This window comes from Pristis pectinata, chromosome 3 (assembly GCF_009764475.1).
Source record: "Pristis pectinata isolate sPriPec2 chromosome 3, sPriPec2.1.pri, whole genome shotgun sequence".
In the NCBI taxonomy this organism is placed as follows: domain Eukaryota; kingdom Metazoa; phylum Chordata; class Chondrichthyes; order Rhinopristiformes; family Pristidae; genus Pristis; species Pristis pectinata.
This window is the reverse complement of record NC_067407.1, coordinates 15,241,573-15,363,468: the sequence shown is the minus strand read 5'-3', so window position 1 is coordinate 15,363,468 and position 121,896 is coordinate 15,241,573. Positions and strand designations below refer to the sequence as shown.

General features: G+C 40.0%; 1 protein-coding gene across 1 annotated transcript; it reads right to left on the bottom strand.

Moving 5' to 3' along the window:
* Positions 1 to 235: 235 nt before the first annotated feature.
* Positions 236 to 85,755, bottom strand: fnbp1l (formin binding protein 1-like). Its single transcript, XM_052012384.1, is given in 18 exon segments — positions 236 to 4,183; positions 7,716 to 7,870; positions 9,114 to 9,229; positions 16,085 to 16,217; positions 17,940 to 18,049; positions 19,781 to 19,795; positions 24,883 to 24,932; positions 24,935 to 24,976; positions 24,979 to 25,039; positions 28,066 to 28,275; positions 29,144 to 29,290; positions 30,274 to 30,402; positions 31,647 to 31,751; positions 35,191 to 35,253; positions 37,946 to 38,093; positions 45,597 to 45,650; positions 52,265 to 52,380; positions 85,589 to 85,755. Coding segments are annotated over 18 exon segments (1,866 nt in total). The 5' UTR covers positions 85,622 to 85,755; the 3' UTR covers positions 236 to 4,004.
* Between the last annotated feature and the right edge of the window lie 36,141 nt (positions 85,756 to 121,896).

Sequence of the window (121,896 nt, the reverse complement as noted above, 5' to 3'; positions counted from 1 at the left end):
ACTGCCTTGTACACAAGAAATACTAGTCTAGAACATCTGCTAAATCTCTTAGCATTGATCTCTCAGTCTTCTGACTCCAGACACCACAGAACAGTGGCCAACATCCATGGCTTTTCCCTCCTATCCTGAAGACCAAGTTTTTTTTGGTTTAATTGATAGAACCTTTGCAAATTTCCATTCATCTGTGAACTAGACAACCAATTTTTTTTTAGGGCATCCTGGCCAAGTCTGACCTTTTTCAGTATTCACAAATTTATTGTTTTCAAACAGAGATTACTGGCAGGAATACCAAATGCCACAACCAAACCTCATACAAACACAGCCACTGCTGTTAAGAGCGTTTCCAGGAGTATTATCAAAACTGATTTAATTTTAAAAAGGAAACAGAAACAGTTAATATAACAGGTACTTAAATATGACAAAACTCTTTGGAATACATTAATTTATTTAACAGTTCTCAACAGGAAAGTATTTTAAACAGCATCTTAACAGCTTTTTTTAAAAAAAACAATCAAAAATTAACATGTGCATGAAGGTTATTAATTCAAAACCTTGACTGCTTCTCGTTCTACATTCTACTTTGCCTGACAATTTATCAGTGACACTGTATACAACTTGAATTTTTTTTAAGATAATGTGCAAGAAAAAAACCCTCCTTCAGTTGTTCGCCTCTGTACCCATACTTGTAATTTTACTCACAGAAAAAGCAGCATCTAAAATTACATACAAAGCAAAAGCATTACACCATTACAAACTGGTAACAGTTTGCTCCAGTTACCTAACTGCAGATTTACAGCTATGGAAAGAGTATATTTTCTATCACATTCTAGCACTTTCACAGTTAATTTGCTATATAAATTACGACAACTCAGATTATACAGTGCCTACTTGGGAGATTGCATACCATTGTCAATATTTTCAGTGGTTTACTTAATGTACAATAAAAAAAATGTGCCACCAGGTTGCAGGGAATTCATCTACTAATTTGATGAATCTTTAAAAATACACATGCTTATTACAAGAAAGCATGTATATTTCATGTTTTTTTTTAAATACAGCTTTTGAGATTCATTTAAACCAAGTTTTCCACAACATTTTAAGGTCATCACAGCTGATTTTCATGTGCAATCAGTCTGCCACAATTTATAGTTATTTTCCAGGAACTCGGTGTAACAGGAAGAATAATTTTCTGCTACACAATGTCTTCCTTTTTTATTGCAATGAAAAGGTTCGTCATTTTTTTTTAAGCTTCAAAAAAATGGTATCATTAACCATAGTAAAAAAAATATCAGGTATTAGTCAGATAATGCTTTATGTGGTCAGCATGTGCAATTTGGACAAGAAACATTGCAAAATATTGTTTGACTGAAGTCTAAAAGTAAATAGGTTTCCAGCAAATTATACATTTTTCAGGACAGAAGATAGTTTCACATTTGTAATTTCTATACAGGAAACTTAATTAATAGTAGCAAACAAAGCACTAAATCATATTTCCACAGTCTACATGACTGTTCATTAGTACCTAGGATTCAGTTTTTCCAACCAATAATGGGTTTCTTTGCAGCATCAATTACATTGTACTATAAATCACAAAACCCTTTACTTCAAAAGGTATTGCTGAGAACACTCTTTTTCTTTCATTTGAAGAAACTCCATTTCAAGTAACCCAAAAATGAAAAACTCAAATTTGAGAAATGTTGGTTCCTTGGTTGTTGGATTTGAATTAGGCAGAGATTATATATTTATTACAATAAAAGTACAGTTCAGATCACAGGTTGACTAAGGATTTCAGCAGAAGAACAAAGTTTGCTTTTCAAGCAGTCTAGAGTATCCTGGAGAATTTAATATCTACACTTATGTTGTTACTCAAATTGATAAAAGTGCGTATGGGTTAGATTATTCACAATATCCACAAGAGTCAATAAATCCACACGATGACTTGAGGCCACTCCAGATTACAGCACCTGCACAGCTGTTCTCATTAAACCAGAGCTTCGCATGAACTAAAAAGTTATTCCTAAGAGTTGACCAGAATGAAAAACATTACGAACTCTAATTTAAAAAAAACCATTCATTTCAAATCAATTTAGTTAACCAATACAAATCTTTAGTATTTAAAAACAATATAAATATGACTGAAAGATTAGTTGCACACTTCCTCTGGTACCTTATAATACATTTGTATACTAGGTCTACTACATCAGTAGCTGAAGTACCGACAGAATATACAAGTCAGTCAAAATTGATGAGCTGCCATACACTTGCAAATGTAAGCCTTGTGTGATACTATTGGAAACAATGGCAGTCAGCGGATTTAGGCACTCTTCTGTAAAATAGTTGATTTAAGGCAGCAGCTGTACTATGAGATAGTGGTAAAATAAGTGGCTGGGTGTCTTCAAAGAGCTCACGATGTACATCTCACATGGTTTCTGCCCAAATGTCTCTTCACAGTGGGCCATTTAGTTTTCCTGAAGCCACATGCTGTTTTCAGTTGCGTTTCCATTGACTCTTAGTCATCAATGATTAATCCAATTCTCAAAACAAAATGCAGGCCAAAAGCAAGGAGGGAGGAGAATTCATAAACTGTACACTAACAGTGAAAAGTTGCACCTACTGTTTTGTCAGAGATCTTCAACACTGGCAATCAACACGCCACTATTTCCATGCAGTACTGATAGCAGCACAAATGAAAAATGGGATGGAACTACAAATGTGAAACGTTTAGGAGGGATTATGCTAGATAACATAGGGATTGCACATCAACAAAACAGGCCAAACACAGTACAGTCTAGACATCTCTAAAATCAATATTTAGTGTGATTTACAAAAGCATGCAATAGCACGTTGGGGCGAGCATGGAGGATGGCACAGGCAGACTATGTTTTTAAAATACCATCTGATGGTGAAGTCAATCTGTAAATACTTCACTTGGGTAGATAAACCTTTGGCATTGATAAAGACCTATGAAATACTGTACTGTTGATTCACCAGGTACCATATGAATTGTAGTTAGAATGGTGTTAATTGTGTTAGTGGCAAAATCAACCATCATCAAACATGCAGTTTCCTCCTCCCTCCTGATCTACCAGCCTCAATCTTTTAGCAATTACGTTTTTCCCACCCCAGAAAACAGCTGCATGCAACCTCCTTCAATGCCTCGCCCAAAGTTTCAAGAACCCAAAGACCAATTCAGGAACCTGCAGTCCAGGGAGAAAGAAAGAAAGCACCATTACTAAATTCAGCTGGGACAAACAAAAGATAATTAATTAAAGGTAACAGGAAAAATGCTCTTAAATTATATGGTAGAACTTTTTAACCATATAATCCCAAAAGTACAACAAAATTGTACCCAAGCTTTGAAAGATATTATATTAAATCAGCCATCATCAGATTTTCATTTTGGTAACTGGCAAAATAATTCTCAAGCAATATTAGCGCAGTAAAATACAGATTCTTCCATTCTTAAAAAATGAAACAGGAATGTGATAAACACTTTAATGTGCCTCCCCAGCATCAATACTCAAAATTATTGATCACTTATAAAACTTTTTGCTAAAAAGTAACAAATAAAGAAAAGGACTTTTAGTTCGTAAATCCACATACTTGTCAAGCTAAAAGTTTATATTCTAATAAAAATTCCAAAAAGCTTCAATAATCAATTAAAAAAAAGTAGAAAATACCAAGACCCTTCACCTATATACATATTTACAAAGGTTAAGGCAACAGGAATAATGGAAAAGATTAATAGTATCATGTAACAATACTAGAGGTCAACAGTTTCCAAATACTATGTCATGGAATAACTCAGGGTCTGCATTCATGCACAAAATTTAACTTTTAAGAAAAAAATCAATTAATTAGCTCAGCTCACATGGTGAACAAAGAGTTATGTAATAGGAACACAAAGTATAAGAATTCATATTCTTGATGCTCCTTCACTATTCCTTTAATTTTAAATTAATTCATTTTCCCCATGACTATGATCGGATTTCAGCTGCTTATATTTATATGTAGGTCACTGCACCTTTACTGTTTTTCTCTAGAGTAATATCTACATATGATGTTGGCACATAGCCTTCTTGTCCATTCTGTTTCCGTGCCCTTGTCCAGCCATCGCCTTTATCTTCTTCAATAACATACAATACCTCTCCTTCGTGCATTGATAACGTCCCTTCATTTTGACCTGCAAGAGGGAAAAATATAGAAAGGTCTGAGTGCAATATAATTAATTCACAGAATCTTGTAGCTCAGAGACAGGGCAGTTGTCTATAGTAGCTGTGCTGGCCCCTTGGAAGAACCATCCAATTAGATAAACATTCTTGATCTTGCTTGAAAAAAATTGTCCTTTTTGTCTGTATGACAGCAAATATTAGACTCAAAATCAATTATGTATAGAACACTGAGCCTCTCAGCAGACATGTAGGAAACATACAAGCAAATGCAGCTGTCACAATATTTTCCCTACAGTAATGAGGAAGGGCCAAATGCCAAAAAAGACTGTAGATGCTGAAAATATGAAAACGTAAACAGAAAGCACTAGAAACACTGGCTGTTTAGGATATATCAATGACAATATCAAATTCCTCTACCCCTTTATTCTACAGACTTGGACTTCAATACTGAGTATCAAATGACGAAGGTTTTTAATTATCACATTAAACAGATGTGGTTGAGAGTTCTGTCCATTATGGTAGAAGGGAAGCCAAGTCTGAGGAAAAAGATGTCTTGGAAACACTGATGTGGAAGTGTTTCCAAGACATCTTTTTCCTTAAGCGTGGCTTCCCATCCACCATAATGGACAGAACTCTCAACCACATCTGTTCAATATGATAATTAAAACACACAGAACACATTTTCATTAGAACACATATGACAATGCTGGAGAAATAGAGAATGTAATGAAGCAGGGAGGGAGGAGGTATAGTCTAGATAGCTGTGAGAATCTGTGGGTTTGTAATGGATATTAATCACTAGCTTGCCCACTTTCATGGAGATAGAGCAGTTGAGAAAAGGAAGAGTTAAAATTGGACCAAGTGAAAGAGAGAGCAGGGTAGAAACTGGCAGCAAAGACACTGGAATTTGAATTCTTTACGGGTGTAGGAAGTAGCACCTATACAATCCTCAATATACCAGAAAATCTGAATGGTCTATTTGGTGTGTCACAGAAGGTATCTCAGTTTTGGTCTTTAGATTACCTAGAATAGTTCATATGCATCTAGGGAGGAAGCAAGATTCTGACAGTACAGATTTTAAAAATTGAATCATAGTCCTTGGAACTTTATAGGGGATTATAGGAGAGAACTTGTTGGGAGAGCATAAAATAGCCTTGGCAAGCAGGACTAGGGAAAATCCCAAAACCTTTTCTATGTATATTAGAAGCAAAAGGGTAGCTAGGGAAAGAGTGGGCTCCCTCAGGGACCAACGTGGAAATCTAGGGGATATGAGTGGGGTCCTAAATGAATACTTCGCATTGGTATTCACCAGTGAGAAGGGTGTGGAGGATGGAGAGTTATGGGAGGGGTATACTGTTATTTTGGAACATGTTAGTATCAGGAAAGAGGAAGTGTTAAAGATACTGGCACACATTAAGGTGGTTAAATCCCCAGGGCCTAACAGGATCTATCCCAGGCTGCTATGGAAAACAAGGAAGGAGACTGCTGATGCTCTGATGGAGATTTTTCATCTTTGTTACCCTTGGGTAATGTCCAGAAGACTGGAGGATAGTAAATGTTCCTTATTCTAAAAGGGTAGTAGGGATAAGCCAGGAAACTACAAGACTGTGAGCCTTACCATCAGTAGTGGAATATGTTTCCCATAATTTCCTTAAGCAACAGGATTTATGCTCACTTGGAAAAGCAGTGATTGATTAGGGGGAGTCAGCATGGTTTTGTGCAGGGGAAATCCTGTCCCATCAATCCAAATGAGTTTCTATTAAGGAGGTGACTAAGAAAATTCATGCATGCAAGCCAGTAGATGTGGTATGCATGGACTTTAGCAAGGCTTTTGACAAGATCCCACATGGTAGGTCCAGAACGTTAAAGCACATTGAATCCAAGGTGTATTGGCAAACTGGATCCAAAATTGGCTCCATGATAGGAGGCAGAGAGCAGTCATGGAGGTTTGTCTTTCTGATTAAAAATCTGTATCGAGTGGTGTACACAGGGATTGGTGCTGGGACCTTTGTTGCTTGTAATGTATATAAATGACTTGGATGAGAATGCAGGGGGTATGATTAGTAGGTTTGCTGACACGGAAATTGGTGGAGTTGTAGATAGTGGTTGTCCAAGGACACAGAGGGATATAGATCAGCTGGAAAGCTGGGCGAGCTGTGGCAGATGGAATTTAATCCAGACAAGTGTGAGATAATGCATTTTGGGATGTCAAATACTGACAGGACATATGTATTACATGGCAGGGACCTTAGCAGTGTTGATATACTGTAGAGAGACCATAGCGAACTATGAATTTGCACCCTGAAAATGGCGACATAGCTGGATAGGATAGTGAAGTCATTTGGCATGCTTGCCTTCATAGGCCAAGATATTGAATACAAGAGATGGGACATCATGATGTAACTGTACAAAGCATTGATAACGCTGCACTTACAGTAATGTGTACAGTTGTGGTCGCCACACTACATGAAGGATGTGGTAGCATTAGAAAGAGTGCAGAAGAGATTCACCGGAATGTTGCCTGGACTGGAAGGCTTTAGTTACAAGGAGAGATTGCACAGGCTGGGTTTGTTCTCACTGGAGCATTGGAGGCTGAGGGGTGACCTATTAGAAGTTTACAACATTATGAAGGGCATATATAGTGCAGTTAGTTGGAGTCTTTTTTCAAGGGTAGGGGTGTATAGAACCAGGAAGGCATAGGTTTAAGATGAGACAGAAGAAATTTAAAGGAGATTTGAGGGGGAAGTTTTTCCACACAGAGGGTGGTGGTCATATAGAACGAGCTGCCAGAGGAGATGGTAGAGGTAGTTACAATTACGTTTAAAAGGCATTTGTTGGGTACTTGGATGGAACATAGAACAGAACAGGCCCTTCAGCCCACAATGTTGTGCCAACATAGCTAATCTCTCCTACCTACAGAATGCCCATATCCCTCCATTTTCCTCTCATTCATGTGCCCATCCAAGCCCCTCTTAAAAGCCCCCAAAGAATTTGCCTCCACCACCCAAATCAGGCAACAAATTCCAGGCATCCACCACTCTCTCAGTACAAAACGTACCCCTCACGCCTGTTCTGAACCTACCCCCTCTCACCTTAAATGCATGCCCTCTGGTATTGGATCGCTCAATAATGGGAAATGGGATAGGAAAGGATTAGAGGGATACAGACCTAAAGCGGACAAATGGGATTAGTGTAGATAGGCATCATGATCGGCACGGATGAGTTAGGCCAAGGGGCGCATTTCTATGCTGTAGAGCTCTATAACTCTAGTATCTACTAAAGAGCTGCCCAACTTAAACTATATATACCGTTGATTCAATAAATAGAAGATACCCTTCCATTTCCTTATAGTCACTACAGTTGTTTACATTGTGGATTGTCAAACAGAAAAATTCTTGAAATGGTTTTGCCCTTGGAAGATGGGAATGGAGCTGAGAATTTTCATAAATAATACAGACCAAATAAAACTTATCCTTGATGGCAAGACACTTGGTTTCAAAAAGAAAAGTCACATAAAATTCAGACCATACTGAAGAGTTTTACCATCAAACGGGTACAAAGCTTTGCAGTGGCCAATAGCAGGTAAAGGTTCATCATCTTCAAATTCATCATCAAATTCAACAGAACGGTGTGGTTCTGGATATCTCTGGTGTGCTCTCTGCTCTTGGTTTGGATCATCTGTATAGCTCCCATCAGGGCTGATGAAAGCAAGTCAGACAACAGGAATTATTGATGAGAAACTTACTTAACAAAATCAATGCCTGTAAATATTTAGACTTAAAAGTAATTGGATGCATTTTAAATATAGCTATTAGGAAAGTTATTCATGGAATTTTCATGTATCCTTAGATTTGAAGTAGCAGCATCAAATTTATTTGTCTAAGATTTTTGTAAAATAGAGGATTAAGAGAATACTCTTTAAATTAATAGTTAGATCAATGCCAATAACACGCTAGAACTTTAAATAAGTTTCACCTTCAATGAGTGACTCAGAGGTTCGTTCACCCACGAACACTGCTCAAACACCCAACCTCCACATTAACATGAAACAATGGCTGTAACTCACATACAACTTCAAAATGACTGGACTGGTTCAGCAAGCTAGTCTCAAACAGTCGATCTCTAAACAGCACAAAGTCTTTAATGAATTTTAAATGTTATACAGTCTATACATTAAAGAATGGACATTATCTGGTGCTGACATCACTTATGCAAGGTCTGAGAGGTTAGAAAGATTCAGAGGGTATAAACTACAAGCACCAAGGATTAGCAGCCATTGGACATTACTGCCTTGTAACATATTACCCCAAATTCTTATTATTTTTATTTTGGAATACAATGTTAACACCAGCAATGGTTGCTATAGTTTACAGAAAGCAGGCCTCAAAACCTAATCAGATTTTACAAATCGCAGCTAGCTGATAACAGGTTCAATTTAATTGGGATATAGTGCACCCTGTAATTATACCACTTTATATGTGTTCAGTGCTAAAATGGAAGACATTTTTACATGCTTGCAGATTGCTCGAATGTTTTAAAGAAAAAATCTATTATTAACAAGTACTACTTGTTTTAAAACTGATATTCATTGATACAATGTAATTCTTTCTTTAATACTCTTAATTATCCACCCCCTGTTGATTTGGAGAACATTAAGCACAGGCTTGTAAGCAGACTCAGTTCAGGATTTACTGTATAATGTTGTTGAAATACTTTTGTTTTCAATTGAGTTAAAATAATTGTTTTGTTTTCAGTTGATCTTTGTTGAGTAGTTTGCCGAAAAGGGCATGAAAATAAATACTTCATCAAAGCAACCACAGCTTGTGAATTATGTCAATAAGTTAATGATTGCTTTAGAAAAATGTACCAAAAACTAATTCATATTCTTTACCTAGTGAATGATGTTCCAAACCCATTAACAACTAGTGGTTGAATACATACCTCTCTCTCCCAGGAGTTCCATGATGGTTAGTTTCAGTAGGACGTTCAAATGCAGCACCACCACTTAATCGTCTATCCCCCCTTCCAGATGTTTTTTCAACCTCAACAAGCCATGCCTTAAAGAGATTGATATAGTATTAGTTATCATTCAGATCAATTAATAATATAGGTCATAATAATTTGTGCTTTATAGCACAATCAGCTCAATATATAGTTTGAGATGAAATAAGTTTTTTAGTCAATATTATCGCGAGGTATCTTTTTAAGAGTGAAACATCAAATGTACACTATAATAGGCAGCTCTCCTCTTTCCCCTCCTCCCAACACGTACTCAAGTTCCACTGCCAATGACCTAGACGTGAAAGCAAGGACAAGTAATTTATTACATTAGAAGGTCCAAGGACAAACTCCCCGACTTTCAGTTCACTAAGTAATTGCCCCAATTAATTTCTCAACTCATTACCTTAAACAGAGCATGGTTTTGATAATGTGGCGATAGGCACCATTCAACCCCATGCAAGTTTCCAGCAGAATCAACAATCATTATTATCCTTCAGATACGAACCTAATGCCCGCATTAGGTTTGTATCCTCCTATGCCTTGCCTATTCAAGTGCCAGTCTAAATGCCTCTTAAATGAAGCAATTATATCCAATCCCACCACCACCTTTGGCAGCACCATTTTACTTTCAGACTTCCAGGACCTGAAATACCTTGCTTTAGTGAAAGACAAACCATTTATCCCCAAATACCTCCATGTAATCAGACTTTATACAGGAGGACTACATTAAACTCCTAATTTTCTTCACAGCCTGCATTTCCCCCACCCCACCCCCAGGTTGTAGCAGAGAACACAGGAATAGGAGTAGGCCACTTGACCCCTCAAGCTTGCCCCGCCATTCAATATGATCATGGCTGATCTATGGCCTCAAATCCTTTTTTTGTTCCAGTTCCCCATAACTCTCGTTTTCTTAATCTTTCAAATATTTATCTATCTCCACTTTAAAACTGTCAAATGTCTAGTTTCCACCACTCTCAGGGACAGAGAATTCCAGAGATTCCCTATTCTCAGAGGAAGTTTCGACACATCTCAGTTTTAAAGGGAGTCTGGTTAGACCACACTCGGAGTATTGTGTTCAGTTCTGGTCAACTCATTATAGGAAGGATATGGAAGCTTTAGAGAGGATGCAGAGGAGATTTACCAGGATGCTGCCTGGATTGGAGAGCATGTCTTATGAGGATAAGTTGAGTGAGCTAGGGCTTTTCTCTTTGGAGAGGAGGATGAGAGGTGACTTGATACAGGTGTACAAGATGATAAGAGGCATAGATCGAGTGGACAGCCAGAGACTTTTTCCCAGGGCGACAATGGCTAACACAAGAGGACATAATTTTAAGGTGATTGGAGGAAGATATAAGGGGGATGTCAGGGGTAAGTTTTTTTTCCCCCCCACACAGAGAGTGGTAGGTGCGTGGAATGCACTGCCAGGAGAGGTTGTGGGGGCAGATACATTAGGAACATTTAAGAGACTCTTAGACAGACACATGAATGATAGAGAAATGGGGGGCTATGTGGGAGGGAAGGGTTAGATAGATCTTAGAGCAGGATAAACTGTCGGCATAACATTGTGGGCCGAAGGGCCTGTACTGTGCTGTAATGTTCTACATTCTAAAGACCGGCCCCTTATTGACAGAAATATTACAACTGTCAATTTACATCTTCAACAGAATTACATCATCAGAAAAGAGGAAACCATAATATATAGAAGCAGTAGGAGTTCATTTGGCTGCTTGTGCTCGCTCTGGTATCCAATAAGATCTTTTACCTCAGTTCCACTCCTCTTGATTACCTTAATACCTAAAAATCAGAAATGGTACAGATGACCTTGGTCCAGCATGCTCCCTAGTACTGTACTGCATGATAACCTCTGGAACTACAAGACTACCAAAAATTCCACTGGGATGAGATTGGTTAGATTTCACACCCATCTATCCTAAATGTGCCTTCCTCTGTATGGTTTCACCAATAGCAACAGAGAAGTAATTTTTCAAGGAAAAAGTAAAAAGTTATTGAACCAACTCAGGACAATCTTACTTCCTCACCCAATGAAAAACATTTGCACTTTCTAGTGAGGTCACAGGTAGCATTCAGCAGCAGGAACCTTTGCTGTTTTCCCTTCCTTATCCAGAAGTTCAACTATAGTCTCCCAAATGCCAACAAATTGAAGAGCTAACTCGGGCTTCGGTTCGGAGGACTTCGGAGCAGCTAAGTGTTTTCTCTGTTTATCACTTTTATTAGGGTTTTTGGGTGTAAGGGTTAGTTTTTGTTAGGGTTTTTAGTGTAAGGTTTAGATTTTTTAATAAGTTTTAGGAGTAGTCGAGTGGGGGCTGGACTGCGCAGGAGCGGCGCGGGCAGCTTAAAAAGGAGAGAAAAAAGACTTCGGAGGACTCGGGCTTCGGTTCGGAGGACTTCGGAGCAGCTAAGTGTTTTCTCTGTTTATCACTTTTATTAGGGTTTTTGGGTGTAAGGGTTAGTTTTTGTTAGGGTTTTTAGTGTAAGGTTTAGATTTTTTAATAAGTTTTTTAAAGTAGTCGAGTGGGGGCTGGACTGCGCAGGCGCGCGGCGCGGGCAGCTTAAAAAGCAAACAGCCTATAGAGCGGCAGGTCGGAGGTGCAGCGGAGTGAGTAGGCAGCAGAGTTGTTCTGGGCTTTGACTCAAGGGGCTTCGGCTGTGAAGGGGCAAGGAGGGTAAGTAGCTGGTAAGTAGGTAAGGCAAGGTTTAGTCTTTGGTCATTATAGATTTGTAGGTGGGACTAACTAGGGAAAAAAAAAGGTAGTCAGATGGAGGACATGGTGGTGTGCTGCAGCTGTTTGATGTGGGAACTCGTGGACCTTGCTGCGGTCCAAGATGGCCACATCTGCAGTAAGTGCTTGAGGCTGGACGAACTTCGGCTCAGAGTTGATGAGCTGAGTCGCAGCTACACAACACTGCGCAGCATAAGGGAGGGAGAGAGTTATGTTAGACACGGTGCATCAGGTGACAGTCACCCCCCTTAGGGTAGGTACATCTGAGGTTCAGGAGGCAGATAGAATGGTGACGGTCAGGGGAGGGAAGAGGAAGAAGAAGTCAGGCAGGCAGACAGGACAGAGAGCCCCGGAGGCTGTTCCCTCAGTAACAAGTTTTCTGCCTTGGAAGCTGTTGAGGGGGATGACCTGCAGGGGCCTAGCTGCAGTTACCAGGTCTCTGGCACTGGGACTGGTACTGCTGCTCAGAAGGGAAGGGTGGGAAAGAGACATGCGGTAGTGATAGGGGACTCGATAGTCAGGGAAACAGACAGGAGGTTCTGGTGGCAGTGAGCATGAATCCCGGATGGTATGTTGCCTCCCAGGTGCCAGGGTCCGGGATGTCACTGATCGGGTCCACAGAATTCTTGAGTGGGAGGGAGAGCAGCCAGAAGTTGTGGTCCATATTGGCACCAATGACATAGGTAGGAAGGGGGATGAGGTCCTGAAGAGTGAGTTCAGGGAGCTAGGCAGAAAATTGAGGAACAGGACCTCAAGGGTAGCAATCTCGGGATTGCTGCCAGTGCCACGTGATAGTGAAGGTAGAATAGAAGGAGGTGGCAGATAAATGTGTGGCTGAGAAGTTGGTGCAGGAGGGAGGGTTTAGATTTCTGGATCATTAGGGATCTCTTCTCGGAAGGTGGGACCTGTACAGAGAGGACGGGTTACACCCGAACCAGAAGGGGGCCAATATCCTTGCTGGCGAGATTTGCTAGGGTGGTACAGGAGGGTTTTAAACTAGTTTGTGAGGGGGAAGGGAACCGGAGGAGTAGGTCAGAGGACGAAGGGAATGGGGAAAGTTAGATCAAACAGGCAGAGAGGCTTGGGGAAGGAGAAGCAGAATACAGGCTAGTAAAAGTAGTAAGGTAGATGGACTGAAGTGTGTTTACTTAAATGCAAGAAGTGTCAGGAATAAGGGGGATGAAACTGAGGGCTTGGATAAGTATGGGGGACTATGATATCGTGGCTATTACTGAGACGTGGCTGACGTCAGGAGAGGAGTTGGATATTGAATATTGCTGGTTTTCGGTGTTTTAAGAGGGATAGGGAAGGGGGAGAAGAGGTGGAGGGGTGGCGATACTGGTCAGGGACACTGTTACGGCTGTGGAAAAGATGGATGTTGTAGAAGGATCATCTCTAGAGTCCGTATGGGTGGAGTTAAGGAACAAGAAGGAGCAGTTACTTCTACTAGGAGTATTCTATAGGCCCCCCGGTAGCAGTAGAGATATAGAGGAGCAGATTGGCAGGCCGTGTTTGGAGAGAAGCAGAAATAACAGGGTTATTATAATGGAGACTTCAACTTCCCAAATATAGACTGGAACCTGCTTAGTGCCAAAGGTTTAGATGGGACAGAATTGTTAAATGTGTCCAGGAGGGATTCCTGACGCAGTATGTTGACGGGCCGACTAGAGGGAATGCCATGTAGATCTAGTTTTAGGAAATGAACCGGGAGCAGGTGAAGGATCTATTGGTGGGTGAACATTTGGGGGACAGTGACCATTGCTCCATAACCTTTAAAATTGTCATGGACAGGGACAGGTGCAGAGAGGACAAGAGATATTTCAATTGGGGAAGGGCTACTATCGAGGCTATAAGGAGAGAACTTGGGAGTGTAAATTGGGATGTCCTTTTTGAAGGAAAATGTACCATGGGGATGTGGTCGATATTCAGGGATCTTACTGCAGGATGTTAGGGATAAATATGTCCCGGTGAGGCAGAGAAGGAATGGCAGGGTGAAGGAACCATGGGTGACGACGAGAGGTGGAAAGACTTGTTAGGGAGAAGAAGGTAGCATACGTGAGGTATAAGCAGCAAGGTTCAGACAGGGCCCGTGAGGAATATAGGGTAGAGAGGAAGGAACTTAAGAAAGGGCTGAGGAGAGCTAGAAGGGGACATGAAAAGGCTTTGGCTAGTAGGGTTAAGGAAAATCCCAAGGCCTTTTTCAAGTATGTGAAGGGTAGGAGGATGGCTAGTGTGAAGGTAGGTCCGATTAAGGACAAAGGTGGGAGAATTTGCCTGGAGGCGGCAGAAGTGGGAGAATTTCTGAATGAGTACTTCTCTTCGGTATTCACCAGGGAGAGGGGTCTTGATGATGCGGAAGGGAGTACTGGTAGGGGTAATGTTCTCGAGGTTGTTGATATCAAGAGAGAGGATGTGTTGAAGTTGTTAAATAATATTAAGACAGATAAATCTCAGGGGCCTGACGGGATTTTCCCCAGGCTGCTTCGAGAGGCTAGGGAGGAGATTGCTGAACCGCTGGTAAGGATCTTTGAGTCCTCGTTGTCTACGGGGGTGGTGCCGGAGGATTGGAGGATTGCGAATGTGGTCCACTTGTTCAAAAAAGGTAATAGGGATAGGCCCAGGGAATTATAGACCAGTGAGTCTCACGTCTGTGGTGGGTAAGCTGTTAGAAAGGATTCTAAGGGATAGGATTTATGAACACCTAGAGAATCATGGACTGATTAGGGACAGCCAGCATGGCTTTGTGAAGGGAAGATCTTGCCTCACAAGCCTGATAGAGTTCTTTGAGGAGGTGACCAGGAAGATTGATGAGGGCAGTGTGGTGGATGTGCTTTACATGGATTTTAGTAAGGCATTTGATAAGGTTCCTCATGGTAGGCTTCTTCAGAAGGTCAGAGGCCAAGGGATCCAAGGAAGCTTGGCTGTGTGGATTAGGAATTGGCTTGCATGTAGAAAGCAGAGGGTTGTGGTGGAAGGAGTGCCCTCGGATTGGAAGGCAGTGACTAGTGGTGTCCCGCAGGGATCGGTTCTGGGACCTCTACTTTTTGTGATATTTATAGATGACTTAGATGAGGGGTGGAGGGCTGGGTTAGTAAGTTTGCGGACGACACTAAGATAGGCGGTGTTGTGGATAGTGTGGAGGGCTGTCGGAGCTTACAGAGGGATATTGATAGGATGCAGAGCTTGGCTGACAAGTGGCAGATGGAGTTCAATCCGGAGAAGTGTGAGGTGGTACACTTTGGAAGGACAAACTCCAGGGCAGAGTACAGGGTAAACAGCAAGGTACTTGGCAGTGTGGAGGAGCAGAGGGATCTGGGGGTTCATATTCACAGTTTGTGAAAGTTGCCTCACAGGTGGAAAGAGCAGTTAAGAAGGCCAATGGGATGTTGGCTTTCATAAGTCGCAGGATTGAGTTTAAGAGCCGCAAGGTTATGATGCAGCTTTACAAAACTCTAGTTAGGCCACATTTAGAGTACTGTGTTCAGTTCTGGTCACCTCATTATAGGAAGGATGTGGAGGCGTTGGAGAGGGTGCAGAGGAGATTTACCAGGATGCTGCCTGGATTGGAGGGTATTGAATATGAGGAGAGGCTTAAGGTGCTAGGGCTTTATTCACTGGAAAGGAGGAGGATGAGAGGAGTCATGATAGAGGTATATAAAATATTGAGAGGAATAGATAGAGTAGACAGTCAGTGCTCCTTCCCAGGGCACCAATGCTCAAGACGAGAGGTCATGGCTTTAAGGTTATGGGTGGGAGGTTTCAGGGGAGATGTCAGAGGGAGGTTTTTCACCCAGAGAGTGGTTGGTGCATGGAATGCACTGCCTGGGGTGGTGGTGGAGGCAGATACATTGAACAGGTTCAAGAGCTTGTTGGATAGGCATATGGAGGAACGTGAGATAGAGGGATATGCGGGAGGAAGGGGTTAGGTAGTGAGAGGGTGGTCTGATGGACGGCAGGACACGGTGGGCCGAAGGGCCTGTTTTGTGCTGTATGGTTCTACGGTTCAACTAAGAATCAGTCTACGATACATATCACATCTATTAAGCTACACCATACAACATGTGTAAGATGAATAGCCACATTAGTACTCAAAAAAAAATTCAGATACGCCACATAATTCCAAGCATATCCATTAGATGGTCAACGTGCAACACCAGCTTTCCAAGTTACCTCGTTCTTTTGAATCTCATAACGTAGCTTGTCAATATTGCTCATGGTCTCTGATATCTTTGGGTGCAAACTACCAGAATCGCCCATTTGGGGATTTCGTTCATAAACATCTTTCATTTTGTTTAAGGCATCTCTAGAAAAATAAAATTTAATTCTATGTTATTGAATTATCCCATGTAAAATGCATTAAAATAGATGCATCACTCCAATTTTCATTTTTGATGACAGATTAAATTTTAAACATTCAAATTTATTTTTTAATTAAAGCTATATTGCTATTCAGAATTTCTAAAACTTACTGCAGTATATAAAATAATTAGTTAAGAGTTCTTAATTCAATGAAGTTTTTTTAAAATTACAACACAGCATTTATGGAGGCATAATTCAGCAAGTACACATTGATATTAATGGCACATATTTTTCAAATAGGTTTAACATGCCGCTCAGTAGGCATCTAGTGAACATTGTATTCATGTCAGGAGGACTAGGTATTAAGAGAGAAAGAAAACCAACAGTTTAAAATATTTTAAAATACATCTGATTGTCTTCCACATTTAAATAAAGATAGCTTTTCTGATTTTAGTTGAAATTCACGTTAAACTTCATTTAGCCACAAGTTGAATTGAATTGCTGAGTTGCAACTTTCACAGTGCCATTATCCTAAGGTTATTAGCTTACAACAAGCGGAAATTAACATAGGACATGCTGCAAATACTCAGCATTTCAGACAGCATCAGTTAGGAGAGGAACAGAGTCGGCATTTCATCAGCAAGATCTTCTGAAATTTTAACTCCATTGTTCTCTCCACAGACACCACCTGGCCTGTTGTGTATTTCCAGCATTTTCTATTTTTACTTCAGATTTCCTTCTTGAGCAAAGTATCCTGCTAATTTCACTCTCTGGACCGGCAATGCCAACACTGAAGACAAAAATGGGTTTCAAAGGTTTAGGAGTGATCCAAACAATTAGCTTTAAAATAGAAGAGATTTACATAGCACTAGTTGCAATCACAATTCAGACAGTGAAGGTCAAAGTGCTGCAAAACCCAGTACTTTAAAATGATACCATGACAGAATGTGACTGACTACCCAAACAACAGTATATAGAGCTCTCTCAACTGCAGTAGGACCAGCTTATTAATTAAATGTGTCTATTTTTTGTTTCAACTGCTTTATTGAATGAATAACTTATTCAATATTACATGGTATAAAAGAATCCCACAGACACCTCACTAGTCCAATTGTTGTAGCCTAATTGCTGGTCTGGGGACATCACCTAACCCAGTCTGCATCAAGTAGTGAATGCAAGAACTGCATCTAATATGGCAACATTCAAATCCAGGGCTTCTACCTACCAACCACCGTAAAAGTTTATGTTCCATTTAAGACAATTTAATTATAACAAAAAATTAATTCACCTGTATTACTGCATTATTATAAGATTAAGTGTCAAACATTAAATTACCCCCTTTATTCAATCACATTCTAAAACAGTTTTTTTCTATACTACTTTTACTTCTAGGGAACAAAGTACATGAGACACCTGCAACTTTATCACAAAGTCAATGAAAATAGTCACCATTAGATCGTTTGCTTTTAAAGTTAAAAATAAACCTGTCATTTACCTGAAATGCAAAATAAGTTTCAAATTCTGACATTGCTACAGCTCAAATAAACTACTACTAATAAAACTTAAAATGTATTAATATTACAACTGTGATTTTCTTCCTGGTTTGTCCTGATGCAGTGTACATCGTTTAGAAACAGATTTAAAATATTCAAAATGAAAGCACACAATTTATGATTTTCATTACAATACTACTTTCCAAAGCAAGTACAACTTAGCCTGTTCAGACCTTTGGTCTATTTCCTTCTGGTATTCCTTGTTAAGCTCATCAATCCTTTGCTGAAGCTTCTTGCGCCTCTGTTCTGGTGGCAGATGACTAAAGTCTTCTGACGTAGCGCCCTGAAACAAAGATTGAAACAATGCTAACCACATTCTTAACTTTGTCCCTTGCTGTCAAATCAGCTTGTATACATATAGAAGCATTAACATCAAACGTAAAATGTAAGCCAACATTACATGGTTACAGATAAGCTTAAAGCGGGTGATCTGATGCAACACAATAAATCCTGAAAATTTACCATACACATTGAGATTTGCGGTTAAGTACCAAGAATTTATTTTCAAAGCACTACATGAAATGAAAATATGCTTGGAGCATGCCTATTAACAATATATCACTTGCCACAGCAAATCACATATCTCAATTAAAACAATATATAAAATACACTGCAGTTCAAAAGATAGCATTTACTACGGCACCATACACCCCTAAAATGTTTCAATGCAATTGCTCTCTTTCTAGACATGATCCTTCGTGAGTACTGCAGCTGATCATTTACAGGAAATTGAAAAGTACATCTCCCCACAAGGGCTACCTTTTAAAAAAGAAATCGGTAGTTGGTTTTGTTAAGGTGCAGGTGTATTATATCCACATACCCATTTTATCACAGCAGTATTGCATTGGAACCCATCAATAAACTGTTGTGCAGAAGTGTTACGGAAAGTTAGAGAAACAAAAAGCATGTACACTTTCTGGTGTTCCCAATAATTAGCAAATGTGCATCAATGCACATTGATTATTGACAGTATACACAGATTATTGATGCATCTTTTGTCCACTCAAAATGCAGCACAGGAATGGAAGGATGGGAAAGAGAAAAAGAAACATTAACCCAACTGCTTTAATTACAGGTCTGCAAGATAGGAGGTCAGGAAGCACAAATATTTATTCCCAAAAAATAAGAAAAAAAATTCAAGTCCATATTTTTAATTGGAACATTCATAGCGAATATTTTTTGCTATGAAGCTGTTCCACAACTACTAGTGTTTGCATCTGGGACAAGTTGACTCCAAATCAAAATGACATGGATTGCAGACCTGCAGCTGTCATTTGCAATGGTTTTACTTTCATTGAGGTTTTCTGCAGTTTGTGGCCAAAACACTAAATGGAACATTGCATAAAGAAAATATTTATCCTGGAAGAAATGGAACTGAAATGACAACTTAGGCTCTGCACTAAAATTTCTGTTAACTGGATGTGGGGCAACCGAGAGGGAGAACAGGAAGTACTAAAGCTCAAATCCACCATTGCTAGGTGTTCAGTTTTAATGTGAAGTTGCTGATGGAAAATGTGGGGTGACCAGAAGGAAGGGATAAATCTGCATTTTAAATGATTTGCACTTAAACGCAAGTGCACGCACGTATGCGCACTCCGTAGAGCTCAAATCTAATAGTAAAGCAACAAAATTGGAATGGTGGTTGGGACAAGGAACACTTTAGGGTAAGTTTTTAACTTGTTACCCAGCCATAAATCTAACATTGTGGATTAGCTGGCACATTTAGAAGTTGCCCCAATTCTTATTTCCATTGTCTGAGCAGCAAACTGAACAATTATACTATTAAAATTTTAAAGGAAAGCAAGGCAACTCAGCCAGTACAAAGTCAGCAACAGATGTAGAATTAATAAAATGAGCACAACAAGTCTCAGGCATAAGCTTTACCAAATATTGCCTAAAAACAATCGAGAGAAACAAATCAATGCAGCTTAACAATTTTAAAGACACTTCAACCATAAACACTTCCACAAAAGCAACAGACGTAGAGAAGCCTTGGGTTCAAAGCTCTGCTTACCAGCTTTATTGAAAGCTTCATAGTTCATATGAAGAGAGAAAGGAATCATTACAAACGTTCTCCATTTGCACCGATTATAGTTCTGTATAATGTATAATTAGAATCAAATGCATTTAAGCTGCCGCATCCCCATGTGACTTGAATATTCCAGTTTTCCCATAAAAACTGAAATCTGCTGCATGAAATTTTGAATAAAAGCAAGCTGACCTTCCTTTAAATGAGAATCAGAAGAGCTCCTATTCAATCCCAGTCTTTGTGGAGGGTAAGCTCATCTCAGCCAGGTTATTGATCCGTCTCTCTGCATTTAAGAGCAGAAAAATCGGTGTCCCTGCCCTATCATAGCTATCATGATGATCAGAGCTGCACATCTGTGGATTCTGTGTGACAGGGTTGGTCTCTTCCTGGGCCAGCCTTTCTGTAAATGACTAGTCTTAAGCATGAAAAATTCCTCGTTGGGTATCAGGAAGAATACCCTCCATTTGTTAGAATCCTGCTATGCATAAAAGATGGCTGAAGTTAAATACAAGCCATTAACCTCAACCCAAGCTCACTTATAACAACAGTTTCTTCGGTCAGTGCTTTATATCCAAATACCTTCAGCTACTGTTTCAACTACCTTCCCACAACCACACTTAGTTTCATTTTCAATTCACTGAATCAAAATAAAAATCATTGAAATTTGCAGAACAGAAGACAGGCCATCATACCTGTGTCAGCTACCCTGTTTAATCTCACATTCCAGTTCTTAGCCTGCAGCTTGAAAATTAGTGCTTCATGCATATCCAAGATTTTAATTTTTTTATATATAAAGTGTTGAGGGTTTCATTCAGCAACTAGGAGACTTCAGGGACCTAGGAGTGCAAGTGCATAGTTTGCTGAAAGGGTGGTGAAGGCGGCATTTGGCACTCTGGCCTTCATCAGTCAGGGCATTGAGCACAGGAGTTGGGGAGTTATGTTGCAGTTATACAAGATGTTGGTGAGGCCACACTTGGAGTACTGTGTACAGTTTTGGTCACCTTGTTAATAGGGAAGATGGTATTCAACCAGGAAGAGTGCAGAAGAGATTTACCAGGATGTTGCCTGGACTCGGCGGGGGGCAGGGCCTGAGTTATAAGGAGAGGTTGCACAGATTAGGACATTATTCCCTGGAACATAGGGGATTGAGGGGTGACCTGATAGAGATATACAAGGTCATGAGGGGCAAAGAGAGGGTGAAAGCACAGTCTTTTTCCAGGGAAGGGTTGCTAAAAACAAGAGGTCATATGTTTAAGATCAGAGGTGAGAGATTAAAAAGGGACATCAGGGGCAACTTCTTCATGCAAAGGGTGGTGCGTATTTGGAATAAGCTGCCAGAAGTAGTGGTTGAGGTGGGCACATTAGCAACATTTAAAAGACATCTAGATATGTACATGGATAAGAGAGGTTTAGAGGGCTATTAGCCAAATGTGGGCAGATGGGACCAGCTCGCTGAGCAACACAGTCGGCATGGATCAGTTGGGCCAAAGAGCCTGTTTCCATGCTGTATGACTCTATAGCTTCCATTCGTTCAGGCAATGTGTTCTAAATCTTCACCACAAGAGGAAAATAAATCCTCTCCTCTAATTCTTCAATCAATTACCTTAAAATCTATGCCTCCTGATAACTGTCCCTTCTGCTAAAGAAAATGGGTCCTTGATATCCACTTCATCCAGATCCCTCATATCCTTGTACATCAATTAAATCTCTCATTCTACCCCTCCTTTTCAGCCTCCTCTCTTCCAAAGAAAATAACCACAGTCTATCCAATCATTCCTCATAACTAAAATTTTCCAGTATTGGCCGATCCTCAAATTTCCTCAGGACTAATTCCAGTGCAATTCCATCCTCCTTGTCATGTGGTGACCAGAACTGTACAGTTGTAACTGAACTCCAGCTAGAGCCTAACAGCTGTTTCACACTGTTCTTACTCTTATATTCTATCCCTTGGCTAATAGATATTCCATATTCCCTCTTAACTACCTTCTCTCCCTTCTAACATCTGCTGGGATCTGAGAACCTGCCCTCCAAAGTCCCTCTGTTCCTCTACTCTTCCCAGCAATTGTTGTGTGCAGCCGTCGCTTACTTGCCCTCCCAAAATGCCCTCACAATCCCCCAAACTGAAATATATTTGCCACTTTTTTCCCCACGTGCCCATTGACATTGTCTTCTCATCTAACAGCTTAGTTCTTCACTGTTAAAATCACTATCAATGCTTTGGATAATTAGGCATTACATGGGCAACATCTGAGTTAGGGCTGATTGCGGGACACAGCGACTGAGCTGCACAATTACCAGTCAATGACCATCTATAATAAAAGAGCCCGAAATTCAACTGTATTACTGCAAAATACCATGTCAGCCCTAGGTGTTCATAACTGATCAAAAACTCAAGTGAGGCAGCTATAAAAATGCCAAGTCTGGGTATTCTGTGGAATGCCTCATTAAACAGCATTGTGAGATTACCCTTACCACCTGAACTATGTTGTTCAAAGAGGACCAGTGAGAAAACACACTGAAGATTCTTTTAAAAAAAAGCAACAGTAGATACTTAGAAAGTATCAAACCTTAAACATTCCTTCAGAAAAAGATGAGAGGTCAGAAAAGTGTCAAGAATAAAGAAATTCATTACCACTTACATGAAGGGATAAATGTAAAATCTCAACATTGCTAATTTTCCTTCCATTTTAAAAATACATTCAATTCCAGCCAAAACTAGTCTTCACAGACAGTCTTTTGGACTGCAATGGGAGCAACTGTGGCATTCAAATTCTATAAATGCTTTCAACTTTTGAGTATAGCTCAGTAAAACAAATACTCTTGTAAAACAAGATGCCTTCATATTCCAAAATTAATTAATATCTTAAAGTTATAGCAACTGATGTGGTTTCATCTTCGACAACCTGGGTGTAAATGCAACCAATTCCCTGAAATCATAGCACAAGTTTCCATTCATTTGTGGAATCACATGAACTAAAATGGCTATAATAATTATTTTTCCACTCATGTTAAAAAAGTTATTCATTGATGAATTCAAAAGGTGCAACTGAGAATGAGTCAATTACTCAAAAATTATTTTTTTTAGTACGAGTGCTAAATCTTGTATAAGTAAGTAACCAGATTTTAAATTATTCACATTTTAAATCCTAATGAACTGTTTACTAAATTTATTGGAAGTAGGAAGAAGGGGTGGCACGGGCAGCCAGAATTAGCAGCAGGAACATTCCAGGATAATGTTTTTGAAACTAATAGAGGATCACAGAAACACTGTTTAAATTGTCTGGTTAAAATATATTTTACACTGGCTTAGGGGAAATTAGGCAAACTGCATGAATAGGAAAAGTTCCATGTTCATTTACTGAAAATCCTGTTTTTTGCGGCTCCTAAATACTTCTACACATCTTTTTTAATATCTGTAATAAAATTATAGAACAGCAACTGCATTATTTGTTTCAGCCTTGGCTCAGTTGATGGCACTCTCACCTATAAATAAAAAGTTGGATTTGAGTTCCATTCCAGAGACGAGCACAAAAATCTTGACGGACTCTCCAGTGCAGTTCTAAAAGAGTCCTGCAAGACTGAAGATGCCACTTTTCAGTTGAAGTGTTAAACCACGGCTGTATTTCTATTCTCAGGGGGGACATCAGAGATGCAGGATATTAATTTGAACAAGAGCACCAAAGTTCCTCAGGGTGTCCTGATGAACATTTAGCATTCAGCCAACACTACTAATCCATGTATGCATTATTATATTGGTGCTTGTGGGATGTTGCTGGGCACAAATTATTTATTGCTACAACATAATAGCTATACTTCGCATGCTGGACATCAAGTTTGTAAAAGGTGTTATGCAACTACCTTCTGTATTATTCATATTTATTGAATTAATACATGCCAAAGGAAAATAAGCACATTTTAATTGAAATATTGTTGGTCAAAAATCCTTGATACACATATTTATCACTTTTTGGAGATCGAAAATATTGTCCACACTGGATCAGTGCAAAAGGGATGCTGCAACTTTAAATGCTACGAAATTCAGCACTGCACATTTCAAAACCACATGCAAGCTTTCAATACACAGCCTCTTGTTCACATACAAGAAAAATTATACTGACCCCTTAAAAAGATCTTCATTGAAGGCAGCTGTTGGACAACAGTTATCACAATGAACAGCACCAAAGACAACGGTCATTCTGACACATGCTTCACAGTTGTAAGACCAACCAGGAAAACATAATAGTAACCATTGTGAACCGGTCAGCCCAAATGGGCTGTATTTGTATTGTAAAATATGACATAATGGAAAGAATATTACTTTGATATCAAAGATATATTTCTTCATCTCATAGCTTTGATAGTAAGTGATTTCTTACCAGGGATGATCAGACACACACATCCCTCCAAATTGCTATAAAGATAGGGGACAATCCATTGGATGCAGGCCATAGCAAGACATTGAACCATTGTGAATTTTGGCAGAAGAGGGGGAAAAAAAAGGCAAAAACATCTGCTACTATTTACACAGAGACGCAAGATAACAACAAATGAAAAAATGCAAATGCCTGCATCATATGTTATTTTGTTCTCCATTTATGTGCTGTTCTCAAGTTACTGTGAACCATTTTGGTACCAAATGCCATTCAAACAAAATCATGCAACATTATCATTTCATAAAATACAAGGATGCACCAAACAAAATCACAGTGGAATCACACTCAACTCGCTTTTACATATGAAACCTAGTCATTAAATAGGGCTTTTATGGTTAGCAGTGAAATGTAAATAGTTATCTACATTTCACTGCACATATCCAATGTAGAAAAAATATAAATAGAAGCAGCTCTAATTTGAGGCTCAAAGCTCATAACCCTAACATTGATCTAAGAACTTGTCTTTTGGATTGACAACAACTAAATGTGGCAGGGGAGATTGTGAGTAAATGCTGACTCAAATGATTAAGGACATACTTTTTTTTAGCTGTTGAACTAACCACGGAAGCCCTGGTAGTAACTTGCACATCTACTCGCTCACATGCTGCAGTCCAAACAGTTTCAAACTTTCATGTTCAAAATAAACCAACTTACCCCCCTTTTGAAATCCTTGAAAGAAGGAATTCTGGGTTTCACTGTCTTTATTCATTCATACAGTAAGACAGTGGATCCCTGGAAAACCTGGAGACTGGGGCCCATAAGGAGCCGAGGATGAACAAGTTGTGGCAGGGGAGAGGTGAGGGAATGGCAGCTAACATAAAAATAAAGAAAACAATAAAACTATAAACTTAGAAAAATAAAATCAAGAGGGACACCAGCAAGTAACATGGTTCTAGATGGTCACATTAATTATAGTGAGCTATGCATTTTGCTCAGAAGTTATTTACAATAACATGCATCAGAGGGTGATGGATTTCTAGAAAAGGATAAATTATGTGGATTGAAGCTAATCTTAGGCTTATTATTTGTTATCAGGTGACAACTGAAGGGCAAGTTGTATAAAGTATTAACAAAAATGTAACAGGACTGTCACTTCTGCTAATTTGACCAGCATCCGCCATTTAAATCAAATAAAAATTAATCAATCAGCCACAGATATGACATAAATTATTGAATCCAAACAAAAAAAAATCTTTAAAGCACATACATTGCTCTGTCCTCAAGAACTAAATCAACCTGTGCACTAACACACATTGGCAATTACCCTGCAGCATGTCTGTCAGGACACAGCAATATATGTTGGAACATTTCAAACGAAACTACTAACAGACTGAGGTTCAAACTGATATGATTATCTGCTTTTAAAAAGATACTTGAGTGAAATACACAAAATCACCACACATATTGCAGAAATTGTCATCAACTTTAGTAAAAACAGTAGCAATCTACAGCAGTAATATATACCAATTAAATGTACACAAAACTAGAAAAATGGAACAAAATTACTTATTTTTCAATATGTTTTGATTTATGAAACAATAGCACAGGATAATTTATTGAAAAGTTGTACTTTGGGAAATGACGAAGGACATGAATAGGAGCGCTTATCACCTGTTTCACCATTCAATTAGATCATGGCTGATCCACACTTCAACTCTATTTACCCATCTTTGTTTTACATTTCATACTATTCTCATCCAACGTTACATAAATGAGAATTATTATACATAATGTGCTCTCATATTATTCCTTTGTCCCTTACTTTAGTCAATATGTTAAAAATAAAATCAATCACATTTGTCAGGCATGATCTAACTTTTTCTGATCAGCTCAGACGTTTCCAAGATGTTCATTCACTCTGTCCCTAAATATAGACCAGTAATTTCCCAACAACAGAGGTTAGGCTAAAGGGTTTATTATTCCAGGAAACCCCCCTCACCTTTTTTTAAAAATGGGGAAATAACCTGAGCAATTTTCCAAGCTGAAGGAACAGTTCCCAAATTATAAGATTAGAGCTAGGACAAATTTGTTCTTCACAAATTTTCTTTTAAACCTCAAGATAGAAGCCATATCATCTTGGTGACTGATCACTCTTTAATCTTATTGCGCTCTCTTTATAACCACCAAGTTTAAAACCATCTGGTGCTGGGGATAGACTATTTTTCAGTTTTCTTCACCAGTGCATTTTGATTAGATTAATTATGGCTGAATTACCTTCTGATTCAAATTTTAGTTTCCATGAGTCATCAACAGGCTATCCTATTCCATCATTGTAGATGTTGACGCAGCACAAGACCAATTTTCATGGCATTTATACCTTGTGTATGCATACCTCTGACAATGAAATTAAACTTGAGTTATTCAGCATGTCTCCCATTTTCTTTTTCCTGTTTACAATATCACATTTAGTTTAAGGGCCTACTTTGCCTGACCACCCTCTTTATTTTTAAATATAAAATAATTGTAAAAGTTCGCATTCTCCTTGATTTCCTGTGTTTCTTTTCCACACTTGCTATTTGTAGTTAACAGTACCCATTTTGTCACCTCCTGTTGATTTTCCTCATATCTCTCTTCACCACTAGGAATTGCGTTGATTTTTAATATGCTTTTCTCCCCCCATTAATTTTCTGCTGGCTCTCATCTCTTTAGCTCCTTTGATAAGCAGAGCTTTTCTCTCAAGGATGTAAATTGCTTCTGTATCACATTAAATTCCTTTTTTCCAACAGCTTTCACTGATCTAATGTTATTTTGACGATTTACAGATTTGACTGTCAGTCTGTCATTTTGCATGGAACTTAGTCTTACCTGCATCTAGAATTGGAGTACATATTTTGCTTTTCTTCCTTTCAATCAATACATGGAGCATCTTAAGATGACTGCAATCAGAAAACTACTGGTGCATTGTTTAGCTGTAACTAAAACTGGCTAATTACTTATTCCTAAATCTAATATGGTCTACTCCCTTATTCATTCTAGGATTCCTCAACTCATGGATATTGTTTCTTGATCTATCCCAACAAACCCTTGCGCTATTTTAAACATTTTGATTAGATCACACACTAAAGGGAATACAAAACCTATCTGCATAATTTAAGCCTTCAATGCACTTGTAATATTCTAGAGAGACTGCACTGTACCCCCTTCACGGCCAATGTATCTTTCATAAAGCATGACACCAAATAATGAAGTACTACAATAAAAATATAAAATGCTGCAAATATTCATCAGGGAGCACCTATGACCCATGAAAGGTCACTGAATTGAAGCATTAACTGGTTTGTTCCCCAAAGAGACTGACTGATCTTTTTCCAGCATTTTTTTCCTCTTCTGTTCAGATTTCCAGCATCTTCAGTTTTTTGCTTTTCAAATACAGTACTACAGATGGCTGGTTTGGTTATCGTTTGTAGCTGTCCACCTATATGTGGACAATAAATGCTGAGCTTGTTAGTGCTACCCACTTTCTAAAAATGAAGTAAAATTCAGTGTGCTTTCATTGCTATTTCTAATGCAGAGCTTTCAAAAGCTTTCTGCGTCCATATAGACAACAACCATAGAAAGTCTCCTATCCACTATGGTAGTGACATCCTCAAAAAGAAATCCAACCAGGTTGGTCAGAAATGATCCATGACAGCTCTCTGACCAGCCAATTCTTGCCCAAGTACCCAGTGACACCAGCACTGATGGGCGATTCTAGTTATTTTCCTCACAATTTATAATAGACTGACAGGTTTGTAGTTACTTGGTTTCTCCATAACTTCCTCCCGTAATTGTGGAGCAAACATTGTAAGTAGATTACAGCACCATAATTAATCCAAAATAGCTGCTCACAAAGGAAACATAAATTTACCTTGTTTTCTTGCCAAAAAGCCATAGCTTCCCTTTGCTTTTTCCGGTTGTATATTTTTGGTCTCCCCTCATCTCTTGTTTGTGTGCACTCAGACTGCCATCCGATACTGTCCTATAAATATTCTGACTGAAGTCTTCAAATGGAAAGTCTCCAGGAGGTTCAAAACCAGATTTGAATGATTCCACTACTATCAAGGAGTCCTATAAAGAAAACAGTTCAAATTAAGTAGATTTCTAAAAGTAAGCATTTCCTGATGGGAGACAATTCCAAAGGCATTATGCAAGTGACCATTCTGCAATTGAGCTTGACAGTATGGACATACTTTTCAATCAAGAAAAAAAACAATTTCTTTCTTTTAACAGTACAACATTAAATTTCAAGTCAAAATAACAAAATCCAGTTTCAAGGAATGTCACAGTTGATCATATTTTTCACATTTTACATGACAGAACAGAGCTACATCTGCCACTAACTTTCTCAGGCTGTGGATCTTTGATTAAACCCTTATTTTATAATTTCAAATTGTATGGGCTTTTATTCTTTTCAATGTCTCCAACTGCCTATTTATTTTTATTTATTGTTATACTGAGGTGTAAAACTTATCTATTGTGATAGGTCAGGAAGATAAAATTATCAGATCCATAAGCCTCATTACTCCATTCTATACACAAGTTAAACACATCTTTCACAATACGCAAGTTCAAAAACATGTTTGGGGGGGGGGGGGGAGCAGAAGGAGGTATCAAATAACTGCACTTGAGTTTAACTAGGGTTTAAAAGCAGCTTCTTGTCACATAATTCTTAAATTGCATTCTCCCAATCATTAGTGTCTGGGCTGATTTTTGTCTTTTTATATGCTATTCCACCACCAGTTTGATACCATCCACTTCTCTTTAGTCATTCCTGCCCCTCCACCCTCATTCAATCCCTCTAATCCCTTTGTACTAGGTGCTAGCTTGAGAGTAGACCAGGGTAAGTCAGCTTCTCAATATTAAACTTGCTAAGCAATTAATTGATGAAGGTAGTTATTTTACATGTTTTTCATTGCAGTTCTCCACAATACATACTTTTCCGCTCATCCACAGACTTTGCAGCACTGATCATTCCTTCCAAACATTTGTTGATGATTGGAACAACCCTACGTTCAGCTTCTGCAAATCCTCTGTAACACTCGCTCAACTTTGTAATTCTTCGCTCATCCATGTCTTGTAGATTCTGCAAAAAATTAGGAAACACTATAAGCTTACTTTCATACTATCAAATTACACTTCAAATGTGATGTGTATAAAGAGTAGTGACTATGAGCATAGACTGTGTAGAAAGAAATTAAAGGCTGTCAAAAGTGAAGTACTAAAAAGGAAGAAGGTGGGGAAAAGGAGATAAATGGCTGATGGATAATTGGAGATTCAAGATGGATTTCAAGGCTATACCAGTGTTTATCTGGCAAAGAATGAAGAATACATTCTCGAAGATAAGTTGAATGGTCAGCATTTTTTAGAATTCAAATTCAAAGCTCTGATATGTTGATATAAATACAGGTTTCCCTGGTTAAAAGAAGCAGTTAGGTACCTAAAGAAGCCTTTGGAATGTATAATTTTGTATAAAGGTACAGGAAACCCTTAACTTTTGTGGGGATATCATTTGATGTGGATGGTAAGAAAAGTAAGAAACTATTCAATCTCTTCCCAGTAAGGATGCAGTACATCAAAAGCATATCATGCTGAAACATTCAAGCTGAGGCATACAAGTAATTATCCAATGGCCAGATGGAAGACACAGGTGCTGAAGACAGGTCTTTAATCCCCCATTTTAGATAGCCTGTTTATTTCACAGACTCCTTCCTGTTAACCCAATCAAAAAGACTGGTTTTCATGGACGTGTGTTTGAAAGATCACCTCCAAATGGGTTCCCACCTTCGTTAAGCAACCAATTAAATAAAACCCTTTGTTGTAGGGGAAATTTGTTAAGAATGTTTTCTAAGGTAGCATCTCTAATAGACAGCTGTACTCATGTTTCTTAAAACTGATTTAACTTTGTGTTGCCTGAGGTTTCATTAAAAGCCACTTTGATTAACAATTGAGCTGAATTTTGCAGATTCACAAACTCTCTGCTACCAGTACATTCACAACACAATATAAAAGACAAACAGATACCTACTCCTACATTTTGTAAAGATGACCCAGGAAAGCAAAGCATACCTTAAAAATTTGAGGCATGATGAATTGGAAATGTTTCTGTTGTTCACTGTTAAAGTTCTGCAGTTGAGCAGCATATTCATTTTTACTATCATCAGCCATGTGGGTTCGTAGGTTTAATTGTTGTTTTGCCTGGGAATACAAAGGATGAAATTGTCAATAAAATTTTCTTCAACCACTTTTTTTGGTTACTTTGAGTTGGAGATGTTGTAGGACCCTCCTGCTATCACCATGTCATGCCTAGAACAGAAACCCACTTGGAGAACATTTCTTCGCTGAGCCACAGAGTAGGTTTCATGACCGATGTTCTCAGCCTGGTGTCAGATCAAATTAATAAAACACAAAAATGCTGCTGGCAACTTCAAGAACCTAATGATGGATGCTTGAACACAAAACCACAGCACTGTCAATGTATTAGGCCATTTTTAAAATACATATTGCCCATCTCTTAAGTTCTGTAAAAGGTGGTATTAAGCAGCCATCTTGAACCATTGCAATCCTTCTGGTGAAGTCACTGTACTCCTGCAATGTTCCTGAGTAAGGATTTCCAGGATTTAAACCTATCAATGATAAAGGAACAGCAATTTACTTCCGGGTCAGGATGTAGTAGGGCTTGGGAGGGAACCTTGAGCCTGAAACTATCCCTACTTGGTAGGAGAGGTTGCGAATTTGGGAAGTGCTGTCAATGTAGCCTAAGTGATGCAGAACACACTACAGCTATGGAGGGAATAAATATTTAGAACGGTGATACAAATCAAGTCACAGTTAGACTCTCTCTTGTTGGATATGGTCATTGACTAGAGCTTTGCTCTAATAGCATAAGATGGAGGTGTTTAATAGGTGACATACTTCCAAAATCTGATATCTTTGCAAGGGTAATTTTAATTTCTGCTCAGTACCAACTATTTATGCTTCCAGTGACACTATGGTTTTAAAAGAAACTGTCCTTTTCCTAAGAATGAAGTTTCAGTTTTCAAGCTTGGGTAAAGGGGTAATTAGTGTCAACAAGGAGAGTGGGGTTAGAACTTTTATGCATGAGAAAGCTGAGTTTCATAATGGGTGTGGGATGGTCTTGCCTTTTCGTGTGGTGGCTGTCTCACATTTTTGCATAACAGTGACATCACACATTAAATATATGGCATCTCTCACTTTACTTTTAAGAGTCTCAGTTCTTATGCACAGGAGTCTCCAGAGCAACTCTATTACAAGTAAGCAAGCAAAACTTTATGCCAGCCTGCAAGTTGAGTTATGAAAAAGTACTCATATAGACAAGGAAATATGTTTGCAATGAACACTTCTTGCAAGCTTATGACTAATTCACCAATACCTAACATCTGAATGCCAAAAAAACATCATTTATAGAAAAGACAACTAACCTTCTCAACATCTGCTTTTGTTGCATTGTGGTCAGAGTCTAGTTTCTCATAACTTATTTGTGCCTTTTCAGTCTCCTTGCATTCTCTCTCAAATTTCTTTTTACTCTGAAAGGAAAAAAAGACGAACATTTGACAACCGCTCTTCCAATTTGAGCTTTCACATAAACAGCTGGAACCTATTGGAAGGAATCATTAAATCAGCACTTAGCATCAGAAGCTAAGAATGTTGTGCTTTCCAAAATGTAAAATTAGAAAATATGAAATTATTTAATTATACATTATACTCAGTCATCTGGCATCCATGGGGAATGGGGATGCCGGTTGCATGAATAAGCTGAACATATGAGAATCGATCAAAACAAAATTACATCATACATTCTATACATAAATCTTTAAATAAATTGCTGAACTATATGTCATAGTACACCAATACCTAACAATGTTTTATACTGCATATTTTAAGGTTAAACAGTAATGTAAAATACCTTATTGCACTGCACTTTCTCTGTAGCTGTGACACTTTACTCTGTACTGTTACTGTTTTTACCTGTACTACATCAATGGACTCTGTACTAACTCAATGTAACTGCACTGTGTAATGAATTGACCTGTACGATCAGTATGCAAGACAAAGTTTTTCACTGTACTTCGGTACAAGTGACAATAATAAACCAATACCAATAATAATTCAGACGAATGACTGAACTCACAGTCACATGAAATGCCTAACCTTCAAAGAGGATGTTGCTACTAATCAGCCTACAACTAAGCTACCCTATGTATAAACATAAATAAGTGAAAAATGTCCTTTCACACTCATTTTACATAAAACTTCAAATAAAATTCACTGTTTGAGTTTATTTTTATAAAAACAATACAATCTTTTGTAGGCTAAACTTTTTACACATAGCATAGCCTGGGTTAAGCTACAATTTAAACTAAAATTCTAAGTGTCAAAAAGGCAGTGCAATTTATTTGTTGTGTTCTGGATACTTGAACAGTACTTCATTAAGAGTAACACAAACCTTCATGAGTCGAAGTTGAAGGCTTAATATTCCTTAGAAACTTCTGCTGGTTGCATGAGAATTTCAAATGCACAAATACCAGATAAACAAGAGCTTACTGGACTTGTCTATAACACAAAATCTCTAGAATAAGCTCTTAACATCTTACAGAAAAAACTCGGTGAACGAAATTATTTTATGAGTGAGTGATATAGGATTAACCTTTTTTTAATAAAAAAGGGTCTTCCTTTTACTAAAATACAAGTTCTGCAAAATGTACATATTTTTTTCTATACCCTCAGCACTTTGAATAAAATGCCCTCCCTACAAAGTCATTTCAGACTATTAATTACAATATACTCTGCATGGAGAGCCCTCATTCCATATTCTACACAAGAAGAAATGCTAATGTTAACTGGAACACAGATAAAGGATTCATTCAGAAACAATCACAGGAAAGAAAAGTTAACTTGATCCCAATGATTGTTTAAATTTGACTCATGCAGTCAATTGAAAAATTCAACAGGCTTCCATTGAAATTCTGTGTTATTTTCAGTTCTGTTTAAATTGGATGTGCAAGCTACTGAACACAGTGAAGAACATATTGCTTTTTGACCTCAATGGGCATAATATGGCTCATCATTCAATGTAGGATTTATCGTTGCTGGAATGCATTTGCATAGATTCAATCCCAATTGCTCTACAATGGCTAAGGGATCTCCATCAATGAGCTGACCAACCACTCCTATCTCCTTGCATCAAGATTCCACTCTCGGTCTCTGTCTTATCCTCATTAATTGGCATCAGTGATTAGATCACTGATTGATAGCCCTGTTGAAAACGGCTTCCATTACCTTGCTGAACAATGAGAGCAGCCAGATTGGATTTACCTTGTATTTGTAAACGTGATATGTAAATCCTGAGGAACTTTCCACATAGTCAGGTAGATGCCAGAGTCAAACAGTACCGAAACAGCTTAGCTAAAGACACAGCTATTTCTGAAGGAGAGGTCTACAGTACTACAACTGTACTGTTATTTGATCCACTAACTTTTGCTGTATCCAATACTCTCTGCCATTTCTTGAAGTCACATGGAGTGAATCAAACTGGTTGGAGACTGGCTTCTGCAATGGTCAGGATCTCAGCAGGAAACTAAGATGGATCATCAATTTGGCACTTCTGGTTGAACATTGTTTTAGCACCAGCCATAGTTGAGGAAGGGGATGCTTTTGAAGCCTCCTCCTTCTCCAGTTAGCTATTTAACTGTCTACCACCATTCACAACTAGATATAGAAGGACAGCAGAGCTTGGATCTGATCCGTTGAGTGTGAGATTGATTAACTCTATCTCTGTCTATTGCATGTTCTTGTTGTTTAGCATGCTGTCCTGTTTGCACCTTCACATGGTTGGCACTTCAGTATTTTTAAGATAAACCTGGTACTGCTCTGGCAAGCCCCTTCTGGACTCCTCACTGAATTAGGACTAATCCCCTGATTTGATAGTAATAGTAGAGTGAAGGATGAGCTGAGCCACAAGGTTATAGATTGTGGTAGTACACATTTATGCTGCTGCTGGTGATGTTCAAACCACTTCATGGATATACAGTTTTGAGCTGCTAGATGAGTTCTGAGAACATTTGTAGTACCCCACAACAAGTCTTTGTGCAAGAACTGTGTAGCAATCACTTCTACCAATGTTATCATGGACCACTGCATCTGCCACAGGTAGAATGGCAAGGGTGAGGTCAAGTAGGCTTCTCACTCAAATTGGCTGGCTCACTACCTGCCACAGACCCACTCTGATAGCTATGTGCTTCAGGTCTCAGCCAGCTGAGGTGGTGCTACTGTTGGTGATGGATATTTCCACCTCTCACCCAGAGTACCTTCTACACTGTTGCTACTTTTAATGCTTCTGGTCAAGTGTTGTTCAACATGAAGGAGCACTGATTGATCAGCTGAGGGAGGACAGCAGGTGGTTAATCAGGAGCAGGTTTCCTTGCCCATGTTCAACCTGATACCACAGAACCTGGAGTCAATGTTGAATATTCCCTCTGCCTGTAAACCACTGTGCCATATCCCTCTGGCTGGTCTGTCCTACTGATGAGACAAGATGTACCCATGGATTATGATGGAGGTGTCTGGCAAGGCATCGTTCTATGAATATAACTATGCCAAGCTATTGCTTGATCTCCCAATTTAGACACGAGTCCTCAGATGTTCGTGGAAGGGTTTTGCCAGGTTGACTGCTCTGGGATTGACTTTGGACGTGTCAGAATTCAATGCACAAATTGATGGCAGATAGCACCTCCATTCAGCCCTTCCACTTCTCAACATCTTTTGATAGTGGAAACTTATCAGAGAGGCTCTGATTTTTTTTTTGTTAATGGGAACAGAATAGAATATTTTCATCTGGAAATAAACTGATTAATAACAGCCCCTGATATTAACAAATTTCTCAACTTGAGGGAATTGTAGCATGCTCAATTTACAAAGGACTTCGGTTCAAAGTCAGTTTAGAAAAAAAAAGAAACCAGAACTTACATTATCCATCTGTTTCCAGCACATATCCAAATACTGCTGAGCTTTACGTCCTTCTTGAAGATGCTGCAGAAAAAGGCCAAAAAGTTCTAATGTTCAAGACTGTCCTACAACCTTCTTTAAAAACTCAAGACTGCCTTACAATTTTGTCATTTTGATGCATTTGCACTAGATTAACACGGATGGTTTAGCTTATTCTTTCTATTTGATTACGGGTCTACCAATTTAGCCTACGTCAACATACCAATGATATAGTACTGCGTCGTGATATTTATTTGTTATCTGTCCATCATAGGATAGGCAGCATGGACAGAGGCCATATGTTCAACCTGCTCATGCCAGTATTTATGCTTTACTCTAGTCTCCTCCCATCTTTCCTCATCCAACTCTATAACTCTATCACAATAACTTTCCATTCCGTTCTCCCTCATGTGCTTGTACAGCTTCCACTACACTGCTCACTTCAACCATTCACGCAATGGAAAGTTCCACATTTTCATCACTTTAATTTAGCTTCTATTTAATTCCCCAATGGACTTCTTAGTAACTATACTCTTCCTTACAAATGGAAATATTCCATCTACATCCACTTTATCCAAACCTCTTGGATCATCCTTAGTCTTTTCTCAATAGAAAGTACACCCAGTCTGTTCATCCTTCCCTGATGTATTGTCCTTCTGGTATCATCCTCTCTGCACCTCTTCTGCGTTTCCATATATAACACAGCAAGCAGAACTGTATGCAGTATATCATGGTGTGGTCTAAACAACATGTTTTTGTTTTAGAAAAACACAAGTTTGGCATAACTTCCCTATTATTCATTTCCATCCCTCTAGAAATTAACCCTGATGTTTTATTGCCTTGCTAACTTGTGGCACAACTTTTGGCGACTGGTGTATTTTCAATCCGAGGTCCCTCTTTTCCACCACCCCTGCTAGATTCGCACTTTCCAGGTAATAAGTGACTACCTTATACTTGTTACATTTGCTCCATATTCTCTATATTGTCCTGTCTGTTCCTTAATGACATAATCCATTCCAAATGTCCTTTTTCTTCCTTCTAAGCCCCAATTTTCTAAAGATTTTCTGAAATGTTGAACTAACGAAGTACTAATTTCTTCTAGTATGGTTTGTAGTGATAAACATCTCTCTGTAGGTTTAACTTATCCAATAATCCAAACTTTTCCTTCTTAATTACAATATTTATATCATTGTACTCTTCTGTTATACAGAATACACACAATGGATCCATTTATAACTATACTAGTTTTTTGTATTTATAAACTAATATACCACTAAATCCCCTAAAAATTCATCTCCATATATTTTGCTTCATTTGGACTGAAAGTCCAAGACTTGGGACTAAATCAGTCTGAAAATCAATACAAAATATTATCTTATTGTTACTCTTCCCTGAGGCTACAAAATTAATTGATCCGCCTTATTTAATGGATAAATACCAAATACAGTTTTCTGCCTTATTTTGTAATCTCCACCCAAATCGATTTTAAGTGGAAATGGTTGAAAGCTTCAAGTTCCTAGGTGTAAACATCACCAACAATTTGTCCTGGTCCATCCATGTTGATGCTACGGTCAAGAAAGCACACCAATGCTTCTAATTTCTCAGAAGGCTAAGGAAATTCTGCACGTCTCTGATGACTCTTACCAATATTTACAGACGCACCATAGAAAGCATCCTATTCAGATGCATCACACTTGGTATGGCAATTGCTCTGCCCAAGACTGCAAGAAATTGCAGAGAGTTGTGAACGCAGCCAGTCCATCATGCAAATCAGCCTCCCCTCCATGGACTCTGTCTACACTTCCTGCTGCCTCAGGAAAACAGCCAACATAATCAAGGACCCCTCCCACCCCCAGTCATTCTCTCTTCTCCCCTCTCCCATGGGGAAGAAGATACACAAGTTTGAAAAGCACATTACCACAGACTCAAGGACAGCTTCTATCCCGCTGTTATCAGACTCTTGAACGGACCTCTAATACACTTGAGATGAAATTCTTGATCTCCCAATCTACCTAGTCATGGCCCTTGCACTTTGTTTATCTGCGCTGCACTCTCTCTGTAGCTGCAACACTATCTTCTGCATACTGTTTTTCTTTTTACTACTTTGATGTACTTATGTATGGCATGATCTGCCTGTGTAGCACACAAACAAAGGCTTTTCACTGTATCTCGGTACAGATGAAATCCAAAGTCATGAATTTCTCTGTTATGATCCTTTTTCTCCCCCTCTTGATTTTACCTCAGCTTTTATCAGAACTTCCACCAACACCCTCAGCTCTCCATTTCCATTATTCATCATAAGTGAAGTATCCTGGAATATTTAATTCCCAACCTTGCTCACTCTGCAATCAGGTCCCTCAATGACATTTTAATTCTACTTTTAGTATTATTTTATCTCTTTTCATCTTTATGCATTTAGATATGGTGCTTCCAACTTTTTTTTGTTCCCATTTCTCTGACACCACCTTAGTCACTAATGCTCTAGTTCCTTTGTTAAGATCTTTTTCCTTGACTGTTTATTTTTAGCCACATCACTATGCTGGTCTACAGCCTTTACTTCTTTCTCACTGCTTTTGAATTCACAGTCAAGTCTCCACACCATCTTCATTTGTTTCAAACCTTATCTGCCAATTAATTCACCAGGACACTTGTCAATAGCCCAGTTTCTTCCCACAATCAACAAGAAAATTGTGAAAAAACAATTAGTTTGGTCATTATGATTAATATAAATACTCACCGTTTTTCTTTCCATTTTCAGATCATGAGTATATCTAACAAGCTCTCCATAGACTCTGTGGCCTATTTCTTCAGCAACAACTTCACGTTGGCCTGCATAGTCATTAAGTTCATTGAGAACTTGGAAGAAGGAATGACAATAGGAAAACCTGAAGCAAAATGACTAGAATTAGTACATCTAGAAGCATCATCAAGTGTCTCTTTTGGCTATACAAAACTGTACCTGTCCAAAAGCCTTTTAAATGTTGTAACTGCCCCTACCATCTCTGCATCCTAAGTAATTTGTTTTCAGTCAGATGGTCAATGTTGAACAAAAGACTGAAGCACATAATCTCAGTTGACACCAAAGTACCAAAGGAATACTGGCACCATTCTAACAAAGAAGGCGAAACCGCCATGGTTTCCACCCAATGTTTATTTGATAAATCAATTAAAAAAAAATAAAGAAAAATAAAAAATGTTGGAACTATTCAGTGAGTCAGGCAAAATAAACAGGGTTACTAAAAAACTGTTATCTATCATGTCATTTCAATATATGGAAATTTGCCTGCTAGATTTTGATACATCAAACAGCTAATTTACTTCCAATGTACATAACTGGTTCCAGACTTCAAGGTTGTCTGAAAACTGAAAGGTGCAATTTAAGTGGTTCTTCCTTTCCCTTGCTGCAGCTTAACTTATGATAAGTTAACAAAAGTAGATCAGGTGGTAAAGAAGGCATACAGCATACTTGCCTTCAAAGGTTGGGGTATTGAATATAAAAGTTGGGAAGCCATGTTACAACTGTATAACACTTTGATTGGAGCATTGTGTGTAGTTCTGATCGCTACATTACAGGAAGGATATAGAGGCTTTGAAAAGTGCAGAAGAGGATCACCAGGATGTTGCCTGGATTAGTGACTATTAGCTATAAGGAAAGGTTTGACAAACTTGGAATACTTTCTCTGGAGCATCAGACCTGGGCAACCTGATCAGGGCAACCTGATAGAAGTACATGAAATTATGAGATTCCTGGGGTTGAAATATCAAATACACAGAGCATAGGTTTAAGGTGAGAGGGGGAAAGCTTAAAGGAGATTTGCAAGGCAAGTTTTTTGTCATTAACACAGAGAGTGGCAGGTGGCTGGAATACACTGCCAGGGGAGGTAGTGGAAGCAAATATGATAGTAACATTTAAGAGGCATATAGACCAGCGCATGAACAGGCAGGGAATGGAGGAGTATAGATCGTGTGCCGGCAGATGGGATTAGTTTAATTTGGCATCATGCTTGGCACAGACATCATGGCCAAAGGGCCTGTTTCTGTGCTGTACTGTTCTACATTTTATGTTAGTTACTTGCCTATAAATTAAGAACATTTCGTCATGGGCAAAAATATACAATAAAACACCAAAGTTGATTAAAGTTGAGAGCTATTAAAGTTGTTTTTTTTCCAGATTTATTTTGCTTAGTGAATTGTAGCTTTTTAAAAATAATTCAGTTTTTCCATGTTGGTGTGTATATTCATGTATTTACATTCAAGGCAGTTTCTACATTCACCTTTCTGGGTAATTTCAATGGATCTCTGTATTAATTGACATCTTCTGTAATCAAGCAGCTATACAGCTGCCTAACTAGTTTGTTCTTCATTCAAAACATTTTCTTCTGTTTGAGGTCTGCAAGACAAAGTCTGTGTCCATATGGACAAACATACTTTATAAAGAGCTAGCTTGTGCTGAAGACAGTCCTCCACCCGGAATCACCATCTGCAGTACCTGCCTAGCCACCCTTACCTAGACTGGATCCGGACGGTTAATCTGATGCTCTCCACACTCAGGAGTCAGGGGCATCTGCAGTGAGGAAGTTTCAGGTGATATGTGCTGCTGTAACCCTGCTCTACCAGCTTGCATCTGTCAAAAGCTTTGTTAAGGTGCTTTGTGTCCTGGCAAATCCTAGGAGTATTTTTTTAGATAGTTTTTCAATGCCTTCAGTATTCAGGGCCATTTAAAAACTGGATGTAAATAATGTTAAAAATAAAACTAAGTTTATTAGAACTACATCTACAAATCAATAAAAAATATTATAATGTAAACTAATTTAAAAACATATATGCCTTTCCAATCCTACAGGATAAAAATTCTCACTAAAATTAATGAGACCTCCAATCCCATACCAGTCTGACCAGTGTAGGACAAGAGTGGCAGAATCCTCACATAATGCAGTAGTAAGGAATTGTGGGATTATATAATCCTAGACATTACGAGGGCCAAAAGGGATTAATATAGGAAGTAGAAAGTTAGTGCACAATCCATAATCTCAAAGGGTAAGAGTCCCACATGACAGTAAACAGAGCACCATAGTAAACATTCAGATCATCTTATTTCTGGGAGTATAAACAAGGTGTGCCCCAAGAGGAAAGCATCAGACACAAAGCTAGCAATAGAAATGCTAGGTTGCCCTTGACCAACTATCTACAGCTAGATTTAAGTCACAGTTTAGAGATGTTAATGATGTAAAACAAAAAGTTATAAAGCAGCCATGATGGTATTGAATGGCAGAGCAGACTCGAGGGGCCAGGTCGCCTGCTCCGGCTCCTATTCAAAAGGATGAAAATAATTGAAGTCATATAATGTATCTTAGTTCAGTGACCGCAGACAGAAGACTGCTGAGCTCAAAGGCTCTGCAAAACTGTCATCTACAATTGTACATCAACCAATAGTTTTGCAGAGAGATGCATGAAGACCACAATATATTGCAGCCCAGAAAGTTACAGCATGAAGATGAAGATCTACAAATTATGCCAAAGTGACTCTAACCGACCATCTCATGCAACAAGGTCTGTAAAGCCATTAAAATAGAATATGGTATATCTTAGGGTTCAGGATATTACTACAACTGAATCAATAATGCATATTAATAGTGATTAAAAGTTGTTCACAAGTCTAATCCACCTACTCAACTACCTGTAAGATGACAAAAACACGTGTAACACTAATTCAGAATTCTCAAAAAGAGTCAATCACGAGAAGGTTAGTCTAGAACTATGAAAAATACTAGACAAGTCATTGACAGATTATAATATATAAATTTTCTTCACCAAATAATAGGAAGGTTGTGATAACACTTGACTCGATGCAAAAGAGAATTGCAAGGAGGTTGTCATGTGTGCAAAATTTAGTTTCGAGGAGGCTGGGGTTGTTTTCTTTGGAACAAACATGGCTGAGGTGATAAGGTTTCTTTATTAGTCACATGTACATTGAAACACACAGTGAGATGCACCTTCTGCATAGAGTGTTCTGGTGGCAACCCGCAAGTGTTGCTATGTTGGTGCCGGAAGCATGGCATGCCCACAACTTCCTAACCCGTAATCTTTGGCATGTGGGAGGAAACCGGAGCACCCAGAGGAAACCCACGCAAACACGGGGAGAACGTACAAACTCCTTACAGACTGCGGCCAGAATTGAACTCAGGTCGCTAGTGCTGTAATAGCGTTATGCTAAGCGCTACACTACCATGCTGCCCATAGATGTAATTGAAGCATGTAAATGGTGTGCCACAGGGACCAGTAACAAGGCGTCAACTTTTTCCAATTTATACAGATGATCTGGAAGAAGGCACCAAAGGCATAGTTGCTAAATAACTCATGACACAGTGCTCCAAGCTGCAAATGGATCTGTGTGCCCTGGTGCATGATTCAATAAAGGTTAGTATGCAGATACAGGAATAATTAGGAAAGCAGAAAATTAATTTTTAATGCAAGGAGAATTGAATACTTAAGTTGGAAAGTCAAGGATATCAGTGTGATGACATCTGTAATGCAGTGTACAGTAATTGATCTTCTTATTAAAGGAAGGGTGTTAAGACAGTGGAAGCAGTTCAGAGGTGGTGGTTTATTAGTCTAATAGTTGGAATAGCAGGTGGGCCTCTGTGCTCAGTGTTCATTTTCAATGAGCGGGAGCCAGGACTTGGAACGAGAGGCGGGAGTTTTCAAAAGAGATGAATCTCTGTGCTTGGTGTTCATTTTCAGTGAACAGGACCCTTAAAGAAGCACACTCACATATTGTTAGTAATAATTGGCTAATTAGCTAATCAGCAGCAGCCAATAAGCAGCTAGGGTTAAGTGGAGCAGCCATTTTGGAGCAGTTCAGTGTTAGAGTTGGGCGGGACTGGGGTTTGGCTCAAGAGGCTTCGGCGATAAGAGGTTGAGTAAGTGACCTAGGTGGGGAGTGCGAGCAGCTCTTCAAAAAGAAAGGTTTCAGTAAGAAGGCACAGGCAAGGTCTTTATTTTGTTGTCTGTAAATCCTTAGTCCTTGATTCAGTATAGACAGGATGGCAAGTTAGTGCAGTGGAATGCTCCTCCTGTAAGATGTGGGATATCAGGGAACCTCACAGTCTCCCTGATAACTACATCTGCAGGAAGTGCACCCAGCTGCAGCTCCTGACTGACCAGGTTAAGGAAATGGAGCTAGAGTTGGATGTACTCAGGACCATCCAGGAAGCTAAAAACCTTGTAGCTGAGACTTTTCTCAAGGAGGGTACATGCTTCAGATAGATGGGTGACCACTAGGAGAAGTAAGGAGAGTAAGCAGTCAGTGCAGGGTTCCCCTGTGGCCATACCCTTCAGCAACAAGGATACCCCTTTGGATAATTACGGACAGTCAGCATAGCTTTGTGCGGGGCAAGTCATGCCTTACTAACTCGATTGAGCTTTTTTGATGAGGTGACGAGGATGATTGATGAAGGTAAAGCTGTGGATGTTGTCTACATGGATTTTCGAAAGGCATTTGACAGGTCCCTCATAGGAGGCTCATCCAGAAGATTAAGATGCACGGGATCCAAGGTGAATTGGTTGTTTGTACTCAGAAATGGCTTGCCCGGGGAAGACAGAGGATAGTGGTTGATGGGACTTATTCCAGCTGGAGGTCTGTGACTAGTGGAAGACTGGGTGGGATACAGATCAGTTGCAGATGTGGGCAGAGAAATGGCAGATGGAGTTCAACTCGGCCAAATGTGAAGTGTTGCACCATGGGAGATCAAATGTAAGGAGCCACTACACTGTTAATGACAAGACCCTTAAGTGTTGATGAGCAGAGAGATCTTGGGGTCCAAGTTCATAGCTCCTTGAAAATGGCTACACAGGTTGATAGGGTGGTAATGGCGACATATGGCATACTTGCCTTCATTAGTTGAGGCAGTGAGTTCAAAAGTCAGGAAGTTATGCAGCAGCTTTATAAAATTTTAGTTAGGCCGCATCTGGAGTATTGTGTTCAGTTCTGGTCGCCCTATTATAGGAAGGATGTTGAGACTTTGGAGAGGGTGCAGAAGAGGTTTACCAAGATGCTGCCTGGATTAGAGGGCATAAGCTATGTGGATAGGTTGGCAAACTTGGGTTGTTTTCTTTGGAGTGGCAGAGGTTGAGGGGAGATCTGATAGAGGTTTATAAGATTACAAGAGGCATAGATAGAGTAGACAGCCAGCACCTTTTCCCCCCAGAGTTGAAATGTCTAATACCAGAGGGCATGCATTTAAGGTGAGAGGAGGCAAGTTCAAACGAGATGTGTGGGGCAAGTTGTTTGTTTTTTTTTACACAGAGTGGCGGGTGCCCAGAATGCACTGCCTGGAGTGGTGGTGGAGGCAAATACGATAGGGGCATTCAAGAAGCTCTTAGATTGGCACATGAATATAAGGGAAATGGTAGGATATGGACATTGTGTAGGCTGAAGGGATTAGTTTAGCTGGGCATTTTATTACTAATGTAATTGGTTCGGCACAACATTGTGGGCCAAAGGGCCTATTCCTGTGCTGTACTGTTCTATGTTCTATGAATGGATTGGTTCTGAAGAAAGGTTGAATAGGATCAACACACGAAATGCTAGAGGAACTCAACAGGTCAGGCAGCATCTATGGAGGGAAATGGACAGTTGACATTTCGGGTCAAGACTCTTCCTTAGGACTGAATAGGTTGAATAGGCTAGGCTTATATCTGCTGGAGTTTAGAGCAAGAGTGGAAAATTGAAACACAAGATCCTTCATGGAAGTGCAAACAGGATGTTTCCTCAGTACAATGGTACCTTGCTTAATGCACAGCATGCCTCCCCAGGAATGAGATTATTTATGTAATCAGTGCTAAAAGGATTAGCACTGTTACATTGTTACTGCCAGCACTGCTGGGCTGGGAACCTACCATGGAACCCTGCCCTCCCCATTACTGCATGCTGTTCTGCTGGGAATCTGTTGCAAATCCAGCAATAAATCACCCCATAACCTAGTATGAAATAGTTGCCTGCAAAGGCTGTTGTTGGAGGACTGAAGCAGCCTCCCTGTACTGAGATATGGGGCTAAACTCTGGCCAGTATGCAGATTGTCCAAAGATTTCTTTATGGTAACAGACTCAATGATGGTCACTGGCTCTTCATTTTGCTACCATTGAGAAATCTCTGCATTGGGTCAGGCTATGCAGTCAAAGAGGGGGAAGACAGCAGCTTCCATCATATGGGTGAGGAGATGACGATGGAGGCTGAGCATCTGGGAGGCCTGTCTATACATGAAGCAGTTGCTGTCAGTCCCCAGTAATGTCCCACTCTCATAATGCCAGCCAGGATGCAGTCCATTCCATTAGCAGCCTCACAAAGCCATGGAGCAATTCATGGCTTTGTGAGGACACTCTGTTTCCCCCAGTGTAGTGCAACAATGGGGATGGGAATCATATTGGGTTCCCAGCACGGCAGCACCCAGCCCAAGCAGTCTTTCTTTTTGAAAAAATACTGGGGTATACACCTGTGAGTGTTTGAACTGGAGGGAGGACCAAGAGCACTCTTCATGATAGCTAGTACAGCGCCCGCTTGCTGCATTTGAAGTTGTATAATTATTTGTATTGATTCAACTTGTGTTGATTTTAATTATGAATTATGGATATGATATTTGCTATACTTCCCCTTTTAGACTGGTAAATACTCTTTCAATTAAACAATTCCATTTCACACAGTTTTAATCTATTTCAAAAGCACTTTCAAACATTGCCCTGGAATATCAGGTTAGACAGGCCATAGGCCCCTTGGTCAAATCCCATTCTGTTTGCAGTTTTGAATGCCAACCAGAATTTCAACAACTGGAGCAGCAATTGGTTAGAGCGTCCCTTAAGTGAACTGAGTTTGAACAGCCAGGGTTCTCATTAATACCTGCCACTTTTTTGGAAAGTGCAGTACGAGCAGCAGGAAACCAGGATGAGGCTGACACTCATTCCTTTTCTTGAGTGAAGTACACTGTCACAGAGATAAGGTATAGAAAGACTATAACTATAACCCAACAACACTCAACAGCTTTGTATGGGAGAAGAAAATTGAAAGCAAAAATAAAACAATTTATGCAATGTTATTAAATATAACTAATTTTCAAAGCAGTCATGGATCATCCATTATGGAATTATAGGTCCATGAGCTTGAATAACAAAATGATAAAATGACTATCAGTACAAACAATGCTTAAAATAGTACTTTCCTCCATTTTTTATTCCACTGCTCATCTGCTACAAAAATGAGTGAGTTTACTTGGCACTTCTACCACAATCACTGAAGAAACAAAGGGGTTCTGTATGTTGTCCTTCAAACTTTTTTTAAAAAAAAGTATTCTAGTTCATTTGATCACACCTTAAACCTGTTTTTAGTCATGATCTACCTGGGTTCTTCATCTTTGCTGGAACGTTTTGGTCCATATTTCTTAACGAGGTTCCTGTACACAAAATTTAAAAAAAATATGTATTATTAGTATGTGTTTCATTTTCTTCAGAACACCTGATAATGAATAGGTGGCATATCTTTTATTTAAACGGTAGCTGCACAAGATTTGCAAATATGTCACGCATTATTTTGCTCGCTTTTAATCCAATTTTCAGATAATTTTAGTGTTTGACAACTAAAGCATGTCTCCAGTGTTCACTCGGACCCTGCTGGGTCCACAGGGCTGGGATAGGTTTTGTTGTAGTGTCCAAGATCACCGTGCATAGAGAATCTCAGGCTCTCTCAGTGAGACCAATATATATGTGATGGCCTTTTATGGTCATAATTGTGTAAAGATTAGCTCTGGCAGCAAAGTATATATTGCACAGGGGTTAAACTATTTTGTTCATCCTTCAAATCAAAAAACATCTGTGGTATAATTTGTTAGAAGAACTGAAAGGACATCGAGTCAATAGTGTAATCCCTTAACTATTGAGATTTATGGACCGAAAAAAAACAGGAAAGCCAGACGGAGGAGGAAAAATTAAAGTTAAAGGAAGGAGGGGAAAAAGACTGGATAATAAGAGGAAAAGACAAAGGTAAAGTAAAAAAAAATTCAAACTCCTGAAATGTGATTTAAAAAAAACAAGAGTTAATAAACCAGTAAGATTGACAGCTTAAACTGTTCACTTTCTGGGCAAGAGTGATAGACTGGTAAGGTATTAAAAATTATCAAGTCATTAAAAGGAGACTTACACTCTTGATTATTGTGAGCTTAATAAGGATTAACATAGAAATTGATTAAATTTCTAAAACTGATAGAAAGGCAAGGGGCTGTTTATGTGAAGTGCCATTGATCAAACAATAAGTCTGAGGCTTGCAACTCGATCTCTTGAATTGCCAGCCAACTTGCACATTAATATATCATTAATCTGTCACTATTTTCAACCTTGATGTGGCACAATATCAAGTTTTTATTCCATAATTCACAATTTTTTGTATATTTGATCATTACAGAAATGTGGCAACTACAATAGCCCTCAAATGGTTGATCATTTGATCAATTCAACCATGCATTTGGTTTGAATCAATCTTCAGGACTTGAATACATGGCATCCTTCTGCAGCACCTTTATCTTTCTCTACAAAATTTATTATCCTTTTCGCACATTTGAATTCAAGTGGTTTCTCTTTTACACCAACAAAAACAAAGCCCAATTCAGATGCATAACTTTGCATTTACAGACACAAACTATTCTGTAACTAGGCAACTGTCACTTCACAGAACCAATGCAACTTTGGAAATCTCCATTTCTGTTCTCTTCACTTCTCAAATCGCTACTGCATAGCAAACTGCTAAGAAATCTCTCTTTTTAATGTCTCTAAGTAACTTAAACTAACACTAATTACATCAAAGATATGTTGTCTCTTCTCCATACCTTTTATGTTTTGGGCTGATATATAAAAATCTGCATCCGGTTTTATAAATTAACAAAGAGGACTACATCAGGCGACCATGCTTTACACCGTTGACCATTCTGTTGATGGGGTAAGGCCTAGGTTTTCTATTTTAGCTACAGTGGAGCTCAGGAGGGTTGAATTATTTATTAGGCATTGAAGTTTATTACAATAGTATTTATATTTAATCCTTGTGAAATCACATCATTTTTCCTCACTGAGGAGAAAGCACTGATTAAATGTTAAAGATGATCTTCAGAAGGGACTCAACGACCAAACCACAACAGGATCTTAAATCAAGTATGCCCAAGTGCAAAACACAATTCTCTCTTTTCATAGCCTTTCTACAAAGACACCACTTCAGATGCTTCATGAGAACTCTACAGCACTCATCTCTTTGCAATCTCATCTGTTGTTCCATTGACTTTTTCCCCATCACAATTAACTTTGCCACCATAATACAGCACGTTTATCCATGTTTCCATCTATATAAACCTAAAACAAAGATTCATCTTCAAATCTCCCTTCCAAAATGGCTATAATCTTTTAGCTGACTTCCAATCCTGGAGTCCTTACACCATTCTGCATCATTCCACCTAATATCACCACATGAATTAAACTGACTCTCTGACCCCAATTTAAAATTCACATCCTTGTATTTCAATCCTTCTTGGATTCAGCCTCCCTATCTATTCCATCAGCACTCCAACCTCCCAAACTCAGACTTCTGATGCCAAGTTGTTGCATAAACACTTATCCTATACTGAACAATTGGAGACCAAGTCTTCAACCATCTATATTTCATGCTCTGGAATTCCCTCCAGAAACTATGCCTCTGCCTTTCTTCCAATATAAACTTTGTTAAATATCCCACATCTCCTCTTTCCGCTATACTACACTCTTTTAGCCTAGGCTTCTGTGAAGCAACTTGCGATGCCCTTCTGTAATAATTGTTGTCTAAATGTAAGCTGTTGCTTCTGATAGGACTGGCGATTGATTCATTCTGTCTTGTGTCAATCCTGGCACTAATGTTGCAAGTGTCTTTTCATGTAAAGCTGAATATCTCCAGCTATTGTCTGATCATATGCAATTAGAAGGGCAGTAGTAGGTCATTCATCTCCTCAAGCCTGTCCCACCATTTAACCAGATCATGAGGACTCTGATTGCAACATCAGCCCATCATTCCTATCTACCCTTGGCAACCTTTTACCGCTTGCCTATCAGGTATTTAGCAATCTCTGCCTTAATTCAAATTTTCTGCTCTCACCACCCTTTGAGCAAGAGTTCCAAGAACTCTCAACCTCTGAGGGAAAAATATTTCACCACATCTGTCTTAAATGGGAGAACCCTTTAGATTAAAAAGTGATCTTTAGATTCTCCCTTTATATCCACACTGCCACGACTCGAAGATCTAATATGTTTCAATCAAATCAGCTCTAACGCTTCTAAATTCAAGCCTATCCCACCTTTCCACATATTGACAATGGGCAGGTATATCAGTCTAGTAAATGTTTTCTGAACTGCTTCAACACATTAGCATTCTTCCTCAAATAAAGAGACCATTACTGTACATAGTAGTACAGATGTGATCACACCAATCCTATATAACTGAAACAGATCCTACCTACTTTTGTATTCAATTTCCCTTGCATTAAACATATTGTAATTTTTCCTAATTACTTGCAATACCTACATACCAGCTTTTAATGAATCATGCACAAGGGCACTCAGATCCCTCTGGCATTCACCTCATCTTATTTAAAGATTTTGATTTATTTACTGAGAAGCAAATTATAACACAAGTTTAATTATGATCTAAAGGATGTTAATCATTATGGATATTTTTCATCTGTAAATGAACTTCTGTACACGTAATAATGAGATTTTTAAAAATCTATTTTAAACCCATTATATTGACTCCATAAGTATCTGCTTAAAATTTCAAAACAGCCACTACCAGTCTTTTCATTGTATCAAACAGTCTTTCTCAGCAAGAAAGCTAGTGTGCAAGGGAATATGAGACAATAAAACATGTAACATCAAATCTGAAACCCGTTAGCTACGGTAGAATGGCAACCGAGGGAAATAATCAAAAAAAAATCAAATCATTCAAAATTCCCAACTGTTGTTTTACTCGTTTTAAACAAGCAGTTCATTATTGTATACATGAACAACATGGTCAGTCTTACAGCAAATTGTCTCCAAATTCATTTTGGCTATCTAGAGTGACTGCCACATACAAAGAATCAATTACACAAATTACTTAGGACAGCAGAATCAATATCTAAGTTAATCTTCACTAAAAATTCAAGCATTCTTCAATAAAGATTCCTTCTTAACTGGTATTCTTTTTAAAAATGTTTTTAAAACTCCACATGGAAAATTATACAAAGAAAATACTCAAAATCCAAATATTAAATCTGCCAATACAGAGAAATCTGGAGAAAAGCAAAATACTAAAACTCAAGCACTATGAAAGTTGCTTTCAAAATATTTTGGCCGACACAGCTAAGAATAGAATATACATAAACAGTACAGCACAGGAACAGACCCTTCAGCCCACCACGTCTGTGCTGATCATGGTGCCAATCTAACTAATCCCATCTGCCTGCACATGGTCTGTACCCCTCCATTCCATACCTGCTCATGTGCTTGCTTTTGTGTCTGCTTCGACCACGTCCCCTGGCAGCACATTCCAGGCACCTACCACTCCATGTAAAAAAAAAACTTGCCTCTCAAATCGTCTTTAAACTTTCCCATCTCACCTTAAACCTATGCCTCTCATTTTTGAGATTTTGACATTTTTATCCTGGAAAAAAAGACTGACTTTCCACCCTGTCTATGCCTCTCATAACTTTATATACTATTATCAGGTTGCCCCTCAGCCTTGAATAATCTTTCTCCATCTATATCTGCAACTGGTCTATATCCCGCTGTATCCTTTGACAACCTTCCTTACTGTCCACAACATCACCAATTTTTGTTTCATCTACAAAATTGTTAATCAGATCATAATTCACAAATTTGAATGAGTTTTTTTTTTGAGGAAGTGATGATGGTTGAAGAGGGTAGTGCAGTGAATGTTGTCTACATGGACTTTAGTAAAGCTTTCAGCTAGGTCCCTCATGCTAGGCTGGTACAGTAGATTAAGTCACATGGGATCCATGGTGAGTTGGATACAAAATTGGGTTGATCATAGATGATGGCGGTAGTAGTGGAAGGGTGTTTCTCTGACTGGAGGCCAGTGACCCGAGGAGTTCTGCAAGGATCAGTGCTGGGACCTCCGCCTATATCTGCAACTGCTCTATATCCAGTTGTATCCTTTGACAACCTTCCTTACTGTGCACAACACCACCAATTTTCATGTCTTGTGAGTGAGGACCTCTACCACACAAATCCATGCTGACTTTCCCTAATAAGTCCATGCTTCTCCAAATGTGAGTAAGTCTTCTCCAACAATTTCCCTATCACTGATACAAGGCCTCAAGGGCCTATAATCTCCTGGTTTGTCTTTGTTGCCTTTCTTAAACAAAGAAACAACTTTGGCTATTCTCCAGTCTCCTTGGATCTCACCTGTGGCTAAAGAGCAGGCAAAAATCTAGGTCAAGGCCCTGACAATCTCCTCCCTTGCTTCCCTCAGTATCCCGGGATAGATTCCATTAGGTCGAGGGACTTACTCAACTTAATATTATTCAAGAGTCTCAACACCTCTCCCTACTTAATAGCGACACATCCTAGAATATCAACGTACCCTCCTCTCTGATCTCCCCATCATCCATATCCTCCTCCTTAGTGAACACCAATGAAAAATACTCATGTAGGACCTTGCTCAGTTTCTCTAGCTCCAGGCATAGATTCCCTCCTTTCTTGAATGGATCTACCCCAGCTACTCTCTTACTTTTAATGTATGTACATATATAATGCTTCTACCCCACTGTGATAAGACTATTGAACGGTTCCCTTATACAATGAGGTGGACTATGACCTCACGATCTACCTTGTTGTGACCTTGCACCTTATTGCACTGCACTTTCTCTGTAGCTGTGACACTTTATTCTGTACTGTTATTGTTTCTGCCTGTACTACATCAATACACTCTGTACTAACTCAATGTAACTACACTGTGTAATGAATTAACCTGTACGATCGGTATGCAAGACAAGTTTTTCACTGTACCTCGGTACAAGTGACAATAATAAACCAATACCAAATGCCTTGGGATGATCCTACAGGCCAAGAATGTTTCATAGACACTTTTAGCCCTCCTAATTCCTTGTTTAAGTTCTTTCCTACTTTTTTAAATATATTCCTCAAGGGCCTTGTCTGATTTCAGCATCCTAAACTTTAGATATGCTTTCTTTCCCTTCTTGACTAAACTTAAAATATCTCATATCATCCAAGGTTCTTGAACCTTGCCATTCTTATCTTTCATCTTCGCAGGAACATGCTGGTCCTGAACTTTAACCAGCTGGCCTTTAAAGGACTCCCGCATGTTGTATGTGGATTTACCCCCAAACAGCTGCTCCCAATCTACTCTCCCTCGTTCTTGCTTAACACTGTTGTAATTAGCCTTACCACAATTCAGCAACGTCACCAGAGGACCAGTCTTACTTTTATCCATAACTATTTTAAAACTTACAGAATTTTGATCACTGACCCCAAAATGCTCCCCTGCTGAAATTTCCATCACCTGGCCAGGCTAATTTATCAGTAGAAATTCTAGTATGGCCCCTTCCCTAATTGGACTATTTACACGTCATTTCAAGAAACCCTCCTGGATGCACCCAAGTTCTGCTCCATCTAAGCTCCAGCACAAAGAGAGTCCCAGCCATTATTTGGGAAGTTAAAATCACCCATTACAATAACCCTGTTATTGTAACATCTTTCCTGATTGTCCATTCCTCTATCTCCCACTGACTACTGGAAAGCCCATTATAGTGATTGCGCTTTTCTCATGTCCTCCAAGATGTCACAAGTTCAGCTGTGACATTCTCCCTGATCGGTAATGGAACCCTCCCATTTCTTTTACATCCTTCTCTATCATGTCTGAAACGGTTAAACCCTGGAACGTTGAGCCGCCAGTCCTACCCCTCTCTCAACCAAGTTTCTGCAATGGCTACAACAACACAGTTCTAACAAAATAGATTGGTCTGTAAGCACACCATCTTACCTTAATTGTTTTGCATAGCTTTGCTCTATGTCAAGTCTCTCTTTAACAAACTTAGTATATTTTTCCAAGAAGTCAATACCCCATTGTGTGTGTTTCTCTATATTGTCAAATTGATCCTAAAAGAAAAACAAGAGAAGCATTAGTCACTACATTGTGGTCAGCTCCAAACACGAACTTTAGTGCAGTGAATCAAACCATACGTTCAGATTTTGAACATCCAAAACAGATAATGTGGGGGGAGAAAAAACAAGTTTGCTTTCATGCATTTTAATTTATAAGCATCAAAAAGAAATTTAACATATAGTCTCTTCTGAAATGCAACAAAAAAACTTGTACCCCACTTTTACTCTATCCAGGTAACAGAATGATGGACAGGAATGGAAAAGATATATCACTGCTGATATTAAATTACTACTAAAAATTGGACTCAGTGTTACTTATAGCAAGATTAAAGGAAAATAAAGTTTTAAGCACTGATCTATTCTTGACATAAAGTACCCTTCAAAATATTATGCTTTGTTGCATCACTTTACAGTGAGTTTTTAAAATGCCATACTAATTATTATTACATAGCACTATGATGTTGGAGGAACTCAGCAGGCCAGGCAACATCTGTGGAGAAAAGCAGGCAGTCAATGTTTCAGGTCAGGACCCTTCCCCAGGACCGAAGGTGGGAAACGGAGAAGCCCAATATATAGGAGGGAAAAGCAGAGCAGTGATAGGTGGACAAAAGAGGGGAGGTGGGGTGGGCACAAGGTGGTGATAGGTAGATGCAGGTAAGAGATAGTGATATGTAGGTACAGGGGAGCAGAAGAGGGGATGGGTAAAAGGTAAGGAGGAAAAAAGGTAGAAAAAAGAGAGGCTAGGAAAGGGAAAAGAGGCATGGTTAGGGGTGGGGGGTGGGTGGTTGAGGGATTACTTAAAAGTGGGAGATTTCAATGTTCATGTTGTTGGGCTGCAAGGTTCCCCAGTTTGCGCTTGGACTTCTGGCAGTGGAGGAGGCAGAGGATTAACATATCTGTAATGGACTGGGAAGGGGGGGGGGGGGGGGCTGCTGTTGAAGTGACTGGCAACAGGAAGATGCAGATTGTGGTTACGGACAGAGTACAGATGTTCTGTGAAACGGTCACTTAGTCTGTGTTTAATCTCGCCAATGTAGAGGAGGCCACACTTGGAGCACCGAATGCAGTAGATGATATTAAGGGAGGTGCAGGTAAATCTCTGTCTTACCCAAAAGGACTATTTGGGTCCCTGGCATAGGGGCAGGTGTTGCACCTACGGCAGGGCCAGTGGGTACCACTGGAGATGGCAGAAGTGGCAGAGAATGATGTGTTGGATACTTGGGCTGGTAGGATGAAATGTGAGGACAAGGGGGACCCTATCCCTGTTGAGTCTGGGAGGGGTGGGGGTGAGAGTAGAGGTGTGGGAAATAGCAGAGATATGGATGTGAGCTCTCTCGACCACAGTAGGCGGGAAGCCGTGGTTAGTAAAGAAGTTAGATATCTTGGATGCCCTACAGTGGAAAGCCTCATCATGGGAGCAGATGTGGTGGAGGCAGAGCCTCTCATGATGAGGCTTTCCACTCCAGGACACCCAAGATGTCCAACTTCTTTACTAACCATGGTTTCCGCCTACTGTGGTCGAGAGAGCTCCCACCCACATCTCTGCCATTTCCCGCACCTCCGCTCTCACCCCCACCCCTCCCAGACCCAACAGGGATAGGGTCCCCCTTGTCCTCTCATTTCATCCTACCAGCCCAAGTATCCAACACGTCATTCTCTGCCACTTCTGCCATCTCCAATGGGACCCCACCACCAAGCACATCTTCCCCCCCCCACCCCTTTCTGCCTTTCACATGGACCACTCTCTCCACAACTCCCTCATTCACTCCTCTGCCCCCACCCAGGGAACTTTCCACTGCCCCTGCCATAGGTGCAACACCTGCCCCTACACCACCTCCATCCAGGGGCCAAAACGGTTCTTTCAGGTGAGGCAGAAAATCACCTGCAACTCCCTTAATATCATCTACTGCATTCGGTGCTCCAAGTGTGGCCTCCTCTACATTGGCGAGACCAAATACAGACTAAGTGACCATTTCGCGGAACACCTGCGCTCCGTCCGTAACCGCGATCTGCATCTCCCCATTGCCAGTCACTTCAACCCCCACCCACCCCCCCCCCCCCCAAACTCCATCACAGATATGTCGGTCCTTAGCCTCCTCCACTGCCAGGAGAAGTCCAAGCGCAAACTGGGGAACCTTGCAGCCCAACAGCATGAACATTGAATTCTCCCACTTTAAATAATTCCACCAACACCCACCCAACCATGCCTTTTATTTTCTTCCTTTTCCTTGCCTCTCTCTTTTTGCTACCCTTTTTTCCTCCTTACCTTTTACCCATCCCCCGGTGGATCTGCTCTCCCCTCCTCCCCTGTACCTGCCGATCACTATCTCTTACCTGCATCTATCTATCACCACCTTGTGTTCACCCCGCCTCCCCTCTTTTGTCCACCTATCACTGCTCTGCTTTTCCCTCCTATATATTGGGCTTCCCCATTTCCCATCTTCGGTCCTGGGGAAGGGTCCTGACCCAAAACATTGACTGACTGCTTTTCTCCACAGATGCTGCCTGGCCTGCTAAGTTCCTCCAGCACCATCGTGTTTTTCATCTAAATATTCTAGCATCTGCAGTCCTTTGTTTCTCTATTATTGCACAGCAAGCCCTCTTGTCCTAAAATGAATTTTATTTGGATTTTTATTCCCTCAAATAATCCAAAGTATAATCCATTTTAAAATCAAAGTGTTTCAACTTTAGTTTATATTCTGCTTTGGCCATAATCCTCGATACATTGTCCATTACTTTGAAAAAACTAACATACTACGTTCTAGTTATGATTAATTATTCATAAGAACATATCTAAACTGCTCTTTTAAGAGATAATGCCTAAAATGACTTCCGCTTCTGCTAACTACATAGAAAGGCGCAAATTAAGTACATATTAAATGCTACTTGCAAAAATATTGCTCATTAATTTCTTTCTTTCATCTCCTCATTTAAATACTCAAATCAACATCTATAATCAAAGAAAATTACATGGCTGCAAAAGAGCAATTAAATGCATCATTTTTTGGAAGGTACTTCCAGCAACTTGAAATCATCCAAAGTGCTGTTAATTCAATAATCCTCATTTAAACGATACAATGATTTTAAAATTCTGTTCAAATCCCTCCAAGAATTAGCCTCCCTCAATCTCTGTAACATCCACTATTCCCTGCTCCTTGATCATTCCGAAATTCAATTTTCCCCACCTTGGCTTGCCATGTCTCAAGCCATTGGGCCAGAAATTCTGGAATTCCCCTCTTTTAACCTCCACACTTCTTCCTCCTTTAATACACTCCTTAACAACAACTTCCTTGAACATCAGTCCTAGCTATTTTTTTATTTGGTGGTCCAATGTCAGATATTGTTTGATAACTCTTCCATTCAGTGTATTTGGACATTTTCCTATTAAAGGTATCAAATCAGCTGCAAAAAAAAACAAAAATTTATCATGGCATGGGACAGGAAGCAATGCATTTAATTACTTCCTCTTTGTGCCACCGTGTGACTCAATTGGACTTTGGAGCAAATAAAATGATTAGAAGTTAAAGAACAATTTATGATGTAGTAACTCCTTTAGAAGAACTTAAAATTACTTAAAATATTTAGCTCATAAAATAATCTACTTCTTGTTTTCATACCGTTAAAGTAATGGTATGAGAACAGAACAAAAATCATATTTTAATTCTTTAAATTACTACAATTAAAAGATTTCTATAGAGCCCCCAGACACAAAGCTCACAGCAGCAAACCTGAAGCCAGGAACCTTGGATGACTAGAATAGCTCAACTAAAAAGTATGATGTTATATTTCATGTTGGGAAACTGCTTGTACATTAAGCATAAACTACTATTGAACCACTTTTACTCAAAGAAAGATTCTGTATTTATATAACCCAGCCTCAATGCCCAGAAAAACCTGAAAGCAAATAATAATTCTCTTCAAAATTACTATTGTAATGTAGGGCAATACAAAGAAAAGTGACAACCAACTTTCACACAATGAGACAAATGACTAGACAAGAAAGCTTTACTAAAATAAATGGCAGGTAAAAGATAAATGTTAGCCAGGACACTGCAAAGTTCTTTTTTCTTCTTCAAGCACCAAGAAAATGGAAATGCTGGAAATCTGAAATAAAACCAGAAAATACTGGAAACAGGCAGGAGAAAGAAACAGAGTTAACATTTCAGGTCGATGACCACTCAGAGCTACTGCTGAGTATTTACAGTGTTTTCTGATTTTATTGGGATCTTGTAAATCAACTCCAGATGCAGATTATTGGTTTAACATTTCATCTGAAAAACAGCACTTTCAACAGTCAAATACTCCCTCAGTAGTACATACAGCACAGCTCAAGATTATTTACTCAAAATTTAGGAATCATGACTTTCTGACCCAGGTGATGTGTGCACACACGTTATGCTTCCAAACTCTTTGGCTTTTTCTTTTCAATGTTTTCTTAATTTCAAAAGAAAAATCCACACAAAGCAATTTCTACCCATGCTTTGCCAACCAGCAGGGGGCCACATTGACTAATTCACAGAACTACATGAAGCAAGTGCAAAAATGGAGTGATGGTACAGTGACCTACATGAAGTCAGAGCCGTGACACGTAATACCTCTAACGAATTTGATAGCACCCATAGTAATTTACAGCGAACTTGTGTAACATTTTTAGTAAGCTGCTCATCTAATGCTTAGCTTCCTCAAAGGACAAACCCATAAATACTATTTTCTTATTACAGCAATGCAGAGATCACCCCTGGTAACACTCCCACACAGTGAGCAATTAATTCTGTTTCTGTAAGACCAACAGTAGAAATGACTATTGGTAGTAGCTGACAAATTGGGAAAACGGGCAATCAAATAATGCTGCAAAAAAAATGTCAAAAGAAGATAGTCTGTGATGTTTCCTACCCACCTCAATGCTAAAATATCAGCAAGTTTTCTTTGGTTACAAATTCTGCCTCATCACGGTCTGACCTCATCAAGGGTGTGACTTCCAAGCAACAGCATTGGAAAGTCCTTGGAAAAAGAAGTGGCTTAAATGGTAACTGCAGAAAGATAGCCTTTGATCTGGAATTTTGCAGCATAGATACCCAAATGTGTAAGCTAATCCCTATCAACAATCCACTGACTCGCTTGTTAGTAACTCAACCGAATCCCTTCATGTCTTTCTAGGCTCTTGGTTATTAGCAGTGTCAAAGTCATAAGCTATATGCGACTTTACCTGCATGGTACACACTATAGGTGAGCCCCTGCATTATGGGGGAGGTGGGGTGGGGGGGGGGTTACATTCCTACAAAATGGCCCACATCACTATTGTCTTTAACATGAAGCTGGAACAACCATGAACCATGCATGCATCAAGAAACAAGAGTTGAAAAAAAATTGTGTTGACTTATTTACTTTATTTCCATGAAATTCCACGAGTGAATTTTATTCCATTTTTCAAATTTTTGGGTAGTGATTTGTAAATTCTGTAAGGGCAAATTTCGGTAACCCGAATGGCTGTGGGGATTGCCTGGACTGTATTTTCCACCAGGAATTATTAGGTGGTGCAGATATATGACAGTCTTTGGTTATATCCTATGAATGACTGAATTACCAATTTATCTCAATTAGAATTTGACATTTATGGAATTAAATGATTTTTCTTCTTGGGTTGCAACAGAAGTTCTACACACTGAACAATTTTTTAGATCTACTCTGAAGTTTATTATTCAATATTCTAAACGAACCAGAACAGTATTCCACATCAGTCTAGAAGAATACAAAACATTTTTAAAAGCTCCATAGTTTCAGTTAGATCTTTATTGCACTTTTCGTAACTATGTTAGAAGAGGGTAGCTAAAGAAAGAGCGAGTCTCCTTAGGGGCAAAAGGGGTAACCTACATGTGAAGCCTGGGGATACGAGCAACATCCTAAATGAATACTTCTCATTGGTATTCACCAGGGAGAAGGACGTGGTAGCTGAAGGGGTGCATTGATACTCTGGAGCATGTCTGTTTCACAAAATTTTAGAAATACTGGCACACATTAGGGTGGATAAATCCCCAGGGCCTGATGGGATCTATCACAGGACATTAAGGGAAACAAGGGAGAGTACTGCTAGGGCTCTGACAGAGATTTTTGTATCCTCATTAGCCATGAGAGGTACTAGAAGACTGGAGGATAGATAATGTTGTCCCCTTGTTCAAAGAGGGCAGTAGGATAAGCCTGGAAACTACAAGCCCTTGAGCCCCATGTCATTGACAGGGAAGTTGTTGAAGATTCTGAGCGACAGGATTTTTATTCAGTTGGAAAGGGAGACCCTCGTTAGAAGGAGTCAGCATGTTTTTCTTTGTGGAAAAGATTATCTCTCAAAAATGTCTTTTTTTTTTGAAGAGGTAGCTAAGAAAACTGATGGATGCAGAGCAATACATGTTATTTACATCAACTTTAGCAAGGCTTTGACAAGGTCCTGCATGACAAGGTGGTCCAGAAGGTTAAGGCACAGGGGGTGCGAGGTGTGTTAGCAAACTGAATCCAAAATTGGGTTGGTGATAGGAGGCAGAGTGTAGTGGTGGATGGGTGTTTTTCTGGCTGGAAATAAGAATGTAGGTGATCTGATTAGTAAGGTTGCAGACAAAATGAAAATTGGTGGTGTTGCAGATAGTAAGGATGGTTGTCTAAGGATACAGCAGGGCAGAGATCAGCTGGAAAGTTGGGTAGAGCGATGGCAGATGGACTTTAAACCAGACAAGTTTGAGGTAATGCACTTAGGGAAGTCAAATTCTGATAGGGCATATAAAGGTAAATGGCAGAGAGCATCAAAGTACAGAGAGATCTTGGGGTGTGTCCTTAGCTCTCTGAAAGTCATGATACAGGGTGAATATGATAGCGAAGGCATTTGGTGTGGTTGCCTTCATAGGCCAACACATTGAGTATCATGTTGCAGCTGTACAAAACAATGGTTAGACCGCACTTGGTGTATTCTGTACAGTTCTGGTTGCCACATTACAGGAAGTGGTAGCAATAGAGAGACTGCAGAAGAGATTCACCAGGATGGCTGTCTAGAAGGGTGGGCCATAGCTACATGGAGAGATTGGATCAGCTGGGTTTATTCTCACTGGAAAATAGGAGGTTGAGGAGTGACGTTTTAGATGTTTATAAAATTGAGGGGTATAGATATGATAGATAATCAGAGCCTTTTTCCCAGGGCAGGGGAGTCTAGTACAGAGGGCATACATTTAAAATGAGGGGAGAAATTGAAAGGAGATCTGAGGGGTAGGTTTTCCCCACACAGAGGGTAGTAGTTATCTGGAATGAGCGGCCAGAGGAGCTGGTAGAGGCAGATAGAATTACAACAATTTAAAGACACTTGGATGGGTTCTTGGATAGGAAAGGCATAGAGGGATATGGACCTATTGCAGGCAAATGGGATTAGCATAGTCAGGCATCATGATCGGCACGGATGAGGTGGCCAAAGGTCCCATTCCTGTGCAGTATGATTCTATGATTTCCAGGTCACTACCTTTGAGGCTTAAAAAAAAGGTTTCTCATATCTTCCCTGAACGTCTTGTGCCCACAACTTTTTATCAGCGTTCCCTAGTCCTTCTACCATCAGCTTTTCTTTATCTACCACATCTAAACTTGTAGTAATCTTGTACACCTCTAAGAAATTTCCCCTCAACCTCCACTGCTCAAAAGAAGAATATTCCCACGTCCTACAATTTAACCTTCTACCAGAAGGATGAGGGATTATGGCTATAATCACCCTGTACTTCTCAAGCACCGTATTCTTCCAAAAGTATGGCAACTTAGAATTGGATGCAATACTCTAGCTGTGAATATCCAGGGCTATATTAAAAGGTTCAACACAACTTCCCAGCTTTTGCACTCAGCATAATGAAACCTAAAATCCCATATGTTTTACTAAGTTACATATAGGTTCAAAAACACAAACATTAAATTTCAACTTTATATAGCTGTCCCCCAATATCATGAACAGAAAAGTAATATGGAGGATGTGTGGACCATCAGTCAAAGACCAAAACAAGAGTCATAGAACCACAGTCAGAGAAGCTCAGCAAAAAACTTCGGAGGACTCGGGCTTTGGTTTGGAGGACTTCGGAGCAGCTAAGTGTTTTCTCTGTTTATCACTTTTATTAGGGTTTTTGGGTGTAAGGGTTAGTTTTTTGTGAGGGTTTTTAGTGTAAGGTTTAGATTTTTTAGTAAGTTTTTTAAGTAGTCGAGTGGGGGCTGGACTGCGCAGGCGCGGCGCGGGCAGCTTAAAAAGCAAACAGCCTAGAGAGCAGGCAGCGTCGGAGCGGGCAGCGGAGTGAGTGGGAGCAGAGTGTTCTGGGCTTTGACTCAAGGGGAGCAGAGTGTTCTGGGCTTTGGCGCGAAGGGGCAAGGAGGGTAAGTAGCTGGTAAGTAGGTAAAGGCAAGGTTTAGCTTTTGGTCATTATAGATTTGTAGGTGGGACTAACTAGGGAAAAAAAAAGGTAGTCAGATGGAGGACATGGTGGTGTGCTGCAGCTGTTTGATGTGGGAACTCGTGGACCTTGCTGCGGTCCAAGATGGCCACATCTGCAGTAAGTGCTTGAGGCTGGACGAACTTCGGCTCAGAGTTGATGAGCTGGAGTCGCAGCTACAAACACTGCGCAGCATAAGGGAGGGAGAGAGTTATGTAGACACGGTGCATCAGGTGACAGTCACCCCCCTTAGGGTAGGTACATCTGAGGTTCAGGAGGCAGATAGAATGGTGACGGTCAGGGGAGGGAAGAGGAAGAAGAAGTCAGGCAGGCAGACAGGACAGAGAGCCCCGGAGGCTGTTCCCCTCAGTAACAAGTTTTCTGCCTTGGAAGCTGTTGAGCGGGATGACCTGCAGGGGCCTAGCTGCAGTTACTAGGTCTCTGGCACTGGGACTGGTACTGCTGCTCAGAAGGGAAGGATGGGAAAGAGACATGCGGTAGTGATAGGGGACTCGATAGTCAGGGAAACAGACAGGAGGTTCTGTGGCAGTGAGCATGAATCCCGGATGGTATGTTGCCTCCCTGGTGCCAGGGTCCGGGATGTCACTGATCGGGTCCACAGAATTCTTGAGTGGGAGGGAGAGCAGCCAGAGGTTGTGGTCCATATTGGCACCAATGACATAGGTAGGAAGGGGGATGAGGTCCTGAAGAGTGAGTTCAGGGAGCTAGGCAGAAAATTGAGGAACAGGACCTCAAGGGTAGCAATCTCGGGATTGCTGCCAGTGCCACGTGATAGTGAAGGTAGGAATAGCAGGAGGTGGCAGATAAATGTGTGGCTGAGAAGTTGGTGCAGGAGGGAGGGTTTTAGATTTCTGGATCATTGGGATCTCTTCTCGGGAAGGTGGGACCTGTACAGAGAGGACGGGTTACACCCGAACCAGAAGGGGGCCAATATCCTTGCGGCGAGATTTGCTAGGGTGGTACAGGAGGGTTTAAACTAGTTTGTGAGGGGGAAGGGAACCGGAGGAGTGGATCAGAGGAAGAAGGGAATGGGGAAAAGTTAGATCAAACAGGCAGAGAGGCTTTGGGGAAGGAGAAGCAGAATACAGGCTGTAAAAGTAGTAAGATAGATGGACTGAAGTGTGTTTACTTAAATGCAAGAAGTGTCAGGAATAAGGGGGATGAACTGAGGGCTTGGATAGGTATGGGGGACTATGATATCGTGGCTATTACTGAGACGTGGCTGACGTCAGGAGAGGAGTGGATATTGAATATTCCTGGTTTTCGGTGTTTTAAGAGGGATAGGGAAGGGGGAGAAGAGGGCGAGGGGTGGCGATACTGGTCAGGGACACTGTTACGGCTGTGGAAAAGATGGATGTTGTAGAAGGATCATCTCTGGAGTCCGTATGGGTGGAGTTAAGGAACAAGAAAGGAGCAGTTACTCTATTAGGAGTATTCTATAGGCCCCCCGGTAGCAGTAAAGATATAGAGGAGCAGATTGGCAGGCAGTGTTTGGAGAGAAGCAGAAATAACAGGGTTATTATAATGGGAGACTTCAACTTCCCAAATATAGACTGGAACCTGCTTAGTGCCAAAGGTTTAGATGGGACAGAATTTGTTAAGTGTGTCCAGGAGGGATTCCTGACGCAGTATGTTGACGGGCCGACTAGAGGGAATGCCATGTTAGATCTAGTTTTAGGAAATGAACCGGGACAGGTGAAGGATCTATTGGTGGGTGAGCATTTGGGGGACAGTGACCATTGCTCCATAACCTTTAAAATTGTCATGGACAGGGACAGGTGCAGAGAGGACAAGAGGTTTTTCAATTGGGGAAGGACCAACTACGAGGCTATAAGGAGAGAACTTGGGAGTGTAAATTGGGATGTCCTTTTTGAAGGAAAATGTACCATGGGGATGTGGTCGATATTCAGGGATCTTATGCAGGATGTTAGGGATAAATATGTCCCGGTGAGGCAGAGAAGGAATGGCAGGGTGAAGGAACCGTGGGTGACGAGAGAGGTGGATCGACTTGTTAGGGAGAAGAAGGTAACATACGTGAGGTATAAGCAGCAAGGTTCAGACAGGGCCCGTGAGGAATATAGGGTAGCGAGGAAGGAACTTAAGAAAGGGCTGAGGAGAGCTAGAAGGGGACATGAAAAGGCTTTGGCTAGTAGGGTTAAGGAAAATCCCAAGGCCTTTTTCAAGTACGTGAAGGGTAGGAGGATGGCTAGGGTGAAGGTAGGTCCGATTAAGGACAAAGGTGGGAGAATTTGCCTGGAGGCGGCAGAAGTGGGAGAAGTTCTCAATGAGTACTTCTCTTCGGTATTCACCAGGGAGAGGGGTCTTGATGATGCAGAAGGGAGTGCTGGTAGAGGTAATGTTCTCGAGGTTGTTGATATCAAGAGAGAGGATGTGTTGAAGTTGTTAAATAATATTAAGACAGATAAATCTCCGGGGCCTGACGGGATTTTCCCCAGGCTGCTTCGAGAGGCTAGGGAGGAGATTGCTGAACCGCTGGTAAGGATCTTTGAGTCCTCGTTGTCTACGGGGGTGGTGCCGGAGGATTAGAGGGTTGCGAATGTGGTCCACTTGTTCAAAAAAGGTAATAGGGATAGGCCAGGGAATTATAGACCAGTGAGTCTCACGTCTGTGGTGGGTAAGCTGTTAGAAAGGATTCTAAGGGATAGGATTTATGAACACCTTGAGAATCATGGACTGATTAGGGACAGCCAGCATGGCTTTGTGAAGGGAAGATCTTGCCTCACAAGCCTGATAGAGTTCTTTGAGGAGGTGACCAGGAAGATTGATGAGGGCAGTGTGGTGGATGTGATTTACATGGATTTTAGTAAGGCGTTTGAGAAGGTTCCTCATGGTAGGCTTCTTCAGAAGGTCAGAGGCCGAGGGATCCAAGGAAGCTTGGCTGTGTGGATTAGGAATTGGCTTGCATGTAGAAAGCAGAGGGTTGTGGTGGAGGGAGTGCCCTCGGATTGGAAGGCAGTGACTAGTGGTGTCCCGCAGGGATCGGTTCTGGGACCTCTACTTTTTGTGATATTTATAGATGACTTAGATGAGGGGGTGGAGGGCTGGGTTAGTAAGTTTGCGGACGACACTAAGATAGGTGGTGTTGTGGATAGTGTGGAGGGCTGTCGGAGCTTACAGAGGGATATTGATAGGATGCAGAGCTGGGCTGACAAGTAGCAGATGGAGTTCAATCCGGAGAAGTGTGAGGTGGTACACTTTGGAAGGACAAACTCCAGGGCAGAGTACAGGGTAAACGGCACGGTACTTGGCAGTGTGGAGGAGCAGAGGGATCTGGGGGTTCATATTCACAGTTTGTTGAAAGTTGCCTCACAGGTGGAAAGAGCAGTTAAGAAGGCCAATGGGATGTTAGCTTTCATAAGTCGCGGGATTGAGTTTAAGAGCCGCGAGGTTATGATGCAGCTTTACAAAACTCTAGTTAGGCCACACTTAGAGTACTGTGTTCAGTTCTGGTCGCCTCATTATAGGAAGGATGTGGAGGCATTGGAGAGGATGCAGAGGAGATTTACCAGGATGCTGCCTGGATTGGAGAGTATTGAATATGAGGAGAGGCTTAAGGTGCTAGGGCTTTATTCACTGGAAAGGAGGAGGATGAGAGGAGACATGATAGAGGTATATAAAATATTGAGAGGAATAGATAGAGTAGACAGTCAGCGCCTCCTTCCCAGGGCACCAATGCTCAAGACGAGAGGTCATGGCTTTAAGGTTATGGGTGGGAGGTTCAGGGGAGATGTCAGAGGGAGGTTTTTCACCCAAAGAGTGGTTGGTGCATGGAATGCACTGCCTGGGGTGGTGGTGGAGGCAGATACATTGAACAGGTTCAAGAGCTTGTTGGATAGGCATATGGAGGAACGTGAGATAGAGGGATATGCGGGAGGAAGGGGTTAGGTAGTGTGAGGGTGGTCTGATGGACGGCACGACACGGTGGGCCGAAGGGCCTGTTTTGTGCTATATGGTTCTATGGAAATAGGTTTTCAGCTCAAAGAGTGCTCACCGATCATCAAACAACTATTTAAACCAGTCCTATATTAGTCCCATTCTTTATTCTCTCCACATTTCCATCAACTATACCACCAGCCTCTCCCCCCAACCCCCTACCACCCAATTCTACCACTCACCCACACTCTAGTGACAATTGACCATGGCCGATTACCCTATAACCTGAGCGTCTTTAGGATGTGGGAGAAAACCCATGTGGTCACAGAGAGAACATGCAAAGTCAAGAACGTAAGAGAACATTTTTTTAAAAAAATGGTTATTTGGTGGCCACTCCTTATTTGCCTTAATGTACGACTAAAGTTCACTTCTGACTCACTCTCCTCCTGGCTAAGTAATGGAGCAGACTTGGGAGGGAGGAAATTAAATTTGAATATTCTTACTGCAGTTCATAACAAATGAAAGCAAAAAGACTGCCAGTATTACTTATTAACTGGCAGTGGCACAGCAAGGTCATTCACCACCCATGCTATCGCTGCAAACCTTAAAGTAATACTGGGTCTTACCAACTCCTTTAGAATATCTGTCGAAATTAGTACAGCTATGTTATAAAATTCAGTTTTCCTGTAGCAGGCTACAATAATACTTTAACAGCTGAAGAACACAGTCACATCATTAGAGGCAAATGATCCTATTCAATATTACCAATTGCTACTGTTTATGTTGAGGATTTTTCTAATGACACAATGGAGAGTAACAATGTGTAGTTTAGTATGTACCTGATGTGAAGGTTTCCAATAATCCAGCACACAAGAATGATCAAGTTTACCAAAGGACAAATGTCAAATGGATTTAATGATACATACAAACATTGAATATTTCCATTCTCATTTTTGAAGGTCATTATTTTAAATATATTACGCATGAACTTGCACCAAAAATAAGATCCATAAAAGTAGTAATTTACAAAAATACATGGATTAGTTGAATTACTTGACAATCGGGCAATTCTTTTCAGTTGCACAAGTTCTATGTTGATGAAAATCATTTTGAGGTTAAAGCAGCCATAACAAAATCAAATTCACCTCTGGTACGCAACCAATACCAAACAAGCAGAATTTGCTTTCAATCAAAGTGACCACTGCACAGTCCACATGGAGACAAAGTCCTGGCTTCACGCTGTCTTCATCACATTCTGTGACACTAAATGGGACAGATTCAGAATGGGACAGAACTTCAGTTCAAAAGAGGGCATCTGTGAGGTGCTACGGACCATTAACAATAGAACAAATGTACAGCCCAACAATCTACAACCTCAAAGTCCAGCATATCCTAGAATCTACAATTACAAATCAAGCACAAGAATTAATCCTGGTTCAATGAGCAATGCAAAAGAGCATGGTGGGAAGAGTACTAGGCATACCTAAAAGAACTGCCAATCTGGTGAGGCTGTAACACAGGACCATGTGCATACTAACTCTAAAAGCAGTTTGCAATTGAGAGCTAACCACTTCCACAACCAAATAATAAGTTCGAAGCTCTGTAGTCCTGCCACACCTCATTATGAATGGTGGTGGACAATCAAAAAACTAATGAGAGGTGGCAAGCTCTAAGTATATGCTTAAGACAAGCCCTTTCATTTGCAACTACTTTCGATCAGAAGGGCCAATTGGAAGATCCATTTTGGATGCCCCTCATGATTTCTACTGTCACAGAAGCCAATTCAATTAACTCCACGTGGTATTTCACGCTGAAGGTAATGGATACAAAGAGGCCAGGCAATATTCCGACTGATCCTGAAGCTGTACAAACCTAAGCTTCCCAAGCCTCCAACTAAACTGTTCAGGTACAAGAAAAAAAACTTTCATCTATCCAATTATGTGGAAAATCGCCAAACGACAAACCACATTCTATTCACAAAAAGCAGGACAAATTTAATCCAGTTAATTACCACCCCATCAGCCTACTCTCAATTATCAGCCAAGTGATGGAAGGTATCATTAACAGTATTTTCAAGCAACAATTACCAATAACCTGCACACCAATGTCCGGTTTGGGTTTCACCAGGGTCACTAAGTTCAAGACATCATCATAGACTGGGTCTAGATATAGAACAAAAAGCCAAATTCCTAAGGTGAGGTTTGACTGACTACCCTTGACATCAAAATGGCATTTGACAAAGTGTCATATCGAGGAGTCTGGGTAAAACCCAGTCATGCAGCATCTAAGGGAAAACATTCCAGTGGTTAGAATGGAATCCCACACAAAGTTGGTTGTAGTTGTTGAAGGTCAATCATCCAGGACATCACTTAAGTCTTTCCTCAGAGAAATGTGCTAAATCCAACCATTTTCAGCTGCTTTAGTTACCTTCTTTACTAAGTGTCAGAAGTAGGGGTTATTTGCTGATGATTGCACAATCATCGCTTGCCAACAATGGCCACATCTTGAAAAATGATTAATAAAGTGGTGCTACAGCAAGTCCAGTCCTCAGAAGACCAGAAACAAGTGCTGCTAATTAGAAAAGCATTTTAATTACATCTAACTTGAACAATCTTCAAGGAGAAAAAGATCCTAAAAAAAAGTCAATGTATGTCTAAATATTTGCACAAATGTTTAATTTGTTTTGTTGGACAGAAACACACTCCAAATGATAAGGCAGGAGAATAATAAATCCACAATTGTACTGTGGTGCAGTAGTAGAGCTGCTGCCTCACAGCTCCAGTGACCTCCTGGGATACCTGTGTGGAGTTTGCACATTCTCCCCATGACTGCATAAGTTTCCTCCCACATCCCAAAGAAGTGCAGATTGGCTGGTTAATTAGCAAATGTAAATTGCCCCTAATGTGTCAGTGAATATTAGAATCGGCAGGGGGGTTTGATGAGAATGTGGGGAGAATAAAATGACATTGGTGTAAATGGGTGCTTGATGGTCAGCATAGCCTCAGTAGGCTGAAGGGCTTGCTTACATGCTGTATGACCCCACAGTTGTCACTAGACACAAGGGACGCCATACCGACTAATCTCCAAATTATATTCCTCATTACTAAAATTACATCAAATGGAAGTGCTTCAAATATTTTGAACTAACATATAAACTTTGCCCGAAGATGTACTTGGCCAGAAGCCGGCGGACAAAAAAAAGCTGTAAAAGTATGAGAACAATAACACTGTTGTCCAGTCGATTCAGCTCTGCCCCTTTGGTCTACTGCCAACACAAAGTTTTTACAGAATCTGGAACAGGGCTGCTGGCACTCAAAGCTTATTCAAGTGAAATAATTTAACAGGATTCCTCTTAAGTCCTCTATCACTGAACCATTTCCCAGTGTTGGAAACAGATTTAGAATATTGACAGAAATAGATCAAAAATATATTCTTGGTCATGAATCAGTTTATGCTAAAACACATTTTCTTTCCTTAGATCATACACAAAAACTAGCTTTCACGACTAGGAAAAAAAGAAAGACTATTATTAAATATTCTATATCTATTCATTATATTCATTTTTGGACACATTCAGGCAAACATCACACACTCTTAAAGAGAAGTCAGATGCAAAAATTAGTTTTCACTATTAACTGATGCCAGCAAAGTTGACAGGAACCATTATTTGTTACTAAATAAAATCATACTTGCAGGCTTTCAAAACTTGGAAGCAAGAATAAAGATATAATAAGATAAAACAGACTACACAATTTAGACAGCAAGGCAAGATATCATCCAAGGCATGATACTACGAGCGCTTTCAAGTACAGTGAATATTTTGGAACTGTTCAGAGAGGATCACACCACACTTTCAATGTTATTTTATTAAATCACCCACACCCTTGTAACAGAAATTGGCAGTTCACAATGTTCACTTAGACCTGGACATTACATCATTTTCCTTCAATATTATTTCAGATTCCAGAAATTTCTCCCCACCCCCCCACCATAGATTTCTCAATTTCAACATTGTAAATATAAATATCATTGTCTTTTCTTCAGGCGGTTTAGAAGAATGAAATGTAATCTCATTGAGACATAGAAGATTCTGGAGGTGAGTTGACAAGGTAGTTGCTGAGAGGCTAGTTAGTATCAGGATAAAAGGTTAGTCACTGTTCAAGTGAAATAGGGAGAAATTTCTGAATGTAAAGGGTTAGAATTCTCTACATTTGAAGCTGTGTCTACCTCAGTACCTCTGATATTCAGTCATCAAGTATAATCAATACTAAGATTGACTGATTTTTGGAGGAGGGAATCAGAGGATTGGGGATAGAGTGGGAAAGTTGGACTGAGTGCACATGCTTTACCACAATGTTAAATGGCAGAGCACGCTCAGACACATGCTGGTTTTAAGTAAATAGGCCTCTATTGCAACCTCAAGTTCCTCACTGTTTATTCCTTACCCACTCAATGTTGGAATTTTCGCAGGGGAACAGAGATAAATCTCAACCATAGAAGGACCATCAGATAAATACTATTTATTCCCTAGTTACTCTTATTTTCTATTTATTTGCAACTAATCCACGGTTACATTGCTTGTCAGCAATTGCCAGAGCCTTATTCTGCTCCCATAGCACAGAAAAGAATTCATGCAAATGCTACAACTTTTGATAAGTTGCACCAAGTTTAGTAGTATCTTGGATGCCTTACAACATTAAAGATGACATAAATGCAAATTGTTTTAATCTGCAGTCCAGAAGTAAATGCTTGAATATGATCACTTAAAATGCTTGGAATTTCCTTAAATCTATATCCCCTGGTTATGACCTGCTCACAAAACTACATCCTTTCAACCAGACCTCAATTCTATACACCTCAGTTAACTCTCTCCTTGGTTTCTTCTGTCCAAAGACAACAATCCCAAACTACCTAATTTACCCTCATGACTAAAATTCTATAGCTGTGGCAATATCATAGAACATTACAACACAGTACAGGCCCTTCGGCCCACAGTGTTGTGCTGACCTTTTAACCTACTCCAAGATCAATCTAACCCTTCCCTCCCACATACCCCTCCATTTTTCTATCATCCATGTGGCTATCTAAAAGTCTCTTAAATGTCCCTAATGTATCTGCCTCCACCACCACCGCTGGCAGTGAGTTCACTACACCCACCACTCTGTGTAAAAAAAAAAGTACCTCTGATATCCCCCCTATACTTTCCTCCAAACACCTTAAAATTATGCCTCCTCGAATTAGCCATTTCTGCCCAGGGAAAAGGTCTGGCTGGTCACTCGATCTATGGCTCTCATCATCTTGTAGGCCTCCAAGTCACCTCTCACCCTCCTCCGCTCCAAAGAGAAAAGCCCTAGCTCACTCAACCTATCCTCATAAGACATGCTCTCCCAGTAGCAATCCAGGTAGCATCCTGGTAAATCTCCTTTGCACCCTTTCTAAAGTTTCCACATCCTTTCTATAGTGAGGTGACCAGAACTGAACACAATATTCTAAGTGTGGTTTAACCAGGGTTTTATAAAGCTGCATCATTACCTCGCAGCTCTTGAACTCAATCTCCCTACTAATGCCTTCTTAACAACCCTATCAACTTGCCTGGCAACTTTGAAGGATCGATGGACTTGGACCCCAAGATCCCTCTGTTCCTCCACTGCTAAGAATCCTGCCATTAACCCAGTATTCTGCCTTCAAATTTGACCTTCCAAAGTGAATTACTTCACACTTTTCCAGGTTGAACTCCATCTTCCACTTCTCAGCCCAGCTTTGCATCCTATTGGTGTCCTGATATAACCCTCGACAACCTTCTACACTTTCCACAACACCACCAACCTTTATGTCATCTGCAAACACTTACTAACCCACCCTTCTACTTCTTCATACAAGTCACTCATAAAATTCACAAAAGCGCAGGGGTCCCAGAACAGATCCCTGCGGAACACCACTGGTCACCGACCTCCAGGCAGAATTGCTCCATCTACAACCACCCTCTGCCTTCTATGGGCAAGCCAATTCCGAATCCATACAGCCAAGTTTCCCTGGATCCCACACCTCTCGACCTTCTGAATGATCCTATCATAGGGAACCTTATCAAATGCCTGACTAAAGTCCATAAACATCACATTCACTGCTCTACTCTCAATATATTTTGTCACATCCTCAAAGAATTCAATCAGACTCGTGAGGTATGACCTGTCCCTCACAAAGGCATACTGACTATCCCTAATCAGACTATGCTTCTCCAAAATGCCCATAAGTCCTGTCTCTAAGAATCTTTTCCAATAATTTGCCCACTACTGAAGCAAGACTCACTGGTCTAGAATTCCCAGGGTTATCCCTACTCCCTTTCTTGAATAAAGGAATAACATTTGCCACACTCCAATCATCTGGTACTACTCCTGTGGCCAGTGAGGACGCAAAGATCATCACCAAGGGCTCACAAATCTCTACCCTCGCTTCCCATAGTATCCTGAGATATATCCTGTCCAGCCCTGGGGACTTATCTTTCCAAATGTTTTTCAAAAGTTCCAGCACATCCTCATTCTTAACATTGACATGTTCCAGCTTATCAGCCTATTTTACACTGTCCTCACAAACATCAATGTCTCTCCCACAGGTGAATACTAAAGCAAAGTATTCATTAAGGACCTCCCCTACCTCCTCTGACTCCAGGCATGTTTCCTCCTCCATCCCTAATCAGTCCTACCTTCACTCTAGTCATCTTCCTGTTCTTCACATACAAGTAGAACGCCTTGGGGTTTTCCTTAATCCTACCTGCCAAGACCTTCTAGCTCCATTAAGCAGCTCCTTCCTGGCCACCTTGTAACTCTCTGGAGCCCTGTCTCATCCTTGCTTCCTAAACCTTAAGCAAGCTTCTTTCTTCCTCTTCACTAGATATTCCACATCTCGTCAACCAAGGTTCCTTCAGCCTGCCATCCTTTTCCTGCCTCAATGGGACAAACCTTTCCAGAATCCCATGCAAGTGATCTCTAAACAACCTCCACATTTCCATTGTGCATCTCCGAGTGCATCTGCTCCCCAATTTACATTCCCAAGTTCCTGCCTAATAGCATCATAATTCCCCCTCCCACAGTTAAATACTTTCCCATACTGTCTGCTCCTATCCCTCTCCAAGGCAAGGGTAAAGGTCAGGGAGTTGTGGTCACTGTCTCCGAAATGTTCACCCACCAAGAGATCTGACACCTGACCAGGTTCATTGCCTAAAACCAGATCCAGAATGGCCTCTCCTCTAGTCAGCCCATCTACATGTTGTGTCAGGAATCCTTTCAGGACACACCTAAGAAATTCCACCCCATCCAAACCTTTTGCACTAAGGAGGTGCCGATCAATATGACGGAAGTTGAAATCACCCATGACAATCCTGTTAGTTTTGCACCTTTCCAAAATCTGTCTTCCAATCTGTTCCTCGGTGTCTCTGTTGCTATTTGGGGGGTGGGGGTGGGGTGCGGTCTATAGAATACTCCCAATAGTGTGATTGGTCCCTTTCTGTTTCTGATCTCCACCCACACTGACTCAGTAGACAATCCCTCCAGGACGTCTTCCTTTTCTGCAGCTGTGACACTATCCCTGATTAGCAATGCCACTCCCCCACCTCTTACCTCCCTCCCTGTCCCTTTTGAAACAGCTAAAGCCCAGAACATCCAGCAGCCATTCCTGCCCTTGTGACAGCCGAGTCTCTGTAATGGCCACAACATCGTGGTTCCATGTACTTACCCATGCTCTAAGTTCATCAGCCTTGTTCCTGATACTTCTCACATTAAAATAGACACACTTCAACCCAACCAACTGACTGCAATTTTGCCTTGTCAACTGACTGCAATTTTGCCTTGTCAACTGCCTATCCTTCCTCAGTCTCTCTACAAGCTGCATCAACCTGTACACCCACTACCCCATCTTCTGACGTAACACCCAGGTTCCCATCCTCCTGCCAAACTAGTTTAAACCCTCCCCAACAGTTCTAGCAAACCTGCCCACAAGGATATTGGTCCCCCTCCAGTTCAGCTGTAACCTGTCCCTTTTGTACAGGTCATTCGTTCCCCAGAAGAGATCCCAATGATCCACAATTCTGAAACCCTGCTCCCTGCACCAATTTCTCAGCCATTCATCTGCCAGATCAAACTATTCTTGCCCTCACTAGTGCATAGCACAGCAGCAATCCAGAGACTACTACCCTCGAGGTCCTGCTTTTCAGCTTCCTACCTAGTTCCTCATATTCACCTTACAGGACCTCATCCCTTTTTCCTACCTACGTCATTGGTACCAATGTGTACCACAAATTTTGGCTGCTCACCCTCCCCCTTTACAATGCTGTGGACCCGAGCTGAGACGTCCCTGGCCCTGGCACCTGGGAGTGTCTTTCATGTCCACAGAATCTCCTGAATGCTCCCTTAAATATAGAGTCCCCTATCACTATTGCTGTCCTCTTCTCCCCCCTTCCCTTCTGAGCCACAGAGCCAGACTCAGTGCCAGCAACCTGACTGCTGCGGCTTTCCCTGGTAGGTTGCCCTCCTCCAGACAGCATCCAAAGTGGTATATTTGTTACTGAGGGAAACGGCCACAGGGGTACTCTGCACTACCTGCCTATTCCCTTCCCCTCTCCTGACAGTCACCCAACTACCTGCCTCCTGCAACTTGGGTGTGGCCACTTCCCTGTAGCTTTTATCTATCACTTCCTCATTCTCCCGTATGAGCCGATGGTCATCCAGCTGCAGCTCCAGTTCCCTAACATGGTCTATAAGGAGCTGCAGCTGGATGCACCTCCCACAGACGTAGCTGTCAGGGACACTGGCAGGAAGAACACACCACTGACCCTGGATCCATTGTCACTATGTATATCTCCTTTGTACCAATTCTACTGTTTATTACACCATTCCTTAATGTGATGGTCAGAATTCAACTTCAGCTGTGTGGTTTAACTGATGTTTAATATAACCGCCATAAAATTACCTAATAAAAGGGTTTGGTGTCTCATCTTAACTACCTTATAGTCTTGCCCTTGTTAATGTCAGGGAGCTGTGAACTTGCCTGACACTTTTCTTGCCATTATATATTCCTATGGGTAGTTTCTCATCAACAAATGTACTACGTCATTTCTCCAAAACGAATTCTATTTGCTAATTTCCTGCTCAGCTGACCAGCCCATTATTATCTTTCTGTAGTCTATAGCTTTCCCCCTCTGTCAGTCATTTGACCAATATTGCTTACATCTGCAAACATTAAGTGAAGCCCCTACATCAAGCCTAAGTTACCAATGTATGCCATGAAAATTAAGGTGTGTAGTACTGAGCCCTGTCTTTAATAATTCATGCTTTACTCAGCAACTCCTCCAATAATTTACCCAACACCGATCTTGAGTAGACTGACTGAAAAAAAACCCTTTCTCCCAACAGTTGATGGAGGAACCTGCGAGAGAAAAAAAACAGAGGGATCCATGTAAACTGTTACTTAATTCCTGCTCAGTCAAATGAATGAAGACAGCTGTTTGCTATCCAGGTCAAATCAGGAAATATTGCACTTGTGCTTCAGCTGCATGTTTTTATACTGCAGCTAATGTATTATGATTAACTATCGAATACAAGTTATCAAAGATTCCCTTACCAATACGAGCAGCACTTGAATTATTTAACAAGAAGTATTTCCTAACACTGCTGATTGACTGCAACATTTGCTTGCGTATTCTTTCATGAATGCCACTGATGGAGAAGCAATCTGGGATGTCAAGAGAATGGAAAAAGGCACCAAAATAGAGCATATAATTTTTCAGAACTTTATTATCTTGCACCAAAAGTCGCTTTGCACCATCTCATCTTTGTGACAAGACAGAGCAGATTATTCTAGCACCAAAACAACTTAAAATGCACAAAGAAATCATTCATCATTCATCATAGTCCAAGAGCTTCTTAAATGACTAAAATACTTGAATTTTTTCAAAAACAGATGTAAAAATATTGCCAATGTTTTGTAGAATTTATTATTTAACAACATTGCTGTCACAATAAGATGCTACATGAATTATTTTTAGAAATAATAGCATGATGCATTTGGAAAATACCAAAATAGCACATTTTACCTCTGATTTCCAGCTGTAACAGAAACATGGTAAAGCAGGGAAAATCACAGATTTGAAAAAAATTGATGGACCCAACAGCACATTACCCAGCTTAAAGGCTTCAGGCACAAGTGAAGCTAAAAATTATATAAATGCAAACAACTTAATAGAAAGAGAACAAAATTAGCCATATTGATGCTGTAATATCAAATACATGCAACTTACAATTTACTCCATGGACTACCTTCCAAGCGACATAGTTTTAAAGTAGTTAACATCTGCATGAGAACAAAGTACATCTTCTTGAGTAGTTTCCTGGAGTCAAGAATAATTTGGAATTCCACTGACCCAAAGTGGATGCAAGGTAGCCGAGAAGTCCCATGCGGCCACAGAGTCTACCAGAAGACCATTGGTGCTTGACGCAGCTTGTAGTTAGGGAAATTGTGTGCTTCTTCCACTATTTATGCACATGGTCCTGTCATAGAGAGATATGATGTGGCCCAAACTTTGCAGCAGGTTAAGCATAAGTTTAAGCATGGGAAAAGGATACTGAGAGCAGTATGGCTAATCTGTCAAATGATTGAAACAGTCAGCATCACCAGTACTTTTCTAGTGCTTTATAAGGTGTCTCCTGTAGGTTGTTCGTGTCCATGACGCATAAAATAGGGATAAGATCACAGGTATTCTTAAATCTAGCACCAAGGTCTAAGGTCTTTTCTTAGATGGACAAAGAACATGCTCATCCAATGGAGACAGTGGTGGATTTCATAATTGAAGTCTACCTTCACCAGAGGTGGTCCCAAGGTATGGAAAGTGATCCAGATTTCCAGGGTCTTGCTTTGGATTTTGTTCGCCTTCAGATGGTCCAGGCCAAGGCAGCAGTATGGCAGTGAACAACTATCCAGAAGTCGGTTTCTGAATGTGCATAAAGAAGTGCCAAATACATACTGCAATTTGATAACTGTGGGTAGGGTGACCTTGACTGGGTTGTCCTATTTCCTGTTCCTCCAGTCAATTAACTTCAATTTGGGGGAAGCTTGTTGGTGATGAAATGCAATGTTGTAATGAGAATGATTGGTACAGTAATACTGTCTTACATGACACACTTGGATTGGTTCTGTTAACTAGGATCACAGGCTCCATGTCTTTGTGCAGCAAAGAAAGAATGGCAATGAATTTCCAAGAGCCAAATTTGAGAAAGGTTTTCCACATTCCATATCGGCTGATGATGTTAAGAGCTTTCCAAGGTCGCAAAAAGTCAATGCATGGCAAATAATGCTGCTCCTTACACTTTTCTTGGATTTGTTGCACACTGCACATCTTGATGGACAGAATCCATGTTGCTACTCTGGTAAAGCTCTGACTACAGGGAGTGGCAGTTGAAGAAAACCTTTGCAATGACCTGTCCTGTGACAAACAGAAGATACAGCAGACATGCTCTTCTCTTCCCCGAAGAGGGAGATGAGGTTGTGGATTTGCACCATAAGTACTTCTCCACCATAATTTAGTACTTCAGGGGAGGGTTTTGTCTGCTCCAAAGGCCTTGTTATTTACAACTATGTATATAGTTGTACAAAGTACAAGTAGTTTGACCAAGAGGTGCAAGTACACACTTTTTCTCCTCGATACCTGGCTTAGTTTGTGAGGATATGTAATAGTAAAACAAGGGATATGCTAGGCCAAAATGCACAAACCAGAACCATTCACCATTATAACAAGTATCACTCAACAGGAAGTGATACAGCTGTCAGCCCTGCAAACAAAGTCATTTAGATTATTGGTATACCAAATGCATCCCTTCAAATTGCTTTTGCTTATTCATCAAATGGGTTTCATTACCATAGCAGACAATAGTCCCAGGGAGACCGTCTGACTTGAGCATTAAGGAAAGGGAAATTACATGCAAACTTAAGTTTTCACTTGCCAATATTATGCATATTCAAACAATAAATTTTCCTGATGAAGTAGTAACAGATCCCTTTAAAGTTTTTGATTTATTTAGGAATTCTACAATTTGGAAAGTATGTGCCATATTCCTCATTTTTACATTGCTAAAAATCAGCTCTTTTATTCAGTCTACATATTGACCCATGACACATTAACATCCCTGGCCAAAATAATTGGATTCCATTATAAAGCACCAAAAGAATGATCTAAATTCTTCACTTCAGCATCACGAGCTACTTCCCTTCAACCATTCAGTTCTTGAACTGACCAGCAAAACCTTAAGACTTTGAGTAGAACCCTGAGACTTCTGAATTATCTTTTATGAACAGAGTTGTTATATATTAGGAAACAAGAATATCCAAATTGCTGGATATCATTAATATGGCAAGAAATTATATATAAAGTTTCCTTTCCCTGGGTAATTTCAAACCTTCTGTAAAGAAAAAAAAGCAATCTTGTGTGGCTGAAAGAATTAGAAGGCCACCCACCACCTTCCTCCCCAACACAGGAATGTAACTACATCATGGATGAGCAGTTAATAATAACATGTTATGTCAGAGAATGGTTAAGGTATAAGGTTACATGGAAAATACCCCACAAAGACGTTCCTAGTCCAGGCTCAGATACCATCAGACCTCAGTGCTAAGGATACCTCTTTGGCCACCTACAATATTCATTTGCTACCAAAATTCTGATGTATTTCCATACTAGGCAGCAACCAGTTTAATTTTAAAATGTATAGTACATTACAAATGTCCAATACCACTCCCCCATATTTCATATGGTCACAAATAGTTTAAAATCTAAAATGCAAGTACGAGATTGAACCACATCAGAAGAGGAGGAACTTTACATCAAGAGAGTTATTTAAAGAAAACATAGAACATAACAGCACAGTACAGGCCCTTCAGCCCACAATGTTGTGCGGACATTTTATCCTGCTCCAAGATCTATCTAAACCTTCCCCCCCACATAGCCCTTCATTTTTCTATAATTTATGTGCCTATCTAAGCGTCTCTTAAATGTCCCTAATGTATCTGCCTCCACAGCCTCTGCCAGCAGTGCATTCCACACACCCACCATTCTCTGTAAAAAAAAACTTACCTCTGACATCACCCCCCCCCCCCATACCTTCCTCCAATCACCTTAAAATTATGCCCCCTCATGTTAGCCATTTTCACCCTGGGAAAAGGTCTCTGACTGTCCACTTGATCTATGCTTATCATCATCTTGTACACCTCTATCAAGTCACCTCTCATCCTCCTTCTCTCCAAAGAGAAAAGCCCTAGCTTGCTCAACCTATCCTCATAAGACATGCTCTCCAATCCAGGCAACATCCTGGTAAAGCTGCTCTGCACCCTCTCTAAACCTTCCACATCCTTCCTATAATGAGGCGACCAGAACTGAACACGATACTCCAAGTGATCTAACCAGAGTTTTATAGAACTGCAACATAAGTAGTAACCTTTTGAAGCCATTTCAAATGTAGTGATTTAACAATTAACACCGACTAAATAGAGCTTGCCAAAGGTGTTTTTATTTCCCCTTCAATTTTCTCCTCTTATCTGATATTCTCACAAAGGCACTGATTCGTGCTGGAGTTAAATGCCATAATAACCAGAAGCTCAACCAATAACTTGTTAAGATGGTTAATCACAAACCCAAATGCAAAAACCTTGAAAGGTTCTGCAAGTAAGTTTAAATATCACATCCATCACATGAAGAGGTCCAGCTTGAGGAGTTTTTAATTAAAAAATCCAAGCTGCGCTAAGTCTGTCTAAGAGTACCACATCAACTTAATCAGAAGATTATTACAATCACAGCATCTCCAAGATTTATCAGGCCTGCTCTTCTCTTCCCAGAAGAGGGAAATGAGGTTGTGGGTTTGCATCAGAAGTACTTTTCTACCATAATTTAGTACTTCTAACAAAACTAGGTTAATAATGACCAACCAGGAGTTTAAAGAAATAAAGATGAACATGCGTATCACTGCACTTGATGCCATTTATGAATATATTCAGTGACAATTTTTTAATTAGCACTGCTTCTAAGTGTTCTAGGCAACATCCCTATCTCCTAAATTGGTATTCACTGGAAAGACAGACTGCTATTGAGTGAACCTATTTCACTGTTCTATAGATATTCTGGTAATTTTATCTTAACTTCAGTTCTTTCATAAATTCCAAATAAAAGGTTAGTGTGTAAAATTAAAGCACATTAAAGTAGTAAATTAAAAATCAGTTAACAGACAGGAAACTGAGCAGCTGAATAAATTGGATGGTAAATAAAGGAATACCACAGGGATCAGTGTTTGGGTCTCAGTTGTTCATATCTGTATCGATGATTTGGATAAAGGACAAAATTTAATGTTTCAAAATTTGCCAAAGATACTAAACAAGATGGGATTATAAATTGCAAGAAGGGTGCAGAGGCTTCAAGGCAACTCAGATTGAACAATGTGCAAAATTTTTAGCAGATGCAGTAAAACTTGGATAATGCGAGTTATCCACTTTGAGAGAAAAATCAGAAAAAGAGGCAAATATTTAAATTGTGATAAGATTGGGAAGTGTTGATGTACAAAAAAAAACTTGATTGTCCTTGCACACCAGTCACTAAAAGCAAATATGCAAGTGCAGCAAGTAATTAAGAATGCAAATAGTAGTTGGCCTTCATTGTAAGAGGATTTGAGTACAGGAGCAGCAAGGATGTCTTGCTACAAATAGACAGGGCTTTGGTGAAACCACACCTAGCATATTGTGCGCATTTTTGGTGTTCACACTAAAAAGGATATACTTGCCATAGAGGGAGTACATCAAAAGATCACCTGACTTATTCCTGCGACAGCAGGACTGCTGTGTGAGGAGAGGTTAGCTAGACTAAGTTCGTATTGTGTAACGTTTGGAAGAATGAAAGGGAATCCAGCTGAAATATACAAAATTCTGACAGGACTAGACAGACTGGATACAAGGAGAATGTTGCCCCTGAGTGTCTAGAACAAGATGTCACAATTGCAGGATAATGAGGCAAGACATTTATGACTGAGACGAAGAGGAATTACTTCGCTCAGTGTGGTAACCCAGTAGAATTCGCTACCCACCCACACAGGGCTGTAGAGGCCAAGCCACTCTATTTTTTAATTTATTATATTTAATATATCTAAAATCTAACATATAATAAAAAAATAGATAATTGATCAACAAGATCCTTACCACTCATTTGTTAAACACATGGGTCTTACAGCAGAACAATGTGATACCAGTGTGCATTTGTATTTTCAGTTTGCATTCCATCAAGTATAACAAAACATTTACAGTAACACGCTTCAAGTGGTTACAGACTACACAGTTTTTGCATTCTAATTACCCAAGATTACCCAACTACATTTTGCTAATAAACTATGTTCAGTATTTAAAAACAGGTTTCAAGAAAAATATTCCTTCCTAGCAACTTAAATTAATTGACTAATTTATTTATGCTGCATTTTCCAAAGGGCTTATAACGTCAGACAAGATGTCTACAGCAGTTTAACATTGAGCTTAAGACATTGCAGCTTATAAGGCATGATCTCAGCCAGAAGAACCCGAGGGATATCCCTCGTCTCCACCTTCCACAATAGATAGCAGAAACATCATTGAAGGCTTAGCAAAGAAAAATCACTGAATATCGTCTGGGAGATTGCAGAATGAATGAACAACACTGAACGACCACTTATAACCTCTACCTCAGGGTTGTTGTAAAATGGTTACTCCACTGTGTAACACAACAGTAGATATTTATTCACACAATTCATCTACCTTAGGTCTTCAACATCACTGGAAATAAAAAGGAAAATTGAGATAGAGAGTTCCCATAATGGCATATCACAGTGCCCAGATTGTTCAAATTGCTGACCAGTTTTAAGTGTACCAATAATATATCGACATGAACAAAATGGCCTGGAACTTGTGGAAAATGCGGACAGTTCCACATAGAACTTGTAGTGTTTATCGACTTAAATGCGGGGTTGGATCCAAATGCAGAAATTCCCAACTTGATGGCAGAATCTCTCTAGAATTTGCAGCTAGACTCTGGATGAATCCAGTACTGAAATCCACTCAGTCACAGGAAGAATATGCAAACTCCATACACACAGCACCAGAGATCAGGATTGAATCCAGGTTGTTGGAGCTATGAGGTACTAGTGCACAACTCAGCCATACTTTAAATGATTTAGCCTCAATTGTCTTCTGTAGTAAATCACCATTCAAGTGAAAAAAAAATTCTCATCTCAGTCCTAAATGTCATATCCTGTACCCTTAGCTGTGACCTCAGTTCTGTACTTCCTCATCATCAGGGACATCCTCCTTGCATCCAGTCTGTCCATTCAATCAGGATATTATAAGTTTCAATGAGGTATTTTCTCATTGTTCTAAACTCAAGTGAATACAAGCCCAATCCTCTCAATCTCTCTTCATATCCCATGAATCAGTCTGATGCACTTCCACCATAGCAAGAACATCATTCCTCAGACAAGGAGGCCAAAATGGAACAATACAGGCAATCCCCACGTTATACATGTTCAGATCATGGAAATTCACCTTAACAGAATTCACAAATCACTATCCAAGATTTCGAGATATGGAATAAAATTCACTCTCAGAAATTATTTGAAGAAAAATAAACAAACTATTTTATTTTTTAAACTTGCATTTCTTGACACATGCGCCAATGATGTGGCTTCGCATTACGGAAAATCACAATATGGACCTTTTGGTGGGAACACATCTCCTCTAGCCCCCCTCCCCCACCACCCCCTCCCAAATAATGTAGGGGTTGCCTGTACGCACAATGTGTGGCCTCATAAGGCCTTGAATAATTGCATTAAGGCAACCCTGCTCCTGTACTCAATTCCATTGGCTGTAAAGGCCAACATGCTATTTGGCTTCTTAACTGCCTGCTGTACCTGTATGCTTATTTTCATCAACTGATACAGAAGGACATCTCCCCCTTTCCTAATCTCATGCCATGTAGCTCATGTAGTTAATAATCTGCTTTCTTATTTTTGCCACCAAAGTAGATAATCTCCCCATTATACTGCATGCACCATGTACTTGCCCACTCCCTCAACCTGTCCAAATCACACTGGAGCTTCTCTGCAGCTTCCACATATTCACCTTCCCACCCAACCTTTTGCAAACTTGAAGATACTATATCACGAATATATATTGTGAATAGCTTGGGTCCAAACACTGCCTACCATTCAGGAAAGGATCTGTTTATTTCCACTCCATTTCCTGTCTGCAAACCAGTTCTGGATCTATGACAGTACGTTACCTCAATCCCATGTTTTAATTTTGCACTCTAATCTCTTGTGGGACCTCATCCAAAGTCTTCTGAAAGTCCAAACATCTCATCCACTCTACTAGTTACATCCTCGAAAAAAACAGCAGATTTGTCAAACAAGGTCACCTTTTTGTACATCTATGCTGATTTAGCATAATCCTGTTCCCATTTTCCAGATGCTCTGAGATTATTTCTAAAAGACTGCAGTATTTTCTCCTCTGCTGATGTCAGGCTAATCTATCTATAACTTCCTGTTTGTTTCTCCTGCCTCTTTAAAATAGTGTGACTACATGAGCTGCCCTCCAATCCGTAGGAACTTTTCCAGAGTCTAAAGAGCGTTGGAAAATGACCACCAATGCATCCACTATTTCTAGGACTACTTTTTAAGTACTCCAGGATACAGACTATTGGGACCTGGGTTTTTTTTTCCAGCCTTCATCACTTCCCTACCAATACAGATTTCCTTCAGTTCCTCCCTTTCAGCAGTACCCAAGATTCTTCGATACTATAGCACAAGTAATTTTTTTTTGGCAGAATCAATTATTATTTTGACATGCTGATTTTGTTTCTTAAACAGGTAAGAAATTCCCCTTGGATAATAATTAAAAACTGTTCTAGTATGGAAGTGTTAGAATGCATATGCACACGTTATAATTAGTTTTCTGTATAGGATAACATAGCAGAAGATTTCACTAAAAAAAACAATAACAAGGTTGAAAACTGGTCATGTCTTCAACTATGGTAGTTATCAGATCAGATGAAATGTAATGGTGCACCAGCGACAACTATAATCAAACAACCCAATGCATAGAATCCTCTGTATTTTGATGATGCCCACTGACACAATATACATCACCAACAAGTGACGTAAATGCCATGTAAAAACTAAAATGTTGGCAGTGGTGATAAAGCACTTGGTTTAATGCTCTGTATCTATTACAAAGATTGTTGCTTTGTAAGCACTTAGATATCCAAGTTCACCGTTTGAATCTGCTACATACATGAATTAACTACTTTAAAAGATCAATTTATCCACATTATACGAGGTACTATCTTTAAAAAAAATACACTGTATGACATTAGTTTGGAAGGACCAGAAGCATTTCTGCCTTACACAAATGGACCGATAGATTGTGCATCATTAAATTATTGCATGTAACACAAATCACACAAATAAAAATAATGAATTGGCAGTCTAGATTTTTTCTTCCAGTAATTAAGGCAGGAGGTTAAAGAAATAGACTCAAAAAAGATGTAATTATTAAAATACAAATATATTAAATTTTCCCTTAAGTTATGCTGTAGCTATTCAGATGTTTCACTGCAAATGGGTTTATGAAGGCTCAAGCAAAGGAGGGGTGCACATCTATTTTCAATTTTAAAAATTGCTGCCACAATTGCTGGTGTAATCTGTACTGAGAACATGCAATCTTAGATGGAAAATGAATCTTCTCTTTATTAAAGTATTGCTGGACTTTCACCAAATTCATTGTTGTCCAAAGCAACACCGTACTCAATCAACACATTACTTGCATCATGCCAGTGAAAGCACTTGATCATAAATTTAGTGAAAGATTAACATTTAGTATTTTTAGTTGAGAAGTACAAGTAATTCTGTTTGCCATGAGATGTATTTTCTACAACACATTAAATAACAATAGAATTGTCATTCTTAATACAAGGAAAAAGGAGAAGTTTGTTCCCATATCTCTATTTCAAATGTTACGACGTAGACTTATCAAATTTGAGCGCCTTATCAGAAAATAGAATAAAGGATTCTTACATAATATACTGAAGCACATGAACTACAATTGCATTTCAAGTACAAGTCAGCTTTCAAGTTTGTTTGCAATACAGGTTTATCTACTCTGGAAAAAAAGGTCTCAGAATCGTGGATGTCAACATAGGAGATACGATTAGTAAGTATGGGGATGACACAAAAATTATTGGTGTTGTGGATAGCAAGAAATGTTTTCTAAGGCTACAGCAGGAATATACATCAGATGGAAAGTTGGGCAGAGCATTGGCAGATGGAATTTAATCCTAACAAGTACTAGGTGATGCATTTTGGGAAGTCAAATAGAGGTAAGATGCACAATAAACGGCAGGGCACTAAAGAATGTTGATGAACAGAGAACCCTAGGGCTCTAAGTCTATAGTTCTCTGAAATCATCACACAGGTTGATAGCATGGTGAAGGTGGCATATGGTTTGCTTGCCTTCATTAGGTTGGGGCATAGGACAGAAGAATTGGGATGTTATTTTCTAACTTTACAAACTTTGGTTGGGCCACACTTGTAGTATGTGCGTGCAGTTCTGATCACCACACTAGAGGAAAAAATGTGATTGCACTGGAGAGAATGCGGAGGAGATTCACCATGATGCTGATTGGATTGGAGAACTTTAGTTATGGGGAGGCTGGACTTGATTTCCCTGGAGTGATGGAGGCAGAGGAATGACCTGATAGAAGTATATAAGATTATGAGTGGCCTAGATAATCAAAATCTTCTTCTCGTGGTAAGGATATCAAAAACAAAAGGGTTTACATTTAAGGTGAGAGGAAGGAGTTTTAAAGAGGATCTCAGGGACAAGTTTTTACACACACACACACACACACACACACACACACAGAGCTTTTGGTATTTGGAATGCTCTGCTCGAGGAAGTGATGAAATCAGATAAAATTAATACAGGGTTCAAGTACCAGAGGACACAGCTTTAAGGTAAGAGGGGGAAAGTTTAAAGGAGATTTACAAGGCAACTTTTTTTTTAACACAGTGATAGGTGCCTGGAACACTCTGCCAGGGGAAGTGCTGGAAACATACGATAATAATGTTTAAGAGGCATTTAGACAGGCACATGAACAGGCAGGTAATGGAGAGATATAGACCATTTGCAGGTAGATTTGGATTAGCATCATGGTCAGCACAGACAGCATGGGCCGAAAGGCCTGTTCCTGTGCTGTACTGTTCTATGTTCTGCTTAAATATGCAATGTATAAAAGGATACAGTCCTAACATGAGATTAGTGTGGATAGGCAATAAGGGCAGCATGGTTGTGGTGGGCCAAAGAGCCCATTTCTGTGCTTTACAACTGTACAACTCTAATCAGAAAAAATACACACACAGATCAGTCCTAACAAAGTTTTGACTGTGTCACATTTTGCTATGGATAACTATGGTAATATTGTAATTACTGAAATCTTACCTAGAATAAATGCATAACTCAATTCTTTGCCTTGCTATATCAGTAAACTAAATTTAACACCAGCATATACAATTTCAAAAAATTGATACCTGGTCACTGTTATACATAGACAACAGACTCAGCAGTTTCTGTGCAACAAAACCAGCAACCATCAGCCCAAGTAAAATGTGAGATGCTTATTTCATTAATAGTTACAATAAATTAAATATCTGTGGCACAATCGAGGTCATCCTCTTATTTGAATTTTGCCCATAAAGTTCCGATATGAAATTCTCAAGATGTTTCATCTGGAATTTTAATATACACTTACTTACCTGTCTGAAAGAGTACTGCACCAACACCCACATTGCAAGACTGCCAACTGGAAGCAGTCTTACATCTCCTCACCTCAGTAAGCTTAGGAATCATATCAGGATCCATGCACATCTGAAACCATATTATAGCAGTGAAGAAGTGGAACTATAATCATGCAACATGGAAGTTTTCTTAGCTCCAGGAAAGTCTGGTCTGCAGAAAAAGCAGGATAGAGGAGTACAGGCATGGAAAAACAGAAGAGAGGAAAAAAAAATTTGCATTTAACAAATAGTGCCATCAGAAATCCATGCATGTGATTGGTAGTACATTACTTAATCAAGGTACCTGTCCACTGCTATATTGACCAATATTTATACTGATTTGTGATTAACATTCCTTAGAAGCAAAATGTTTTTAACTCAAGTTCAACTCCATCTTCCAGAGAAGTGTATATATTCTTCTTGCCAGGCTGCTAACTCCATTGCCAACTAGGTAGTTGGAGTAGCTCCATTTAAGAGTGTGGTGGCACAATCTTAAACAGCTGTGGACCATGAGAAACCACAAGTTTTCCTAAGTCTATGACCACAGCTATTTTATCTGGAACTCAAACTCATTCCTGCATTACTGAGTCGGTTCCCATACCCACTGCTTTGTCAGCAGCAGAAAGACAATAAAATTAGGTTAACTTTTGCCTTTACGAAGGTAGAATGATCCAAAAGCCTCAAAGGTAATAGAAGAAATTCATCATGAATGCGCTTGACAAGTTCAAATTTGTTTTTAAGGAGATGTTGGGAGATGATTTATTTTGTTGATAATGTAATTCAAAAGGAAATTAGATAAATTCCTCTCAAAAACAAAACAACACATTGGCATCTACTAAACTAGTAATTTGATCCATGACATGAAGTAAGTGTTGCATGCTGGGAGGATCACATGACTTTTCTCCCCAAATCTCTCCACCACTGAAGCATTTCTTGCTTTGGTTTTAGAATTACTGCTAACTGACAGGTTAAATGGATAGGAGTCTGTATAATTGTGATTGGTGGCTCATTACTTCAAAGTAAACAATCATCAACAACTGTATTGTATTATGAAACAATGAGAATGGAAGGCAATATTCTATAGATGAGGCCTTTATGACTAGCACTACCTACTTTCCATGTATTTGCAAAACTGCAAAAAAGTTCTAAACACATATTACATTTATTTTAGCAGACCATACAGTGCTTAATTATCCAACTATTCAAAAATCCAGATGGTTTGGCATCTGACACACCAGGTGATTCTGCCACTCCTTTCAAGCACTGGTTCCCATACTCTCTTTAAACTCATCTGTTTCTGTTGGGTGCACTCCCTTTATTTTTACAGTGTAATATTTAAAGTGCATTACATATGTGATGGATCGTTAACAGAATAATATCTGATGGTCCAGAAAATCTGGTCATCTAGCACCAAAGCGTGCCATATTAAAGGAGTTTTACAGTAATAACCAAGTACAACCAAACAGCAGCTCAAGTGGACTAGCCACATAAATAATCTGACTACAAGAGCAGGATACCCTGGAGCAAGTGGCTCATTTCATAAATCCAGAAGTCTTTCAACCATCTAGATGGCTACAAAGAGTGTGATGGAATATTGTTCATTTACTTGGACAATTACAATTCCAACAATACTCAAGAAACTCACCACCAATCCAGAACAAAACAACTTCACCTGATTACCATCCCCTCCATCATCCAGCCACTCTCTACATCACCAGTCCACTGTACAAGATTCACTGCTGTTACTCACCTTGGCTCCTCTGACAGCATCTCACAAACCTGCAATTTCTACCATCAAGGAGGACAGAGCAGACAGCGCATGGGAACACCACGTTCCCTCTCGTGTTAGGTACCCAACATAACTTCAAAACATCTCATTGTTCCTTCATTGCAACACCCAGATCTTGGAATTCTCTCCCAAAGTTGCCACGCAAATTGATAAGGTGGTTAAGAAGGCATATGGTGTGCTGGCCTTCATTAGTCAGGGGATTGAGTTCAAGAGACACGAGGTAATGTTGCAGCTCTATAAAACTCTGGCTAGACCACACTTCGAGTACTGTGTTCTGTTCTGGTTGCCTCATTATAGGATGGATGTGGAAGCTTTAGAGAGGGTGCAGAGAAGATTTACTAGGATGCTGCCTGGATTAGAGAACATTTCTTGTGATGAAAGGTTGAGTGAGCTAGGGCTTTTGTAGGTTGGCACAACATAGTGGGCCGAAGGGCCCGTACTGTGCTGTACTGTTCTATGTTAATAACTCTGTGGATATATCTACATCCAGAAAGATTGCAGGAGTTCAAGGCTCTGGCTCATCAATGAAAGACCGATTAGGAATGGCCAATAAATGTCACCCTTGGCAATGACACCCAGATCCTGTATATGTATTTAAAGTTATACTTGTCTCAAAAACATTCTACTTTCAAATGTTTGATTAAATGGTTTTAAAAGTTAAAACATTTATTCAGATACAAGCTATGCACAAATCAAACCCAAAAATTATTGATTCCACTTACATATTCAAATTACATTTAAGGCTTAGCCAACAACTAGGGAAAAACTATAGAACATAACTTTCCACTTTTATCACAAGATCACAAGGCAAGGGAGCAGAAGTAGGCCATTTGGCCCATCGAGTCTGCTCCAAGGAAAAGAGAAAAAAGAAAAAGAAATGAGAAATTGGGGGGGGGCAGGCACAAAATAAAACAATCAAACACTATTCTAACCCCAATTTCCGGCCTTATCCCCATATCTCTTGATACCCCGACTATTTAGATATCTATCTATCGCTTCCTTAAACGCCTCCAATGATCTGGCCTCCACTGCTGTACCTGGCAAGGAATTCCACAAATTCACCACCCTCTGGCTAAAGAAATTTCTCCTCATCTGTTTTTAAACCTGTACCCTCTAATTCTAAGATTGTGCCCTCTGGTCCTGGACTCACCCACCAAGGGAAACAGCCTAGCCACATCTACTCTGTCCAGTCCTTTCAACATTTTAAATGTCTCTATGAGGTCCCCTCTCATTCTTCTGTACTCCAGTGAGTACAGTCCAAGAACCGACAAATGCTCATCATACGTAAGCCCTTTCATTCCGGGAATCATCCTCGTAAATCTCCTCTGAACCCTCTCCAACACACATCCTTCCTAAGATATGGGGCCCAAAACTATGCACAGTATTCCAAACGAGGCCTCACTAGTGCCCCGTACAGCCTCATCAACACTTCCTTACTTTTATACACTGTACCTCTTGAAATGAATGGCAACATAGCATTCGTTTTCTTTACCACCGATCCGACCTGGTGGTTAACCTTTAAGGTATCCTGCACGAGTACCCCCAAGTCCCTTTGTACTTCTGTACTTTGAATTTTCTCTCCTTCTAGATAATAATCTGCCCGTTTATTTCTGTTTCCAAAGTGTACAACTGCACATTTCTCAACATTGAATCTCATCTGCCATTTCCTTGCTCATTCTAAACTATCCAGGTCTCTCTGCAACCTTCCTGTCTCCTCAATACTCCCTACTCCTCCACCTATCCTGGTGTCATCCACAAACTTAGCCACAAAACCATTTACTCCATCATCCAAATCGTTAGTGTACAAGTTAAAAAGAAGTGGCCCCAACACCGACCCCTGCGGAAGACCACTAGTAACCGGTAGCCAACCAGAACAAGGTCCTTTTATTCCCACCCTTTGCTTCCTGCCAACCAGCCAATGCTCCACTCATTCTGTTATCCTACCTGTAATTCCATGACCTCTCATCTTATTAATCAGTCTCTTATGCGGCACCTTGTCGAAGGCCTTTTGAAAGTCTAAATACACAACATCTACCGCCTCTCCCTTATCCACCCTACCTGTGATTTCTTCAAAAAAAACTCCAATAGGTTGGTCAGGCAGGATCTTCCCTTCACAAAACCACATTGGCTAGGACCTATCTTGCCTTGCACCTCTAGGTATTTCATAACCCCATCCTTGAGGATCAATTCCAATAACTTTCCCACCACTGACGTCAGACTAATAGGTCTGTAATTTCCTTTATGCTGCCTCCCACCTTTTTTATACAGCGGAACTACATTTGCGACCCTCCAGTCCTCCGGAACCATGCTGGAGTCTATCGATTTCTGGAAAATTATCACCAATGCCTCCGCTATCTCTAAAGCCACCTCCTTCAGAACCCAGGAATGCACCTCATCCGGTCCGGGAGACTTATCAGTCTTTTGCCCATTTAGTTTTCCTAGCACCTTCTCTCTATTAATCTTAACTGAACTCGGTTCCATTCCGTGAGACCCCTGACTAACCGGTATATTGCTGATGTCCTCCACAGTGAAGACCGATGCAAAATATTCATTTAGTTCTTCTGCCATCTCTTTATCATCCATTATAATCTCTCCCGCACCGTTATCAATTGGTCCTATATCAACCCATGTCTGTCTTTTACTCCTTATATATTTAAAAAAAACTCTTAGTATCCTTTCGAATGTTATCTGCCAACTTCCTTTCCTAATTCATCTTTTCTTTCCTAACGACCTTCTTAGTTTCTTTCTGCAGGTTTTTAAAAGTTTCCCAGTCTTCTGTTTTCCCACTAATTTTTGCTTCCTTGTATGCCCTCCCTTTTGCTTTTATTTTAGCCTTCACCTCTCTCGTTATCCACATTTGTGCCTTTTTTCCCCATTCAAAACCTTTTTTCTTGGAATATATCTATCCTGCATTTTCCTTATTTCTTGCAGAAATTCCTTCCATTTCTGCTCTGCTATCCCTCCAGCTAGCTTACTCTTCCAATCAATTTGGGCCAGCTCCCCTCTCATGCCACTGTAATTTCCTTTGTTCCACTGAAATATCGATACACCAGTTATCAGCTTCTCCTTCTCAAATTTGAAACTGAACTCAATCATATTGTGATCACTAGTTCCCAATGGTTCCTTTACCTTTAGTTCCCTAATCACCTCCAGTTCATCACACAGCACCCAATCCAAAACAGCTGATCCCCCGGTGGGTTCATCAACAAGTTGCTCCAAAAAACCGTCCCGTAGACATTCCACAAACTCACTCTCCCGAGTTCTACTGCCTTGCTGGATTTCCCAGTCCACCCTCATGTTAAAATCCCCCATAATTATCTTCACATTGTCACTCTGGCATGCTTTTTCTATTTCAAACTGCAACTTATCATCCACTTCCTGACTGCTATTAGGGGGCCTATATATAACTGCTACTATTGTCCTTTTACCCTTGCTATTTCTTAGCTCCACCCATAAGGATTCCGCCTCTTCTGACCCAATGTCCTTCCTATTGATTTTATATCACTACTAACCATCATGGCCACACCTCCCCCCTCTGCCTACCCGCCTATCCTTCCTTATCATTCAAGCACTTTCAATAATTCCTCAAAACGTTCCTCCTCTTAGCAGGTTTCAGTTAACAAGAGATTGTAGCAGGGAAGAAATAACTGGACCCAAAGTCCAACAGTTTGATTTATGTAGTTTTGATTTAAAATAACAATAAAAAGCGAGGCACTCTGGAAGTCTGCCAGCTTATATTAATTCAGATACTTCTGCCTTCCCCTAGCCAATTCCTCCAACAGGCAGTATTAATCATGGCAAATTCAAAAGGGGAGGGTTCCTGAATAAAGCCAACGAATTCAGTGTACAGCAACTTCTGGTCAGTATTAAACTAACAAAAGTATAGGCATCTGTTACATTTACTTTTTTTTCAGGTTAAGGTTATCTATGATGGGCATTTTTAGTGTAAATTCTAGTTTCTTATTCACATACCTAAATGGCATATAATTGAAAATGTCAAGGGTAAAACCTCCCTTTTGTTTATTCAGTAGTCATTAATCATCAATGCACACTAGCAGCAATACTGCTGTGCCTAATACTGGTTCCAAAAAGGTTTAATCACAACAGAATGGTGTCCTACTTTCATTACTGTTAACTGCGAGAAAGGGACCATTAATTGTTCACACCCATAAAAGTCAATAGGAAGAAAACAAAAACACTACAATGCTCACAGCTGTTCCTGCATATTTGTAATATATCCAACAGATAAACAAACAGGACTTGTATAACATTGGAAAATAGGCACTCTTCTGTATTCTGAATAAAAGCAAATGACAATAAGCAAGAAGTTCAATGGGATCCGGTATTCTTTTACTGTGAAAAATGTCAGAGATTACTGCATAAACATTTTGAAGTTGCTAAATAAACCATTATGTTATGCTGTGAAAGACTCGCAAGAATGCAGATGAACTGCTGCTTAACTGTAAGGACAGAAATGGCAATTTTCACAGGAATAAAGGCAACAATTCAACTCATGCAAGTATATTATAACAATACTTTCCCACAACATGGGACAAACCCCTTTGGAGTTGGAAATTTTATATTTTATGTATTGTCTCTCAACCAAAGCTTTTGTAGTTGAACCTGTCATAATAAAACACCACATGCACCATTGAGGTACATCAGAACATAAACACAGCTTTAAAAAAAATGCAGACTTATTCAAAAGCGCTGCTATGAAAATGGGTACATATTCCTTAGAATTAAAGTTCAAAGCTGGATTATTCTGAACACTTTCATAATATTGAATCCAGAAACTTCTGAAATGTCAGATTGCCTACCATACATGCATTTTACTCACCAGGAATGGTACTCAGAAAATTCTCAAAAAGTAGAAAGTAATAAAGAAATTGTCCCCCCTTGCAGCTTTCCCATTTTTATCCTCTTCCTAGCCAGTCTCCTGTCCTGAACAGCGGGTAGTAGGAACACCAAATATTAATGAGCAAAAAATAAAATCATGGACAGGTTAAATCACTAAAATAAAAGGCAGAAGCATTCAGCCAAAAATTTGCTTAAATTTCAAATGGTGTTTGTACCCCATAATATTTAATTGGACTGAAGTATTCTCACCAAGTCAGAATGTAGAAAATTCAAGCCACACTTCAGAATTTAATCACAACCTCTGATGACATTTTGTAATTGGTTTATTATTGTCACATGTACAGAGATACAGTGAAAAACTTTGTTTTGCATGCCATCCATGCAGATGATTTCAAAACATATGTAAATCGAGGAAGTATAAAAGGAAGAACAATAACAAATTCAAAATATGGTGTTACAATTACAGAGAAAGTGCAGTGCTAGCAGAAAATAAGGTTCAAGGTTCATGAAGAGGTAGAGTGCGAGGTCAAGAGTACATCTTTACTGTACAAGAAGTCAGTTCAAAAGCCTTATAACAGCGGGATAGAGCCTGGTGGTCCATGTTTTCCAATCTTTTGTATCTTCTGCTCAATGGAGGGGGGAGAAGACAAGAGAGAATGTTCGGGGTGGGAGATTATGTTGGCTGCTTTCCCAAGACAGCAGGAAGTGTAGACATAGTGTATGGAGGAAAGGCTGGTTTTCGTGATGGACTGAGCTGTGTCCACAACTGTGCAGTTTCTTGCAGTTTTGGGAAGAGCAGTCACCATACTAAGCTGTCATGCATCCAGACAGGATGTTTTCTATGGTGCATCTATAACATTTTAACATTTGCAGAGGTACTGCCTTGGTGGACTCGCCACCATTCAAATGAGACATTAATCAAAGTCCTCTTGCATCTTCAGAACGGCAGAAAATATTCTACCCCACTAGTTATACAGAGTAGGTAATTCTTCTAGTAATTTAAAAGACATTATCCTCAACCAATCTTGTCCATTAGCTGCCATATTTATTTATAAAGCCTTTGTTTCAAACTTAATTTGTTTGCTATGAACAGCAGGTGGATGTCCTGAGGATATGAAAAGCAAAAGGCGTGTGGATGGTATTAATTTCAGCAAGGCGTAGGTAGGAACTGGTCATCATACAAGAATGTGTATTTGTTCTGTGTGAATGACTGCCACATCAACCCAGTTTCTTCACTCTCAAGTAAGGTACAGCAGTATTACTACCTAGAAAATTTCCTACACTGTGAAATACAGCATCTTTTTAGGTACAAAACAAACACAAATTCTAGTCTTTTGGACTGTCCAGCATTTTGGTGGCACAAATGTTACTTGCCACTCATCAACTCATGGCTGAATGTTGTCTAGACATTTCTGCATGCAGGCAGGGGCTGCTTCATTTGTTAAGGAGTTGCAAATGGAACTGAACATTGTGTAATCATCAGCAAACATTCACAATTTTGGCCTTATGATTGAAAGATCGGTGATGAAACAGCTAAGGGTAATTGGGCCTAGGACAATGTGTTGAGGAATTCACTGCAGTGATGTCTTGTGGCTAGAACGATTGACCCCAAACAACCTAAACCATCTTCATTTGTGTGGGGTACAACTCCAACCACTAGAATGTTTTAGCTTTGATGCCCATTGATGTCAATTTTAACAGGGTACCTTAATGTCACTCTTAATCAAATCCTGCCTTGATTCAAGGGCTTTCACTTTCACATCACCTTTGAAAGTCAGCATTTTGGTCCTTCTTTCAACCAAGGACATGAGGCAGCCTGGAGCTGAGTAGCCCTCGCAAAACCCAAACAGGCCATCACTGAGATCATAGTTGGTGTACAAGTGCTACTTAATGGCAATGACAACGACACCTTTCAGCTGATGATCGAGAGTAGATGGATTAAGCAGTATAAGCTGGGTTGGATTTGTCCTGCATTTTGTGAACAGGACATACTTGGGCAAATTTCCATATTGTCAGATAAATGTCAGAGCTGGAACAATTATGGGACAGCTTGGCTAGAGAAGCAGCTGGTACTGGAGTGGAGATCTTCAGTTATATGGCTGGGACACAATCTGGTTCCAAAGTTTTGGTGTATGCAATGCTCTCAACCATTTCTTAACATATCAAGTAAATCAAGTTGGCTGGAGACTGGCTTCTCTGATGGTGAGGGTCTTTTGAATGAAGATGGCTACAAATGTTTCAGCTTGTATTTGGCACTCATGTGCCGAGCCCTGCCGTCATTGCTAATGGGGATTTTCTTGGAGCTCCCTCCTCCTCGCTAACCATTTAATTGTCCACCACAATTCACAACTAGACAACAGAGCCTCAAATTGATTCATTGGCTGCAAAAGTGCTTAGCTCTTATGTCTTGCAGTTGAGTTGCAGCCTCACTAGGATGCCAACTCATTTTTAGCAAAGTCTAGAGCTTCTCCCAGCACACCCTTTGGCACTTGTCATTGAACCATGGTTGATCCCTTACTTGATAGAAGTGGCAGCATGACAGATTACTCATGAGGTTACAGATTACGATAGTGTATCTTTCTGCAAATGCTGAAGCTGTGTAGTAACTTGTGAATGTCTACAGCAGTTCTTAATCTACCCCATTTAGCACAATTACAGTGCCCCATAACATAATGCAGAACGTACTTAGTGTGAAGATGAAACTGTCTTCACGAGGACTGTGCGGTAGTCACTTCTACCAATGACAAATGATCAATACATTTGTCAGACAAGGATGAGGTCAGGTGGGTTTATCCCGAATGTTGTACAGTCACTACGTGCTAGAGATCAGTCTAGCAGTTATGTCCTTTAGGATTCACCAGCTAAGTTAGTGGCAACAGCACTACCAAGCCACTCTTGATGATGAGCATCTTAGTGCCTCCACCCAGAGAATATTCCACACCCATGCTACTTTTGGTGCTTCTTTGATTTGTCATTCATCATGGAGGAGTACTGATTCATTAGATGGAGGTGGTGGGTCAGTAGACAAGTTGTTACCTTGTCCACATATGACCTAGTACACAGAAACCTCAAGAAGTCTTAATTTAATGATGAGGACATCAAAACCTACTCCCTCCAGCCTGTACGCCAATGAGCTGCCACCTCTGGTGGGTTTGCCCTGTCGGTGGGACAAGGCATATCTGGGGATTGTGATGGAAGAGTCTGGCATATTGTCTGTAAGTTATTCATGAATGCCTCTCACCACTGCCCTTTCATGGGCACTTAGAGATAGACAGACAGTAAACTATGGAATTGACAGACATCACCCACCGCCCCCCCCACCGCCCTCCCCTCTGTTTAGAAAACAAAAAAAAATTAAACACAATGCATCTATCATGCACCTGCATTTGAAAAAGAGGGCTCTGCTAATCTGGAAACTGTCAAATACAATCACCATCGGATGTTTCCCGACGGTATTGTTCAAAATCAGATGCAGGAAGTCTTTCTTCCCCAGTTATAACTTGACTGGATCTCTAACACCTCACATGAATTTCTCTGGGGCAGCTTGCTCCTCTGTTCACCTTTGTTAGGCAGAACAATATGGTTGGTTGTATTTGCTGAGACTCAGCCTTTGGATTCATGTATTAGATAACATAGAACATTACAGCACAGTACAGGCCCTTCGGCTCACACTTTTGTGCCGACATTTTATCCTGCTCTAATGTCTATCTAACCCTTCCCTCCCACATAGCCCTTCATTTTTTTTAAAATCATTCACATGGCTAAGAGTCTCTTAAATGTCCCTAATGTATCTGCCCCCACAACCTCTGCTGGCAGTGTGTTCCACACATCCACCACTCTGTGTAAAAAAAAAACTTACCTCTGACATCCCCCTTATATCTTCCTCCAATCACCTTAAAATTATGCCCTCTCGTGTTAGCAATTTTCACCCTGGGGAAAATGTCTCTGACTGTCCACTTGATCTATGCCTCATCATCTTGTACACCTCTATCAAGTCACCTCTTATCCTCCTTCTCTCCGAAGAGAAAAGTCCTAACTCACTCAACCTATCCTCATAAGACATGCTTTCCAATCCAGGCAGCATCCTGGTAAATCTCCTCTGCACCCTCTCTAAAGCTTTCACATCCTTCCTATAATGAAGTGACCAAAACTGAACACAATATTCCAACTGTGGTCTAACCAGAGTTTTATAGAGCTGCAACATTACCTCACAGCTCTTGAACTCAGTACCCCAACTAATGAAGGCCAACGCACCATACGCTTTCTTAACAACCTTTATCGACCTGCACAGCAACCTTGAGGGATATATGGACATGGACCCCAAGACCTTGTATTCTGCCTTCAAATTCAATCTTCCAAAGTGTATCACTTCACACTTTTCCAGGTTGAACTCCATCTGCCACTCCTCAGCCCAGTTCTGCATCCTATCAATGTCCTGTTGTAATTTAAAGCAAGCTTCTATACTATCCACAACACCACCAACCTTCGTGTCATCAGCAAACTTACTAACCCACCCTTCCACATCCTCATCCAAATCATTTAGATATTAAAAAAATCTCAAAGAGCAGGGGTCCCAGAACAGATCCCTGTGGAACACCACTGGTCACTGACCTCCAGGCAGAATACACTCCATCTACCACCCTCTGTCTTCTATGGGCAAGCCAATTCTGAATCCACACAGCCAAATTTCCCTGGATCCCATGCCTTCTGACTTTCTGAATGAAAGTTGGTCCTACCCTCACTCTAGTCATCCTCCTATTCTTCACATACATGTAGAATGCCTTGGGGTTTTCCTTAATCCTACTCACCAAGGCCTTCTCATGCCCCTTTCTAGCTCTCCTAGGTCCATTCTTAAACTACCTCCTGGCTACCTTGTAACTCTCGAGAGCCCTGTCTGATACATACTTCGAAACCTTAGGTAAGCTTCTGTCTTCCTCTTGACAAGATATTCTACATCTCATTGTCAACCACGGTTCCTTCACTCTAGCATCCTTACCCTGCCTCAGTAGGACAAACCTATCCAGAACCCCATGCAAGTACTCCCTAAACAACCTCCACATTTCCGCTGTGCACTTCCCCAACAAAATCTGTTCCCAACCTTTATACTTAGTGAAGCTTTTCTTTATCAGGTATCACTTAGTCAATATCAACCTGAAGTTTAAAATTATATGGTGCCTTAGTCTTACATTTGTAAAAAGCCACCTTCCCTCCCATTTGCACAACATAACATGGACTATTCATCAATTTGCATCCTCTTTCTCAAATACTTTACCTGAAGATGTGCTTCTTTGAGCAATCAGTATTGAAGGTCACTCTGCATTGCTGTGCAACTTTTCGGTTCAATATCTTGTTCTAATGCAGTTATTTTAGGTTACCTTAATGAGCTGTTGTCTTGCAATGGTCAAGTTGCATGTATCACATTCCTGCTGCTTTTGGTTCAAATTTCACCAAATGCCAACCTGCCCACAATGTTCAGCCTTCGAACATAAATCTAGAGTGCTTAAATTACCTGAATACTCAAAAGAGTAAACAAATTCACTACATATGCATGTACACCTTACAAGCACCATACAGCAATGAACACTTCAAAGGTACCCTTGTCCAAAAAAAATTCCAAATTTCTTCATGCAAAAAAAACTGATCAGCAACTGACAAAATGTACAAAAGACAATTTCACAGATATGGAGCAGCCTTTCAACTCAAAATATTTTTTTAAAGGGATGTTATAAATATAAAACAAAGAGAAAAAAATATGAAGAACTTACAGCTATTTTCAGGCTGAATTATCTACAAGGTCACTCAGGTTGGAAACTTTTAAGTTGGGATAATTAAGGTCAGCAGGATAGACGCATAAACAGGAAATCATTAGCAAGTTCTTTGGGGAAAATAATCTTTATCTATGCTTGTGGGAGTACAAAAATTGCTGGAAAGACTCTACACACGAGGCAGCATCAGTGGAGCCAGAGAACACGAAATATATAGCATTTTCTGCATCCATAGTACTTTCATTCTAGGACGAAGTTGTTCCAGTCATTTAAATTAAGATGTCCCATCTTAATTAACATATAAACATGATTGCAAAACCAAAGAGAGATGCACCTCCTGGAAGACAAAAAACACACTTTAGAGTTTACCTTACCTTTGCTTTACATCCATACAGAATTTCAGGTGTAATTTATATGTATACACAAAGCTAAGTTGGTTTCTACCTGCAAAGATATGCTGCAACTGCATATCACAACTGGACTTAAAAGAATTTAACCATTCTTGCCAGCAAGTCGAGACAACTAGGAACAGGTCTTCCTTCAGCTCAACTTCAAAAATTTTGATGCTGGAAATCACATGATAATGTTGCATCAAAACAGATCATTAGGCATCTATCATTATACATCTATCTGGCATCTTATGTGCAGAAGTATACGAATACAAGCATAGGGTTACTTCTCACTGTCATACATTGCAATTGGTCATATTATAAAGGTGCTATGTTAAACCACAGTTAAAAAAAACTGGCCTAAACCAATGTTAAATTTACCAAGTTAACTTGCAAAGTTCCAATACACCAGTATAGCAATTAGTAAATCAAGTCTTCAACTTGAAATATTAGCTCAGTTTTGCTTTCCACAGATGCTGCCTGACTGCTGCTTGTTTCTACCACTATTTCAGATTTTCAGCTTCTGCAGTTTTTCTGATTTTCATTTAGTAGTAAACCTATAGTTGCCAAAGACGGCATAGGCAGTGGTTCATAATTAAATAAGTCTGAAATTTATGAAATGGGCAATATTTTTACAGCACCTTCTTAAAACTAAAAATCAATTCACAACAGAATGGTAACAATTTTATTATCTGTAAATGGTGAAACCAAGAGAATAAAAGGAAATATCAGGTATCCCATGGGATAGGTAAAGCATCTAATGCAACCGTAGCATGCTTTACCTACACAATGTTGAAAAAGGAAGCATTTGTAACCAAAAGCTTCCCTTTATTGCTACGAGATCTTAACTGTGAATAGACCAACAGTAATTCCCAATGGGTAGACATCCAATATAAAAGTACCCCTAATTTGGGAACGTTAAGCAGAGATGCTGCAAGAATGGATAGTATATCACGTCTACTGTCCGTCCATTTGTCGTCTCTAATCCAGTAGTGTTTGATGTAGGCCTCTAGTGCTCAAAGAGAAATCAATTTCACTCCACACACATTTATATCTTACAAGCAACGAGAAGTACCTTGAATTTTGGCAAGGTACTTCTCATTAAAACAAAATGAAAAAACACCAATCAGCATCAGGAGAAAAGTTAGAGGAGGCAACCAAAGCAGACATGGAGCAATGTTTAAACACATTCATGAGGGTTAAGAAGAAAAGGAATGTTGGAGGTATAAAATACAGAAAATGTAATAATGGTGGCCACTTTGGGAATTGAGCATGTAAATCTGCACACACCCATTTCCTACATCACAGCACCAATGCACTGGTGTACTAGTGCTTCTTGTCATTCACTATTTCAAAACTGCCTCTTTAAAAAAAAATGTCTTCATTTGTCAATATAGAAGACAGTAAAAACACCACACCTTAGTTACAACATGCCCACCCATGCTACAAAGCAATTTTGTCTAGCTCCTACACTCTGCTATATATTTAATGTTCGATTGCATTTAAATGTGTTGCAATGCTATTTTCCCTGAGGTTTAACAATAAAATTTCTGATATTGTTTGCTGAATAAGTATCAAGGTAAATTATAAATTTCTCACAGAATTACTGAGTCTAGAATTTCATCAACTCAATTTCACTTAAAAATGTTCACTTAAAAACTGACAAAAAATAAAGGTATTTCAAATATATAATTTCAATAATGTTTAATTGGCTACTGGTGAGTCTCATCTTCCCTTCCAATCCCACCATTAGAGCTTGTAGCCTCTGTGAATGTAGTCTTTCTTCAACTAACATCCAAGTTGATGAATTGCAACCTCATTCTGCAATAGACAAAACTATTTCATAAGGCTATTAAGCAGAACATTCATCATAGCTGAGAAACAGACACTAGAGTTTGTGTCTAACCACTGTCAAAATTTTAATAGCGAATAAGTTTCCCCCTACAGGCTGTTACATCTACAACTATGACAATAGAGATAGTGTTCTTCAGGACAGAGCATTCTCTCTGATTTATCTATCCCAAAGGCCACCATGAAAGGCTAAGATCTGAATCTAATCATGTAATTCATTAGCCAATTCAGGAAGGGGAGAACAACTTCCTCTCCAAAAGGACTGCTGTTCTATCATATTAATAATAATTTAAAATGAAATGCAAAAAAGTCATTTTGCGAGTCTATAATTTTTTCAGCTTCTATGAACACCACTACAGTAATTAATAGATTCATACATCTATCTGGCATCTTGTGTGCAGAAGTATACAAATACAAGCGTAGAGTTACTTCTCACTGTCATACATTGCAATTGGTCATATTATAAAAGGTGCTATGTTAAACCACAGTAAAGAACTGGCCTAAAGCATGAACATCTGCACTTTCCACAAAATTTTCTGGGGAAATTACAGATTAATTTTACATTTACACTGTTGGAGAAGCAAATGAGCTTTCCACCCCCTTTATTCACACAAGGATTCTAATAACTGGTAAAAATCTATTTTTAAATATTGGTGATTTTTAATCAGATGTTAGTTATTTGCCTCAACAACATGGAATTAACAAAGTAAATGCCAGTGTGATATTTACCCAAAAAGCACAAGGGAATTTAAATAATTCCAAATGTCATTTATGCAAGGAAAATTATGTTACTAGAACATGAATCCACACCAATTTCTTCAGAAACTTAAAATGCAATACAAGTATATGTATACTGTAGAAAATATTAAACAAATGTGCACTATAAGTAGTCAATAATATCCTTTCCCACACACACATTAAAATCTATTTATAGGGAAAAGTACATGTGAACACAGGGAATTTTCATTTCATGTCTTGAAACAGCATTCGCTGGATTTCACTATTTCCACTACTGCCTTTAAGCTGAACTAGTGGTAATACAAGCATAGGTTCAACACCTTGTTACATAGCAGTTTTAAAGTACTAAAATGTCTAAAATCACATTAGGAGCATACAAATGGCAACCCAGCTAATCCACAATCTTAAAAAAAAAGTTATTCTAATGTAGTTTTTCTTTTTAAGCAAAACAAGCAAGGTAAAATGAACAACTAATATAGTCGTTAGGTTAAATCAAGTTTTCTTCACTTTGCTAATGGAGAACCAAGTCCAATTCAATTACACAAACACTTTCATGGTCTTTTCCCTGTCTATCAACAGTTCTCACGCAAACAACCCACATACTTGAATTTATTAGGTCACGTGGCCTTCCTGTTATCAAGAGAACTTTGAACAATGGAGCTCACTGCTACCTTTGAAAATATTTATGACATACAGGCAAATCATACAGCTAAGCATATTTTATATAAAAATAGAAAATGCTGAAAATACTCGGCAGGTCATAGCATGTCTCTGAAGAGAGAATCAAAGTTAACATTTAATGTCGATTAACCATCTCTCTTCCTGGAGGTCCCAACTGATTTCCAGCATCTCCAGCACTGTGTTTTAAAGTCATAGAGCAACACAGCACAGATAGAGACCCTTCGGCCCAACCTCTCCACGCCGACCACGGTGCCCACCCAGCTAGTCCCATTTCCTGCATTCAGCCCATATCCCTCTAAGCCCCGCCCCTCCTTGTACCCATCCAAGTGCTTCTTAAAAAAAACTTTATTTTAAAAGCTTTATTGAAACAGCACGGTAATAGGCCCTTCTGGCCCAACGAGTCCACACCGCCCATTTTAAACCCATGTTAACCTACCCATACGTCTTTAGAATGTGGGAGGGAACCGGAGCACCCAGAGGAAACCCATGCAGACACGGGGAGAACGTACAAGCTCCTTACGGACAGTGACAGGAATCGAACCCCGATCACTGGCGCTGTAATAGTGTCGTGCTAACCGCTATGCTACTGAGCCGACAGATCAATAATAAATGATACCATTGTACCTGCCTCAATCACTTCCTCTGGCAGCTCACCACCCTCTGTGTGAAAACGTGGTCCCTCAGGTCCCTTTTAAATCTTTCCCCTCTCACCCTAAATCTATGCCCCCTGGTTTTGGACTCCCCTATCCTGGGGAAAAGACCGTTACCGTCCACCTTATCTATGCCTCTCATAATTTTCAACACTTCTATAAGGTCGCCCCTCATTCTCTTACGTTCCAAGGGATGAACACCCAGCCTGGCCACACTCTCCCTATAACTCCAACCCTCTAGTCCTGGCAATATCTTCGTAAATCTTCTCTGCACTCAGTTTAACCACGTCTTTTCTATGATAGGGTATCCAAAACTAATGCTGGCTTTAGTTTTAATCTGGTGCTGGTAATTGGTGTTCATCAAAAGGTAGGAGCTATTGAGCAATAGAGTTAGGCCAACCTTCAGCCTTGTCTCACCAAATGGCAGGACAGGCTAGAGGGACCAAATAGCTTCCTTTACATTCCAAGGCATTTACTTGGGTTTTATCAGACCAACAGCACCCAGCCACAGAAGTAAATATTGCAACTGGTATCCTGAAGGTTAGTCAAAGACCCATTTAAGAGCAAGGAGAGGACAACACAGTGGCACAGCCAATAGAGCCGCTGCCTCGCAGCACCACAGATGCAAGTTCAATCCTGGCCTTGGGTGCTGGCTGTGTGGAGTTTGCACATTCTCCCTGTGACTTTGAAGGTTAATTGGTCACTGTAAATTGCCCCCCCTCCCCCGTGTGTAGGCAAGTAGAATCTGGGAGGAGTTGATGGGAATGAGGGGAGAATAAAAAAAATGGGACTTTTCATGATGTGTGATTCTATGCCTCTCTGACAGAGGATGACTGTTTAAGGAGAGAATTGCAGTGGTTAAAACCTGCATGGCTGCAGGAAAATAATGTTAGAACCTGAGAATCAGAGAGAAACAGTATGGAAACAAGCCCTCCAGCCCACCATGTCCATCCCAGCCATCAGCCACCCATCCTCACCCATTTTCTACACTCCCCACATGCTCACCAACTGCCTTCTTCAAAACTTCATTCTGGCACAAAGTCATTCTTTGTGAAATCCACACTGCTTTTTCTAACTGGTTCAAGAAACAAAACTATACACAGATTCCACTGTATGGTTCCAACATAAATTCCTCATCGCAGGACTCATGTTCAGAAGAGGGGCATTAAAACTGAATTTTATTTCTTAATACCATTTTTTGGGCACATTTTATAGCTTCACTAGGTTTGAATATTTCTGATATTAACTGATGGAATAAGCTGTACAAGCAAAAGAAAAATTCTATTTTCCCTCTGATGAATATCTGTGGTATTTTACAGACACTTCTAAGTATGTAACATTGCTTTCCTCCCCAATTTTCTTCAAATTTGCCATCATTTCTCTATTGCCCTTCCAGGAATGCCTTGTTTGTTTGGGAGGGAGAATTTGATAAAAACATTTCCACTAAGCAATAACATACTTCGAAGTGGTTTTTGTACATCACAATAACATACTTCAAAGTGGTTTTTCTCTGCACAGAGAAAAAGAACAATCATGTCCCTACAGATCAGTCAATTAAAAGTTTTCTGGTTGAATGACTTCTGCTAATATTGAAACTACTACTTCATTCCTACCCTAATCCAATAAAGACTGTTTCAGTCCCCCAAAGGAACTATGCAGAATTCATAAATCTGTGCTCAGCTAGATAAAAATATGATCCATTACCCCAATACAATAAGATCTAAAAATCCCAATTTCCCTGGCACTGAGGACCATTTAGAAATCTTAACCTTTATACCATTCTAGTATATAAACATGACAGACATAACACGATTTATTTGTATAACACATAATAAGTACATCAATAATCATATTATATGCAGACAGTTAATTACCGACAGTTTAGGATAACACCCATTCCACATCAAAGAATAATGGAGATAAAGCATTACAAGATACTTCAATGTGAAGATATTTGCATATATTATGGAGGTGTTAAAAAGTACAAGTGTTAAGCAAATTCTGTATTTTCAGCAACTGCAAAATCTTTGTACTTGATTACCCACGAAGGGAATCGGCCATAAAAACTTAACTACCATTCTATGATTTACAGAAGGGCTGGTGCATTCTCCAGGCATGCCACGTCAGCAGTCTCAAAGGAATAATTACAAAAACTCTGGTGAATAGATATTAACAAAAAGGTATTTTAAAAAAATCAACAAATATAGACAATTTCAAAAGCAAGGAACCAAACTTTACTGATCTTATCAATTTACATCCATATCAGTTTGCAATAAGCCATAATTATCACCTTTTTCTGCAGACACTGGAACCGTACAGTCACCATTCCATGCTTTTAATGGCATTGCAGGAACATTCAGATTTAATTTTAAGCTTTCCTTTGCTTTTGTTCAATTTTTTTTTAAAAACAAATGAAAAATTATGCTGAGTTTATAGGAGGTGAATGGACCATGATTTTTCCACATTTAGTGGTGCCTTGAAAGAGGCATGTGTCGATTCTTGCTTGGTAACCTGATGTCACCTCTCTTGGCCATCAAAAGAGGCCTAGATCACTGACTAAAAGATGCAATGTACTCAAAATGCTTTAAATCATTGCACAGACATTTACAGCAATATAGCAAACAAACATCTGAGTCAAAATAAAATATCAGAAGAATGTAATAAATGGTTTAGTATCATTTTATATTAAAACATCTTTTAACAAGGATAGAAGTACAGAATGAAGACATCTCCACGGGAAGTCTGAAACAAAACTAGAAACTGCTGGAAGTACTCAACAAATCAAGCAGTATCCAAGAGATGAGAGACAAAGTCAACATTTCAGATCAAGGATGCTTCACCAAATCTGGAAAAGTGAGAAAATAAGTGTGTTTTAAATTTCAGAGAGAGCTTGACCTATTAAATGTTTCCATCGTTTTCTTTTTATGCTCCATAGAAATTTTGTTGTTTCTAACAGCTATCCAGGGTGCCTGGAAGTAGTAAATGTATTTTATTACTCTTCCATGACATTGAGCCAATTCCCAGTATGCTTGTCTCCAGTAAAATAGTATTTTTCCATGTCCAGCACCAAGTATTGAGATTCTTGCAGTTTGCTTTTAAACCAATGGAAATTACTAATGAAATAGAAAATGCTAGAAATACTCAGCAGGTCAGGCAGCATTTGTGGCGAAAGAGTTAACTTGCAGACAAATCACCTTTCATTAAAAGACACAAGCGACGGCAGATACTGGAATTTGGGACAATCTGTTGGAGGAAGTCAGTGGCTCAAGCAGCATCTAAGTCTGGGGTGGGGGGAGGTGTGGGTGGAAAGAGGGGAAAGGAGTTACTGTTGACATTTCAGGTTGAAACCTTGCATCAGGACCGATAATGGAGAGGGAAGCTGGCTGAGAGAGGTGGGGTGGAAATCAGGGGCCAGTGGGTGATTGGCGAACCAAGAATGGATGAAGGATGACAGGCAGATGGAACCAGGTAGGGAAGAGGGGGGTGGGGGGGGGAGTGGAGTTGGGAGGCAGAGAAAAAGGTAGATGGAACCAGTGGGTGGAGGGGAGGGCAAAGGTGTAGACAGCTGGGAGGGTGATAGGCAGGAACAAAAAAAGCTGCCAGTGCTGGAATCTGATGAGTATAGAAGGTGATAATAGAAACCATTAGGGGAGAGGTGAAAGGCAGATGAAACCAGACCAGGTGAGGAAAGGGTGGGAATGGGTGGGTAAAATGCATGGGTAGTAGGGAATGGAACCAGGATGGGGATGGGGACAAAAATAGGAGAATGGAGGAGGATCAGAAGGAGAGAGGGCGTGAAAGAACAAAAAAAACACCAGCGGTGGGGGTTACCTGAAATTGGGGAATTCAATGTTCATACCATTGGGTTGTGGACTACCCAGGTGGAATACAGGGTGTTGTTCCTCTAGTTTGGGTTGGGCCTCACCTTGGTAGTGGTGAAGGTCAAGGATAGACAAGTCAGAATGGGAACAGGAAGGGGAATTGAAATGGCTTGCAAATGGGAGCTCAGGATAGCCACTGTGGACAGAGTACAGGTGCTCTGCAAATAGGTCACCTAGTCTGCACTTGGTCTCACCGATGTAGAAGAGGACACATCGGAAGCACTGAAAGCAGTACACGAGGTTGGGGGAGTTTCATGTTAATCCTTGCCTCACCTGGAAGGGCTGTTTAGGACCCTGGATAGTGGTGAGGGAGGTGGTGCAAAAATAACTGTTGCACCTCCTGCTATTGCAGGGATAGGTATGAGAGGTATGCAAGAGCTGCCATCTGGCCTCTTCAAGGTAGAGGTCAGTCCACCAGACTACAGCTGCACTGCCCTCATCTGCAGGTTCGTTGACTAGGTTGGGATTGGTGCAAAGTGCTGCCCATTCAGAAGGGGATATTAGAGATAGAGAGGGGAACAGAGAAGTCAAGGCACTTGATGTCGTGACAGCAATTGAAGATGGAAAGGTCAAGAGAGAGCAAAAGGCCAGAAGAGGCCTTTTCATTAGAACTTGCTTGGACAAATGAATTAGTTCTGCATCATTTACGACAAACTAGCCTGCTTGATTAGCATACTGTTCACACTAAACATTCAGTCACCCTACCACCAGTGCACCAAATACAAAATGTACTAGTTACTCGGCCAAGCCACCCCATGAATTGCACCCCCATCCCCCAACTCCCTCATGCCCTCAAACTGAACAAAACTCTTCATCCTAATCCAGATGAGCTTCTGAATCCACATCCAATCCATCAGAAAGACCAATTCCATACCCAAAACATTGCCCATCAGTGTTGAAACTCTTTTGTTACCTCCAGCCCAAACTACTTCAATACAAATTTGGCTGGCATCCCATCTCTGCAAAATTTAGCAGCTAAAAAAAACTTGCACCCCACTTTGCATCAATCACGTTGCCATTTGGACCTGAATAATAGTTCAAGGTCACATGTTTGATCCTCAGTTCATGGTAAATTGGCTGATATCAGCTGAGAAAGCAGGATGAATTACAACCAACTACTTGGCTCTCACTGCTGATTACGAATCAACAAATTCTGTTGCAAAATAAGTAATTACAAACTTCAAGTGAATGAGAAATGACAGTCACAGAGCAAAAAAAACAAGCTGCTGGATGGAGGAACTCAGTGGATCAGGCAGTATCTGTGGAGACACAGGGATAGTTGATGTTTTGGGTTGAGACCCTACATCAGCCCATCAGTCTTTCACATAAATACGAGGGAATGTGAAAAGAGTTAAAACACCTGGACATGTGAAAGAGGAAAGAGGAACAAAAAATGAAGACAAGTCCTTGGGAAAATATCAGCTTATCAAGTAAAACTGGTCAATCTGGTCAACTTCCAGATAAAGCCCAGTTTTAAACAAACCTGCAGCATTCAATGTGTTTGGTTTTGGAACCACAGTGCATCCGAGCGCAGGCTATTGTGAGATAATCCAAAACTGAACTGTTTATTCTGGTCTCGCCCCAATTCAATATAGCCAGAATTACCAAAAGTTACTGCCAGCATTCATAGTGAAGTTCAGTCTAACTGAGTGACAGAGAAGTCCAGTTTAATTCCACATAGAGTTGAGCTCAGGGTCTAGTCTTGTAGCCTGAAATTCCCTTTATTTATCATCAGAATCAAGATAGGGGATTATCTCTGGTTCATGGAGTTCAAAAGAATATATGCAGAGCAGAACCAGGCATTCCAAAAAATGAGATGATGACTGGTGAAACTGCATGGGTGTATTTGTGTACTAAACATAAAACAGCATGCAAAAGACAGAGCCAAACAATCCCACAACCAGTGGATCAAAGCAAAGTTTGGCAATCCTGCCAGATCTAATTGTCAAAGATGATGGGCAATTAAACAGAAGGAGGCAGCATCAAAAATAGCAGGGCCTTATATGAGCATGCTAAAAGCAAAGCTGAACCATTCACGATCATGTTCAGCCAGAAACTTCGTCAATGATCTTTATCAGCTTCCACCTGAGATCCCACCATCACAATAAACAGTTTTCAGTCAGTTCAATTCTATTGCCATACTGAGGACTTGCATTTCAGAACCAGCTGTACCTCTGATTATGCTGTTTCAATACAACACAGGAATCTACCCAACAATGTGGTAATTTGAACAGGAATGTCCTGCTCACACAAAAAAAATAAATCCATTCCTATTAATGAATGCCTAATCTATCCTCAGTCATCAGTGATAGAAAGCATTGTTGACAGCACCATCAAGTAACATTTACTCACCTAGTTTGCAATACATTAGGGCAACTCAATTCCAGACCTCACAGCCCAAGTCTAAACATGGACCAAAGAGCTAAATTCCATTAGAAAGATTAGAGTGAACATCCTTGATATCAAAGCAACACTTGATCAAGTACGGCACCAAGGAGCTCTGGTACAACTATAATCTATATGCATCAAGGAGAAAATATTCCACATCTCGCACTATGGAAGATAGTTCAGGTTGTTGGAGGTCAATTATGCTAGCTCCAGTCCCCAGAAATCAACATTTTGGAGGTCACCATTGAATAGCAATTCAACTACACCAGCCATGTAAATACGAGACTTACAATAGCAGGTCAGAATTCAAGTACACTTCCACAAATGACTCACTTCCTACCAGCCCAAAGCCTTTCCACCATCTAAAAAGGCACAAGTCAAGAGCTAAATGGAATACTCTCCACTTGCCTGAATGAGTGCAGTTCCAGCAATACAAACAGCTTGATACCAAGAGATAGGCTGAGTTTGCTTTCCTTGGGAAGGCTGAAGGAGGAACCTATAGAGACATACAAAATTATGAGAAGCACGGACAGGGTAGATATTAAGAAACCTTTCCCGTGGCAGGACTGTTTAGGACAACCAGCAAATATTTAAGGGGAGGAGTAAGAGATTTAGAGAGGATCCAAGAAAGGATTTTTTTTTACCCAGAGGGTGGTTGAAGTCTGCAATGCACCCTGAGAAGGTGGAGGAGGCAGGCACTCTCAGAACATTTAAGCATCTGGACAAGCAGTTGAAATGCCAAGGCATAGCAGGCTATGGCCCAGGTGCTGGTAAATGGAATTAGAATAAATAAGTACTCGATAGTCAGCATGGATACAGTAAGCTGAAGGATCTGTTTCTGTGCTGTATGACTATGTCTCTAGGACAAAATAGCCTACTTGACTAGCACGGCATCCACTACCCTAACCAGCCATTCTCTCCATCATTAGAACATCACACCAACTTCAAAGTGCACAGCAATTATTCACATAGGCTACTCCAACAGCAACTCCATAAGCTCCACTGACATCTTCTTGCAGGAACATCACCATTTGCAGGTCCCCCTCAAAACTGCTTACCATTCTGACCTGAAAATATATCACTGTCCTTTTATTGTCTCTGGATCAAAATTCTGGAACTTGCTACCCAAGAGCATTGTGCAAGTAAATTCACCACAGGGATAGCAGCAAGTCAAGGTGTCTCATCTCACCTTCTCAAGGGCAATTAGGCATGGGCAATGAATGCTGGGCTTGCAAGCATTGCCTACATCCAGAAAATGAATGAATAATAAAATTATGTTGGAAAAATTCCCTCTCTGATCTACACCAAGTCAGACATGGCATATTCATATTTGCAAGACCCTCTTTCAGTTAATGGCGACAAATAGCCTCCAGAGCAGGCAAAAGTATTTTATTTCAATTGCTTAGTTTATTGTTTGTGATTATCTGTGACTTCAATGATTTTTAAAATTATTTAATTTACATCAATTTTAACACATTTTAAATGTCTGAATATCAGGTGGCATTTAAAAACTGAATTTTACAGGAGACAAAAGCTCATCAGCAGCATTACCCTCTATTAGGAGCAATCCAAGAGTGGGGCCTCAGGACTACATCAAAGGATTAGGTGCGACAGAGACCAAAGCAGCATCCCTCCACCCACACCAAAACCAGAGCCCTCTCCAGGTTATCAGTAGACAGAGCTGTAACTCTTTCCCTAGTTTTCAATGAAGAACAGTGGCTGACAGTTGAGGAAGTTCAGCAGCTACCACTGAGCTGGAGTGACAAATTAGCAGGCATAAAATGCTTTTTAAAAAGTACAAAATACATTTATATAGTTTAAATCCTTTCCCCACCCCCTCATAAAAGAGTACGCTCACTGACATTTTTTTTAATGACAATAATTTGTACTACTTGTCAGTACTACTTTTCTGGAACATTGATTGTCCTATCTGCAACTCAACCATGATTTTTTTTGAAGCTGATTGTGCAGTTAGGTAGGGCCTTAGTCATAGACCTTAAATGTTAATTTCATTTCCATCTCCAAGACATTGTTTGACCTGGGAATTTCTAGCATCTGCAGTATTGCATTTTTATACAGGTCACAAGCCCATAAATCAAGATTGAGAACTACTGACAACCTTTTGTACTTCATTTGTTTCAGTGGTCTTAAAAATGCAAAGTCCTCATCTACCCACCAAGATTATCTATCTATATCTATCTATATTTATCTATATATATATATATATATATATATATACACATACATATACATACACACACACACACACACACACATACTGACGATTAGTTGTTGACCTCCCAGTCTGTGCACCCAGGCAACCTAACCCTTTTTTGAAAAAAAAGTCAGGATCTTGATATCTTTTCACACCCCAATATTCCAAATTACACTCCTTTCTTCAATTTGAACTTGCATGCATCTACTACACAGATAACAGAAGTTACACATCATGGAATTGGGGATAACAATGCAACACGGATTGGTTACTAGTGGGGAGATAACAGGGATAAAAAAAATGTTCCTTGGTTGATGGACTGCGAAGTGGTGCAAGCCTGGAATCTGGACTTTACCTTTCATAAATACAGTATGGATAAAGACTAGAAGGAAGGATGCATGATACAAGTTTACAAGTTACAATTTACAAGTTATTCACCTGTAAATGCAAATGTACATATAGCAACCTGATGACCTAGTTGACCCAAGGGCCAGTTTCAGACTACTTATCTGCACTGTCACCAAGAATTCCCACAATGTCAAACTACTCCACCCCTGCATCAACTCATCCACCTGAGAAATCCTTGCCCATGCCTTTTTGAGATCTAGAATGGACTTTTTTTTGATGCACTCCTGGTCAGGCTCCCTCCTTTCAACTTATGAAAGTCATGCAAAGCTCTGCTGCCTATGTCCTTACTTAAGCCAAATCTCAATTATCCATCACCATTGAGAAATGCCTCGTACTGGTTTGCTAATAATGACAGCTGAAGGGGTTGGGAGCAGAGAAGGCGAGAAGTGGGATGCGATGGCAGTGGTAGGTAAAAATGACTGCTACTGTAAATTACGTCTGAATGTAGGTAACTGACAACAGAATCAAAAGGGAAGTTGATGAGATTGTGAGAGAGAATAAATCGTAAAAATTACAGGGAAATAAGAGAAAGACCGAGACTGATGGAATTGCTCTGCTAGGAACTTGCATGGACCCCATAGGCTGAATGGTGTCCATCTGTATAACAATAACCAATCTCTTCAGATTGCACATGATGGTGCTGTGGGAAGGGAAGTGGGTATTGGTGGAAATGAGAATCAAGCAGAATGTTTCTAAGGGAAAGATCACATCAGTTTGCTGAAAGAGGAAGGAACAACACAATACCACAACTAGATACAAGTGCTAAAGATTCCAGAGGATAATCTGTTCAATATGAAAATTGGTTGGGTGGAAACCAGAGACAAGGGGTGAGAACAGAAGTGCAGGAAATGGAAAGGCTAAAGTCGAATGATGTAGAGAGAAACAGGAAGACAAATTTGAAGTACCACGATAAAAGATGCAACAGAACAGATGCACTGGAAATACATAAAATGGGAGGGAGAATGGAATGAATTAATACAGGAAGCAGGGTGGGAGGTGGTCTATGGTAGCTGTGGGCATATGGTGGATATTGGTTGTTAGGCCATAACTTAAACTGAGTAAAATAAGTGCAGGAAAAGGGGGAGGGGGGCAGGGGGAGTCAAATGCACTATGCAGAAGGCAAGTGCCAGATGGCAATTGGCCACAAAGGTCATGATTTCTTTTTTAAAGTTCAGGCCAAGGACAGGAACTAATATTGATACAGTTATCAATCCACCAGGCCTGAAATAGAGAATGCTTCACAATTTCCACAAAAGGGACAAGAATAAATTAAAACCACCTTTTATCAGGGAAATGAGTCAAAAGGAGGTGTTGTTCAATGTGAGAACAAGTTCAGGCAGTACAGTGTGATGGTGGAAAGGGACTGGTTGAGTTTCTGTTCAAGGAAGACATGCAAGGAGTTTCTTATGTCAGTTTGGCCCATTGGTAATATTCTCCAAGTCATAAAAACACAAGTTCAAACAACATAATCTTGGTTGACAGCATCTCATCAGCTGCTCAACTGGACACAAGATCCCAGAGTAATGTACAAGGAAGTAGGGAGTTAATCCAGTATCTTGACCAATACAACTAAAATAAAACAGATGTAACTTGTCATATAGCATTTGTGGGAGTTGGTTGTGCATAATTGCCCACTGTGTTTACATCAAAGTGAACCAGCTCCACAAAAAAATTCACAAGAGAAATATTTTGAGGTGTACTCAGGAACCAAAAATTAACAAACTCTCCCTTTCAAACTGGACTCAGAATGCCACATCTGACAACTCAACCACAACCAGCAAGGACATAGCTTCAACTTCTGTCAAAACTAAAATTTTCACATCAGTTTCACTGGTTGCATTTCAACTTTTTTTTTGGTTTTATGGGTAAAGAGTACTGTTATTTTAAAAAATACTTTTCTGCATCCAGAAGCCAAGATCAAGAAAACAAATCCATCTGAATAAAAATCGTTCACATTTCTTCTAAAAGCTTGCAGTAAAATAATCTAAAAAAAACCACTTAATTACTTACATTTCAAACTTTCTTTGGGATATTATGTGGTAGAGTAAACTGGAACACCATCTCTGCCAGTTTGGTTTTGAACTCATCACAAACAGTGAATTCAACACAAACAGATGTTCATGATCCCATCTCTTGCTCAGCAGCAGTCATAGAGCTCAACAAAAACAGGTTTCGGTAGTTTCTATTTAATTCCCATTAGATTCAATCATAACACAAAACTCATCTCAAATTCAGCACTCTCGTAAAGGTCACAATAGGTAGTCAGAGAAATGGAAAAGTTCCACTGTTGGAATAATAAGTACTTCTGGAAGACTGGGTACAATTATATTCAGAAGTACAAATTCTATCCTTCTGGCATTCAGCCTAGTGGAGGTTTAAAAGTAACGATGGGTATACGGGTACTCACTTTCACTTCACATTTAGAACAATATGAAGGATGCAAATGTGAACAGTTATTATACAGAACTGCTGAATTCACCAAGAGCAAAATATTTTTTTTTACAATGGATAATATTAAAAAATTAATGCTGCACCTTGGAGGCAATCGTTAACAACAATTAAAATGTCAAAAAAAATTACTTCAATTACTCATTTAAGGATACTGTGTTGAACCCTTGGGGCACAGGTAAAACTGCTTGTGCGCTTACTGTCCAACACAGGCTGTTGTTATACTGTTCATGCACTTTGTTACTGATTTTCCAACTCAAGATGATTACAAAATATTATCACTTCCAGTAAAGTAAAACATTGATTTAGAAATAGTATGGCCACTATTACCAACCTCAAAGCTCCTCATGCAGAAAAAGTGGCATGGCTGTCATAATACTGGATTAGATATCTAGAGGCCTGGATTAATAAATTGGAGATATTCAAATCCCATCACAGAAACTAGGGAATTTAAATCCAATTAAATAAACTGGAACCAAAAGCTTGTTTCAGTAATAGTCACCCTGAAACTGCTAGCTAACAGTAAAATCCAGAGAGCTCACCGCTTTCCCTCAGGAAAGGGAATCCGCCATTGTTTCCAAATGTGACTCCAAACACATACCAACACGGTTCAATCTTGACTACCTTCTGAAATAGCCTAGCAATCTATTCAGTTGCATCACACAACCATCTCTCATGGACTGCAGCAGTTCAAGTTGATGGCTCACCATGGTAAGAGCAGAAATAATTGCTTTGATCAGCAAAACTGAAATTTCACAAGGGAAAGAATAATAAGTCTGCTTCAAGAACTGCAATTGCTCTTTCATATTATGCACTCCAATACCTTGTTTTTCTTTCATCTGACTTCTTGCAAGTTATTTCATATGATAACTGTAGCATTCCATAAAATTGGGAAAGGTGGTGGGAAAGAAGTTACTGAAGCATTAGATACTGCATCAGACACAAGGCTGCTGATCATGTACTTCACTTACTTCCTGCAAATTGGCAATTGGAGAGGCTTAAAAGTTGCTTTAAAGCTCCAAGCTATTTTGCAACTCAAATATCCTGTTAATATTACCCGATAGTCCACAGCAAAGATTTTCCAAAAAGTAAAGAAAACAAACTAGTACCCCCATGAATGACATTAGATTGTGCTCCAAGAGAGGTGCCTGCAAGAACAGGAATTGGCTATTTAACCCCTTGAACTTGCTCCATCATTCAATGAGATCATGACTGATCTGTAACCCAACTCCATATATGCACATCAAACCTATACAGTAAAACCCTGCTAATCCAGCATGCCAGTAATGCCAGGCAGGTGGATTTTCTGGACTACTGGATGTTTTTCCAATTAACATTCTGTCGGAGTTTTAATTCAGTATTTTTGTAAGGTGATACACAGTAGTATAAAAAAAATCCAGCAAATTAATTAAGTTTCAACAGAGCATGGGAAACACAGGCCCTGCTCTGTTGAGGGGTATCAGGGCACTAGCACCCAGTGAGCCAGATGCTGAACCATAGATTTCCAAAGAATTGAATAGGAGGATATCAAAGTTTTACTATATACCTTAAACCTTTCTTATTAAATGTTACTAATCCATCTAAAATTAACAACTGTTTCTGGCAGATGACAGTTCTTAACTTCTACCATCATCTGCATAATAAATAGCAAACAACCCCATTTCCATTGAACATGGATTTAAGAATATCCATGTGCACATCAGTGTTGTGTGGCCATCTGGCTTTTATCTTCTGGCATCTCTTGAATGAAACATGCATATATCTACTTTTTAAAAATCAACTGGACAATATATTTACCTAATTAAACAATGCAAAGAAATTTCATTTCATACATTACCCATATTGTAGCCCTTCTGCTTAAGATTTCAAATGGTATCATAGTAACAACAGCATGCTTTGGACATTTACAGTGGCATGCAAAAGTCTGGGCACCCCTGGTGAAAATTTCTGTTACTGTGAATAGCTAAGCGAGTAAAAGATGACCTGATTTCCAAAAGGCATAAAGTTAAAGATGACACATTTCTTTAATATCTTAAGCAAGATTACTTTTTTTATTTCCATATTTTACATTTTCAAAATAACAAAAAAAAGGAAAAGGGCCCAATGCAGAAGTTTGGGCACCCTGCATGGTCAGTACTTAGTAACACCCCCTTTGACAAGTATCACAGCTTGTAAACACTTCCTGTAGCCAGCTAAGGGTCTTTCAATTCTTGTTTGGGGGATTTTCACCCATTCTTCCTTGCAAAAGGCTTCTAGTTCTGTGAGACTGTTGGGCCGTCTTGCATGCACTGCTCTTTTGAGGTCTATCCACAAATTTTCGATGATGTTTAGGTCAGGGGGACTGTGAGGGCCATGGCAAAACCTTCAGCTTGTGCCTCTTGAGGTAGTCCATTGTAGATTTTGAGGTGTATTTAGCATCGTTATCCTGTTGTAGAAGCCATCCTCTTTTCATCTTCGGTTTTTTCTTTTTACAGACGGTGTGATGCTTGCTTCCAGAATTTGCTGGTAATTAATTGATTTCATTGTTCCCTCTACCAGTGAAACGTTCCCCGTGCCACTGGCTGCAACACAAACACAAAGCATGATCGATCCACCCCCGTGCTTAACAGTTGGAGAGGTGTTCTTTTCATGAAATTCTGCACCCTTTTCTCTCCAAACTTTCCTGCGTCCTCACCACAAAATTCAGCGTCAGAAGTTTGCAAAGGAACATCTAAACAAGCCTGATGCATTTTGGAAACAAGTCCTGTGGACTGATGAAGTTAAAATAGAACTTTTTGGCTGCAATGAGCAAAGGTATGTTTGGAGAAAAAAAGGTAGAGAATTTCATGAAAAGAACACCTCTCCAACTGTTAAGCACGGGGGTGGATCAATCATGCTTTGGGCTTGTGTTGCAGCCAGTGGCACGGGGAACATTTCACTGATAGACGGAAGAATGAATTCAATTAATTACCAGTAAATTCTGGAAGCAAGCATCACACCGTCGGTAAAAAAGCATGAAAAGAGGATGGCTTCTACAACAGGATAACGATGCTAAACACAACCTCAAAATCCACAAGGGACTACCTCAAGAGGCACAAGCTGAAGGTTTTGTCATGACCCTCACAGTCCCCCTGACCTAAACATCATCAAAAATCTGTGGATAGACCTCAAAAGAGCAGTGCATGCAAGCCGGCCCAAGAATCTCACAGAACTAGAAGCCTTTTGCAAGGAAGAATGGGTGAAAATCCCCCAAACAAGAATTGAAAGACTCTTAGCTGGCTACAGGAAGAGTTTACAAGCTGTGATACTTGCCAAAGGGGGTGTTACTAAGTACTGACCATGCAGGGTGCCCAAACTTTTGCTTCGGGCCCTTACCTTTGTTATTTTGAAACTGTAAAAGATAGAAATAAAAAAGTAATCTTGCTTAAAATATTAAAGAAATGTGTCATCTTTAACTTCATGCCTTTTGGAAATCAGGTCATCTTTTACTCGCTTAGCTATTCACAGTAACAGAAATTTTGACCAGGGGTGCCCAAACTTTTGCATGCCACTGTAAATGGACAAGCCTGTAAAAGCAACATGGTCCCTGTTTATCATGACCTGCTGTATAGCAACTGAACTGACATTGCCGATACTCAGCCAATGAAAAGAGGGATATTTATTCCTTCAATCTACACTAGATACAATGGCAAATACACAACATGAAAGGCCATTATATCCTCTCTATTAACCTGCCATTCATCTGCTCCATTAGGCCAATCTTTCCCCAAGATCTTCATAGACCTGCCATAACCAAGCTATTCCCAGGCAGAAATAATAATAAAGTGCTATAATTACTTAGGTCAGGCAGCATTTTACAGAGAGAGAAATACAGTTAACATTTCAGGAGAATGATGCAGCAGAGTGATCATAACAAAAAACACGATTATTCGTGCAATTCCTTCATGAATATGATCAGCCAGAAGCCATCATGCCATTCTCTATCAAAGGTCTTCGTAAAGTCGATAACATTGTGCGGGAAGTCCTTTGGGTGTTGAAACTGATTTGCAATGATAACTAGGATGTTAGATATCAGTTCAATAGTGCTTCTTTTCACTCGAAATCCTGCATGTTCCTCCACCATGAATTCTTCAAGTCTGTTCTGTATAATTCATAATAATGCTCGAGAGACACGTATTGCTCGAGTTTACCTTTCTTTGTTACATATATTATGTATTATTAGAATATGCCTCCATTTTTTGTTTTAAAAATGTTCTGCACATGTATAGTCAATGCCAGATGATGTTCCAATTTTAAACATTCTAATAAATTCCTCTGCTTCCTGTTTGAGCATATTAGACAGAGCAAAGTTTCTGTCTGTTTCCAAAACAATTAGAATACTTTGGGGGACAGTTCTATATTTGAAGTGAGCATAATTGTCAAGCAATCTGACACCCAATCCTAGCCTAGATTCTTGAAAGTTGGACATCATTTTGAGATGTTTAAAACTCAGTAAAATATTGTAATCCAGCCTAAAAAGCCTGCATTGATATAGCACGTATATCTATCTCCTATAATTGACTATTGAACAGCAGCCAATGTTCAAATTAAACATAGCAATCATGATCATGAAAAGACTGTTTAAATCTATTACTGACTGAGGGAGAAATATTGGCCAGGATACCAGAAGGAATCTTGGCCAGAATACTAAGAGAACCCACGACTCTTTTTTGAATGATGCCATGGGACCTTTAAACTTAACCACAAAAACAGGCATGCAAGGCCTTGTTTTAGTACTTCATCCAAAAGAGCACCTCTGACAATGCCTAGTGAAAGTTCCACAGGGAAAAAAAACATTTTTACTTAATTGTTTTTTGAAAAATTGAAAACACATTCCTTCTCAAAAATTCTTCTCTACCTTTCCTGAAGCTGGTGCTCTTATTGACATGTGCTTCCATACATAGCCACAGCCTTTTTGTATCACATCCAATTGACCATATTTCCAGTGCAAAACACCATGTGTTGGCAGGCTACTTGCAGCAAATTTAACCCAAAAATCAAACATGTGCACTTCCCATTAGTGGTCATGCACAACTGATAAAGAACAGGAAGCTAAGCTATTTCTTCCCTTTCCCAAGCCATAGACCTGCTGCCAATCATAGTATTCTGCAGCTCTCCGTGTTAAGATCAACTTGGAACAGCTTGGGGATCACATCAGGCATCTTCCAGCTCTGTATGGTTCAGTACTACAATAGGCAATGCCATCAGCAATTGCACATCTGGAAAGGTTGCATGATGCTGGACAGATTTTTGGAGCAGAGTATAACTTGCACCATGGTCAGCATGGACGAGTAGAGTTGAAGGGCCTGTTTCCATGCTGTATGACTCTATGACTACAACTTATGTCAAAGGTAGATAATATTTTTCGTGCAGGTTTTGAATGAAAAATGGGGACATCATTTTAATCAGACAGCCACAAGTTATCAGGTATTTAACATGCTAGACTTTCACCTTAGGAATTCTAATTGAAGTTTAAATATACTTTTAAAGAAGAAATTAAACAGGGTAACTACGGCCAAGTAACAAATTCATTTTTATATCCACATTGTAAAACAAAATAATATTGTCCCGCAAAAGTTTGACTCATCTAGGCCCAACCATCAACTACTTCATTGTTTCATCAATAAGGCAGAAGTTTGCCAATGAAAGCACAATGTTTAATTCCTTTCACAACTCCTCAGAAACTGAAGCAGACCGGGTATACCTGCAGCAACATGTATACAACATTCCAGCTTGGGCTGATAAGTGGCAAGTAAACTTCTTGTCACGCAAGTTCCAGACAATTACCATCTCCAAGAGAGAATCCAGACACTTCATCTTGATATCCAGAAGGTATTACCATCAACATGACCCCCATAATTAATTTTCTGGGGTCACCTGGACCAAAAATATACATGAACCAGCCACATTAATATTGTGGCTAAAAGGGCAGGGCAGAATCTGAGTATTTAATGGCAAGTTACTCGATTCTCACTTCTTAAAGTCTTCCCAAAGACAGACAGATATATAATGAACAACAGCAGTTCAAGTAATTAGTAAATTGGTTTATTATTATCACATGTACCAAGGTACAGGTTGAAAACTTTGTTTTGCATGCCATCCATACTCATCATTTCATCACATCAGTGCATTGGGGTAACAAACAACGGAAGACAATAAAGGAATGCAGAATAAAGTGCTACAGTTACAGAGAAAGTGCAGTGCAGGCAGACAATAAGGTGCAAGGGCATAACGAGGTAGATTTTGAGGTCAAGAGTCTGTCCTTATTGTACTAGGGGATTGTTCAACAGTCTTATAACCATGGGACAGAAGCTGTCCTTGAGCCTGGTAGTGTGTGCTTTCAGGCTTTTGGAGGGGGCAGAAGAGAGAATGTCCAGGGTGGGTGGGATCTTTGATTACGTTGGCTGCTTTACAGAGGCAGCAAGAAGTGTAGACAGAGTCCATGAAGGGGAGACTAGTTTCCGTGATGTGCTAGGCTGTGTCCACAACTCTCTGCAGTTTCTTGCGGTCACAGGCAGAGCAGTTGCCATACCAAGCCATGATGCATCCAGATAGGATTCTTTCTATAGTGCATCCATAAAAATTGATGAGGGTCAAAGGGGAGATGCCAAATTTCTTTAGCCTCCTGAGGGGAGAGGTGCCAGTATGCTTTCTTAGTCATGGCATCTATGTGGTTGGACCAGGATAGGCTATTGGTGATGTTTACTCCTAGGAACTTGAAGCTCTCAACCTCAGCACTGTTGATGTAAAGATGTAAACACTGCCCTTCTTCCTGTAGTCAATGACCAACTCCTTTGTTTTGCTGACATTGAGGGAAAAGGTTGTTGTCATGACACCATGACACTAGGCTCTCTATCTCCTTCCTATACTCCGACTCTGTTATTTGAGATTTGGCCCACTACGGTGGTGTCATCTGCAAACTTGTAGATGGAGTTAGAGCAGAACCTGGCCATGCAGTCATGAGTGTATAGGGAGTAAAGTAGGGAGCTGAGGATGCAGCCTTGTGGGGCACCAGTGTTGATGATAATCATGGCAGAGGTCTTGCTGCCTATCCTTACCGATTGCAGTATCTTGGTCAGGAAGTCAAGGATCCAGTTGCAAAGAGTCCCCAGTCTAGGAGTTTGGAGCTCAGTTTGCTTGGAGTTATAGTATTGAAGGCACAGCTGTAGTCAATAAACAACAGTCTAACACAGGTGTCTATACTCAATACTCAAATAGTCAATACCATCCAGTACAAACTGATTTACACTGCATCCACCACCCCAAATATTCAAGTCTCTCTACGCCAGCACACAGAGGCTGCAGGGTGTACCATCTACAAAGAACAATGCAGTTACTTGACAAGGCCACTTCAACAGTACCTCCCAAACTTGTACCACCGAAGTCAAAACAGTAGGCTATAAAAACACCACCTGCAAATTGCCCATGTCACACACCATCCTGACTTGGAATTAGATAACTGTTCCTTCATCGTTGCTTGATTGACATCCTGAAACTACCTACCCAAAAGTTCACAAGAACTATAACAATTTAAGACGGCAATTCACCATGACCTCCTCAAGTGCAATTAGAGCTGGAGAATAAACAATACCTATATATTATAAGTGAATCAAGAGAAAACTATGTCTAAATTACTGTATTTCAGATAAGAGTCAGCAGCACCTCAGCTCAGTTATGGTATTTAAAACATCTATTAATTCAGTTGTAGACAAAATTAATCTAAGACTATACAAACTTTTTTCTAAATACATTTAACCAAAATGAGCAAAGACTGATCTCTAGTCCACCAGTGATCATTTAAACAATGCAGATCAGAGAAGGACTAGGATTCAATGTCCAGCTAAATTCATATCCAGGACAGCTGCTCTCAACTCCCCTTCCCAACCCACACCCAGCCCAGTTAAGGAAAAACAGTGAGAACTCCCACTACAGAGAGGAAGTGTGGGTTCTAGAATCAAAATGACTAATTTTGATAGTCAATTATTTTTATCTTTCCCAATCAATTGTCTTTACAAAATCAGGCAGTTAAGAGTGCCAAATTTCTAAATAATACTGGAGAGCACAGAAATAAGGGATAACAGCAGTTTCATCAAACATAAAAATGATTTGAGCTTATGAAAGCCAACAGTAATAATTACACAATTCTTGCTTGCAAGCATTGCAAGTTTGCTGTCCTAAATATTCCAGCCCAAAGTGAGCATTGGCA